Source organism: Nicotiana tomentosiformis, chromosome 12 (genome assembly GCF_000390325.3).
Source record: "Nicotiana tomentosiformis chromosome 12, ASM39032v3, whole genome shotgun sequence".
In the NCBI taxonomy this organism is placed as follows: domain Eukaryota; kingdom Viridiplantae; phylum Streptophyta; class Magnoliopsida; order Solanales; family Solanaceae; genus Nicotiana; species Nicotiana tomentosiformis.
In genome coordinates this window covers 74824006-74968184 of record NC_090823.1, presented here as the reverse complement: position 1 = coordinate 74968184, position 144179 = coordinate 74824006, and the positions used below count along the sequence as shown (strand labels likewise).

At 38.8% G+C, this 144179-nt stretch overlaps 1 protein-coding gene and 1 long non-coding RNA gene across 2 annotated transcripts; both read left to right on the top strand.

Moving 5' to 3' along the window:
* The first annotated feature begins 43673 nt into the window (after positions 1 to 43673).
* On the top strand, positions 43674 to 132862 carry LOC138903710 (lysine histidine transporter-like 2). Its single transcript, XM_070192185.1, has 10 exons — positions 43674 to 43999; positions 44937 to 45186; positions 50546 to 50570; positions 52364 to 52380; positions 59265 to 59288; positions 130862 to 131181; positions 131832 to 131947; positions 132072 to 132130; positions 132253 to 132321; positions 132764 to 132862. The coding sequence occupies exons 1-10, from the start codon at positions 43827 to 43829 to the stop codon at positions 132860 to 132862; spliced, it is 1152 nt and encodes a 383-aa protein (XP_070048286.1). The 5' UTR covers positions 43674 to 43826.
* On the top strand, positions 109049 to 109932 carry LOC138903711 (uncharacterized). The gene is made up of 3 exons (XR_011413067.1): positions 109049 to 109472; positions 109672 to 109777; positions 109902 to 109932. It is a non-coding gene; the product is annotated as an uncharacterized lncRNA (long non-coding RNA).
* Positions 132863 to 144179: the final 11317 nt, after the last annotated feature.

Sequence of the window (144179 nt, the reverse complement as noted above, 5' to 3'; positions counted from 1 at the left end):
CGTACAATTGGACTTATATGTCTGGTGATGACCCTATAGTGAAATTTATGGCTCGATGAGCGGTAAAATGGCGGTATGATGGGTATGATGTGACCGCGGGATGTATTAAGACGATTTGAACATAACGAGAATTATTTCCTTCATATGAAAAGGGAAGGTCATTGGATGCTTGATTTTTGATTTGATGTGATGTACAGTCTCAAATATGAATATTTTGAAAGATCTTTCACGTGTTTAAATTGTGGGACAAATTAAACTCTCAGGTCTGGTTAACGAGTTTGGACTCGGAAAGATTTAGTGATTGCGTAGAAATTGTGGCGGCGAAAAGATATAACAAGATACCAATTTGAGGCTAGGGAGGTGGGTTATCTACTGGAGAGTAATCTACGTAGGTATGTTCCTTGTAATATGAGTGGAGGGTTTCTTTTCTGCCAGTGGGGAGTATGTGTGGAGAGTTGAATTTGAATCTGGCTGAGAAAGTTGACTTGAGTATCAAGAGAAGGATTGCGAGCTTAGCGGATGGTTTGGGGTATTTTTATGGTTGGCGTTGTATGAGCTTGAGAAGAAGTTTTCGTTGAACTGACGGAAGTATTAGGGAAGTAGTAGAGTATGGATATTATGAGTTATGGAGTGATTAAATTTATGGCTTTGAGCCAAGTGGGGGAGCCTGCTGCAGACGTCTTAATTTCATGGTTATCTATTAAATTTTAGTTTTGGTCTGAGGCATACTTGTGGGTTAGTTATGACTTGCAGAAGTTGAGATCGAGGATGACTCAAATAAGGAAATTCCTGGTTAAGGATTATATTGGACCTATGAGTAAATGAAATTCGCGGGATGAGTGAGTTGTTATTGGTGAATGATGTAGTGCGCACGGAGTATGAATTTGATATGTGGTGTTAAAGTAGAGTTACTTCTTTGAGTGTTGTGGTGCTAATGGGGCACGTGTCGTTTGGCCATTTGGGCGGTGCAATTAGATTGAGCAAAGTGTGTGACTCCCGAGAAAATTTCAGTGGGTTTGAGAATTATATATAGCAATTGAGAATGTTTCCGGACTTGTGTATGAGTAAAATCCGAGATTTGCGTTTGATGGTGCCTGGACTTGCAAAAATTCTATATGACTATGGATTCTACATTTTTGTATAAGGAAGGTAAGAAGAACAATTTCAAATTCACATAATGTATTCTAAGAGTGAGTGTTATAGTTGTGGTATTTTTGAAGGTGCTTAAGAAGAATACAGTTGCTTATGGGCCGTAGGGCGTTGTGGTTCTATGCTAAGGTTTGTAGGGTGAGTTGTGGTTAAAGATCATGGTATTTTAGCAAGAAGAAGTATCAATTTAAAGATAACTTCGGAAGGGACTCGGAGAAAATAGAACAACTGGGTAGTAGGTTGGATCAGTATGGTAATGGATATGATCGGTTCTTTGGGTGCTTATGATGTGAGGGTTATCTACAGGTGCTTTGTGGCAATACACCTTGACTTGGCGACCTGCGTGGCTTGGTCGAGTTAGAGGAATTTAGTTTTAAGGGCTTGATTATGTGAAAATGGATTTCAAAGTATTCTTGATGGTTTCTACCGGTGTGGAGAACGTGTTGTGTATTGTGATTTCCTCCTGGAAAGAAGCAAGACAAAAGTTTCTAACTAAAATGGTATGTAAATTATTGGTGGCTCAAAGTTGATAATAAGATTCTTGTGCTTTCACATGATGGCAAGATAGATGTTATGTGTTGTACGAAAGCTAGATTTTCATGTACAAGGCGGCAGTACAGTCTTGAAGAGAAGGTAACGAATGTTAGACAACATGGACGGTTTCAAATAACTAGATGAATACTATTACTACTTGGTGTTGTATGAGAAATGGGCGGACTTCAGAAGGCGCATTGTCTTTTGACTTATGGATGTATAAATTAGTATTGCGGTACTCACATGGTTAGAGCAACAATACCCAAAGAAGTAATCCACACCTTTAAGAAACCGAGCAATTTCCTACTGCATTGTGTTCCAAATGTGGATGGTCTCCGAGAAAGAATTATGACTTAAGCTCACACTTCTAGGTATTCCGTGCACCCAGGTTCTACGAACAATGTATCATGATCTTAAGGAAGTCTATTGGTGGAATGATATGAAGAGCAATATGGCAGATATTTTGGCAAGATGTCCAAATTGTCAGCAAGAGAAGGCCGAACACCAAAGGCCCGGTGGGTTGGCACAGAACATAGAAATTCCAATGTGGAAGTGGGAAATGATTAATATGGACTTTGTGGTAGGATTACCACGCACTCCGCGCAAGTTTGACTCAATTGTTGCCCAAGTTCAGCTTGATCGGTAAGCTCCATACCCTTCGGAGTTGCCGGGTCTAGAGCTTTATGTACATCTTTGTATATATATATATATATGTTATAAGTAGGTCGGAGCCTTGTTCTGATCACAGTACATCCATCAGTAGAGGCTTGTAGACATATCCTGTCAGTTAATGCAGTATGTTGGGCTTGTAGGCCTTTTATGTACATTTTGTTGGATTGTCAGCTGTAATAGTTATGACGGCCTTGTCGGCCCAGCTTTTTATTGATATTTAGTCAGTATTCGCAATTGTCTTTCAATGGTGCATTCACAATAGTTATGACGGCCTTAGTCGCAATTTGGTACGCGAGGATAGGTGAGGCACCAAGTGCCGGTCTCGCCCCCAGGATCGGGGCATGACAAAAGTTGCATCAGAGTAGTCCTGCCCTAGGGAGTCTACAAGCCGTGTCTAGATGTCGTTCGACCCGTTTGGCCGGTGCAATTGAGATTTGAGCAGAGTGGATGACTCTCGAGAAGGTTCTAATGGGTTCAAGATTTATATGTAGCAATTGAGAATTTTGCGGATTTGTATATGGCTAGAATGTGAGATTTAAGTTGGATGGTGTCGAGGCTTGTGGCATTTCTATATTATTATGGATTCTACATTTCAGTATCAGTAAGGTGAAGGAAATAGTTTTGGATTTACAGAAGGTCTCTTTAGAGTGCGTGTCTCGGTTGTGGCACTTTTGGGGTGCTTAAGAGGGAATACAACGGCTTATGGGCCTTAGGATGGTGTTGTTTTATTTTAGGATCTCGCGGGGTGAGTTTTGGTTAAGGATCGTGGTGTTCTGGCAATAAGAAGTGTCACCTTGAGGGTAATTCAGAAGGAACTCAGAGGAATAGTACAACATGATATTAGGTTGGAGCAGCAAGGCAATAAATACAATTGGTTCCTTGGGGTATTTATGATGTGGTGAGTCTCTACAGGTGTTTCGTGGCAATACTCTTGGGTTTGGAGACCTGCATGGCTTGGTTGAGTTAGAGGGATTCAGTTCTAATGGCTTGGTTGCGTGTTAATGGGTTTCAAAGAGTTTCGATGGTTGCTACCACGGTTTGAGATGGATATTTCCTACCGGCATGAGGAGCATGTTGCGTGTTGTGATTTTCTCCTGGATGAGATCCAATAGAAGGTTTCTGGCTAATTGAGTATGTAGTTTGCTTGTGACTCAGAATTGATTATGAGACTCTCGTACTTTTCATATTCATGATAGATGCGGTATGTTGTGGGAATTAAAATTTGAGTGTGCAAGGTCACAGTTTAGTTTTGAAAGGAAGGGCATGAATTCTTAGACAACATGGGCGATTTCAGATGACTAGATGATTGATATTACCACTTGGTATTTCCTGAGGAGAGCGTACATTTCAGAAAGTGCACTAAGTGTTGACGTACGGATACTTCATTGGTATTGCGGTACTCACATGGTTGATCGGCTGTTGATATTCAGATTTTGTTATGTGGCACGGAAGAATTTTAGAAGTATTCCTAGTGGGATGATCGTGTATGAGAGATGTGTTAGACATTCTGGCGATGGAGTTGGGATAAGATATGGTGATTCGTGTATTCTACGGATTCGGAGACCAGGAGTTCTCATAAGCAGATCTATTTGTGGTTGTGGACTGTGAAAACGTGGCCAAAGCTATCCAGATGATAGTATATGTTATGGTTAGGTCATTATGGACTTTAGGAGGATTATTTATCTATTTGTGGATGACCATAGTTGATTTGGGGCCCATTGGTAGGCCCAACAAGGATTTGTAGCCATCACCTATCCCAACCAGTTGCTGGCCATGAGCGTTGAGCGGGTACCGCTGCTCCAATAAGGTCCTCACCTCAGATGTGGTTGGTTGACCTCCTATCCTTAGCTGCAAATCTATCATCCCATAGAGATGGGCCATAAAACTATCATCCCGAGCATTGCATTCGGTACTTGTCAAAGATATCTTGATTATGGGAATAATTTAATTCTGACTTCTTGTGCTAGTACAATTTGTATGTATTGAACGGACCAAGTAGGGATAAGTATTTTATACTGACTTAATAAAATAACTTCTCTAGCCACTAAACGTACTTATACTCTTAATCTTCATATAATTGTTATTGGTTGTGTATATTATTTATTGTTTTGATTTATTAAAAGGCGAAATTATTTTGTGGGCCAATATACCTGGTAAATTGGACAATGATGATATACATTGGCGAAATAATAGTTAGTTGAAGGAATCCATATCTTGGTCTAGAGATAGATGATACACCTTTATGAAAGCTTATAAGTTTTCATGTGTAAACCCTGCAAGTGGATTTTGTATCTGTCACATGATATAAGTTAAGCAAAAGTCTAAAGAAAATAATCAATGAATTAAATGTTCAGTAATTTAATTTATTTGATTAGTATCTGAATCTTAACACGGGGAGCTAAATAAGGTTTAATGAAAGAATTTTAAAATTAAACTGAGAAGTGCAGTTACGAATTTTTAGTGGAATAATTCGTAATTTATTATGGCAGTATTAATTCGGATATTTTGAATTAAGTCCATAATAAGAAGTCTCATTAATTAGATATTGTGGTCCCTGTTGTGCCTGAATAATTAGGAATTAAAAAAAAATCATATTTCTTGGTGGAAAAGGAAGACCCAACAGGTTTAGGAAAAGGTTTTAAACCCTAAAACCTGTGTCTATATTAAGAGGTCTTATTCCATAAGGAGAAAATATTTTTACTACATGGTTTTCCAAAGAGAAATTCGCCCACACGAATTTTGCTAATTTCGGGCATTATTCGGGTCACACAACAAAAGACTGTGGAATTGGAAGATGACTTGAAGGCTCTTTTCGCGATAGCGGTCACGCTTCAAGAGATATGTTTGACTAAAATCAATGATTATGTGTTGTCTATATTATATGCAAGTGATCTTGGCTATTTGCTTCCGCTGTTCATACTTGTTTTTATCAGTTGGTATCAGAGCCTGCTTGCGTCTAACTAGATAACATGATGTATATTTGTATATGTGGTCTGAATATTACTTTACTATTACTACTATATATAAGCGGCTAAGGCTGTACAACACATCAATCCTGAATTGTACAAAATGCATTGTGTATTATACTTTTATTTGAGCCTGTCTTATTAGTGATTTTCTACTTGCTTCGCTATTTCAAGAATTCAAGATATAATCTTTTTGTTTTGGTAAGTTTTTCAATTATTGTGGGCTTCTCTGGATCTCTATATTGGAGTTTTCTCCGCTTTCAATGTTCAGAATTTTTTTATGAGTTTTGTCCTTTTTTGCTTTTACCTTCTGCTTGCTATAATCTTCTAGTATGGTAACTTTTCTCTCTTGGTTCTTTCTCTTGCACCGTGTTCTGATTTCACTTCTAATTTTTTCTGAAAGTTTGTCCATATTTGATTTAATTTTTTTTTTTTTGCATAATTTATTGCCTAGATTTGCTACATGCATGTATGGAATTCTATCTGATTTTGATATATATGTTTGGCAAGAAATACTTAAGTGATTTTTTCTGTTATTTAAATTTTTGGTTGTGTAAAATGGCAATTTGGTGTAAATGTTTTGTTCTTTCGGAGTTGGTACACTACAACAAATATGAGCTACCACGATATTTAATTAATGACTTTATAATAAATATCAGAAAAAAGATAATTTATCGACATTTATTAGAAAATGTTACAAAAAAACTGACATTTAATTAAAAATGACAAAAATGACATTTAGTTAGTGACATTTATAATAAATGTAAACAAATTACTATTTTTCCTTCCTTGGTAAAAAAGAAAACTACTACTTACTTACTAATTTCAAAAGAGAAATTGTTTTGCAAAACTTCCCCCCAAAATTTCCCTCTGAAAATCTCCCCAGAAAAAACCCTACTCCCTGCGATATCCCTCTCTCAGAAGTCATAACATTGTTCATTTCCCCCTCCCCAATTTCTCTATCTCATCCAAATCCCTCCTCCCCCCCCCTCCCAACCGTGAACCTCAAGCACCTTCAGGAATAGCAGTATGAATGTATCCTAGTGTACTGTCTTCTTGCTTAATGTATCACTCTCTCAGAAGTCATAACATGGTGTACTGTCCTCTTTCTTCTTGCTAGGTGACGGGCGTGTGGGCGCGCACCATAGAAATTGAGACTCAGTCGATTCCGTAGAGTTGTGTAGTCAATTAACTTGTATTTTTCCAAGTATTTGTCATGTGTTAGAGAAACTGAGTTGTGACTCATGTTAGAAATCATGCTTAGGTAAATGCTGGTATTATTGGGACTCACTGAGGTCATTTTTGATGTCGAATTATATTTTTAAATTATAATTTCGTACTCAATCATATACATTCATTGCATATCATATCTCAGTCCCAGTTGTTAATTGTTGATACATCACATCATCATTTTGGGCTAGTTTCATGACATAGTGAGCCCGAGAGACTGGAGAGATTGATGACTGAGTGAGGCCGAGGGCCTGATTGTGAGGTTATTGATACTATAGCACGTGAGTTGTCCGTGCGGATTCAGATATTGATACTATAGCACGTGAGTTGTCCGTGCAGCACGTGAGTTATCTGTGCGGATCTAGATATTGATACTATAGCACGTGAGTTGTCCGTGCAGATTATAGAGCTTGGGCTGAAGGAGCTCCTCCGGAGTCTGCACATCCAAAGTGAGCGCATATACCTATTGAGTGCGAGTGCGAGTGCCGAGTGATTGGGAGGACTAAGTGGATTGATACTCTGAGAGTATGCATATGGTTGTTCACTCTGTTGTACTACATTCGACATGCGCACTTGACATACAAGCATATAGATGCATTTTTTCTCATGTTGTACGGTATCACGTCATGCATGAATTCTCATACACATTGGCATCTAGGCATATAAATGTACTTTTCCTCATGCCTTTTGAGAATGAAACATTTAGCTATTGAAATGTTTTGGAAGGAAAATCATGATTTTACAAACCTTCTCATATTTTGGTACTTTCGGTAAAAGATTTGGGTTTTCATTGTTATACTTGAAAAGCATGTCTATTTTCTGAAACCGTGAACGAGATGAACATTATATTTCTGAGTTATTTTTTGTACCACTTTTATTATATTGTTATGAGATGTTATTGGCTATTGGTGTTGGACTTTGACATGTGTTCCAGCTCGTCACTACTTTCAACCTAAGATTAGGTTTGTTACTTATTGAGTACATGGGGTCGGTTGTACTCATACTACACTTCTGCACCTTGCGTGCAGATATTGGATGTTGATGTTGCTGTGATCGATGGGAGCGGGATTTAAAGACGTACATGCGTTCCGATTGTAGCTGCTTCTTGTTCATGATAGCCATATATTTATAAAAAACAATTTATGTACATTTCAAACAGATGATGTATTTATTTCATACCAGCTTGGTAAATTCTAATCTTAGAAGCTCATGATTTATACTACCAGTCCTTAGGGAATGTATAAGATTCAGATATTTTCTTTCACTTAATTGTCTTATTAAATTTCATGGAATTGGATAATTGTTATTTGACTTACCTAGCGAGTTGGGTTAGGTGTCATCACGACTAGTTGAATTTTGGGTCGTGATAAAGAGGTATCAGAGCTCTAGGTTCATAGGTTCTACAAGTCATGAGCAAGTGTCTAGTAGAGTCTTGCGGATCGGTATGATGACATCCATACCTATATTCGAGAGGCTACGGGGAATTTAGGATAATTTCCCATCTTTCTTTCCTTATCGTGCGGAATTGATTCAGTTTGAAACATAACTCTTTGAATTCCCTCCACGCATCTGTGTGCGCATGTAAGCGCTCGGTATCGGCTGGTGATTCCATGGATGAGGTGCAAGTTGTCATTTCTGGGTGCTGATGATGAGCCAATCTGGAGGACTTGAGGCCGGGTTTTGACTGTAGCTCGAGCTTGTAGATTTCGGCTATGTGGGCACGGTCTTTTGGGAACTTATGTGATCGATAGCGTCCCTATGAGTGGAATTTGTGACTCGATGAGTGGCCGGATGGCTATATGATGAGCATGATGTGATTGCAGAATGTGTTCATATGGTTTGATTGTGACGAAAATAGTTTGCTTGGGATGTAAGAAGGACTATGGAATGCTAGATTGCTGTCTTGATGTGACATATAGCCTCAAGTTATGAGTGTGTTGAAAGATTTTTCGTGTTGATTAATTGTGGAGTGAAGTAGATTTTCATGTCTTGTTGTGAGTTCAGACTCAGGAAGATTCAGTGATGGTGTAGTAATCGTGGCTTCGAAAGGGTATAGATGTCAATTTTAGGCTAAGCAGGTGGGTTATCTCCTGCGGAGTAATCTACGGAGGTGTGATCCTTATAATTTTGTGTGGAGAGTTTTCTTTCTACCAACGGGGTATATGTGTTAAGATTTGAATTTGAATTTGGTTGAGAAAGTTGACCTGATCGTCATGTGGATGTATGTGAGCTTAGTGGATTATTTGAGGTACTATATGGTTTGTGTTATGTGAGCTTTTGAAGGATTTAGTTGAATCTTCCTGCGGTATTATGGCAGTAATAGAGTATGGGTTTAGTGAGTTATCAGATGTTCTATTCTATGGCATTGAGTTAAGTGGGGGAGTTTGCTATCAACGATTTGATTGCATGGTTACGTGTAGTATTAGTTTTGGTCTGAAGCATACTTGTGGATCGGTTATGACTTGCAGAGGTTGAGATGAAGGATGACTCGAGTAAAGGAATTTCTGGATATGGGTTATGTTACACCTTATGGGTATATGGAAATCATGGAATGATTGAGTCGTTATTCGTGAAAGATGTAGTGCGCATGCAGTAGGAAATTGCTCGGTTTCTTAAATGTGTGGATTACTTCTTTGGGTATTGTTGCTCTAATGGGGCATATGTCGTTCGACCCGTTTGGCCGGTGCAATTGAGATTTGAGCAGAGTGGATGACTCTCGAGAAGGTTCTAATGGGTTCAAGATTTATATGTAGCAATTGAGAATTTTGCGGAGTTGTATATGGCTAGAATGTGAGATTTAAGTTGGATGGTGTCGAGGCTTGTGGCATTTCTATATTATTATGGATTCTACATTTCAGTATCAGTAAGGTGAAGGAAATAGTTTTGGATTTACAGAAGGTCTCTTTAGAGTGGGTGTCTCGGTTGTGGCACTTTTGGGGTGCTTAAGAGGGAATACAGCGGCTTATGGGCCTTAGGATGGTGTTGTTTTATTTTAGGATCTCGCGGGGTGAGTTTTGGTTAAGGATCGTGGTGTTCTGGCAATAAGAAGTGTCACCTTGAGGGAAATTCAGAAGGAACTCAGAGGAATAGTACAACTTAATATTAGGTTGGAGCAGCAAGGCAATAAATACAATTGGTTCCTTGGGGTATTTATGATGTGGTGAGTCTCTACAGGTGTTTCGTGGCAATACTCTTGGGTTTGGAGACCTGCATGGCTTGGTTGAGTTAGAGGGATTCAGTTCTGATGGCTTGGTTGCGTGTTAATGGGTTTCAAAGAGTTTCGATGGTTGCTACCACGGTTTGAGATGGATATTTCCTACCGGCGTGAGGAGCATGTTGCGTGTTGTGATTTTCTCCTGGATGAGATCTAATAGAAGGTTTCTGGCTAATTGAGTATGTAGTTTGCTTGTGACTCAGAATTGATTATGAGACTCTCGTACTTTTCATATTCATGATAGATGCGGTATGTTGTGGGGAATTAAAATTTGAGTGTGCAAGGTCACAGTTTAGTTTTGAAAGGAAGGGCATGAATTCTTAGACAACATGGGCGGTTTCAGATGACTAGATGAATGATATTACCACTTGGTATTTCCTGAGGAGAGCGTACATTTCAGAAAGTGCACTAAGTGTTGACGTACGGATACTTCATTGGTATTGCGGTACTCACATGGTTGATCGGCTGTTGATATTCAGATTTTTTTATGTGGCACGGAAGAATTTTAGAAGTATTCCTCGTGGGATGATCGTGTATGAGAGATGTGTTAGACATTCGGGCGATGGAGTTGGGATAAGATATGGTGATTCGTGTATTCTACGGATTCGGAGACTAGGAGTTCTCATAAGCAGACCTATTTGTGGTTGTGGACTGTGAAAACGTGGCCAAAGCTATCCAGATGATAGTATATGTTATGGTTAAGTCATTATGGACTTTCGGAGGATTATTTATCTATTTGTGGATGACCATAGTTGATTTGGGGCCCATTGGTTGGCCCAACGAGGATTTGTATTCTACATCGGGTCATGTTGGTCGACTACATACTGCTATTGCTGGGGGATGTGCCATTCAGTTAGAGTGGAGCTTATTCGTGCTCTGATATGATCTATGTGTTACTTTTCTATGCCACTAGGGGTTTGGATTTGTTGTTTATATGCATACATAGTGCGGTCCTATTTGGGCCTTATAGCAGAATTCGAGCAGAATGGTTATTGGGGTTCAGAATGGTTGATTACGCTTTGGATATGGCCTTTGTCCGGTTATAATGTATGGTGCTATTTTCTTCTCGGTGGTTGCGGTCATGCACATTTGTTACTAGGCATCAAATTACACGTGGTTGTTGATTTTGAGCATGGTGGCTTGAGGTATTTCATATAGACCAGTGTTTGGATGGGGTCACGCATGTTGAGATATGATCCTTTGTGTTAGATTCGTGCATCTTGGTACTACTATGTAAGATGTCTTTGTAGCATTGCGGTTGTGGTGGTACTTGTTGAAGATGTGGGATGGTTCTCTTGTTTGAGTCATTTTCCATTTTGGGTACATTTGAGTTGTTGCTTATTGTGCACGGATTGCACAGGTCGTGATTCTAGGTAGTATTGGTGTGGCATGTTGATAGGATAGTTGGGCCTGATAAAGTGAGGTCATTGGACCTAGAATGGGTGCCATCAGATTTGTTTGCAGCATATTTGGAACGTTAATATCGCTGATCGGCTTAGAAATTGGCTATAGTTCTTGTCAAAGGAGAGGGAGCTCCATGGATTGTTGATCTGATGAGTGGTTATGAGTTTCTGCGTACTTATTTCATCGTCGACAGTGTACGAAGGTTTTTGAACGAGGTTTTGTTTGAAATGAGGTTATTACCGGTAATGAGTTGTTTTGAGTAGCAATTGTGATCGGAAGTAATTGCTATTAGTATTTGAGTTATGTGGTATATCATGTGATTTTGTTCTAGGTTATGGTTATGATTTGATGCAGTCGGTTCAGACTAATACATTGTATAGATGCGAGATTCGGGACTTATAGAAAATTTCGGATTGGATTTGGCTTGTTCGAGGTAAGTAACACTTCTAAACTTAGTGTTGAGGGTATAAAACTCTGAATTACGTGTTATGTGATTTGTTTGGAGGTGACGCACATGCTAGGTGATGGGCATATGGGCGCGCACCGTAAAAATAGAGACTGAGTCGATTCCGTAGAGCTGTGTAGTTAATTAACTTGTATTTTTCCCAGTATTTGTCATGTGTTAGAGAAACTGAGCTGTGACTCATGTTAGAAATCATGCTTAGGCAAATGCTGGTATTATTGGGACCCACTGAGGTCATTTCTGCTGTCGAATTATAATTGCGTACTCAGTCATATACATTCATTGCATATCATATCTCAGTCCCTGTTGTTAATTGTTGATACATCACATCATCATTTTGTGCTAGGTTCATGACATAGTGAGCCCGAGAGACTGGAGAGATTGATGACTGAGTGAGGTCGAGGGCCTGATTGTGAGGTTATTGATACTATAACACGTGAGTTGTCCGTGCGGATCCAGATATTGATACTATAGCACGTGAGTTGTCCGTGCTATTTGCTCTGCATCTCCCGCTCGGTCTCCCAAGTAGCTTCCTCAACTGGCTGACCTCTCCATTGCACCTTCACCGAAGCTATGTCCTTTGACCTAAACTTTCGAACCTATCGATCCAAAATGGTCATCGGTTCCACATCATAAGTCAAATCACCATCCAACTGAACTGTGCCGAAATCCAAAACATGAGACGGATCGCCGAAATACTGGATGCACACTCGACAAACTAAGTGGCAAGGCAAGCTTGTAAGCCACCTCTCCAATCCTCTGAAGTACTTCAAATGGCCTAATATATTGAGGGCTCAACTTGCCCTTCTTCCCGAACCTCATAACACCCTTCATGGGTGAAACCTTGAGCAGAACCTTCTCCCCAACCATGTAAGAAACATCACGGACCTTCCTGTCGGCATAACTCTTCTGTCTAAACTGCGCCGTGCGAAGCCGATTCTGAATCAATTTAACCTTGTCCAAAGCATCCTGAACCAAGTCAGTACACAATAGCCTAGTCTCACCCAGCTCAAACCAACCCACAGGAGATCTACACCGTCTCTCATACAAAGCCTCATATGGAGCCATCTGAAGACTCGACTGGTAGCTGTTGTTATAGCCAAACTCCACGAGCGGCAGAAACTGATCCCATGAACCCCCAAAATCAATGACATAAGCACATAGCATGTCTTTCAATATCTGAATAGTGCGCTCGGACTGTCTGTCCTTCTGAGGGTGAAACGTCAACTCAACCTGGGTACCCAACTCTTGCTACACGTCTCTCCAAACCTATGTGCCTCGATTTGAAATGATGGACACTGGCACGCCGTGGAGGAGGACAATCTCTCGGATGTAAATCGCAGCCAACCGCTCCGAAGAATAAGTAGTCCCAACAGGAATGAAGTGTGCGGACTTGGTTAGCCGATCCACAATCACCCAAATAACATCGAACTTTCTCGAAGTCCGTGGGAGGCCAACTACAAAATCCATGGTGATCCGCTCCCATTTCCACTCTAGAATATCTAACTTCTGAAGCAATCCGCCCGGTCTCTGATGCTCATACTTCACCTACTGATAGCTGAGGCACCGAGCTACAAACCCCACTATATCCTTTTTCATTCTTTTTCACCAATAATGGTGCCTCAAGTCCTGATACATCTTTGTGTCACCCGGATGAATGGAGAACCGCGAACTGTGGGCCTCCTCAAGAATCAACTCATGTAGCCCATCCACATTAGACACAGAAATCCGACCTTGCATCCTCAATACTCCATCATCCCCAATAGTAACATCTCTGGCACACCATGCTGAACCGTGTCCTTAAGGACAAGTAAATGGGAATCATCATACTGACGCTCTCTGATGCGATCATATAAGGAAGACCGAGAAACTACATAAGCTAGAACCCGACTGGTATCCGAAACATCTAATCTCACGAACTGGTTGGCCAAGGCCTGAACATCAACTGCAAGAGGTCTCTCACCAACATGAATAAATGCAAGGCTACCCATACTCAACGCCTTTCTACTCAAGGCATCGGTAACCACATTATCCTTCCCGGGATAATCCAGAATAGTGATATCAGAGTCCTTTAGTAGCTCCAACCATCTCCGCTGCCTCAAATTTAGATCCTTCTATTTGAACAAGTGCTGGAGACACCGATAATCTGTAAACACCTCACAAGACACACCGTAGAGATAATGCCTCCAAATCTTCAATGGATGAATAATGGCAGCTAACTCCAAATCGTGGACAGGGTAGTTCTTCTCATGGGGCTTCAACTGATGCGAAGCATAAGAAATCACTCTACGCTCCTGCATCAAAACACATACAATACCAATCCGAGAAGCATAACAATACACTGTATAAGAGCCTGAAGCTGAAGGTAAAACTAGAACTGGAGTTGTAGTCAAGGCGGTCTTTAGCTTCTGAAAGCTCTCCTCACACTCATCCGTCCACCTGAAAACAGTACCCTTTTGGGTCAATTTGGTCAAAGGCAATGCGATAGACGAGAAACCCTCTATGAAATGACGATAATAGCCGACCAAGCTGAGAAAGCTCTGAATCTCTATAGCTGAGAATGGTCTGGGCTAACTCTGAACCGCCTCTATCTTCTTCGGATCCACCTGAATACCCTCACTGGACACCACGTGCCCCAAGAATGCCCTCGAACTAAGCCAAAACTCACATTTAGAGAACTTAGCATAAAGCTTCTCCTCCCTCAACCACTGCAACACAATCCTCAAATGTTGGGCATGTTCCTCCTAGCTACGATAGTACACCAAGATATCATCAATGAACACTATGACAAATGAGTCAAGATAAGGCTGAAATACACTATTCATCAGATGCATGAATGTTACCGGGGCGTTGGTCAGCCCAAAAGACATCATGGGGAACTCATAATGACCATAACGAGTCCTGAATGTTGTCTTTAGAATATCCGAGTCCCGAATCTTCAACTGGTGATACCCAGACCTCAAGTCAATCTTAGAGAACACCCTCGATCCCTGAAGTTGGTCAAATAGATCATCAATGCACGACAAATAATACTTGTTCTTGATTGTAAATTTGTTTGGGTCGAATTCCAATTTCGGAAGTTGTAGTAGGTCTGTAATGTCATTTGTGAATTGTGTGCAAAATTTGGGGTCAATCGGACCTTTTTTGATAAGTTTCGTCGTCGTTTGTAGAAGTTGAATTTTCTTAGTTTCAATAGGCTGAATTGGGGTGCGATTTGTGTTTTTTTAAAGTTGTTTGATGTGATTTGAGGGCTCAACTAAGTTTGTATGAGGTTTTAGGACTTGTTGGTATATTTAGTTGAGGTCCCGAGGGCCTCAGGTTGATTTTGGATGGTTAACGGATCAAAAGTTGAAGTTGAATGATTGTTGAAGTTGGACCTCTACTGGTGTAACCGCACCTGTGGAGCTTTGATCATAGGTGCGGGCTGGCTTGCGCAGGTGCGAGTTAGAGGGGAGTGTGCAGGGGGTTGCATGAGCGAGGAGTTTTCAGCACCTACGTGGCCGCATGTGCGGTGAGAGGTGCGCAGAAGCGGAAGGCGCGCAGGTGCGATAGTGAGTTCCGCATCTGCGTGACCGCAGATGCGGCAGGGGAACCGCAAAAGTGAAACTGGGCAGATAGGCTTGGTCGGCAGAGGCGGCTTGGGTTCTCGCATAAGCGAGTACACAGAAGCGGAGTGAGGGACCGCAGGAGCGGAATGAGCCGCAGATGCATGTGTGATGTCACTTCTACGACGCCGCAGAAGCGGAAGTGCTGGGAATATTATTAAAACAAGGGTTCGCGAGGCAAGATTCGAGGCATTCAGAGGCCGTTTCGCGAGGCAAGAGTATGTTGGAGTAGAGATTTGCTTGGATTGAGGTAAGTAACAGTTTTAAATTTGGTTCTGAGGGTACGAAACCCCGTATTATGTGTCATGTATTTGGTTTTGAGGTGACACACATGCTAGGTGACGGGCGTGTGAGTGTGCACCGTAAGAATTGTAACTTGGTCAAATTTAATGGAAATGTGTAATTGAGTAATTTGTTGTTGTCTGTACATTCTCCATATATTAGAGAAATTGAACCACAAATCATGTTAGCAATCATGTTTAGACTATGTGTTGGCACTGTAGGGACCCATAGAGGTCGTGTACATATTGAATTATCTTCTAAATTGTTGTTTTGTACTCAGTCACAATTATACTCATATATTACATCTCAGTGTCTATTGTTCATCATTGATACATCATATTATTGCTGTTTGGGCTGCTTATCATGATTTCTGAGAGCCTGAGACTGGAGAGGTTGATGACTGAGTGAGGCCGAGGGCCTGATTATGAGGATGTTTATAGGATCGGGTTGCACACTGAAACATGTTTCACTAAGGTATGCCATGATTGACTTGTTATAGCGCTTGGGCTGAAGCTTCGGAGTCTGTACACATCCCCAGTGAGCGCATGTACCTACTGAGTGTCGAGTGTCGGGTGCTGAGTGATTGAGAGATATGAGTGACTGTGAGGAAAGAGTGAATGTGAGGTTGGAGTGAATGGGAGGACTGAGTGATTGTTGCTCTGAGAGGATGCATTGACTTCATTATTTTTGCACTTCACCTGTCATATATCACTGTCTTGAAATTTCTGAGAGATCTTATCTTCTGTTTTAGTTGAACTTGACATGAATTTACTGTTTTGTCTTAATTGTCAAACTTGAAAGCATGCCTGCCTCCCTATGTTGAAATTATTGTAATTGGACTATAACTGTGAAGCTCGTCACTACTTTTAGTTCTTTATTTAGTATTGTTACTTACTGAGTTGGTTGTACTCACGCTACATACTGCACTTCGTGCGCAGATCCAGATATTTTCGGACACGGTGGGTGTTGATTCTATCGCACGGTTGATCTTTTGGAGATTCCAAGGTAGCTGCCCGGCGTTTCGCAGACCTTGTCACTCCATTCCTATCTTTCTGTTTATTGTATTTAATTTCAGACTATCATAGACAGTATATTCTAGACTTGTGATGTATAGATGCTCATGTACTCTGTGACACCCCGATAGTTGGGAACTTCCGTGTTGTGTTTTGGGTTTCTATCCCTGTTTTATTAAAACATTTATTATTTAAACTGCTTTAATTCATTTCTGTTAAAGGTGTTGGAATTATTTCAAAAGATCGGCTTGCCTAGTACCACGATAGGTGCCATCACGACAGGTTAGAATTTTGGGTCGTGATATGATGCAATTAAGAAAATTGGGATTCTAATCCTTTCTGTTTGTAGTTGTTGTACTAGACATAGGAGGAAACAATGTCCCATATATTCAGAGATAGCCAAATTGCTAGACAGGTTTGGTTCTTCAAACGTAATTGTTTTTTTGGGTTTGATTTAGCACTGGTCATCTAAGACAAACCATCATGAATTGGTGGTTAGCAAAAAAAAGAAATGGAGTTCACTCAGTGTTACTCCAATGTATACCGTCTATGATTTGTTGGAAAATATGGTTGAACAGATATGCAGCAAGGTTTGATAATAAATCCATGTCAGGGTGGCATATCATCATCTCAAAGTGCTTAACATTAATCCTTAATTGTCAGTTTCCTACTCTAAAACTTTCACAACTCTGGATCGACAAGTGTAAGTATGTGGAGAAGTTACAATTTTCTATTCACTCCCAGGCTATTAAATGAAACAAACCCGATAGGGGTTGGGTAAAATTGAATGTTGATGGATGCAACAAAGGTAATCTTGGTTCAGCAGGAGGAGGGGATATCATTAGTGATCATCGCGGAAACATAATAAAGGCTTTTGCAGAATTCTATGGCCAGTTTAATAGAAGCCAAGGCACTATTGCATGGTATTAAGTTTATGTAGTAATTCTGATTTTCTGAAAGTTTATGTGGAATCTGATTCAATATTTACTGTCAACATAATTAATAGAAATATGGTACCTTCTTGGCAAATCAAACATATTATTGAGCATATTTAATTTGGGAGGTAACTACGATTGGAGATTTCAAGTTTACACACGTATTTAGAGAAGGAAACATGGTCGCAGATCGACTTGCTAACCTAGGAGTAAACTCACATAATTGTGCTATCTTCAATGAAATTGTTTCACTGCATAGAAATGTTAGGGCTTCAATGAATTTAGAACAGGATGGTTTACCAAATTTTCGATTTGAGCCCAAAAGAAATTATTTTATTGTTAATGATGATATCTCTTGGCAGTGCATTGCTTAGAGTGTTTATGACTAGATTGTATATAGTAACGTATGATATGAACTAAAGAAGGTGTCCTCAACTCTCAAAGAATTCCTTTATGATCAACGACAAACTAGATTGGGTTCCACCAATCTACACTTTGTAATAGAGGTCAAGGTTTATATCCTCCTTCGTGTAATTGTGATTTTTGGAATACGCATGTTGGAGTCTGGCCTAACTCCTCTATCCCTGTGATGGAACTTTGATTAGAAAAACAGTTCAATTGTCCAAAAATTACAATTCAAACTTTAGCAAACTTCCATATATAAAAGCTCTTCTGAAACTAAAAGAATTATCCTAAAATTCTGCATCTCTGCCTTACAATAAACAGGCAGGATATAGCACATAATTTAACATCTTAAAACTCAGATTGGCCGTATCGATCAGGTGTAGAAGCGATAAGTCTTGGCTGATTTGATGATACTCCATAATCCACCAATGGGAGATGTTAGAGTCAAAAGTACACCCACTATAATGCAAAACTGCAACATAAAGAGAAAAAAAATAAGAGATAGGGGTAAGTAGGGAAAAAGCTTGCACGAAACATTGCATGTACAAAATTATATTAATATATCACAATTAATTTATATATTGATGTGGGAATCTACATTTATTAACAATGATAAGATGCTATATCTTATGCAAAAGACACTTGTTATGTACTTATTGCTTTGATGCATATCATCGAGTGTATAAAATATTTTCCCCTAAATAATTTGTATAGACATCGCTATTTATATCAAATCAATAAATATATAAGATATTTGTATTTCATAAATATATTTTTAACTTAACTATGGTGAAGTTATATGCACTCTCATTTTAAACACCGAGTGTAAGTAAATTTCATGATTACATTTACAAGTTCTAGTAAACTTACCCAGTTCGTACACCATGACAAGCCAAACCGTCTGGGCTTTTTTATAATAAGCCAGATGATGCATGGAAGCTGTAGGTAGAAATTAAAAACATAGTAAATGTTAAATATATTTGTCATATGAGTATTATATAGTCATAACTTCTGATTTAATGAAGTAAAAATTTAATGAGTTATCTATGAAATATACTTACATAATATGAGGTTGGTGCCAGAGCAAAACCTCCAAAGAATCCTATCAAACCACCAAAGAATGGTATTGTCATGCCCACAACCAATGTAAATGCTACAATAACAGAAGACCATAGCAAGAATAAAAAAATACATAGAAAAGAGCAATTAAACAACTTTTTCAGTTTATTTTCTAATTGTGCAAAAATATTTTCTAATAAACAAGTAAATAACTTACCAACAAAAACCGTACGCACACAAACACGTAGAAGAGTGGAAGGATTATATTTCAATGACTTCACAGCGTATGTCTCTATCATATCAAACACTGGCATTGCATAAACCTGAAATGTAAATTAAGTAATATACAACAGATTAATTAGGTAAATTACTAACACCTAAGTTGCTCATAATATATTATCAATTGAGGCACATCAAAGACTTAAAGAGTCTATACAATTGAAGTAGGTTTCCTCAATTACATATAAAGGATTAAATTTATATATATGCATTGACAATGTAAAATTTTTATTATACTAACTATTTTAGTCTATTAAAACAAGTTATGTACTCTTTTTTTAGGTTAACATATTTTATTTGTATTGAGTAGTTACTTGTTATTACTGTAGACAATGGCAGAGACATCCATTAGTATGGGGTGTATCTGACACGGGTTATTTTGCAACGAACTTTTCTAGCTAGTATATATGAAAATCGACACCATTTGAAAATTATGTAGAGTAACTGTTAGTTTAAGACGTAAAGACTTAAAAAAACCACAGTCCTAGGTCTAAAAGTTGTGGCAATAGACCGATACTACTTGATTAAAACCTCTCTATAACAACCTCATTTGTTTCAGATTATTTTGGTTGTTATAACGAAGTGTTGTTATAGAGAAAATATATTATAACATAGTATAAAAATTGGTTCCGTAAAAACTTGGCTTTTACGGTGAATGGTTGTTATATTGTGATGATGTTATAGAGAGGTCTGACTGTAATTAAAAATAGCGAAAGATACCTGGTAACTCCCAATGACATGAGCGACAACAAATATGTTAGCAGTTGCAATAAGCCATGTAGGTCTATGTAGTGTGAGCAAGATGTTATCATCAACTCCATTACCAAACACCCAATATCCAATGTAAGCCACAGGCAAATAACACAAGGCCACTATAATATAAGCTGTGAATACACCTTTCCACATTGCTTTTTTTGAAGGTGCATCTTCTGTCGAAGGAATTGTAGCTTGAATTTCAAGAACTACATTATGTCCAGCATATGCAAATGCTACATTTCCTAATGCACTCAGAAACATAAACACATTATCTGATATTTTTTTACTTTTTGGACCATAACTAACTTCTCTCTCACTTTTTCCTAATTCCTTTAGTGACACAGTCCATGCTATAGCAGAGTACGTCATGGACACGCCTTCCCAAATACTAATTTATATGGCGACATGCCAATTGGAGTTTTGAAAGTGGTACGGTAGGCCCAGAGTGTATCATCTAGTTTTCTCGCCCAAGCCGTTCTTGTAGCATTCCCGATCTTTGTTAAAACACTCTTTATCTCTCTGTTCAAAACTTCTGCTTGCCCACTCATTTGTGGATGGTATGGGATGGCGACCTTGTGGCGTACACCATACTTTTCTAACAACTTTGCGAAGGCTCGATTACAGAAGTGAGTGCCTCCGTCACTGATTATTTCCCTTGGAGTGCCAAATCGGGTGAATATATTCTTTCTCAAAAAGCCAATTACCCCCTTTGCATCATTTGTAGGGAGCGTTGCAGCTTCCACCAATTTGCACACGTAGTCCACATCTACGAGTATGTACTTGTTGCCATATGAGCTGATGAAAGGGCCCATGAAATTGATTCCCCATACATCAAACACTTTTACCTCCTAAATTAGGTTCATAGGCATCTCATGTTGGCGGGAAATATTCCCGGTTCGTTGGCATTCATTACAACCTTTCACCCATAAGTGTGCATCTTTGAACAATGTCGGCCAGTAGAAGCCCAACTCCAGAACTTTTGCAACTGTTCTTACTCCCCCGAAATGGCCACCATATGGTGACGCGTGACACGCTTACAAAATAGAAGATTATTCTATCTCGGGGATACACCTCCGGATCATTTTATCAACACAAATCCTGAACAGATAAGGCTCATCCCAACCATACATGCGACATTCGCGAAAGAACTTTTTCTTTTGAACATAAGAAAGGTCATAGGGGACAATACCGCTTGCCAGGCAGTTTGCAATGTCTGCATACCATGGCGCTACCTCAAGACTCATGGCTAGTAGTTGTTCATCTGGGAAGGTCTCCGCAATTTCTTCCACTTCAACCTTTTTCTCGGCTCCTTCCAGCCCGGACAAGTGATCATCCACTTGGTTCTCCGTTCCTTTTCGGTCACGGATTTCCAAGTCAAATTCTAGAAGTAGTAGCACCCATCGAATCAGGCACAGCTTTGAATCCTTCTTATCAATTAAGTACCTGAGAGCAGCATGGTCAGTATAAATAATTAACTTAGAGCCTATCATGTATGACCTGAATTTGTCAAATGCGAACACCACTGCTAGCATCTCCTTCTCGGTCACCGTGTAATTTAGTTGGGCACCACTCAAAGTTCTACTAGCATAATATATTGGATTCATGACTTTGTCTTTGCGCTGTCCAAGCACTGCTCCCACAGCATAGTCGCTTGCGTCACACATCGGCTCAAACGATTGCTCCCAGTCAGGTGCAACTATGATGGGTGTTGTCACCAGCCTCTTCTTCAATTCCTCAAAAGCTACCCTACAATCATCAAAAAATACAAAAGGGTGATCTTTTTCAAGCAATTTACACAAGGGGTTAACAATTTTGGAAAAATCTTTTATAAATCTTCAATAGAAGCCGGCGCGGCCCAGGAAACTTCTTATTGCTTTGACGGACGTGGGTGGTGGAAGCTTTTTGATCACATCAACTTTGGCACGATCTACCTCAATGCCCTTACTCGACACTAGGTGCCCCAAGACTATACCTTCTTGTACCATGAAATGGCACTTTTCCCAGTTGAGTACCAGATTCGTCTCGACACATCTTGTCAGTACTCTTTTCAAATTCCTTAGGCAATCATCGAATGAGTCTCCCACCACCAAGAAATTATCCATAAAGACCTCCATTATGTCCTCAACCATATCAGTGAAGATGTCCATCATGCACCTTTGAAATGTGGCGGGTGCATTGCATAGACCGAACGACATCCTCCAAAAGGCGTAGACGCCATATGGACAAGTGAATGATGTTTTCTCTCTATCTTCTGGGGCAATGGAGATTTGATTATACCCCGAGTATCCATCTAGAAAGCAAAAGTGGGACTTCCCTGCCAATCTATCTAGCATTTGATCAATGAACGACAAGGGAAAATGGTCTTTCCGGGTGGCTTTGTTCAATCTTCTGTAGTCCATACAAATTCGCCATCCCATGACTGTTCTTGTTGATATCAACTCATTGTTCTCGTTTTGCACTACAGTCATCCCACCTTTCTTAGGCATACATTGGACTGGGCTGATCCAGTTACTGTCAGAGATGGGGAAAATGATTCTCGTATCTAACCACTTTATCACCTCCTTTTTCACAACTTCCTTCATGTTGGGGTTCAGCCTTCTTTGATGTTCTCTGAAAGGTTTGTGGCCATCTTCCAGTAGAATATTACGCATACAGAAGGCCGGGATGATACCCTTAATGTCTGCGATGGTCCAACCAATTGCAGTTTTGCACTCACTCAATACCTGCAAAAGTTGTTATTTCTGCACATCTAACAAACCAGATGAGATAATAATAGGTAAAGTTGAGCTAGGTCCCAAGAAAGCATACCTGAGGTAAGGTGGTAGCGGCTTTAGCTCCAACTTTGGTGGCTTTTCTATCGATGGCTTAGCTGGAGGAATTTTTCTTTCTTCTAAGTGCAAAGGCTCAAATTCGAGCTCTCTTTTCCAAAACCCTTGTCCTTCAAGAGCCAGTACCCATTCCGCCAAATCCTCTCCATTTACTTTATCTAAGTTCATGATACAAGCTGCTAGAGGGTCTTTAGCGTTCAAGGTTTCATCTTCCTCCTCTAAAATTACATCCACGGCTTCTATTAGAGAGCAGTTAGCAAATTCACTTGGTTGCCGCATAGATTTCTGCACGTTGAATGTTATTTTTTCATCATTTAGTCTCATTTTGAGCTCTCCGATCTCACAGTTGATTAAAGCTCTCCCAGTGGCCAAGAATGGTATTCCCAAAATTATGGGAATCTCCCCGTCAACTCGGCAGTCTAGAATGACAAAATCTGCTGGAAACACAAAATTCCCAACCTGTACTAATACATCATCAAGGATACCAGATGGACTCTTCACTGTCCTATCGGCCAAGTATAGTAACATGGATGTGGGTCTAGCTCTTCCAATGCCTAACCTTTTATAGATAGCTAAGGGCATCAAGTTTATGATTTCCCCCAAATCACAAAGTGCCTTAGCAAACGCATAGTTGCCAATTGTGCATGGGATTGTGAAACTCCCTGGATCAGATAACTTCTCAGCTATGGGTCTCGTCACAACAACACTACATGTCTGAGTCAGTATAACTGTGGCCAAGTCTTGAAAGTCAAACTTACGAGACATCAAGTCCTTCATCATTTTTGCATACCCATGCATTTTCTTTAAGGCGTCAATCAATGGAATGTTAACCTGAATTTGTTTCAACATCTCCAAGAATTTCTTATACTGCTCATTGTTTTGATATTTGGCAAATCTATGAGGGAAAGGTGCTGGAGGCCTTTTCTTTCCTGTGATTTGATTTTGAACCTACTCAGGCACTGCTTCTACTGACGTTTCTTGTGCTTAGTCTCCTTCGCAACCTCTTTTTCTTTGCTTGTGCTCTCTTGTGCATGTTGTACATTCACCTCTATCAACCTTGTTGAATCATCTATCTCAATGGGTATTGGCACAAGTGTTTTAGTAGGTCGGCTTTCGTGAGCCATCTCTTGCTACAGATCTAGGTCTCTACCATTTTGTAGACTCACTGCCATAAGTTATATCGGGCCCTGTTCTTTTGGATTGACTTGTGTGTCTGCAGGTAACGTCCCTTGGGGATGATTGTTTAGAGCCATATAAATCTGTCCTAATTGAATCTCAATACCCTTTATCGCTGATTCATGTGAGTCTACTCTCTGTTGCATTTTTCCCGTGGACCCAATCAGTTGTTGCAGCATTCCCTTAAGTTCAGTAAAACCATCATCCTGTCTTATAATCAGTTGTTGTTGTTGAGGTTGTTGATAAATCAGCTGCTGATTTTGCGGGTTGTAACCCTGTTGCCTTTGGAAAGGCACAACTTGACCCAGTGGTCGCATAGCTCCATGATTGTTGTTGTTATTGTACTGCTGCTGAGCTGGTCTATACTGTTGATTCTGTTGACCCCAATTCTAACCACCTTGCCTCTGTCCCCCATAGTTGGCTACATAATTCATATCTTTCTGATAGTGCTGGTTGTCACCTTCCGCACTCCACGAGCAAACATATGGTTGATTAATGCATGGTGTACATATGTGAACCTGTTGCGTCATATGGTTAAACATATGGTTAAACATAAGGTTGTCACCCTCCCATTAGTTGCATCAACTATGTAAACCTATTGCTTTTGGCCTGATTTATCAATCTTCGTGAGGATACTCATTTGTGTCATTAGAGTGGCCATATTCTCAACTATGGAGTTGTTTGGGTCCAACGCCAGTGCGTGAACTGCCGGAGTGATCATAGAGGCTCTTGTCATCCATCCTGAGTTTTGGGCCATCTTATCAAGTAGGATCTTGCATTCTCCGAATGTTTTACTCAAACATGCTCCATATGCGGAAGCATCAACATTGTCCTTTAAGCCGTCAGCTAGTCCCATGTAGAATCTCTGCCCCAACATCTGATCTGGAATGTCATGATGTGGACACTTAACCAGCATACCCTTGAACATTTCCCATATTTCTTGTAGTGATTATGTTGGTCTCTGCCTGTAGCTCAATATATCATCAATCTGTTGGGCAGTTTTATTGGGTGGGTAGAATTTGTTCAAAAATTGCTTGACTAATTCCTCCCAGGTAGTGATTGAGTTTATGGGAGGTGAATTAAGCCAAGTTTGAGCTTCTCCTATCACCGAGAATGGAAACAATAACAGCTTTATGGCATCCGGTGTCATGTTAGGTTGCCTTTGCGTGACACATATCGACAGGAAATTCTTCAGATGCTGCTGAGGATCTTCAATATGTGACCCTGAGAACAGTCCCTTGTTCTGTAACAAATGTAGCATGTTGTTTGTGATTTGAAATGATTCTGCTTATATTTAAGGGACTGCAATTGCGGTTGCCAGATTGTCAGCGGTGGGTTGTGCCAATCATATAGTACTGCTTCTGGTACAAGAGGCACCACACCCTGATTGTTTGGTTCATCCGTATTGTTTCTGTTGTTGATTGGATTTTCTATTCCATCATCTATGTCTGGTTCGATTTGTTCTGTCAAGTTTTGTTGCTATTTGCTTTTCTTGTTTGCACGATTTAGTGCCTTGAAAACTTTCTCAGGATCTGATAACGCTTCGAGCAGTTCACCAGTTCTTGAGGAGTTCCTAGGCATGCACCTGTAACACCCAAGACTACAAACGTTAGAATTTTAATGTATTTGATTTATAATGAAGAGAATTGACTACACTAAGAATTCTAATACTTCTTTTAGCTGCAATTAATAACACCGTTAACTTCCCCGGCAACGGTGCCAAAATTTGATCACGCCCAACTATGCCTTTTAAAAAGGACAAGCGGTCATCGCAAATATATTTCGGCTAATAAGTCCGGAGTCAAATCCCACAGGAAATTAACCTATCAACTACAGTTGCTAGACCCACACAAATTCACGCAATTAATCTTCAGAAATATTTGAATAATAATTTGGATGTTTATTAACTAAATTTTACGTGATGAAAATGCACTAACAAATGACTAACTACGAACGGTTTGTAAACAAGAATTGGAAAGATCTAAGATTGTGATTTCCCCTATTATCGGAATCTTTTCCGCTATATTTTCTATAAATTCGCCTAAGTCTTCTCTATCGATCATGAGCACTATAACTGTCGTAGCTCTCTCCCGACTAGTTACCACAATTTGCTAGACATATTCTCTCGAATTACGCTAGCTGGCATTAAGTAAGGCTCATTCAGATCGCACCAAGGTTTTGTTATACCTAATCCCACCTTTAAAACCTTTGTATTGATCCCTTATATACGTTAGGAGTGATGTTGTTCAATAACTACCTAAATATGCACTCTCTCCCGAATAATACATACTAAATAGGCACAGCTAATTGAGGGCCCTTCAATCAACCACATGAATAATATAGTTGAACAAATAGAGAAAATACTACGGCAAATTTATATTAACATAACAAGAAAATTATCCTTCAATAGGTTCCATCAAAACCCTAGGTCAGGAATTGTAGCTACTCATACTCATAGTAACAATATCCCAAATAATTTGCATAATTAAAGTATAGAGTAAAGATGAAAGGATGTAGAAATCGATGATTCTAACTCCCAACGGGTGATTCTACAAGCTATTCTTGCCTCCGATTGCAAAAGTCCCCCAAAGTGGTGTTTTTAGGTCTATTTATATGTGTAGGAAAAGACCTAAATGTGTAGGCAAAGTCCTAATCAAACCCGAAGACGAAATAAGTCTTCAAAACTCGAACTGTGCGCACCCAAACCTAGCCTCGCGAGGCCTAACGCCTGGTGGACCTCGCCCCAGGCCTGGCATTTCCAGGTATAAAGCTTGGTCTATCTCGCTTTTAGCTCGCCTCGCCAGGTCTATCACCTGGCTTAGCCTGGCGTCGCCAGGTATAAGGCCTGCTCTAGGCCTGACTTTGCCATGTATAACGCCTGGTGTACCTGGATTCGCCGGCTTCTCCTTTCAACTGCTCCCGAACACGCTTTCGACTTTTAAGTATCCATTTTTCTCTACTTTCATATCCAATTCACCTACACACATTATATGGCGTTCATTACGAGCAAATAAAGTGTAATTTATCATTAAAGCATATAAAATGCAAGGCGAATAGTGTGCTAAACCATGAATTATAGCGACACATCAAGAGGAAAGGACCGAAGAGAGGGTGGCAACGGCTAATGAGATTAGTATTAGGTTTGGGGAAACGGGTTAAACCATTCACATATAATAATGGAATTGTATTTGTATGTTCATCAGCAACCATTGAAGCCGAAAGGAGAACAAAAATACGCAATGACCCTAATTGTAGATGTATTTATATGTATTCGGGTCCGCATACATTGATTTTTAGTTGTACATTGGGTCTCTCTTCTTGTATTTAGATGTATTTATATGTATTCAATAAGGCATACACTGATTTTTATTTTGTACAGTGATTTTCGACTGTTGTATTTATATGTATTTGAGTTCATACAACAATATTTTTAAATATATTGTTAGTTCTATCATTTTGATGTTATTCATTAATTAGTTATGCATTCAATCTAACTGTATTCATATGTATTTTCAACCTAACTGTATCCATCTATATTTAAAACAACAATACAATGAAATACAGTAAAATACTCTCAATACAAATAGAAAATCAATGAATACAACCAATGAAATATACTCAATAAAGCAGTAATACCATGTATTAGGAATAAATAAAATATTATGAATATAAAAATAAACTTGAATACATTGAACACAACTGTTAGATACAACAAAATACAAGCACTAGGTTTATTATGAAATATGCAGGCAGTAGGTTACTATTACAGGTTGTATCCGGCATAAATACATGATGTATTCATATATAGACAAATCGAATTTCAAAGTATTTCTATAGATACTTGTATTAATTTCGAGCAGAACCTCTAACAATGTCAGGAAAAAAAAACTTGAATTGTATCAGAAAAAAAAACTGAAACTCTGAAGAATGCTCTGTTTTTTGGTGTTTAGTGTCTGATAAATCTTCTCATTAATTGGATTGATAATGTTGTGTGTTATAATTGATTTAGGTGAGTTATATTAGGAGTGTATCCCGTTAAATTAGCAGCTTTCCGTTATTAAACAACTGAAGAGACCTATTATTACATTGTAATCATGAATACATGGTATGAATACAATGGCTGACAGCTGGACTGCCCTGTTTTTAGCCGATTTTTGCTACTGTATTCATGAATACAGTAGCTCGAATACACCGAATATATTACCATAACAACTTAAAGGTAGCTACAGAAAGTAATTATGTATATGGTAGATATAAAAAGTTAATAGCCACTAAACAATAGTCATTTCTGATCAGAGGAGGAATTCACGATGTATCCATTGGGTATAACTACATTGGATAAAGAAATTGTAGGAGGAAGTGTAATTCAAAGTGACCTAATGCAACTTGACTCTACAGATCAGAGGCGGGCCTACGTGAATGGTAGAGGGGTCACGGGACCCCGTAAACCTCGGGAAAATTTTTGTATATATATGTATTATATGTATATATACCTTGAGAAATGACTTTATATTTAATTACGCACCCTGAAGCACAAAAGCCTACTGGGGGCATTGGTCGAATGTGCTACTTACCTTTGCTTCCGTGTGGGATGTCCTAGGTTCGAATCCAAACTCCCTCACCTTCCTTAAATAATTTTCCTTTTTAGCTTAAATATTAACTGTATGCCTAGATTTTTTATTTAATTATGTCTTGCCTTTTTAGCTTAGGATTCAACACCCCTCCCCCCCCCCCCCAAAAAAAACCTCTTTTTTTTTAAATTATTTTTTCAACTGTTTTTTCAACTCGTTTGCTGCCTTGGACTTAATTTTCTAAATATATTGTCTTGTTATTACTTGTTATCGGTACCTCTTTCATATTCTCTATTGCTATCTTTGATTTAGTTTTCTAATTATTTGTCTTGCTATTACTTACTATTAGGGCTTCTTTCACCATCTTTAGCCGAGGGTCTATCGGAAACAGTCTCTCTGTCCTTCCAGGGTAGGGGTAAGGCTGCGTATATCCTACCCTCCCCAGACCCCACTTGTGAAATTATACTGGATGGTTGTTGTTGATGTTTTTTGTTTTGATTAAACCCTAGCCTTAAAAGCTCTAAATCACTTCTCTCTTCCCTTTTCCCAAACTCCATACCCAACTTCACCTCCCAACTCACTTATATATGTCAGTCATCACCGAAAGTTTGTCGGCATCCGGTGGGCCCCAACAACTATTGGTAAAGTTCTCTACTAATAGTGCCCCCGTCATCTTCAAATCCTGGGTCTGCCTCTGCTACAGATGGTGTGCATATATTTGATACAGTTGATACACTTGCACTTGCGCCGTTAAATGCAGGTGAACCTATAAAACAGGTTTTACCAAATAGTTTGTACTACTGTGGACTAAGCTTTTCTTTGACGTCAGAGATTATGTCGGTGCTAGTGTAGGAACTGATATGCAGCGATGAACGGGTAATTAACAAAGAATTTTATTTCCTGCATACAAACACCACAAAAAAAAAGATAAATATAGGCTTGAAAATACAGATGAATACAACTTGGTTGGTACAGTACTTTCATTATGTTTAATATAGGTGGTTTCTAATATCAAATACAGATAAATACATGTATATATGAATGCATTTGTCACGACCTAAAATCTAACTAGTTGTGATGGCACTTAACCCATCCCGTTAGGTAAGCCAATTTCCAACTAACCAGTTTTAAAAATAATTATTAAAGCAATTTAAGTGAATAAAGATCCTCATCTTATACAATCCCCAAGAACTGGTAGAACAAATCATGAGCTTCTAATAATAGAGTGTACAAAGCGAAAATGAAATAAATACATAGTTTGTTTGAATAATACATAAACAGAGCTTTTATAAATCTAAGGCTACCCTGAACAAGAGGCAGCTACAACAGGAACGCAGGTACATCTTCAAATCCCGCAACCATCGAGCACATCAACAACAATAACAAACATTTGCACGCAATGTGCAGCAGTGTAGTATCAGTACAATCAACCCCTTGTACTGAGTAAGTAACAAACCTAGCCGTAGGTTGAAAGTAGTGACGAGCTTCCACTAAGGTCGTGTCCAAAACCAATAGTCCACAACAATCCATAACAACATAAAGCAAATAATACCAGAAGTAACTCAGGGCTAAAATACTCAGCCAAGTAATGATTTCAAAAAAAAAATAGTAGTTCTTTCTTTCAAATACATCAGTGAAAACCCAAATATATGTTTCATTTTCCTTCCGGATAACCCGTGTAAAACAAATGCATCACTATGCCCATCTGTCAAAACGTGTGAGAAATCATGAATGATGTGAAGTTGTACAGCATGAGGAAAAATACATCTCTATGCATGTATGTCATGTGTGCATGCCAATGCGATGCAACTAAGTGATAAAATCATAAACAGCCCCTCGGGCAGAACATCACTCATATACAACCCCTCGAGAAAACCTCATAGTCACTCGTGCCACTCGGGCATACCTCACAATAACTCTTTCCACTCGAGCATACCTCACAATCACTCATGCCTCCCAATCACTCAGCACTCGACACTCGCACTCTGTAGGTACATTCGCTCACTGGGGGTGTGTAAAGACTCCGGAGGGGCTCCTTCAGCCCAAGCGCTATAATCTGCACGAAAAACTCACGTGCTGCACGGTCAAATCACGTGCTATAATAATAAAGTATGTTGCAGGGAGGCAGCCCCGATCCATACTCATCCTCACAATCAGGCCCTCGGCCGATATCAAACATGCTGCGGCGTGCAGCCTGATCCCATAAATATGCAACATGATGCGGCATGCAGCCCGATCCCATAAATATCCTCACAAATCAGGCCCTTGGCCTCACTCAGTCATAAACCTCTCAAGCCACTCGGGCATTTCAGTAAAACAGGGCATTCAGCCCAAAACATTTATATGCATCAAAATAGAGTCATAAAACTGAGTTATGATATGCAATGAAATGAATATGACTAAGCATGAATTTTCAATTTAAAACAAATAATTCACAGCAATATGACTTCTGTGGGTCCCAATAATACTGGCTCATAGCCTCAATCATGATTTTTAATATTCTTTTCAGCTTAATTTCTCTAACTCATAAAACCGCATGGAAAATGCCAAGATTATTTAACTACAAAATTCCACATAAACAATTATGTCACAATTTCTATAGTGCACGCCCACACACCCGTCGCCTAGCATGTGCGACACCTCCCAACAATTCACATAATACATATATTCAGGGTTCATACCCTCAACTCCAAGATTAGAAGAGTTACTTACCTCGAACAGGCCAAATCCAATGTCGAGCAAGCTAAGAATTGCTCTAGAAATTCAGTTCTGCGCATATCAACTTCCAAATGGCTCGAATCTAGTCACAATAATTTGACTCAGTCCACACAATTTATAAGAATTAATTCCATATCAAAACACTAATATTTTCCATAAAATCCAAAATTACGCCCCCAAAAAATTACCCGTGGGGCCCACGTATCGAAATCCGATGAAACTTACAAAATACGACAACCCATCCAATTACAAGTTCAACCAAACTAATTTCACTCAAATCCGACTCCAAATCGGTATTCAAACTTGAAAAATTCGTTTTGTGACATTATAGAAATTTCCTTCTATTTCTCTTGAAGATTCAATAATCTTACACCAAAAATGAAGATTAATTCATGGAATATAATTACAAGGGAGTTAAGAACACTTACCCCAAGTTGTGTGAAAAATTTCCTCTCCAAAATCGCCCAACCCAAGCTCCAAAAATCCGAAAATGAGTGAAAATGTTGAACCCTCGAATTTAAGGTTCTGCCCCAACGATTTCCGCATCTGCGGACAAGATTTGCGCACTTGCGCATCCGCTTTTGCAGACAAAAATACGCGCCTACGGAAAACAGTCGGCCCTCTAAAATCTCGCATCTGCGGCGCCATTCTCGCATCTGCGGGTTTCGTAGATGCGCATTCCCCTTCGCACCTGCAGTCTCCACATGCCAGCCCCATTCTGCATCTGCGCCAACACCTTCGCACCTGCAGCCTCACAGATGCGGAAAATTCCTTGCACCTGCGAGCACTGCCCAGTCCCACTCTTGGCCGCTTCTGCGGCTTATTTCACGCACATGAGGCTTCGCACCTATGATCAAAATCTTCGCAGGTGCGATCACACCAGTAGGCAGCAGTTCCAGCATTTTCTTAAGTCCAAATTTGATCCGTTAACCGTCCGAAACTCACCCGAGGCCCCCGGGACCTCAACCAATTATATCAATAAGTCCCATAACATAACACGGACCTACTTGAGGCCTCAAATCACACCTAACAACATCGAAACAATGAATTACACCTCAATTCAAAATCATTGAACTTTGAAACTTCAAATTCTATAACTTGCGCCAGAACACATCAAATCACGTCCGATTGGCCTCAAATTTTGCACACAAGTCACATTTCACATTACAAACCTATTCCAATTTCTGGAATCGGATTCCGACCCCGATATCAAAAAGTAAATCCCCCGGTCAAACTTCTCAAAAATTCAACTTTCGGCAATTCAAGCCAAATTCCACTACGGACCTCCAAATAATTTTTCGGACACGCTCCTATGTCCAAAATCACCATACGGAGCTATTGGAATCATCAAAATTCGAATCCGAGCTCGTTTACACATAAGTCTGCATCCGATCACTATTTTAACTTAAGCTTTAAACCTTAGAACTAAGTGTTCTAATTCCTTCAAAAAAAACCTCACTGGACTCGAACCAATTACCCCAGAAATTCACACAACAACTGTAAAGTACAATTTGAGAAGTAAATGGAAAAACGGGGTTGTAATACTCAAAATGACTGGTCGGGTCGTTACATTCTCCCCCACTTAAACATACATTCATCCTCGAACGTGCCAAGAGTTGTTTCCAAGCCATCAAATCAATGTTCCATCTTACCACACACGTACCCGGGGGTGAACCCATATCACCCTATCCCACATAAGGCTTGACTACACAATGCAACTGAAAATCATTAATTTAACCTTAGCCCATAAACCTTGGAGTTTAATTTCCAACCTTTAAAATTTCTTTCAAGACACAAATCTTACATTTACACAACGTATAAGTCCGGACAAGTTGCATAGAGCTATAACTATAACCACATATATAATCAACCAACATATTACACAACTCGCATGCTCGTAGCACCATTCCTGATCGCAGTGACTACTCCAAACCAACCGCATACTAATATTAAACCCATATCAAACCAAAGCTCATCCCAAAACCTTCGTACACTGTTTATAATAAAAGAAACATGCGAAATTTCATGACCCCTTACCAGATCAACAAGTCACGGATCCCTCTCGCCCCAACTAGAACCACAATCCATTTTTGAGCCAACTTTCAATATTATACTCCCGAATATACCGAAATCAAACCTGATGGTACCCATTCTAGGTCCAATGACCTTATATTACTAACCACAACTGTTCCATAGACATGCCTCACCAATATAACTCAGAGCCACAACCTGTGCCATCCGTGCACCAATACGCAATAATTCAAATGTACCCAGTCATGGAAAATGACTCAAATGAGAGAACTGCCCCGCCATTAACAAGTACCTCCATAACGAAACGCTAAAATTTCATCATACACCGTAGAACCATCACCCGATTCTAACACGAGGTTCATGATATATACTCCGAGCCACCCTGCTCCGAATTAATAATGACGGAGAGGCAAATGACAAAAATACCACACAAAACCTAAAAGGACATAACCATTACGCTATTGATCATGCAATACACCAAGTGCTCATCACACTCAAATTCCACTATAAAGCTCAAATAGAACTGTGCCATCTGTGCACATAACCAATGAATCACAACTCCTCGTAGCATAAAGGAGTAACTCACAGATCATTTGAGAACACGAATAAGTTAAACATCAACTGAATGATACATCCCTCAATAATAGCAGTATGGAGCCAACAATTTCGGCTCGGTGTAGAATACACATCTTAATTGGGCCTACCTGTGGACCCCCAAATCAACTCGGGTTACCCACAAATAGATAAAAATCCCTCCGAAAATTCATAATAACTTAATCATAACACATTTCATCATTTGTCTAGCTCCGACCATAACTTCACAGTCCACAACCATGAAACTATCTGCTCCTGGGAACTCCAAATCTCCAAATTCATAGAACACGCGAATCACCATATTTTATTTTTATTTCCACCGCCCGAATGCTAACACCTCTCTCATACACGATCATCCCACGAGAAATACTTTAAAAGTTCTTCCGTGCCACTTGACAAAATTTGAATATCAATAGTCTTCCGCACTACATCTTTCACGAATAACAACTCAATCATTCCATGATTTCCATATACCCATAAGGTGTAACATAACCCGTATCAAGAAATTCCTTTACTCGAGTCATCCTTCTTCTCAACCTCTGCAAGTCATAACCGATCCACAAGTATGCTTCAGACCAAAACCAATACTACACGTAACCATGCAATCAAATCGTTGATAGCAAACTCCCCCACTTAACTCAATGCCATAGAATAGAACATCTAATAACTCACCAAACCCATACTCTATTACTGCCATAATACCGCAGGAAGATTCAACTAAATGCTCAAAAGCTCACATAACACAAACCATATAGTACCTCAAATAATCCACTAAGCTCACATACATCCACATGACGATCATGTCAACTTTCTCAACCAAATTCAAATTCAAATCTTAACACATATACCTCGTTGGTAGAAAGAAAACTCTCCACATAACATTATAAGGATCACACCTCCGTAGATTACTCCGCAGGAGATAACCCACCTGCTTAGCCTAAAATTGACATCTATACCCTTTCGCAGCAATAATTACTACACCATCACTGAATCTTCCTGAGTCTGAACTCACAACAAGACATGAAAATCTACTTCACTCCATAATTAATCAACACGAAAAATCTTTCAACACACTCATAACTTGGGGCTATGTGTCATATCAAGACAACAATCTAGCACCCCATAGTCCTTCTTACATCCCACGCAAACTATTCTCGTCACAATCAAACCATCTGAACACATTCTGCAATCACATCATGCTCATCATATAGCCATCCGGCCACTCATCGAGTCACAAATTCCACTCATAGGGACGCTATCGATCACATAAGTTCCCAAAAGACCGTGCCCACACAGCCAAAATCTACATGCTCGAGCTACAGTCAAAACCCGGCCTCAAGTCCTCCAGATTGGCCCATCATCAGCACCCAGAAATGACAACTTGCACCTCATCCATGGAATCGCCAGCCGATACCGAGCGCTTACATGCGCACACGGATGCGTGGAGGGAATTCAAAGAGTTATGTTTCAAACTTAATCAATTCCGCACGATAAGGAAAGAAAGATGGGAAATTATCCTAAATTCCCTGTAGCCTCTCGAATATAGGTATGGATGTCATCATACCGATCCGCAAGACTTTACTAGACATTTGCTCATGACTTGTAGAACCTATGAACCTAGAGCTCTGATACCTCCTTGTCACGACCCAAAATTCAACTAGTCGTGATGACACCTAACCCAACTCGCTAGGTAAGCCAAATAACAACTATCCAATTCCATGAAATTTTATAAGACAATTAAGTGAAAGAAAATATCTGAATCTTATACATTCCCTAAGGACTGGTAGTATAAATCATGAGCTTCTAAGATTAGAATTTACCAAGCTGGTATGAAATAAATACATCATCTGTTTGAAATGTACATAAACAGTTTTTTATAAATATATGGCTATCATGAACAAGAAGCAGCTACAATCAGAATGCATGTACGTCTTTAAATCCCGCTCCCATCGATCACAGCAACATCAACATCCAATATCTGCACGCAAGGTGCAGAAGTGTAGTATGCGTACAACCGACCCCATGTACTCAATAAGTAACAAACCTAACCTTAGGTTGAAAGTAGTGACGAGCTGGAACACATGTCAAAGTCCAACACCAATAGCCAATAACATCTCATAACAATATAATAAAAGTGGTACAAAAAATAACTCAGAAATATAATGTTCATCTCGTTCACGATTTCAGAAAATAGACATGCTTTCTAAGTATAACAATAAAAACCCAAATCTTTTACCGAAAGTACCAAAATATGAGAAGGTTTGTAAAATCATGATTTTCCTTCCAAAACATTTCAACAGGTAAATGTTTCATTCTCAAAAGGCATGAGGAAAAGTACATTTATATGCCTAGATGCCAATGTGTATGAGAATTCATGCATGACGTGATACCGTACAACATGAGGAAAAATGCATCTATATGCTTGTATGTCAAGTGCGCATGTCGAATGTAGTACAACAGAGTGAACAACCATATGCATACTCTCAGAGTATCAATCCACTTAGTCCTCCCAATCACTCGGCACTCGCACTCGCACTCAATAGGTATATGCGCTCACTTTGAATGTGCAGACTCCGGAAGGGCTCCTTCAGCCTAAGCTCTATAATCCGCACGGATAACTCACGTGCTATAGTATCAATATCTGGATCCGCACAGACAACTCACGTGCTGCACGGATAACTCACATGCTATAGTATCAATATCTGGATCCGCACGGATAACTCACGTGCTATAGTATCAATAACCTCACAATCAGGCCCTCGGCCTCACTCAGTCATCAATCTCTCCAGTCTCTCGGGCTCACTATGTCATGAAACTAGCCCAAAATGATGATGTGATGTATCAACAATTAACAACAGGGACTGAGATATGATATGCAATGAATGTATATGACTAAGTACGAAATTATAATTTAAAAATATAATTCGACATCAAAAATGACCTCAGTGAGTCCCAATAATACCAGCATTTGCCTAAGCATGATTTCTAACATGAGTCACAACTCAGTTTCTCTAACACATGACAAATACTTGGAAAAATACAAGTTAATTGACTACACAACTCTACGGAATCGACTGAGTCTCAATTTTTATGGAGCGCGCCCACACGCCCGTCACCTAGCAAGAAGAAAAAGGACAGTACACAATGTTATGACTTCTGAGAGAGTGATACATTAAGCAAGAAGACAGTACACTAGGATACATTCATACTGCTATTCCTGAAGGTGCTTGAGGTTCACGGTTGGGGGGGGGGGGAGGGGGGATTTGGATGAGATAGAGAAATTGGGGAGGGGGAAATGAACAATGTTATGACTTCTGAGAGAGGGATATCGCAGGGAGTAGGGTTTTTTCTGGGGAGATTTTCAAAGGGAAATTTTGGGGGGAAGTTTTGCAAAACAATTTCTCTTTTGAAATTAGTAAGTAAGTAGTAGTTTTCTTTTTTACCAAGGAAGGAAAAATAGTAATTTGTTTACATTTATTATAAATGTCACTAACTAAATGTCATTTTTGTTATTTTTAATTAAATGTCAGTATTTTTGTAACATTTTCTAATAAATGTCGATAAATTATCTTTTTTCTGACATTTATTATAAAGTCATTAATTAAATATCGTGGTAGCTCATATTTGTTGTAGTGTACCCACTCCAAAAGAACAAAATATTTACACCAAATTGCCATTTTACACAACTAAAAATTTAAATAACAGAAAAAATCACCTAAGTATTTCTTGCCAAACATATATATCAAAATCAGATAGAATTCCATACATGCATGTAGCAAATCTAGGCAATAAATTATGCACAAAAAAAATTAAATCAAATATGGACAAACTTTCAGAAAAAATTAGAAGTGAAACCAGAACACGGTGCAAGAGAAAGAACCAACAGAGAAAAGTTACCATACTAGAAGATTATAGCAAGCAGAAAGTAAAAGCAAAAAAGGACAAAGCTCATGAAAGAATTCTGAACATTGAAAGCGGAGAAAACTCCAACATAGAGATCCAGAGAAGCCCACAATAATTGAAAAACTTACCAAAACAAAAAGATTATATCTTGAATTCTTGAAATAGCGAAGCAAGTAGAAAATCACAAAGAGGAATTGAGGAGAGAGATAGATAATCGGAGAGTTTGTATCTGAAATAGTAAAGTACACGTGGTTTTGGTAAAGTAAAGGTACGGTACACATGTCAATTCGCTAATAAGACAGGCTCAAATAAAAGTATAATACACAATACATTTTGTACAATTCAGGATTGATGTGTTGTACAGCCTTAGCCGCTTATATATAGTAATAATAGTAAAGTAATAATCAGACCACATATATAAATATACATCATGTTATCTAGTTAGACGCAAGCAGGCTCTGATACCAACTGATGAAAAACAAGTATGAACAGCGGAAGCAAATAGCCAAGATCACTTGCATATAATATAGACAACACATAATTACTGATTTTACTCAAACATATCTCTTGAAGTGTGACCGCTATCGCGAAAAGAGCCTTCAAGTCATCTTCCAATTCCACAGTCTTTTATTGTGTGACCCGAATAATGTCCGGAATTAGCAAAATTCGTGTGGGCGAATTTCTCATGTAGTAAAAATATTTCCTCCTTATGGAATATGACCCCTCAATATAGCCACAGGTTTTAGGGTTTAAAACCTTTTCCTAAACCTGTTGAGTCTTCCTTTTCCACCAAGAAATATGATTTTTTTTAATTCCTAATTATTCAGGCACAACAGGGACCACAATATCTAATTAACGAGACTTCTTATTATGGACTTAATTCAAAATATCCGAATTAATACTGCCACAATAAATTACGAATTATTCCACTAAAAATTCGTAACTGCACTTCTCAGTTCAATTTTGAAATTCTTTCATTAAACCTTATTTAGCTCCCCGTGTTAAGATTCAGATACTAATCAAATAAATTAAATTACTGACAATTTAATTCATTGATTATTTCCTTTAGACTTTTGCTTAACTTATATTATGTGACGGATACAAAATACACTTGCAGGGTTTACACATGAAAACTTATAAGCTTTCATAAAGGTGTATCATCTATCTCTAGACCAAGATATGGATTCCTTCAACTAACTAGTATTTCTCCAATGTATATCATCATTGTCCAATTTACCAGGTATATTGACCCACAAAAATATCTCGCCTTTTAATAAATCAAAACAATAAATAATATACACAACCAATAATAATTATATCAAGATTAAGAGTATAAGTACGTTTAGTGGCTAGAGAAGTTATTTTATTAAGTCAGTATAAAATTCTTATCCCTACTTGGTCCGTTCAATACATACAAATTGTACTAGCACAAGAAGTCAGAATTAAATTATTCCCATAATCAAGATATCTTTGACAAATACCGAACGCAATGCTCGGGATGATAGTTTTATGGCCCATCTCTATGGGATGATGGATTTGCAGCTAAGGATAGGAGGTCAGCCAACCACATCTGAAGAGAGGACCTTATTGGAGCAGCGGTACCCGCTCAACGCTCATGGCCAGCAGCTGGTTGGGATAGGTGATGGCTACAGACTCCCCGATGATGAGGATATCAACACTCCTGAGCAGCCTTAGGTCGAGCCGGAGTAGTCAGATGATGAGGACGATGATGATGATGAGGAGGAAGCACATGATGAAGAGTGGAGAGCCTCAGAGGATGAAGACGCAATTTGATCAGGGAGTTTCCTTGCACCCTACTCATTTTTCTTGTTTTGTCAATTTGTGTATGCACTGAGGACAATGCATGATCTAAGTGTGGGGTGGGGACTTGTAGAAATTACTTCTAGTTGTTTGTTTTATTGTTTTAGTAAGTGTTGTTTTCATTAGATACTTGTTTTAGTTATTTGTTTTAAGAATTTGGTTTAGTGATTTGTTTTTGTTATTTGTTTAGTTATTAAAAAAACATAACTGGACTCTTCCCGACGATGGATCTCCTAGATAGTTTTCCTGAGGGAAGTAAGTCTAGAGAAAAAAAGAAGATTTTTTTAGGTAATATAGTAATTCCCCCTTGGTTTTTCTTTGGGCCGCGGTTCTTTTCCAAGAGCTTTTATTTGAACCGGGTGTAGTTAGTTTTAATTTTTAGGAGTAGGAACCACGAAGCTATGCATTTAATTGTAGTAATATCTCTTAGCTTTGTTATGCCTTGAGAATAGTTAGGACTATGGTCGTGACGCTTAGGCTCGATTTTTGACTCTAGCATAAATACCATAAATCGTAGATTCCTAATTTTGCTTAACTGCTTTGACTGGAGTGTCGCGATGAAACCAATCCTGAGTGAGTTATGTGCCATGTGTGTGAGAGTTTTGTATGTATTCTGTGCATTGTATTTGATGTCTAGAACTTGCCCTGTGTGTGTGCAAAGCGAAATAGTAGTCTTGTTCATTCTGAGAAGTGATATAGGCATTTCTTTGTTAAGCCAGATATATATAGTTTACCCACCTAAAAGTTATGTAACGTAGTTAACCCCTTTGAGCCTGTAATCCTATTTTTTTGGCAACCACACTACAAGCCTTACCCAATTATTTGAATTAACCATCTATTTGAACCGTTTCACCTCTAACGAGCAGTTGAATTATTATGAACTTTGTAAAAGTAAAAGAGTGGGATGGTTGGTTTGGCTTTTGAGTGGAACTAATGAAATAAGGAGAAAGGTGCATTATTTTAAAAAATTAAGAGCCGCTTGAATTGAAAAAAAAAATGAAAAAAAAAGACAAAAATAGTTGTATTGCTATGAAAAAGAATATTCTTAGATAAGTGGTGACTCTTAATGTAATTGTGCTTAAAGAAGTATGGGGTAATATATATTGATGTGAAGGTGGAGTTTTGGTTTGACATAAGTATGGGCTGGAATGTTAAAGTATATGTATTAAAGTGCTTAGGGAGGTGTAGTCACTCATATATCCAAATATATCCTACCCGACCCGCAGCGTACATTACAACCAATCAAAGTCCTATTTGATCTTAGACTAAATAAGCTCGATTAATAGAGTATTACACTACGGGCAAGCCTATGGTGCATCATTTGTGGCATATGAATGTTATTTCTGAGAGCGAGTAAATGTTTTCCTATCTTGAGTTCATACGTTCTTAAAATTCATCGTGTGTGGAACTGAGCTCTTTGTTGGGTGAGGGCATGTGATTCATAAAGGAAAGGTAATGTCATTGACCTCCATGTTAGACTAAGTAAGTAATTTGTGAATAAGTCATGGTATGTAAGCCAAATCTTGAGGCGAGAATATTACACCGTGATGCTTAGACTATTTTAAATATTCTTGGTGCAAGGAGTTAAGGGAATTGCTTAGTGAGGTTGTGTCTATAAGTTGGTCTGATTGCTCGAGGACGAGCAATGTTTAAGTGTGGGGTATTGATGTGTGGCTATAATTCATGGTTTAGCACACTATTCGCCTTGCATTTTATATTCTTTAATGATAAATTACACTTTATTTACTCGTAATGAACGCCATTTTATGTGTGTAGGTGAATTAGAGATGAAAGTAGAGAAAAAAGGATACTTAAAAGTCGAAAGCGTGCTCGGGAGGAGTTGAAAAGGAGAAGCCGACGAAGCCAGGTACACTAAGCGTTATACCTGGCAAAACCAGGCCTAGTGCAGGCCTTATACTTGGCGACACCAGGCTAAGGCCAGGTGATAGACCTGGCGAGGTGAGGCAGGAGCGAGATAGACCAGGCTTTATACCTGGCGACGCCAGGCTTGGGGTGAGGTCCACCAGGCGTTAGGCCTCGCGAGGCCAGGTCTGGGCACGCACAGTCCGAGTTTTGAAGATTTATTTCTCTCCGGGTTTGACTAGGACTTTGCCTGCACGTTTAGGTCTTTTTCTACACATAAAAATAGACCTAAAAATGCCATTTTGGGGGACTTTTGCAACCGGAGGCAAGAATAGCTTGTGGAATCACCTGTTGGGAGTTAGAATCATCGATTTCTATATCCTTTCATCTTTACTTTGTACTTTAATTATGCAAAAATATTTGTGATATTGTTACTATGAGTATGAGTAGCTAAAATTCCTAATCTAGAATTTTGATGGAACCTATTGAAGGATAATTTTCTTGTTACGTTAATATAAATTTGCCGTAGTATTTTCGCTATTTGTTCAACTATACTATTCATGTGGTTGATTGAAGGGCCCTCAATTAGCTGTGCCTATTTAGTATGTATTACTCGGGAGAGAATGCATATTTAGGTAGTTGTTGAATAACATCACTCCTAACGTATATGAGGGATCAATACGAAGGGTTTAAAGGTGGGATTAGAGATAATGAAACCTTGGTGCGATCTGAGTGAGCCGTACTTAATGCCAGCTAGCATAATTCGGCAGAATATGTCTAGTAAATTGTGGTAATTATTCGGGAGAGAGTTACGACAGGTATAGTGCTCATGATCGATAGAGAAGACTTAGGCGAATTTATAGAAAACGTAGCGGAAAAGATTCCGACAATAGAAAAAATAACAACCTTAGATCTTTCCAATTCTTGTTTACAAAATTCGTAGTTAGTCATTTTTTAGTGCATTTTCATTACGTAACATTTAGTTAATAAACATCCAAATTATTATTCAAATATTTCTGAAGATTGATTGCGTGAATTTATGTTGGTCTAGCAACTGTGGTTGATAGGTTAATTCCCTGTGAGATTCGACTCCGGACTTATTAGCCAGAATATATTTGCGACGACCGCTGGTATCTTTTATAAGGCATAGTTGGGCGTGATCACCTCTTCCATATCAACATTCAAAATTAATTCAGCTATGAACAAACCATGTCCGCTCCACTTTGGGAAAAGATACAACTCATATCAGAAACTTTGATCAAGACATTTTAAAACTCATGTTAACAGAGATGAAATCCAACAAATCGAGATCTAGGGTTTGAGAACAATCTAGAGAGAGAACCTGGAGATAAAGGAGAATCGTGGTTCAACAATGGGGAAGATAATGGCGCTGTGAGAGAGAGATCGTGTAGAGAGAAATAAGATACCGTGATTTTGAGAGGGAATAAACTGAAAGAATGAGAGAAAAAAAATATTAGACAGCGTATTTAATGGCTTCACGGTAGGAAGTGACCATAAGTACATATTTTATTATAAAAACTAAAAAGTAGCTATAGAAAATAATATTTTAAAGGGTTTTTATTTATAATAAATACGGTATAAAGCTTTGCAATAAGAGGTAAAATTTCCAAAAAAAAAATCACTTCTTTTGCGTCTTTACTGAATTTTGTATTTTAATTTTTCAACGTGAAACATCAGTGTGCTTCTTAATTTTTTTTCCGGTTCACCAGTAGAAAAGAAAAAGGAAAAAAACAACTAAAGAAATGTAAATCTTCAGAAATCAATGGTGTATAATATTAGTGCATGATAAAAAGTAAAAACACATAAATTCGTTATTTCTTTTAGTAGAATTGGTTTAAATTGTCAATATCATCACCGTTTCTATTGTTCGATCAATTAGCAAAGAAGCCTGTGAGACACTTAAGGAATTATTCTCAATAATTTGCATATAATGCAGTAATTTTAACAAAGATATGATGTTATTTATTTATATCCACATATATTTCAGCATTTGGAAAGGACAAGTGCATAATTAATACGATTCACTTTTTAAAAAATTCCAAATATTGTTGGGTACAGAGTAAGTATAGAAAGTAGTTTATTTTCCTTAAAAACATAAAAACTTTACATATTGCATATATCTAAAAGGATTAGCATATATTTAGGTCATTACTACTAGATTTAGGTTTTATGGCTATCACCTATATAAATAGGAAAAGGCATATCGAGAAAAAGAAAAGACTTTCTCTTTGTCTATTTTAAAGGACTCGAAATTGATGTTAAATCTCCTTACTCTTTGAGTCACAAACTTTTCATTCTTATTCTATTGCCTAAGCATAGTTAGTTTAATTTAATATGGAAAAGGGAGGAGATAGTGAAGAAAAGAGGAGGGAGAAAGCAATAGATGAATGGCTACCGATAACGTCGGACCGGAATGCAAAGTGGTGGTATTCAACCATGCACAATGTTACTGCCATGGTTGGTGCTGCTGTTCTTAGTCTACCTTATGCCATGTCTGAGATGGGATGGTAACTTTATTTATTTCTCTTTTTCTTTTCTTTATTTAATTTGTTTTTTTTTTTATATTAGTTGAATTTATTAGGATTCAACCACAAATTAGTTTGGGAATGCATGAGTCGTAGTATTGTATTCTTCCTTTTTCTTTGGGATTTGTTTTTATTCTTCATTATCAAATTTTTTGATAAGGAATTGCCTTGACTATGAATGTTTTAAAATTTAGATATACTCAAATTCCGGTTTTGTATAACTAACTGCTTGATATCATCTAATTAGCAGTTTTTCTAACCTATTTTTATAATTTTTGAAAATTTTAAAAAACTGATTCTGGAAATCTGGAAAATAGTAGAACTATTTTTTTGGGACTCCGGAGATCTCGTTATTTGTTTTTTAAAAACTAAGCCTTTAGTTGTGGCGTGCATAAATTAACCAAACATTATGTTTAGATCGAACTAATAGATGCATGATATGTTTGTGCATATAGACTTTTCTCACTTGATCATTATATATATATATAAATGGTTGTTTGCATCAAATTATATTAACTAATTAACATGGTTAAATGACTTAATAATATATATATAATCATTTTATTAAGTCATTTAACCATGTTAATTAGTTAATATAATTTGATGCAAACACCCAATGCAATTAATTTTACCTCATCCATGCGCGCATATCTTCTGAGTTAATGATATAGTTTTTTTTTTTTTCATTTCGACTATTGACATAATGAATAAATTTGTGGTAATTAAGTTGACATACCTTTTTATCGGATGTCCCCAAAGTTACAGTCGACATACCTATATTATATATCCTTTTGTTTCTTTTTAAATTTTGGTAATTATAGCTTGTTATACAAATTTGTTGTCTGAAAGATCAAATTAAAATTTGCAAGTGATACCACATTCATCTAATCATTGTATTAAATTATAATAAGTGTTGCAGGGGAGCTGGTGTAACGGTAATGTTACTGTCATGGATTATAACATTTTACACAATCTGGCAAATGGTGGAGATGCATGAAATGATACCAGGCAAGAAAAAATTCCAAGAAATTCTTTTCCCAAATGCCAAACCTATCAAACTCACTTACTTCATTATGATTTTCTCCTCTTTTCAATTTGTCCTCTCTCACTTGCCAAATTTCAACTCCATCTCTTCTGTCCATGACTTACTCTGCTATAGCATGGACTGTGTCACTAAAGGAATTAGGAAAAAGTGAGAGAGAAGTTAGTTATGGTCCAAAAAGTGAAAAAATATCAGATAATGTGTTTATGTTTCTGAGTGCATTAGGAAATGTAGCATTTGCATATGCTGGACACAATGTAGTTCTTGAAATTCAAGCTACAATTCCTTCGACAGAAGATGCACCTTCAAAAAAAGCAATGTGGAAAGGTGTATTCACAGCTTATATCATTGTTAATAAATATAGATTCTCACATTAATATATAAATTAATTGTGATAAATTAATGTAATTTTGTACATGCAATGTTTCGTGCAAGCTTTTTCCCTACTTACCCCTATCTCTTATTTTTTTTCTCTTTATGTTGCAGCTTTGCATTATAGTGGGTGTACTTTTGACTCTAACATCTCCCATTGGTGGATTATGGAGTATCATCAAATCAGCGAAGTCTTATCGCTTCTACACCTTATCGATACGGCCAATCTGAGTTTTTAGATGTTAAATTATGTGCTATATCCTGCCTGTTTATTGTAAGGCAGAGATGCAGAATTTTAGGATAATTCTTTCAGTTTTAGAAGAGCTTTTATATATGGAAGTTTGCTAAAGTTTGAATTGTAATTTTTGGACAATTGAACTGTTTTTCTAATCAAAGTTCTATCACAGGGATAGAGGAGTTAGGCCAGACTCCAACATGCGTATTCCAAAGGAATTCTTTGAGAGTTGAGGACACCTTCTTACAAGTTGGATAGTTCATATCATACATTACTACATACAATCTAGTCATAAACACTCTAAGCAATGCACTGCCAAGAGATATCATCATTAACAATAAAATGTTGACAGTAAACATTGAATCAGATTCCACATGAACTTTCAGAAAACCAGAATTACTACATAAACTTAATACCATGCAATAGTGCCTTGGCTTCTATTAAACTGGCCATAGAATTCTGCAAAAGCCTTCATCATGTTTCCGCGATGATCACTAATGATATCCCCTCCTCCTGCTGAACCAAGATTACCTTTGTTGCATCCATCAACATTCAATTTTACCCAACCCCTATCAGGTTTGTTCCATTTAATAGCCTGGGAGTGAATAGAAAATTGTAACTTCTCCATATACTTACACTTGTCGATCCAGAGTTGTGAAAGTTTTAGAGTAGGAAACTGACAATTAAGGATTAATGTTAAGCACTTTGAGATGATGATATGCCACCCTGACATGGATTTATTATCAAACCTTGCTGCATATCTGTTCAACCATATTTTCCAACAAATCATAGACGGTATACATTGGAGTAACACTGAGTGAACAAATCATAGACGGTATACATTGGAATCAAAACAGAATTTTCTTCAACTTTATGAAAATCACAACAATTAATCGAAAGCAACTATGGCCATAAATCAATATCAACAAGGGCACTCCCGAGGTACCACCTAGTAGTCCCAAATCATAAATAAATTCACAATATCTCATTTTCTTATATCACCGCGGGAGCCTTCATAATTTATTTAAAGAAAATATTTTTTTCCGAAATAGCATCCCGCGTTTTAGCCACCCTTATCACACCGCATGACTTCTAGTAGTCACCCCTACTAGCCACGCGTATCAAGCCACCCTTATCTCACCGCATGCGTTTCAACACCCAGACCTTATACCACCGCATGCGTATCAATATCACAATATATCACAATTTGTACCTCAAGTGCTCAAATAATTTAACTTGCCAAAATAATTCAACAACAATATTTTTCCACAATAAAGAGCTCACGGCTCATGCCAAAATAAATCATCAATAATAGTTTGCCACAATAAAGAGCTCACGGCTCATGTCAAAATAATTCAACAATAATATTCTTCCACAATAAAGAGCTCACGGCTCCCTCACAATGAGTATAAAAATATTCAGGAGTAAATAATTTAGGAAAATAATATTTCAAAATCTTTACTATGTTGCTTCAATATCAAGTTTAAAAATGTCAAATACTTCATATTAATAATATTTAATTTAAAGAAAATCAACCTTCAAATAATGCGCAGAATAAAAGAAACCAAGTTTCAACTAAACAGGTAAAACAATTAGTAAGAAAAGATCAAACAAATTTGAAGTATATATCTCAGATCAGTGATGAAGAATATAACAAGATAAAATAATTTAATAAATGCGCAACAGTGATCTACACAATTTAAAAATATAATCTTTCGCAATTTAGCCCGTGTACACACTCGTCACCTCGTGCACACGACTTTCAACACATTTCAATAATCACATCAATACCAATCCTAGGGGAAATTTCTCCCACACAAGGTTAGACAAGTCACTTACCTCGACTTGCTCCAATTTAACCAAGTATTATGTTTTTTCCTCGAATTTCTGACTCCGATCAACTCGTATCTAGTCATAATTAATTCGATACAGTCAACAAAAATTATAGTAATCAATTTCATAAGAAAATATTACATTTTCATTAAAATCCGAAATTAGCTCAAAATTTGTCCGTGGGGCCCACATCTCGGAATCCGGCGAAACTTACAAAATCCGACAACCCATTCAATTACGAGTCCACCCATACCAATTTTACCAAAATCCGATAACAACTCGACCTCCAAATCTTAAATTTTCGTTTTTGGAAGATTTTGCAAAAATCTTGATTTCTTCCATTTAAATCCGAAATTAATGATGAATATGACCATGGATTTATGAAATATAATCATATTTGGATATAGAACACTTACCCAAGTTGAAGTCTTGAAGAAATTCTCAAAATCTCCTAAGAACCGTGCTCCAAAACTCCAAAACGAAATGAAGAAAATGACCATTTTTGGTCCTTAAGTTTCTGCCCCAAAAACACTATTCCGGTCGCTAAAAGTCCAATCCCGTCGCTAAAAGTGTCACATCAGGTCGCTAAAGGTGCACACCAGGACTATTTACACCAGCAGTTTTATTTCACTAAAAAGGCTCTAACTCCATCATACGAACTCGGAATTTGACGATTCTTGTTCCTATGAGTCACAAATAAAACTACAAACCCATTCGTTCAATCGAAACTCAATTCGGAGTTCATTTTCTCAATGTGATACCAATTTCGCTCGTTAAACAATTAACTCATATTTCGCGCTTAAAACTCAATCGCGACTTGATGAAATTAGACCAAACTTTCCAGATCACTCCTATAATTCATTATCAAAATGTCGAAAGTCTCAAAATCGAATTTTGATCTCTAGAACTAAAAATGGACTTTTGGATCATTACATGCTTATGTTGAAAACATCAAACTCTTCCTCGACAGCTTGTAGTTTATCAATCATAACTTCTTGTACTCGACTCCAACTGCCAAACGGTTTAAAGTTCTGCAAACTAGATACAAAGTACTACAACTTTTATGTTTTTCTCATCGCCCAACTCCTTATAGATTGCGAGATATAAGCTCCCAAAGTCAGCCCTGTGCAGCAGAAATTTCTGGCGATGCACATTGCTGTAGCCAAAATCTGCAGTACCAGCTTCAGTCAATCGATCATAATATTTTGTATAAATGTCTGAATGATAAATGGTTTATCATTCTGGAAACTAGAATCAAAGAGCTACAACTTTCATGTTTTGATAATGTTCATATTTCTTATAGATTTCGAGATATAAGCTTCCAAAATCAGCTCTGCGATTGCACCGGTTGCTGTCCAAAAATAGCTTCTGCAGCAGAAATATTCCAGCAGTTCCTTTTTGTCCGAAATCCATTCCGTTAACCTTTCAAAATCCACCCGAGGCCCTCGGGACCTTAACCAAATATACCAACATGTCCCAAAATACAATATGAACTTAGTTGAGGCTTCAAACCATGCCAAACAACGCCGAAATTACGAATCGCGCATCGAATCGAATTATGAGTTTTCAAATCTTCCAACTTCTATATTTTGCGCCGAAACATATCAAATCAATTCCGATTGACCTCAAATTTTGCACACAAGTCATAAATGACATAATGGATTTATGAAAATTTTTAGAATCGGATTTCGACACCGATATCAAAAAGTAAACTCCTCGGACAAACTTCCCAAAAATTTAACTTTCGGCATTTTAAGCCAAATTCTATTACGGGCTTCCAAATAAAATTTCGATCACGCTCCTAAGTCCAAAATAACCATACAGAGCTGTTGGAATCATCAAAATTCTATTCCGGGGTCATTTGCACATAATTTGACATCCGGTCACTATTTGAACTCAAACTTTTAATTTTTCATCAAAATTCTATATCTCGGGCTAGGGACCTCGGAATTTGATTCCGGGCATACGCCTAAGTCCCAAATCACGATACAGACCTACCAAAACTGTCAAAATACTGATCCGAGTCTATTTGCTCAAAATATTGACCAAAGTCAACTCAGTTGAGTTTTAAAGCTCTAATTCACATTTTAATTCATTTTTCACCTGAAAACTTTTCGAAAAATTTTACGGACTGCGCACGCAAGTCGAGGAATGATAAATAGTGCTTTTCAAGGTCTTAGAATACAAAATTAATTATTAAATTTGAAGATGACATTTTGGATCATGACATGTGTCTAATGTGGATGGGCTACATGAGTTGATTCTTGAGGAGGCCCACAGTTCGCGGTTCTCCATTCATCCGGGTGCCAAAAAGATGTATCAGGACTTGAGGCACCATTATTGGTGGAAAAGAATGAAAAAGGATATAGTGAGGTTTGTAGCTCGGTGCCTCAGCTGTCAGCAGGTGAAGTATGAGCATCAGAGACAGGGCGGATTGCTCCAGAAGTTAGAGATTCCATAGTGGAAATGGGAGCGGATCACCATAGATTTTATAGTTGGCCTCCCACGGACTTCGAGAAAGTTCGATGCTATTTGGGTGATTGTGGATCGGTTAACCAAGTCCGCACACTTCATTCCTGTTGGGACTACTTATTCTTCGGAGCGATTGGCTGCGATTTACATCCGAGAGATTGTCCGCCTCCACGGCATGCCAGTGTCTATCATTTCAGATCGAGGCACACAGGTTTGGAGAGACGTGTAGCAAGAGTTGGGTACCCAGGTTGAGTTGACATTTCACCCTCAGAAGGACGGACAGTCCGAGCGCACTATTCAGATATTGGAAGACATGCTACGCGCTTGTGTCATTGATTTTGGGGGTTCATGGGATCAGTTTCTGCCGCTTGTGGAGTTTGCCTACAACAACAACTACCAGTCGAGCCTTCAGCTGGCTCCATATGAGGCTTTGTATGAGAGACGGTGTAGATCTCCTATGGGTTGGTTTGAGCTGGGTGAGACTAGGCTATTGGGTACTGACTTGGTTCAGGATGCTTTGGACAAGGTTAAATTGATTTAGGATCGGCTTCGCACGGTGCCGTTTAGACAGAAGAGTTATGCCACCCTGACATGGTTAAGCACTTTGAGATGATGATATGCCACCCTGACATGGATTTATTATCAAACCTTGCTGCATATCTGTTCAACCATATTTTCCAACAAATCATAGACGGTATATATTGGAGTAACACTGAGTGAACTCCATTTCTTTCTTTAGCTAACCACCAATTCATGATGGTTTGTCTTAGATGACCAGTGCTAAATCAAACCCCAAAAAATAATTACGTTTGAAAAACCAAACCTGTCTAGCAATTTGGCTATCTCTGAATATATGGGACATTGTTTCCTCCTGTGTCTAGTACAACAACTACAAACAAAAAGGATTAGAATCCCAATTTTCTTAATTGCATCATATCACGACCCAAAATTCTAACCTGTCGTGATGGCGCCTATCGTGGTACTAGGCAAGCCGTTCTTTCGAAATAATTCCAACACCTTTAACAAAAATGAATTAAAGCAGTTTAAATAATAAAAGTTTTAATAAAACAGGGATAGAAACCCAAAATACAACGCGGAAGTTCCCAACTATCGGGGTGTCACAGAGTACATGAGCATCTATACATCACAAGTCTAGAATATACTGTCTATGATAGTCTGAAATTAAATACAATATACTGAAAGATAGGAATGGAGTGACAAGGTCTGCGAAACGCCGGGCAGCTACCTTGGAATCTCCAAAAGATCAACCGTGTGATAGAATCAACACCCACCGTGTCCGGAAATACCTGGATCTGCACACGAAGTGCAGGATGTAGCGTGAGTACAACCAACTCAGTAAGTAACAATACTAAATAAAGAACTGAAAGTAGTGACGAGCTTCACAGTTATAGTCCAATTATAGTAATTTCAACATAGGGAGGTAGGCATGCTTTCAAGTTTGACAATTAAGACCAAAACAGTAAATTCATGTCCAGTTCAACTAAAACAGAAGATAATATCTCTCAGTTAGTTACCTCAATCCAAGCAAATCTCTACTCCAACACACTCTTGCCTCGCAAAACGGCCTCTGAATGCCTCGAATCTTGCCTCGCAAACCCTTGTTTTAATAATCTGCCCAGCACTTTCGCTTCTGCAGCGTCGTAGAAGTGACATCACACATGCATTTTTGGCTCATTCCACTACTGCGGTCCCTCACTCCACTTCTGTGTACTCGCTTCTGCGAGAACCTAAGCCGCCTCTGCCGACCAAGCCCATCTGCCCAGTTTTGCTTTTGCAGTTCCCCTGCCGCATCTGTGGTCACACAGATGCGGAACTCACTATCGCACCAGCACGCCTTCCGCTTCTGCGCACCTCTCACCGCACATGCGGCCACGCAGGTGCTGAAAACTCCTCGCACATGCGACCCCCTGCACACTCCCCTCCAACTCGCACCTGCGCAAGCCAGCCCGCACCTACGATCAAAGCTCCACAGGTGCGGTTACACCAGTAGAGGTCCAACTTCAGCAATCACTCAACTTCAACTTTTGATCCGTTAACAATCCGAAATCAACCCAAGGCCCACGGGACCTCAACTAAATATACCAACAAGTCCTAAAACCTCATACAAACTTAGTTGAGCCCTCAAATCACATCAAACAACTTCAAAAACATGAATCGCACCCCAATTCAAGCCTATTGAAACTAAGAAAATTCAACTTCTACAAATGACGACGAAACTTATCAAAACAGGTCCGATTGACCCCAAATTTTGCAGACAAGTCATAAATGATATTACGAACCTACTCCAACTTCCGAAATTGAAATTCGACCCAAACAAAGTTACAATCAAGAACATTATTATTTGTCGTGCATTGATGATCTATTTGACAAGCTTCAGGGAGCGAGGGTGTTCTCTAAGATTGACTTGAGGTCTGGGTATCACCAGTTGAAGATTCGGGACTCGGATATTCTAAAGACAACATTCAGGACTCGTTATGGTCATTATGAGTTCCCCATGATGTCTTTTGGGCTGACCAACGCCTCGGTAACATTCATGCATCATATGAATAGTGTATTTCAGCCTTATCTCGACTCGTTTGTCATAGTGTTCATTAATGATATCTTGGTGTACTATCGTAGCCAGGAGGAACATGCCCAGCATTTGAGGATTGTGTTGCAGCGGTTGAGGGAGGAGAAGCTTTATGCTAAGTTCTCCAAATGTGAGTTTTGGCTTAGTTCGGTGGCGTTCTTGGGGCACGTGGTGTCCAGTGAGGGTATTCAGGTGGATCCGAAGAAGATAGAGACGGTTCAGAGTTAGCCCAGACCATTCTCAACTATATAGATTCAGAGATTTCTTAGCTTGGTCGGTTATTATCGTCGTTTCATGGAGGGTTTCTCGTCTATCGCATTGCCTTTGACCAAATTGACTCAAAAGGGTGCTGTTTTCATTTGGACGGATGAGTGTAAGGAGAGCTTTCAGAAGCTAAAGACCGCCTTGACTACAACTCCAGTTCTAGTTTTACCTTCAGCTTCAGGCTCTTATATAGTGTATTGTTATGCTTCTCGGATCGGTATTGTATGTGTTTTGATGCAGGAGCGTAGAGTGATTGCTTATGCTTTGCATCAGTTGAAGCCCCATGAGAAGAACTACCCTGTCCATGATTTGGAGTTAGCTGCCATTGTTCATCCTTTGAAGATTTGGAAGCATTATATCTACGGTGTGTCTTGTGAGGTGTTTACAGATCATCGGTGTCTCCATCACTTGTTCAAACAGAAGGATCTACATTTGAGGCAGCGGAGATGGTTGGAGCTACTAAAGGACTATGATATCACTATTCTGGATTATCCCGGGAAGGATAATGTGGTTACCGATGCCTTGAGTAGAGAGGCGGTGAGTGTGGGTAGCCTTGTATTCATTCATGTTGGTGAGAGACCTCTTGCAGTTGATGTTGAGGCCTTGGCCAACCAGTTCGTGAGATTAGATGTTTCGGATACCAGTCGGGTTCTAGCTTGTGTAGTTTCTCGGTCTTCCTTATATGATCGCATCAGAGAGCGCAAGTATGATGATTCCCATTTACTTGTCCTTAAGGACACGGTTCAGCATGGTGATGCCAGAGATGTTACTATTGGGGATGATGGAGTATTGAGGATGCAAGGTTGGATTTCTGTGTCTAATATGGATGGGCTACATGAGTTGATTCTTGAGGAGGCCCACAGTTCGCGGTTCTCCATTCATCCGGGTGCCACAAAGATGTATCAGGACTTAAGGCACCATTATTGGTGGAAAAGAATGAAAAAGGATATAGTGGGGTTTGTAGCTCGGTGCCTCAGCTGTCAGCAGGTGAAGTATGAGCATCAGAGACCAGACAGATTGCTTCAGAAGTTAGAGATTCTAGAGTGGAAATGGGAGCGGATCACCATGGATTTTGTAGTTGGCCTCCCACGAACTTCGAGAAAGTTTGATGCTATTTGGGTGATTGTGGATCGGCTAACCAAGTCCGCACACTTCATTCCTGTTGGGACTACTTATTCTTCGGAGCGGTTGGCTGCGATTTACATCCGAGAGATTGTCCGCCTCCACGGCGTGCTAGTGTCCATCATTTCAGATCGAGGCACACGGGTTTGGAGATACGTGTAGCGAGAGTTGGGTACCCAAGTTGAGTTGATGTTTCACCCTCAGAAGGACGGACAATCCGAGCGCACTATTCATATATTGGAAGACATGCTACGCGCTTGTGTCATTGATTTTGGGGGTTCATGGGATCAGTTTCTGCCGCTCGTGGAGTTTGCCTACAACAACAGCTACCAGTCGAGTCTTCAGATGGCTCCATATGAGGCTTTGTATGAGAGACAATGTAGATCTCCTGTGGGTTGGTTTGAGCTGGGTGAGACTAGGCTATTGGGTACTGACTTGGTTCAGGATGCTTTGGACAAGGTTAAATTGATTCAGGATCGGCTTCGCACGGCGCATCTTAGACAGAAGAGTTATGCCGACAGGAAGGTCCGTGATGTTTCTTACATGGTTGGGGAGAAGGTTCTGCTCAAGGTTTCACCCATGAAGGGTGTTATGAGGTTCGGGAAGAAGGGCAAGTTGAGCCCTCGATATATTAGGCCATTTGAAGTACTTCATAGGATTGGAGAGGTGGCTTACAAGCTTGCCTTGCCACGTAGTTTGTCGAGTGTGCATCCAGTATTTCATGTTTCTATGCTCCGAAAGTATGTCGGTGATCCGTCTCATGTTTTGGATTTCGGCACAGTTCAGTTGGATGGTGATTTGACTTATGATGTGGAACCGATGACCATTTTGGATCGATAGGTTCGAAAGTTTAGGTCATAGGACATAGCTTCGATGAAGGTGCAGTGGAGAGGTCATCCAGTTGAGGAAGCTACTTGGGAGACCGAGCGGGAGATGCGGAGAAAATAGCACGGACAACTCACGTGCTATAGTATCAATATCTGGATCCGCACGGACAACTCACGTGTTATAGTATTAATAATCTCACATCAGGCCCTCGACCTCACTCAGTCATCAATCTCTCCAGTCTCTCGGGCTCACTATGTCATGAACCTAGCCCAAAATGATGATGTGATGTATCAACAATTAACAACAGGGACTAAGATATAATATGCAATGAACGTATATGACTGAGTATGAAATTATAATTCAAAAATATAATTCGACAGCAGAAATGACCTCAGTGGGTCCTAATTATACCAGCATTTGCCTAAGCATGATTTCTAACATGAGTCACAGCTCAGTTTCTCTAACACATGATAAATACTGGGAAAAATACAAGTTAATTAACTACACAGCTCTACAAAATAGACTCAGTCTCAATTTTTACGGTGCGCGCCCATACGCCCGTCACCTAGCATGTGCGTCACCTCCAAACAAATCACATAACACGTAATTCAGAGTATTATACCCTCAACACTAAGTTTAGAAGTATTACTTACCTCGTACAAGCCAATTCCAATACCGAGTAAGCCAAGCGATGCTCCAAAAATGCCATCCCACGCGTACCGACCTCCGAACGGCTCAAAACTAGCCAAAAGGAACTCAAATACATCAAATAAAGCCTAAGAAAACAATTCCAAATGGTAAAGGTTGAATCCTTAATCAAAAGCCCAAAATCAGCCAAAAGGTCAACCCGGGCCCGCACCTCGGAACCAGATGAAACTAACAAAATCCGATAACTCATTCAATTACGAGTCCAACCACTAGTTTTATTCAAATCCAGCTCCAAATCAATGTTCAAAACTTAAAAATTCACATTATGAAACTTTAGGCAAACCCCCCCAAATTCCTCTTTAAATTTACAAACCAATTACCAAAAACGAAGATAGATTCATGGAATATAATGAAAACCAAGTGTAGAATACTTACCCCAGTCCTTGTGATGAAAATTGCTTCAAAAGTCGCCACAATCCGAGTCCCACATCTCAAAATATGATAAAAGAACCAAAACCTCGATTTTTATAGCTTCTTCCTAGCGGTTTTCGCATATGCGGTCAAAATGATGCATCTGCGACCTCCGCTTCTACGGATAAAATCTCGCCTCTGCGAAGCCCCATGAAAACCGTCCCTTTCGCACTTGCAGACATTTTCCGTTTCTGCACACGGGCAGGTGCGCCAAACAATTTTTGCTTCTGTGCCACATGCCGCTTCTGCGGTCGGGTCGTTACATCCTCCCCCACTTAAACATACGTTTGTCCTCGAACGTGCCAAGAGTCATTCCAAAGTTATCAATCCTCCGTGTAACCTTACCTTGCACATACCCGGGGGTGAACCCACATCACCCTATTCCATATAGGCCTGACAACCCAACATAATTTAAGATCATTACTTCAACCTAAGCCCGTAAACCACATAATCCAATTTCCAACATCCGAAATTTTTTATAAGTCTCGAATCTCGCATCTATACACTGTATTAGTCTGAACCGACTGCATCAAATCATAACCATAACCTAGAACAAAATCACATGATATACCACATAACTCAAATACTAATAGCAATTACTTCCGATCACAATTGCTACTCAAAACAACTCATTATCGGTAATAACCTCATTTCAAACAAAACCTCATTCAAAAACCTTCGTACACTGTCGACGATGAAATAAGCACGCAGAAACTCATAACCACTCATTAGTTCAACAATCCATGGAGCACCCTCTCCTTTGACAAGAACTATAGCCAATTTCTAAGTCGATCAGCGATAATAACGTTCCAAATATGCTGCAAACAAATCTGATGGCACCCATTCTAGGTCCAATGACCTCATTTTATCAGGCCCAACTATCCTATCAACATGCCACACCAATACTACCTAGAATCACGACCTGTGCAATCCGTGCACAATAAGCAACAACTCAAATGTACCCAAAATGGAAAATGACTCAAACAAGAGAACCATCCCACATCTTCAACAAGTGCCACCACAACCGCAATGCTACAAAGACATCTTACATAGTAGTACCAATATGCACGAATCTAACACAAAGGATCATATCTCAACATGCGTGACCCCATCCAAACACTGGTCTATATGAAATACCTCAAGCCACCATGCTTAAAATCAACAACCACGTGCAATTTGACGCCTAGTAACAAATGTGCATGATCGCAACCACCAAGAAGAAAATAGCACCATACATCATAACCGGACAAAGGCCATAACCAAAGCGTAATCCACCATTCTGAACCCCAATAACCATTCTGCTTGAATTCTGCTATAAGGCCCAAATAGGACCGCACTATGTGTGCATATAAATAACAAATCCAAACCCCTAGTGGCATAGAAAAGTAACACATAGATCATATCAGAGCACGAATAATCTCCACTCTAACTGAATGGCACATCCCCCAACAATAGCAGTATGTAGTCGACCAACATGACCCGATGTAGAATACAAATCCTCGTTGAGCCTACCAATGGGCCCCAAATCAACTATGGTCATCCACAAATAGATAAATAATCCTCCAAAAGTCCATAATGACCTAACCATAACATATACTATCATCTGGATAGCTTTGGCCACGTTTTCACAGTCCACAACCACAAATAGATCTGCTTATGAGAACTCCTGGTCTCTGAATCCGTAGAATACACGAATCACCATATCAACTCCACCGCCCGAATGTCTAACACATCTCTCATACACGATCATCCCACGAGGAATACTTCTAAAATTCTTCCGTGCCACATAACAAAATCTGAATATCAACAGCCAATCAACCATGTGAGTACCGCAATACCAATTAAGTATCCGTACGTCAACACTTAGTGCACTTTCTGAAATGTACGCTCTCCTCAGGAAATACCAAGTGGTAATATCATTCATCTAGTCATCTGAAACCGCCCATGTTGTCTAAGAATTCATGCCCTTCCTTTCAAAACTAAACTGTGACCTTGCACACTCAAATTTTAATTCCCCACAACATACCGCATCTATCATGAATATGAAAAGTACGAGAGTCTCATAATCAATTCTGAGTCACAAGCAAACTACATACTCAATTAGCCAGAAACCTTCTATTGGATCTCATCCAGGAGAAAATCACAACACGCAACATGCTCCTCACGCCGGTAGGAAATATCCATCTCAAACCGTGGTAGCAACCATCGAAACTCTTTGAAACCCATTAACACGCAACCAAGCCATCAGAACCGAATCCCTCTAACTCAACCAAGCCATGCAGGTCTCCAAACCCAAGAGTATTGCCACAAAACACCTGTAGAGACTCACCACATCATAAATACCCCAAGGAACCAATTGTATTTATTGCCTTGCTGCTCCAACCTAATATCAAGTTGTACTATTCCTCTGAGTTCCTTCTGGATTACCCTCAAGGTGACACTTCTTATTGCCAGAACACCACGATCCTTAACCAAAACTCACCCCGCGAGATCCTAAAATAAAACAACACCATCCTAAGGCACATAAGGCATTGTATTCCCTCTTAAGCACTCCAAAAGTGCCACAACCGAGAAACGCACTCTAAAGAGACCTTCTGTAAATCCAAAACTATTTCCTTCACCTTACTGATGCTGAAATGTAGAATCCATAATAATATAGAAATGCCACAAGCCTCGACACCATCCAACTTAAATCTCACATTCTAGCCATATACAAATCTGCAAAATTCTCAATTGCTACATATAAATCTTGAACCCATTAGAACCTTCTCGAGAGTCATCCACTCTGCTCAAATCTCAATTGCACCGGCCAAACGGGTCGAACGACATGTGCCCCATTAGAACAACAACACCCAAAGAAGTAATCTACACCTTTAAGAAACCGAGCAATTTCCTACTGCATGCGCACTACATCTTTCACGAATAACGACTCAATCATTCCATGATTTCCATATACCCATAAGGTGTAACATAACCCGTATCTAGAAATTCCTTTACTCGAGTCATCCTTCATCTCAACCTCTGCAAGTCATAACCGATCCACAAGTATGCTTCAGACCAAAACCAATACTACACGTAACCATGCAATCAAATCGTTGATAGCAAACTCCCCCACTTAACTCAATGCCATAGAATAGAACATCTGATAACTCACCAAACCCATACTCTATTACTGCCATAATACCGCAGGAAGATTCAACTAAATCCTCAAAAGCTCACATAACACAAACCATATAGTACCTCAAATAATCCACTAAGCTCACATACATCCACATGACGATCATGTCAACTTTCTCAACCAAATTCAAATTCAAATCTTAACACATATACCCCGTTGGTAGAAAGAAAACTCTCCACACAATATTATAAGGATCACACCTCCGTAGATTACTCCGCAGGAGATAACCCACCTGCTTAGCCTAAAATCGACATCTATACCCTTTCGCAGCAACAATTACTACACCATCACTGAATCTTCCTGAGTCTGAACTCACAACAAGACATGAAAATCTACTTCACTCCATAATTAATCAACACGAAAAATCTTTCAACACACTCATAACTTGAGGCTATAAGTCACATCAAGACAGGAATCTAGCACCCCATAGTCCTTCTTACATCCCAAGCAAACTAACCTCATCACAATCAAACCATCTGAACACATTCCGCAATCGCATCATGCTCATCATATAGCCATCCGGCCACTCATCGAGTCATAAATTCCACTCATAGGGACGCTATCGATCACATAAGTTCCCAAAAGACCGTGCCCACATAGCCGAAATCTACAAGCTCGAGCTACAGTCAAAACCCGCCCTCAAGTCCTCCAGATTGGCTCATCATCAGCACCCAGAAATGACAACTTGCACCTCATCCATGGAATCACCAGCCGATACCGAGCGCTTACATGCGCACACGGATGCGTGGAGGGAATTCAAAGAGTTATATTTCAAACTTAATCAATTCCGCATGATAAGGAAAGAAAGATGGAAAATTACCCTAAATTCCCTGTAGCCTCTCGAATATAGGTATGAATGTCATCATACCGATCCGCAAGACTCTACTAGACACTTGCTCATGACTTGTAGAACCTATGAACCTAGAGCTCTGATACCTCCTTGTCACGACCCAAAATTCAACTAGTCGTGATGACACCTAACCCAACTCGCTAGGTAAGCCAAATAACAACTATAAAATTCCATGAAATTTAATAAGACAATTAAGTGAAAGAAAATATCTGAATCTTATACATTCCCTAAGGACTGGTAGTATAAATCATGAGCTTCTAAGATTATAATTTACCAAGCTGGTATGAAATAAATACATCATCTGTTTGAAATGTACATAAATAATTTTTTATAAATATATGGCTATCATGAACAAGAAGCAGCTACAATCGGAATGCATGTACGTCTTTAAATCCCGCTCCCATCGATCACAGCAACATCAACATCCAATATCTGCACGCAAGGTGCAGAAGTATAGTATGAGTACAACCGACCCCATGTACTCAATAAGTAACAAATCTAACCTTAGGTTGAAAGTAGTGACGAGCTGGAACACATGTCAAAGTCCAACACCAATAGCCAATAACATCTCATAACAATATAATAAAAGTGGTACAAAAAATAACTCAGAAATATAATGTTCATCTCGTTCACGGTTTCAGAAAATAGACATGCTTTTCAAGTATAACAATGAAAACCCAAATCTTTTACCGAAAGTACCAAAATATGAGAAGGTTTGTAAAATCATGATTTTACTTCCAAAACATTTCAACAGGTAAATGTTTCATTCTCAAAAGGCATGAGGAAAAGTACATTTATATGCCTAGATGCCAATGTGTATGAGAATTCATGCATGACGTGATACCGTACAACATGAGGAAAAATGCATCTATATGCTTGTATGTCAAGTGCGCATGTCGAATGTAGTACAACAGAGTGAACAACCATATGCATACTCTCAGAGTATCAATCCACTTAGTCCTCCCAATCACTCGGCACTCGCACTCAATAGGTATATGCGCTCACTTTGGATGTGCAGACTCCAGAGGGGCTCCTTCAGCCTAAGCTCTATAATCCGCACGGACAATTCACGTGCTATAGAATCAATATCTGGATCCGTACAGATAACTCACGTGCTGCACGGACAACTCACGTGCTATAGTATCAATATCTGGATCCGCACGGATAACTCACGTGCTATAGTATCAATAACCTTACAATCAGGCCCTCGGCCTCACTCAGTCATCAATCTCTCCAGTCTCTCGGGCTCACTATGTCATGAAACTAGCCCAAAATGATGATGTGATGTATCAACAATTAACAACAGGGACTGAGATATGATATGCAATGAATGTATATGACTAAGTACGAAATTATAATTTAAAAATATAATTCGACATCAAAAATGACCTCAGTGAGTCCCAATAATACCAGCATTTGCCTAAGCATGATTTTTAACATGAGTCACAACTCAGTTTCTCTAACACATGACAAATACTTGGAAAAATACAAGTTAATTGACTACACAACTCTACGGAATCGACTGAGTCTCAATTTCTATGGAGCGCACCCACACGCCCGTTACCTAGCAAGAAGAAAGAGGACAGTACACAATGTTATGACTTCTGAGAGAGTGATACATTAAGCAAGAAGACAGTACACTAGGATACATTCATACTGCTATTCCTGAAGGTGCTTGAGGTTCACGGTTGGGAGGGGGGGGGAGGAGGGATTTGGATGAGATAGAGAAATTGGGGAGGGGGAAATGAACAATGTTATGACTTCTGAGAAAGGGATATCGCAGGGAGTAGGGTTTTTTCTGGGGAGATTTTCAGAGGGAAATTTTGGGGGGAAGTTTTGCAAAACAATTTCTCTTTTGAAATTAGTAAGTAGTAGTTTCCTTTTTTACCAAGGAAGAAAAAATAGTAATTTGTTTACATTTATTATAAATGTCACTAACTAAATGTCATTTTTGTTATTTTTAATTAAATGTCAGTATTTTTGTAACATTTTCCAATAAATGTCGATAAATTATCTTTTTTCCGACATTTATTATAAAGTCATTAATTAAATATCGTGGTAGTTCATATTTGTTGTAGTGTACCCATTCCAAAAGAACAAAACATTTATACCAAATTGCCATTTTACACAACTAAAAATTTAAATAACAGAAAAAATCATATAAGTATTTCTTGCCAAACATATATATCAAAATCAGATAGAATTCCATACATGCATGTAGCAAATCTAGGCAATAAAAAAAAAATTGAATCAAATATGGACAAACTTTCAGAAAAAATTAGAAGTGAAACTAGAACACGGTGCAAGAGAAAGAACCAAGAGAGAAAAGTTACCATACTAGAAGATTATAACAAGCAGAAGGTAAAAGCAAAAAAGGACAAAACTCATGAAAGAATTCTGAACATTGAAAGCAGAGAAAACTCCAATATAGAGATCCAGAGAAGCCCACAATAATTGAAAAACTTACCAAAACAAAAAGATTACATCTTGAATTCTTGAAATAGCGAAACAAGTAGAAAATCACAAAAAGGAATTGAGGAGAGAGAATTGGAGTGGAGAGATGGATAATCGGAGAGTTTGTATCTGAAATAGTAAAGTACACGTGGTTTTGGTAAAGTAAAGGTGCGGTACACATGTCAATTCGCTAATAAGACAGGCTCAAATAAAAGTATAATACACAATGCATTTTGTACAATTCAGGATTGATGTGTTGTACAGCCTTAGCCGCTTATATATAGTAGTAATAGTAAAGTAATAATCAGACCACATATACAAATATACATCATGTTATCTAGTTAGACGCAAGCAGGCTCTGGTACCAACTGATGAAAAACAAGTATGAACAGCGGAAGCAAATAGCCAAGATCACTTGCATATAATATAGACAACACATAATCACTGATTTTACTCAAAAATATATCTCTTGAAGCGTGACCGTTATCGCGAAAAGAGCCTTCAAGTCATCTTCCAATTCCACAGTCTTTTGTTGTGTGACCCGAATAATGCCCGAAATTAGCAAAATTCGTGTGGGCGAATTTCTCCTTGGAAAACCATGTAGTAAAAATATTTTCTCCTTATGGAATAAGACCTCTTAATATAGCCACAGGTTTTAGGGTTTAAAACCTTTTCCTAAACCTGTTGGGTCTTCCTTTTCCACCAAGAAATATGATTTTTTTTAATTCCTAATTATTCAGGCACAACAGGGACCACAATATCTAATTAATGAGACTTCTTATTATGGACTTAATTCAAAATATCCGAATTAATACTGCTATAATAAATTACGAATTATTCCACTAAAAATTCGTAACTGCACTTCTCAGTTCAATTTTAAAATTCTTTCATTAAACCTTATTTAGCTCCCCGTGTTAAGATTCAGATACTAATCAAATAAATTAAATTACTGATAATTTAATTCATTGATTATTTTCTTTAGACTTTTGCTTAACTTATATCATGTGACGGATACAAAATCCACTTGCAGGGTTTACACATGAAAACTTATAAGCTTTCATAAAGGTGTATCATCTATCTCTAGACCAAGATATGGATTCCTTCAACTAACTATTATTTCGCCAATGTATATCATCATTGTCCAATTTACCAGGTATATTGACCCACAAAAATATCTCGCCTTTTAATAAATCAAAACAATAAATAATATACACAACCAATAACAATTATATCAAGATTAAGAGTATAAGTACGTTTAGTGGCTAGAGAAGTTATTTTATTAAGTCAGTATAAAATACTTATCCCTACTTGGTCCGTTCAATACATACAAATTGTACTAGCACAAGAAGTCAGAATTAAATTATTCCCATAATCAAGATATCTTTGACAAGTACCGAACGCAATGCTCCGGATGATAGTTTTATGGCCCATCTCTATGGGATGATGGATTTGCAGCTAAGGATAGGAGGTCAGCCAACCACATCTGAGGAGAGGACCTTATTGGAGCGGCGGTACCCGCTCAACACTCATGGCCAGCAGCTGGTTGGGATAGGTGATGGCTACAGACTCCCCGATGATGAGGATATCAACACTCCTGAGCAGCCTTAGGTCGAGCCGGAGCAGTCAGATGATGAGGACGATGATGATGAGGAGGAGGAAGCACATGATGAAGAGTGGAGAGCCTCAGAGGATGAAGACGCAATTTGATCAGGGAGTTTCCTTGCACCCTACTCATTTTTCTTGTTTTGTCAATTTGTGTATGCACTGAGGATAATGCATGATCTAAGTGTGGGGTGGGGACTTGTAGAAATTACTTCTAGTTGTTTGTTTTGTTGTTTTAGTAAGTGTCGTTTTCGTTAGCAACTTGTTTTAGTTATTTGTTTTAAGAATTTTGTTTAGTGATTTGTTTTTGTTATTTGTTTAGTTATTAAAAAAAACATAACTGGACTCTTCCCGACGATGGATCTCCTAGATAGTTTTCCTGAGGGAAAGTCTAGAGAAAAAAAAAGAAGATTTTTTTAGGTAATGTAGTAATTCCCCCTTGGTTTTTCTTTGGGCCGCGGTTCTTTTCCAAGAGCTTTTAGTTGAACCGGGTGTAGTTAGTTTTAATTTTTAGAAGTAGGAACCACGAAGCTATGCATTTAATTGTAGCAATATCTCTTAGCTTTGTTATGCCTTGAGAATAGTTAGGACTATGGTCGTGACGCTTAGGCTCGGTTTTTGACTCTAGCATAAATACCTTAAATCGTAGATTCCTAATTTTGCTTAACTGCTTTGACTGGAGTGTCGCGATGAAACCAATCCTGAGTGAGTTATGTGCCATGTGTGCGAGAGTTTTGTATGTATTCTGTGCATTGCATTCGATGTCTAGAACTTGCCCTGTGTGTGCAAAGTGAAATAGTAGTCTTGTTCATTCTGAGAAGTGATATAGGCGTTTCTTTGTGAAGCCAGATATATATAGTTTACCCACCTAAAAGTTATGTAACGTAGTTAACCCCTTTGAGCCTATAATCCTGTTTCTTTGGCAACCACACTACAAGCCTTACCCAATTGTTTGAATTAACCATCTATTTAAACCGTTTCACCTCTAATGAGCACTTGAATTGTTATGAACTTTGTAAAAGTAAAAGAGTAGGATGGTTGGTTTGGCTTTTGAGTGAAACTAATGAAATAAGGAGAAAGGTGCATTGTTTTGAAAAATTAAGAGCCGCTTGAATTGAAAAAGAAAACAAAAAGACAAAAATTGTTGTATTGCTATGAAAAAGAATATTCTTAGATAAGTGGTGACTCTTAGTGTAATTGTGCTTAAAGAAGTATGGGGTAATATACATTGATGTGAAGGTGGAGTTTTGGTTTGACATAAGTATGGGCTGGAATGTTAAAGTATATGTATTAAAGTGCCTAGGGAGGTGTAGTCACTCACAAATCCAAATATATCCTACTCGACCCGTGGCGTACATTACAACCAATCAAAGTCCTATTTGATCTTAGACTAAATAAGATCGATTAATAGAGTATTACACTACGGGCAAGCCTATGGTGCCTCATTTGTGGCATATGAATGTTATTTCTGAGAGCGAGTGAATTTTTTCCTATCTTGAGTTCCTACGTTCTTAAAATTCATCGTGTGTGGAACTGAGCTCTTTGTTGGGTGAGGGCACGTGATTCATAAAGGAAAGGTAATGTCATTGACCTCCATGTTAGACTAAGTAAGTAATTTGTGAATAAGTCATGGTATGTGAGTCAAATCTTGAGGCGAGGATATTACACCGTGGTGCTTAGACTATTTTAAATATTCTTGGTGCAAGGAGTTAAGGGAATTGCTTAGTGAGGTTGTGTCTATAAGTTGGTCTGATTGCTCGAGGACGAGCAATGTTTAAGTATGGGGTATTGATGTGTGGCTATAATTCATGGTTTAGCACACTATTCGCCTTGCATTTTATACGCTTTAATGATAAATTACACTTTATTTACTCGTAATGAATGCCATTTTATGTGTGTAGGTGAATTGGAGATGAAAGTAGAGAAAAAAGGATATTTAAAAGTCAAAAGCGTGCTCGGGAGGAGTTGAAAAGGAGAAGCCGACGAAGCCAGGTACACTAAGCGTTATACCTGGCAAAGCCAGGCCTAGTGCAGGCCTTGTACCTGGCGACACCAGGCTAAGGCCAGGTGATAAACCTGGCGAGGTGAGGCAGGAGCGAGATAGACCAGGCTTTATACCTGGCGACGCCAGGCTTGGGGCGAGGTACACCAGGCGTTAGGCCTCGCGAGGCCAGGTCTGGGCACTCACAGTCTGAGTTTTGAAGACTTATTTCGTCTCTAGGTTTGACTAGGACTTTTCCTACACGTTTAGGTCTTTTTCTACACATATAAATAGACCTAAAAATGCCATTTTGGGGGACTTTTGCAATCAGAGGCAAGAATAGCTTGTGGAATCACCTGTTGGGAGTTAGAATCATCGATTTCTATATCCTTTCATCTTTACTTGAACCTATTGAAGGATAATTTTCTTGTTACGTTAATATAAATTTGCCATAGTATTTTCTCTATTTGTTCAACTATACTATTCATGTGGTTGATTGAAGGGCCCTTAATTAGCTGTGCCTATTTAGTATGTATTACTCGGGAGAGAGTGCATATTTAGGTAGTTGTTGAACAACATCACTCCTAACATATATGAGGGATCAATACGAAGGTTTTAAAGGTGGGATTAGAGATAATGAAACCTTGGTGCGATCTGAGTGAGCCGTACTTAATGCCAGCTAGCGTAATTCGGCAGAATATGTCTAGTAAATTGTGGTAATTATTCGGGAGAGAGTTACGACAGTTATAGTGCTCATAATCGATAGAGAAGACTTAGGCGAATTTATAGAAAACGTAGTGAAAAAGATTCCGACAATAGGGAAAATCACAACCTTAGATCTTTCTAATTCTTGTTTACAAACCGTTCATAGTTAGTCATTTGTTAGTGCATTTTCATTATGTAATATTTAGTTAATAAACATCCAAATTATTATTCAAATATTTCTGAAGATTGATTGCGTGAATTTATGCGGGTCTAGCAACTGTGGTTGATAGGTTAATTCCCTGTGGGATTCGACTCCGGACTTATTAGCCAGAATATATTTGCGACGACCGCTTGTATTTTTTATAAGACATAGTTGGGCGTGATCACCTCTTCCATCTCAACATTCAAAATCAATTAAGCTATGAACAGACCATGTCCGCTTCACTTTGGGAAAAGATACAACTCATATCAGAAACTTTGATCAAGACATTTTGAATCTCATGTTAATAGAGATGAAATCCAGCAAATCGAGATCTAGGGTTTGAGAACAATCTAGAGAGAGAACCTGCAGATAAAGGAGAACTGTGGTTCAACAATGGGGAAGACAATGGCGCTGTGAGAGAGAGATCATGTAGAGAGAAATAAGATACGGTGATTTTGAGAGGGAATAAACAGAAAGAATGAGAGAAAAAAATATTAGACAGCGTATTTAATGGCTTCACGGTAGGAAGTGACCATAAGTACATATTTTGTTATAAAAACTAAAAGGTAGCTATAGAAAATAATATTTTAAAGGGTTTTTATTTATAATAAATAGGGTATAAAGCTTTGCTATAAGAGGCAAAATTTCCAAAAAAAAAATCACTTCTTTTGCGTCTTTACTGAATTTTGTATTTTAATTTTTCAACGTGAAATATCAGTGTGCTTCTTAATTTTTTTTTCCTGTTCACCAGTAGAAAAGAAAAAGGAAAAAAACAACTAAAGAAATGTAAATATTCAGAAATCAATGTAGATCGAACTAATAGATGCATGATATGTTTGTGCATATAGACTTTTCTCACTTGATCATTATATATATATATATAAATGGTTGTTTGCATCAAATTATAATTATATATATATATATATATAAATGGTTGTTTGCATCAAATTATATTAACTAATTAACATGGTTAAATGACTTAATAATATATATATATATAATTATTTTATTAAGTCATTTAACCATGTTAATTAGTTAATATAATTATTTTATTAAGTCATTTAACCATGTTAATTAGTTATGAAAGACAAATATCTTACATATTTATTGATTTGATATAAATAGCGATGTCTATACAAATTATTTAGGGGAAAATATTTTATACACTCGATGATATGCATCAAAGCAATAAGTACATAACAAGCGTCTTTTGCATAAGATATAGCATCTTATCATTGTTAATAAATGTAGATTCTCACATCAATATATAAATTAATTGTTATAAATTAATATAATTTTGTACATGCACCGTTTCGTGCAAGCTTTTTCCCTACTTACCCCTATCTCTTATTTTTTCTCTCTTTATGTTGCAGCTTTGCATTATAGTGGGTGTACTTTTGACTCTAACATCTCCCATTGGTGGATTATGGAGTATCATCAAATCAGCCAAGACTTATCACTTCTACACCTGATCGATACGGCCAATCTGAGTTTTTAGATGTTAAATTATGTGCTATATCCTGCCTGTTTATTGTAAGGCAGAGATGCAGAATTTTAGGATAATTCTTTCAGTTTCAGAAGAGCTTTTATATATGGAAGTTTGCTAAAGTTTGAATTGTAATTTTTGGACAATTGAACAGTTTTTCTAATCAAAGTTCCATCACAGGGATAGAGGAGTTAGGCCAGACTCCAACATGCGTATTCCAAAAATCACAATTACACGAAGGAGGATATAAACCTTGACCTCAATTACAAAGTGTAGATTGGTGGAACCCAATCTAGTTTGTGGTTGATCACAAAGGAATTCCTTGAGAGTTGAGGACACCTTCTTATAAGTTGGATAGTTCATATCATACATTACTACATACAATCTAGTCATAAATACTCTAAGCAATGCACTGCCAAGAGATATCATCATTAACAACAAAATGATTTCTTTTGGGCTCGAATCGAAAATTTGGTAAACCATCCTGTTCTAAATTCATTGAAGCCCTAACATTTCTATGCAGTGAAATAATTTCATTGAAGATAGCACAATTATGTGAGTTTACTCCTAGGTTAGCAAGTTGATCTGCGACCATGTTGCCTTCTCTAAATGCGTGTGTAAACTTGAAATCTCCAGTCGTAGTTACCACTCAAATTAAATATGCTCAATAATATGTTTGATTTGCCAAGAAGGTACCATCTTTCTATTAATTATGTTGACAGTAAACATTGAATCAGATTCCACATGAACTTTCAGAAAACCAGAATTACTACATAAACTTAATACCATGCAATAGTGCCTTGGCTTCTATTAAACTGGCCATAGAATTCTGCAAAAGCCTTCATCATGTTGCCGCGATGATCACTAATGATATCCCCTCCTCCTACTGAACCAAGATTACCTTTGTTGCATCCATCAACATTCAATTTTACCCAACCCCTATCGGGTTTGTTCCATTTAATAGCCTGGGAGTGAATAGAAAATTGTTACTTCTCCACATACTTACACTTGTCGATCCAGAGTTGTGAAAATTTTAGAGTAGGAAATTGACAATTAAGGATTAATGTTAAGCACTTTGAGACGATGATATGCCACCCTGACATGGATTTATTATCAAACCTTGCTGCATATCTGTTCAACCATATTTTCCAACAAATCATAGACGGTATACATTGGAGTAACACTGAGTGAACTCCATTTCTTTCTTTAGCTAACCACCAATTCATGATGGTTTGTCTTAGATGACCAGTGCTAAATCAAACCCCAAAAAATAATTACGTTTGAAGAACCAAACCTGTCTAGCAATTTGGCTATCTCTGAATATATGGGACATTGTTTCCTCCTGTGTCTAGTACAACAACTACAAACAGAAGGGATTAGAATCCCAATTTTCTTAATTGCATCATATCACGACCCAAAATTCTAACCTGTCATGATGGCGCCTATCGTGGTACTAGGCAAGCCGTTCTTTCGAAATAATTCCAACACCTTTAACAGAAATGAATTAAAGCAGTTTAAATAATAAAAGTTTTAATAAAACAGGGATAGAAACCCAAAACACAACGCGGAAGTTCCCAACTATCGGGGTGTCACAGAGTACATGAGGATCTATATATCACAAGCCTAGAATATACTGTCTATGATAGTCTGAAGTTAAATACAATAAATGGAAAGATAGGAATGGAGTGAGAAGGTCTGTGAAACGCCGGGCAGCTACCTTGGAATCTCCAAAAGATCAACTGTGCGATAGAATCAACACCCACCGTGTCCGGAAATACCTGCATCTGCACATGAAGTACAGGATGTAGCGTGAGTACAACCAACTCAGTAAGTAACAATACTAAATAAAGAACTGAAAGTAGTGACGAGCTTCACAGTTATAGTCCAATTACAGTAATTTCAACATAGGGAGGTAGGCATGCTTTCAAGTTTGACAATTAAGACCAAAACAGTAAATTCATGTCAAGTTCAACTAAAACAGAAGATAATATCTCTAAAAAATTTCAAGACAGTGATATATGACAGGTGAAGTGCAAACATAATGAAGTCAATGCATCCTCTCAGAGCAATAGTCACTCAGTCCTCCCATTCACTCCAACCTCACATTCACTCTTTCCTCACAGTCACTCATTTCTCTCAATCACTTAGCACCCGGCACTCGGCACTCAGTAGGTAGATGCGCTCACTGGGGATGTGTACAGACTCCGGAGGGGCCCCTTCAGCCCAAGCGCTATAACAAGTCAATCATGGCATACCTCAGTGAAACATGTTTCAGCGTGAAACCCGATCCCATAATGTGACTATGTACAAAACAACAATTTAGCAGATAATTCAATATGTACACGACCTCTATGGGTCCCTACAGTGCCAACACATAGTCTAAACATGATTGCTAACATGATTTGTGGTTCAATTTCTCTAATATATGGAGAATGTACAGACAACAACAGATTACTCAATTACACAGTTCCATGAAATTTGACCAAGTCACAATTCTTACGGTGCACACCCACACGCCCGTCACCTAGCACATGTGTCACCTCAAAACTAAATACATGACACATAATACGGGGTTTCGTACCCTCAGAACCAAATTTAGAACTGTTACTTACCTTAATCCTAGCAAATCTCTACTCCAACACACTCTTGCCTCGCGAAATGGCCTCTGAATGCCTCGAATCTTGCCTCGCGAACCCTTGTTTTAATAATCTGCCCAGCACTTTCGCTTCTGCGGCGTCGTAGAAGTGACATCACACACGCATCTGCGGCTCATTCCGCTCTTGCGGTCCCTCACTCCGCTTCTGTGTACTCACTTCTGCGAGAACCCAAGCCGCCTCTGCCGACAAAGCCCATCTGCCCAGTTTCGCTTTTGCGGTTCCCCTGCCGCATTTGCGGTATGCGGAACTCACTATCGCACCTGTGTGCCTTCCGCTTCTGCGAACCTCTCACCTCACATGCGGCCACGCAGGTGCTGAAAACTCCTCGCACAAGCGACCCCCTGCACACTCCCCTCTAACTCGCACTTGCGCAAGCCAGACTGCACCTGCGATCAAAGCTCCACAGGTGTTGTTACACCAGTAGAGGTCCAACTTCAGCAATCACTCAACTTCAACTTTTGATCCGTTAACCATCTGAAATCAACCCGAGGCCCGCGGGACCTCAACTAAATATACCAACAAGTCCTAAAACCTCATACAAACTTAGTTGAGCCCTCAAATCACATCAAACAACTTCAAAAACATGAATCGCACCCCAATTCAAGCCTATTGAAACTAAGAAAATTCAACTTCTACAAACGACGACGAAACTTATCAAAACAGGTCCGATTGACCCCAAATTTTGAACACAAGTCACAAATGACATTACGGACCTACTCCAACTTCCGAAATTGGAATTTGACGCAAACAAAGTTACAATCAAGAACAAGTATTATTTGTCGTGCATTGATGATCTATTTGACCAGCTTCAGGGAGCGAGGGTGTTCTCTAAGATTGACTTGAGGTCTGGGTTTCACCAGTTGAAGATTCGGGACTCGGATATTCTAAAGACAATATTCAGGACTCGTTATGGTCATTATGAGTTCCCCATGATGTCTTTTGGGCTGACCAGCGCCCCAGTAACATTCATGCATCTGATGAATAGTGTATTTCAGCCTTATCTCGACTCGTTTATCATAGTGTTCATTGATGATATCTTGGTGTACTATCGTAGCCAAGAGGAACATGCCCAGCATTTGAGGATTGTGTTGCAGCAGTTGAGGGAGGAGAAGCTTTATGCTAAGTTCTCCAAATGTGAGTTTTGGCTTAGTTCGGTGGCGTTCTTGGGACACGTGGTGTCCAGTGAGGGTATTCAGGTTGATCCGAAGAAGATAGAGACGGTTCAGAGTTAGCCCAGACCATTCTCAGCTATAGAGATTCAGAGCTTTCTTAGCTTGGTCGGTTATTATCGTCGTTTCATGGAGGGTTTCTCGTCTATCGCATTGCCTTTGACCAAATTGACCCAAAAGGGTGCTGTTTTCAGGTGGACGGATGAGTGTGAGGAGAGCTTTCAGAAGCTAAAGACCGCCTTGACTACAACTCCAGTTATAGTTTTACCTTCAGCTTCAGGCTCTTATGCAGTGTATTGTTATGCTTCTCGGATCGGTATTGTATGTGTTTTGATGCAGGAGGGTAGAGTGATTGCTTATGCTTCGCATCAGTTGAAGCCCCATGAGAAGAACTACCCTGTCCACGATTTGGAGTTAACTGCCATGGTTCATCCATTGAAGATTTGGAGGCATTATCTCTACGGTGTGTCTTGTGAGGTGTTTATAGATCATCGGTGTCTCCAGCATTTGTTCAAACAGAAGGATCTAAATTTGAGGCAGCGGAGATGGTTGGAGCTACTAAAGGACTATGATATCACTATTCTGGATTATCCCGGGAAGGATAATGTGGTTACCGATGCCTTGAGTAGAAAGGCGGCGAGTATGGGTAGCCTTGCATTCATTCATGTTGGTGAGAGACCTCTTACAGTTGATGTTCAGTCCTTGGCCAACCAGTTCGTGAGATTAGATGTTTTGGATACCAGTCGGGTTCTAGCTTGTGTAGTTTCTCGGTCTTCCTTATATGATCGCATCCGAGAGTGTCAGTATGATGATTCCCATTTACTTGTCCTTAAGGACACGGTTCAGCATGGTGATGCCAGCGATGTTACTATTGGGGATGATGGAGTATTGAGGATGCAAGGTCGGATTTCTGTGTTGTCACGACCCCAAATTCCCTCCGTAGGATGTCGTGATGGCACCTAGTCTCTAAGACTAGGTAAGCCTATCAATGCGGAATAATAATAAATATCTGAAATAAATAAACTATAATTCAACAATTTCAACTCCCAAAACCCGGTAGAAATAAGTCACAAGCTTCTAAGAATTTATTCTCAATGTCTCTATATGTCAAGGTCTAAATAAAATATAAGGAAGCAACATAAAATGATAGAAGGGGACTCCGGAGTCTGCAAACGCTGGCAGATATACCTCGAAGTCTCTGTGCGCATGTAACTCACTGACGTCTAGGCTGGTAAAATGTACCTGGATCTGCACAAAAAGATGTGCAGAAGCGTAGTATGAGTACACCACAGCGGTACCCAGTAAGTGCCAAGCCTAACCTCGGTAGAGTAGTGACGAGGTCAGGTGAGGCCCTACTGGAATATAATAATAGCATGGTAAAATGTTTATCAATGTAGTAAAATAAAATAACATTGGAAATGAATCAAATAGTATGTCACATTTAATGATATCAAATAATTACAAATAATATCTCGTGGAATCAAAACAAAATTTCCTTCAACTTTATGAAAATCACAATAATTAATCGAAAGCAACTATGGCCATAAATCAATATCAACAAGGGCACTCCCGAGGTACCACCTAGTAGTCCCAAATCATAAATAAATTCACAATATCTCATTTCCTTATATCACCGCGGGAGCCTTCACAATTTATTTAAAGAAAACATTTTTTTCTGAAATAGCATCCCGCGTTTTAGCCACCCTTATCATACCGCATGACTTCTAGTAGTCACCCCTACTAGCCACGCGTATCAAGCCACCCTTATCTCACCGCATGCGTTTCAACACCCAGACCTTATACCACCGCATGCGTATCAATATCACAATATATCACAATTTGTACCTCAAGTGCTCAAATAATTTAACTTGCCAAAATAATTCAACAATAATATTTTTCCATAATAAAGAGCTCACGGCTCATGCCAAAATAAATCATCAATAATAATTTGCCACAATAAAGAGCTCACGGCTCATGTCAAAATAATTCAACAATAATATTCTTCCACAATAAAGAGCTCACGGCTCCCTCACAATGAGTATAAAAATATTCAGGAGTAAATAATTTAGGAAAATAACATTTCAAAATCTTTACTACGTTGCTTCAATATCAAGTTTAAAAATGTCAAATACTTCATATTAATAATATTTAATTTAAAGAAAATCAACCTTCAAATAATGCGCAGAATAAAAGAAACCAAGTTTCAACTAAACAGGTAAAACAATTAGTAAGAAAAGATCAAACAAATTTGAAGTATATATCTCAGATCAATGATGAAGAATATAACAAGATAAAATAATTTAATAAATGCGCAATAGTGATCTACACAATTTAAAAATATAATCTTTCGCAATTTAGCCCGTGTACACACTCGTCACCTCGTACACATGACTTTCAACACATTTCAATAATCACATCAATATCAATCCTAGGGAAAATTTCCCTCACACAAGGTTAGACAAGTCACTTACCTCGACTTGCTGCAATTTAACCAAGTATTATGTTTTTTCCTCGAATTTCTCACTCCGATTAACTCGTATCTAGTCATAATTAATTCGATACAGTCAACAAAAATTATAGTAATCAATTTCATAAGAAAATATTACATTTTCATTAAAATCCGAAATTAGCTCAAAATTTGCCCGTGGGGCCCACATCTCGGAATCCGGCGAAACTTATAAAATCCGATAACCCATTCAATTACGAGTCCACCCATACCAATTTTACCAAAATCCAATAACAACTCGACCTCCAAATCTTAAATTTTCATTTTTGGAAGATTTTGCAAAAATCTTGATTTCTTCCATTTAAATCCGAAATTAATGATGAATATGACCATAGATTTATGAAATATAATCACATTTGGATATAGGACACTTACCCAAGTTGAAGTCTTGAAGAAATCCTCAAAATCTCCCAAGAACCGTGCTCCAAAACTCCAAAACGAAATGAAGGAAATGACCATTTTTGGTCCTTAAGTTTCTGCCCCAAAAATACTATTCCGGTCGCTAAAAGTCCAGTCCCATCGCTAAAAGTGTCACATCTGGTCGCTAAAGGTGCACACCAGGACTATTTACACCAGCAGTTTTATTTCACTAAATTAAACTCAATCGCGACTTGATGAAATTAGACCAAACTTTCCAGATCACTCCTATAATTTATTATCAAAATGTTGAAAGTCTCAAAATCGAATTTCGATCTCTAGAACTAAAAATGGACTTTTGGATCATTACATACTTATGTTGAAAACATCAAACTCTTCCTCGACAGCCTGTAGTGTATCAATCATAACTTCTTGTACTCAACTCCAACTGCCAAACGGTTTAAAGTTCTGCAAACTAGATACAAAGTACTACAACTTTCATGTTTTTTTCATCGCCCAACTCCTTATAGATTGCGAGATATAAGCTCCCAAAGTCAGCCCTGTGCAGCAGAAATTTCTAGCGATGCACACTGCTGTAGCCAAAATCTGCAGTACTAGCTTCAGTCAATCGATCATAATATTTTGTATAAATGTCTGAATGATAAATGGTTTATCATTCTGGAAACTAGAATCAAAGGGCTACAACTTTCATGTTTTGATAATGTTCATATTTCTTATAGATTTCGAGATATAAGCTTCCAAAGTCAGCTCTGCGATTGCACCGGTTGCTGTCCAAAAATAGCTTCTGCAGCAGAAATATTCCAGCAGTTCCTTTTTGTCCGAAATCCATTCCGTTAACCTTCCGAAATCCACCCGAGACCCTTGGGACCTTAACCAAATATACCAACATGTCCCAAAATACAATATGAACTTAGTTGAGGCTTCAAACCATGCCAAACAACGCCGAAATTACGAATCACGCATCGAATCGAATTATGAGTTTTCAAATCTTTCAACTTCTATATTTTGCGCCGAAACATATCAAATCAATTTCGATTGACCTCAAATTTTGCACACAAGCTATAAATGACATAATGGATTTATGAAAATTTTAAGAATCGGATTTCGACCCCGATATCAAAAAGTCAACCCCTCGGACAAACTTCCCAAAAATTCAACTTTCGGCATTTTAAGCCTAATTTCACTACGAACTTCCAAATAAAATTTCGATCACGCTCCTAAGTCCAAAATCGCCATACGGAGCTGTTGGAATCATCAAAATTCTATTCCGGGGTCATTTGCACATAATTTGACATCCGGTCACTATTTGAACTTAAACTTTTAATTTTTTATCAAAATTCCATATCTCGGGCTAGGGACCTCGGAATTTGATTCCGGGCATACGCCTAAGTCCCATATCACGATACAGACCTACCAAAACTGTCAAAACACTGATCCAAGTCTATTTGCTCAAAATATTGACCAAAGTCAACTCAGTTGAGTTTTAAAGCTCTAATTCACATTTTAATTCATTTTTCACCTGAAAACTTTTCGGAAAATTTTACGGACTGCGCACGCAAGTCGAGGAATGATAAATAGTGCTTTTCAAGGTCATAGAATACAAAATTAATTATTAAATTTAAAGATGACATTTTGGGTCATCACATTCTCCACCTCTAAAACAAACGTTCGTCCTCGAATGGAGTTAGAAAAAGTACCTGAGCTTGTGAATAAGTGTGGATAACGGCTACGTATATCATGCTCGGTCTCCCAAGTCACCTCCTCGACCGGATGACCCCTCCACTGAACCTTCACGGAAGCAATGTTCTTTGACTTCAGCTTTCGAACCTGCCTATCTAAAATAGCCACTGGTTACTCAATATAAGATAGATCCTTGTCCAACTGAACCGAACTGAAGTCTAACACATGAGACGGATCCCCATGATATTTTCGAAGCATAGAAACATGGAATACCGGATGAACTGCAGAGAGACTTGGTGGAAGCGCAAGTCTGTAAGCCACCTCTCCAACTCTTTCAAGAATCTCTAAAGGCCCAATATACCTATGGCTCAAATTTCCCTTCTTCCCGAACCTCATCACACCCTTCATAGGCGAAACCCAGAGCAATACCCTCTCACCAACCATGAATGCAACATCACGAACCTTCCGATTCGCAGAACTCTTTGTAACGACCTGACTTGTCATTTTTTTTGAGTAATTACTCTCCTTTCAACTATTTGAAGTCTCGAATAACTTCCTACGAGATATTATGACTTGTACACAAAATTTGAGTTCATTCCGGATTGATTTTCTATGTTTCGATGTCGATTCTTCAAGAATATGTGGTATCATATTAAGCAAATGAGCTCCAAATTCAGTTTTGATTTAAGTATTAGATCCGTATTGAAATTATAGAGCCATAGCAAAAAGAATCATTGAATTCGGACATCGTATGAGAAAGTTATGCCTATTTTCGTAACTAGAACGATTTTTCCGTCGCCGCGAGCGCCTAGGGTAGCGTGGGGCGCTAGCCCTGGCACTGGGAATTTTTGGGTACTGGAAACTACGCCACAGTGACGCCCGAAACATCTGAGGATCTATAAAATGAGGTTCTTGCCATTTTTACTCATTTTTGAGTTTTTGGAGCTCGGTTTAGGCGATTTTTGGGCGATTTTCACGGGAAAACATTAGGGTAAGTGTTCGTTATCCTATATTGATTATATTTCATGATTCCATACTCATTTACATCATGAAACCATGGATTTATGGAAGAAAAATTAGATTTTTATAAAATCTTCCAAAAATATAAAATCAAGATTTGAAGGTCAATCCGATGTCGGAATTTGATAATTTTTGGATGGTTGGACTCGTATCGGAATGGGTGTTCGGATTTTATAACTTTTGTCGGGTTCCGAGATGTGGGCCCCATGGGCAATATTTGAACTAAATTTCAAATTTTTATGGAAAATTAGCATTTTCATATGGAATTGATTTCTATACCTCGTGTTGATTGTATCAAATTATTTTGAATAAGATTCGAGGCGTTCGGAGGCCGAATCAAGAGGAAAAGGTTTATTGGAATAAAGAATTTGCTTGGATTGAGGTAAGTAACTCTTCTAATCTTAGAGTTGAGGGTATGAACCCTGAATATATGTATTTTGTGAATTGTTGGGAGGTGACGCACATGCTAGGTGACGGGCGTGTGGGCATGCACTATAAAAATTGTGACATAATTTTTTATGTGGAATTTTATAGTTAAATAACCTTGGTATTTTTCATGCGGTTTTATGTGTTAAAGAAATTGAGCTGAAAAGCATATTACAAATCATGTTGAGGCTATGTGCCAGTATTATTGGGACCCACAGAGGTCATATTGCTGTGAATTATTGTGTTAAATTGAAAAGTCATACTCAGTCATATTCATTTCATTGCATATCATAACTCAGTTTTATGACTCTATTTTGATGCATAAAAATGTTTTGGGCCGAATGCCCTGTTTTACTGAGATGCCCGAGTGGCTTGAGAGGTTTATGACTGAGTGAGGCCGAGGGCCTGATTTATGTTTCACATTCATGGGATCGGGCTGCACACCGTAGCATGTTGCATATTTATGGGATCGGGCTGTATGCCGCAGCATATTGCATATTTATGGGATCGGGCTGCACGCCGCAGCATGTTTGATATCAGCCGAGGGCCTGATTGTGAGGATATTAATACCATAGCGCGTGAGTTGTCCGGGTAGCACGCGAGTTGACCGTGCGGGTCCAGGTATTTATACCATAGCGCGTGAGTTGTCCGCGTAACACGTGATTTGACCGTGCGGATCTAGGTATTGATATGATGGCACGTGAGTTGTCCGTGCAGATTATAACGCTTCGGATGAAGGATCCCCTCCGGAGTTTGTACACACCCCCAGTGAGCGCAGGTACCTACTGAGCGCGAGTGCCGAGTGCCGAGTGCTGAGTGACTGGGAGGCATGAGTGATTGTGAGGTATGCCCGAGTGGCAAGAGTGATTGTGAGGTATGCCAGAGTGGCAAGAGTGATTGTGAGGTATGCCCGATTGGCACGTGTGACTGTGAGGTTTTTGCCCGAGGGACTGTATATGAGTGATGTTCTGCCCGAGGGGCTGTTTATGATTTTTATCATTGAGTTGCATTGCATTGGCATGCACACATGACATACATGCATAGAGATGTATTTCCTCGTGCTGTACTGCATCACATCATTCATGATTTTTCACACATTGTTGACAGATGGGCATAGTGATGTATTTGTTTTTACACGGGTTATCCGGAAGGAAAATGAAACATCTTATTTATTATTGACAAGATTTTGGGAGAAATTTATTGTTTTCAAACTATTCATATTTTTGGCAACTCCAGCAAACGATTTGGGTTTTCACTGATGTATTTGAAAGAAAGAACTACTATTTTGAAATCATGATTTGGCTGAGCATTTTGTCTTTTCTGGTATTATTTGCTTTATGTTGTTATGGATTATTGTGGACTATTGGTTTTGGACCCGACTTGGTGGAAGCTCGTCACTACTTTCAACTTACGGCTAGGTTTGTTACTTACTCAGTACATGGGGTCGGTTGTACTGATACTACACTTCTGCACATTGCGTGCAGATGTTGGCTGTTGTTGTTGCTGTGCTCGATGGTTGCAGGACTTGAAGATGTACCTGCGTTCCTGTTGTAGCTGCCTCTTGTTCAGGGTAGCCTTAGATTTATAAAAGCTCTATTTATGTAATATTCAAACAGACTATGTATTTATTTCATTTCCGCTTTGTATGCTCTATTCTTAGAAGCTCATGATTTGTACTACCAGTTCTTGGGGAGATGTATCAGTTTTAGATAATTTCTTTTAATTAATTTCATTGGAATTGGATAGTTGGAAATTGGCTTACCTAACGGGTTGGGTTAGGTGCCATCACGACTAGTGGGATTTTGGGTCGTGACAAGATTGTATCAGAGCTCTAGGCTCATAGGTTCTACAAGTCATGAGCAAGTGTCTAGTAGAGTCTTGCGGATCGGTATGATGACGTCCATACTTATCTTCGAGAGGCTACAAGGCATTTAGGATAATTTCCCATCTTTCTTTCCTTTTCGTGCGGAATTGATTCAGCTTGAAATATAACTCTTTGAATTCCTTCCACGTATTCGTATGAGCACATGAGCGCTCGGTATCAGCTGTGCATCGCCGGCTTATGATTCTATGAATGAGGTTCGAGGTGTGTATTTTGTGTTTTGGTGATGGGCCAGTTTGGAGGACTTGAGGCAAAGTTTAGACCGCAGCTTAGGCTCGGTAGCTTCAGTTGTAACATGTACATTTGGACTCATATGTCTGGTAATATCCCTATGTGTGGAAGTTGTGGCTCGATGAGCGGTGGAATGGCTTTGTGATGAGTATGATGTAAATGCAAGATGTGTTTAGACGATTTGAATTTGACGAGAAGTATTTCCTTGAAATGTAAAGGAAAGGCCATTGGGTGCTTGTTTTTCGAATTGATGGGGTGTACAGTCTCTAGTATGAATGTTTTGAAGGATCTTTCACATTGTTAAATTTTGGGGTAAAACTAAATTCTCACGTCTGGTTAATGAGTTTGGACTCAGATAGACTAAGTGATTGCATAGTAATTGTGAATGCGAAAGGGTATAACAAGATACCAGATTGAGGCTAAGCAGGTGGATTATCCCCTGCAGAGTAATCTACATAGGAGTATTCCTTATGATGTGAGTAGAGAATTTCTTTTCTGCCGACACGATGTATGAGAGGAGATTTGAATCTGAATCTGGTTGAGAAAGTTGACTTATGTGTTAAGAGGATGAATACGAGCTTAGCAGATGATTGAGATATGATTATGATTGGCGTTGTATGAACTTGGGAAGAAGTTTCATTGGACTGACTGTGGCATTATGGTAGTAAGAGAGTATTGGTATTGTGAGTTATGGAATGTTTTAATCTATGGCTTTGAGCCAAGTGGGGGAGTCTACTATTGACAATTTTATTTCATGGTTAGGTGTTAAATTTTAATTTTGGTCTGAGGCATACTTGTGGGTTAGCTATGACTTGCAGAAGTTGAGATCGAGGATGGCTCGAATAAGAAAATTCCTGGATAAGGATTATATTGCACGTATGAGTAAATGAAATTCGCGGGATGAGTAAGTTGTTATTGGTGAATAATGTAGTGTGTACGGAGTATGAATTTGATACGTGGTGTTAAAGTAGAGTTACTTCTTTGAGTGTTGTGGTGCTAATGGGGCACGTGTCTTTTGGCCCATTTGGGCGGTGCAATTAGATTTGAGCAAAGTGGATGACTCCCGAGAAAATTCCAGTGGGTTTGAGAATTATATGTAGCAATTGAGAATATTTCCGGACTTGTGTATGGATAAAATTCGAGATTTGCGTTTGATGGTGCCTGGACTTGCGAAAATTCTATATGACTAAGGATTCAACATTTTTGTATAAGGAAGGTAAGAAGGACAATTTCAAATTCGCATAAGGTATTCTCAAAGTGAGTGTTATAGTTGTGGTAGTTTTGAAGGTGCTTAAGAAGAATATAGTTGCTTATGGGCCGTAGGGCATTGTGGTTCTTTGCAATGGTTTGTAGGGTGAGTTGTGGTTAAAGATCATGGTATTTTAGCAAGAAGAAGTATCAATCTGAAGACAAATTCGGAAGGGACTCGGAGAAAATAGGACAACTGGGTAGTAGGTTGGATCAGTATGGTAATGGATATGATCGGTTCTTTGGGTGCTTGTGATGTGGGGGTTTTCTACAGGTGCTTTGTGGCAATACACCTGGACTTTGTGACCTACGTGGCTTGGTCGAGTTAGAGAAATTTAGTTTTAAGGGCTTGATTATATGCAAATGGATTCCAAAGTATTCTTGATGATTTCTACCGGTGTGGAGAACGTGTTGTGTATTGTGATTTCCTCTTGGAAAGAAGCAAGAGAAAGGTTTCTAACTAAAAGGGGTATGTAAATTATTGGTGACTCAAAGTTGATAATAAGATCCCTGTGCTTGTCACATGATGGCATAATAGATGCGGTGAGTTGTGTGGGATTAAGGTTGGCGTGTGCAAGGTCACGGTTTAGCCTTAAAAAGGGAGGTCATAAATTCTTAGAGGCATGAACAGTTTTCGGTGTCTAGATGAATACTATTACTACTTGGTGTTGTATGAGAAGGGGCGTACTTTAGAAGGTGCACTGTATTTTGACTTACAGATGTATAAATTGTATTGCGATACTCACACTATTGATAGAATGCTGATATTCAAATTTTGACAAGTGGCACGGAAGATTTTTTTTAAAGTATTTCTCGTGGGATGATCTTGTATTAGAGAGGTGTTAGACATTCGGGCGATGGAGATGGAATCAAATATGGTGATTCGCATGTTCTATGGATTTGGAGATTGGGAGTTCTCAAGAGCGGATTGTTTCATGGCTATGGACTGTGAAGTTGTGGCCGGAGCTGGCCAGATGATAGAATGTGTTATGATTCAGTCATTATGGAGTTTTGGAAGAATTTTTATCTATTTGTGGGTAACCCGAGTTGATTTGGCAGTCCATTGGTAGGCCCAATTAAGATGTGTATTCTACACCGAGCCGGAATGGTTGGCTCCATATTACTATTGTTGAGGGATGTGACATTCGATTGATGTTGAGCTTATTCGTGTTCTGAGATGATCTGTGAGTTGCTCCTTTATGCTACGAGGAGTTGTGATTCATTGGTTATGTGCACAGATAGTGCGGTCCTATTTGAGTTTTATAGTGGAATTTGAGCGTGATGAGTATTTAGGTATTGCATGATCGATTGCGTAATGGTTATGTTCTTTCAGGTTTTGTGTGGTATTTTTGTCATTTGCCTCTCCGTGGTTATTGATTTTGAGCAGGGTGGCTCGGGGTATATTATATGGACCAACGTTTGGATGGGGACACACATTGCAACAGAGCTATATTAAGGTATGAACCTTGTGTTAGAATCGGGTGATGGTTCTATGGTGTATGATGAATTTTCAGCATTTCGTTGTGGCAGTAGTTATTAATATTGCAGGGCAGTTCTCTCATTTGAGTCATTTTTCATGACTGAGTACATTTGAATTGTTACGTATTGGTGAACAAATGGCACGAATTATGGCTATGAGTTATATTGGTGCGGCATGTCTGTGGAAATAGTTGTGTTTTGTAATATAAGGCCATTGGACCTCGAATGGGTACTATCATGTTTGATTACGGTATGTTAGGGAGGATAATATTGAAAGTCGGCTCAAAAAGCAATTATGGTTCTGGTTGGGGCGAGAGAGCTCCGTGACTTGTTTATTTCGCGTGTTTCTTTTATTATCAACAATGTACAAAGGTTTTGGGATGAGGTTTGGTTCGATATGGGTTTAATACTAGTATGCGGTTAGTTTTGGAGTAGTCACTATGGTCGGGAATGGTGCTACGAGCAAGCGAGTTGTATAATATGTTGGTTGATTATATCCGTGGTGATAGTTATAGCTCGATGCAGCTTATTCGGACTTATACAGTATGTAAATGTAAGATTCGCATCTTGAAAGAAATTTTAAAGGTTGGAAATAAAATTCCAAGGTTTATGGGCTAGAGTTAAATTAATGAATTCAATTGGATTGTGTTGTCAAGCCTATATGGAATAGGGTGACGTGGGTTCACCCTCGGGTACGTGTGTGGTAAGATGGAACAGTGATTTGATGGCTTGGAAACAACTCTTAGCATGTTCGAGGACGAACGTATGTTTAAGTGGGGGAGAATGTAACGACCCGACTTGTCATTTTTTTTGAGTAATTACTCTCCTTTCAACTATTTGAAGTCTCGAATAACTTCCTACGAGGTATTATGACTTGTACACAAAATTTGAGTTCATTCCGGATTGATTTTCTATGTTTCGATGTCGATTCTTCAAGAATATGTGGTATCACATTAAGCAAATGAGCTCCAAATTCAGTTTTGATTGAAGTATTAGATCCGTATTGAAATTACGGAGCCATAGCAAAAAGAATCATTGAATTCGGACATCGTATGAGAAAGTTATGCCTATTTTCGTAACTGGAACAATTTTTCCGTCGCCGCGAGCGCCCAGGGTAGCGTGGGGCGCTAGCCCTGGCGCTGGGAATTTTTGGGTACTGGAAACTGCGCCACAGGCAGCGCCCCATGCTACCTGTGACGCCCGAAACATCTGAGGATCTATAAAACGAGGTTCTTGCCATTTTTACTCATTTTTGAGTTTATGGAGCTCGGTTTAGGCGATATTTGGGTGATTTTCACGGGAAAATATTGGGGTAAGTGTTCGTTATCCTATATTGATTATATTTCATGATTCTATACTCATTTACATCATGAAACCATGGATTTATGGAAGAAAAATTAGATTTTTATAAAATCTTCCAAAAATATAAAATCAAGATTTGAAGGTCAATCCGATGTCGGAATTTGATAATTTTTGGATGGTTGGAATCGTATCGGAACGGCTGTTCGGATTTTATAACTTTTGTCGGGTTCCGAGATGTGGGCCCCATGGGCAATATTTGAACTAAATTTCAAATTTTTATGGAAAATTAGCATTTTCATATGGAATTGATTTCTATACCTCGTGTTGATTGTATCAAATTATTTTAAATAAGATTCGAGGCGTTCGGAGGCCGAATCAAGAGGAAAAGGTTTATTGGAATAAAGAATTTGCTTAGATTGAGGTAAGTAACTCTTCTAATCTTAGAGTTGAGGGTATGAACCCTGAATATATGTATTTTGTGAATTGTTGGGAGGTGACGCACATGCTAGGTGACGGGCGTGTGGGCGTGCACTATAAAAATTGTGACATAATTATTTATGTGGAATTTTATAGTTAAATAACCTTGGTATTTTTCATGCGGTTTTATGTGTTAAAGAAATTGAGTTGAAAAGCATATTACAAATCATGTTGAGGCTATGTGCCAGTATTATTGGGACCCACAGAGGTCATATTGCTGTGAATTATTGTGTTAAATTGAAAAGTCATACTCAGTCATATTCATTTCATTGCATATCATAACTCAGTTTTATGACTCTATTTTGATGCATAAAAATATTTTGGGCCGAATGCCCTGTTTTACTGAGATGCCCGAGTGGCTTGAGAGGTTTATGACTGAGTGAGGCCGAGGGCCTGATTTATGTTTCATATTCATGGGATCGGGCTGCACGCCGTAGCATGTTGCATATTTATGGGATCGGGCTGTATGCCGCAGCATGTTGCATATTTATGGGATCGAGCTGCACGCCGCAGCATGTTTGATATCAGCCGAGGGCCTGATTGTGAGGATATTAATACCATAGCGCGTGAGTTGTCCGGGTAGCATGAGAGTTGACCGTGCGGGTCCAGGTATTTATACCATAGCGCGTGAGTTGTCCGCGTAGCACGTGATTTGACCGTGCGGATCTAGGTATTGATATGATGGCACGTGAGTTGTCCGTGCAGATTATAGCGCTTGGGATGAAGGATCCCCTCCGGAGTTTGTACACACCCCCAGTGAGCGCAGGTACCTACTGAGTGCGAGTGCCGAGTGCCGAGTGCTGAGTGACTGGGAGGCATGAGTGATTGTGAGGTATGCCCGAGTGGCAAGAGTGATTGTGAGGTATGCCGGAGTGGCAAGAGTGATTGTGAGGTATGCCCGATTGGCAGGAGTGACTGTGAGGTTTTTGCCCGAGGGACTGTATATGAGTGATGTTCTGCCCGAGGGGCTGTTTATGATTTTTATCATTGAGTTGCATTGCATTGGCATGCACACATGACATACATGCATAGAGATGTATTTCCTCGTGCTGTACTGCATCACATCATTCATGATTTTTCACACATTGTTGACAGATGGGCATAGTGATGTATTTGTTTTTACGCGGGTTATCCGGAAGGAAAATGAAACATCTTATTTATTATTGACAAGATTTTGGGAGAAATTTATTGTTTTCAAACTATTCATATTTTTGGCAACTCCAGCAAACGATTTGGGTTTTCACTGATGTATTTGAAAGAAAGAACTACTATTTTGAAATCATGATTTGGCTGAGCATTTTGTCTTTTCTGGTATTATTTGCTTTATGTTGTTATGGATTATTGTGGACTATTGGTTTTGGACCCGACTTGGTGGAAGCTCGTCACTACTTTCAACTTACGGCTAGGTTTGTTACTTACTCAGTACATGGGGTCGGTTGTACTGATACTACACTTCTGCACATTGCGTGCAGATGTTGGCTGTTGTTGTTGCTGTGCTCGATGGTTGCGGGACTTGAAGATGTACCTGCGTTCCTGTTGTAGCTGCCTCTTGTTCAGGGTAGCCTTAGATTTATAAAAGCTCTGTTTATGTAATATTCAAACAGACTATGTATTTATTTCATTTCCGTTTTGTATACTCTATTCTTAGAAGCTCATGATTTGTACTACCAGTTCTTGGGGAGATGTATCAGTTTTAGATAATTTCTTTTAATTAATTTCATTGGAATTGGATAGTTGGAAATTGGCTTACCTAACGGGTTGGGTTAGGTGCCATCACGACTAGTGGGATTTTGGGTCGTGACACTCTTCTGTCTAGATTGGGCTGTACGAAGTCAATCCTGAATCAACTTAACCTTTTTCAAGGCATCCTGAACCAAGTCTGTACCCAATAGCCTAGCCTCTCCCGGTTCGAACCAACCCACTGGGGACTGGCACCGCCTACCATACAAGGCCTTATACGGAGCCATCTGAATGTTTGACTGGCAACTGTTGTTGTAAGAAAACTCCGCAAGTGGTAAGAACTGATCCCAAGCACCCCCAAAATCTATCACACACGCACGAAGCATATCCTCCAGTATCTGAATAGTGCGTTCGAACTGCTCGTCCGTCTGACGGTGAAATGTTGTACTGAACTCTACCCGAGTACCCAACTCACGTTTTACTGCCCTCTAGAACCGTGATGTAAACTACGTACCCCGGTCAGAGATGATAGATACCGGTATGCTGTGAAATCTAACAATCTCGCGAATATTGATTCGAGCTAACTGCTCGGAAGAGTAGGTAGTCATCATAGGATTGCAATGAGCTGACTTGGTCAATCTATCCACAATCACCCAAGCTGCATTGAACTTCCTCTGAGTCCGTGAGATCCCAACAATGAAATCCATAGTGATCCTCTCCCATTTCCATTCTGGAATCACTAACTTCTAAAGCAATCCACTAGGTCGTTGATGCTCATATTTCACTTGTTGACAATTTAGACACCGAGCTACATACTCCACTATGTCTTTCTTCATCCGCCTCCACCAATAGTGTTGTCTCAAGTCTTGATACATCTTTGCAGCACCTGGATGAATGGAGTACCGCGAACTATGAGCCTCCTGAAAAATCAAGTGGCGCAAACCATCTACATTTGGCACACATAGCCTTCCGTGCATCCGTAATACATTTTTATATCCAATAGTGACTTCCTTGGCATCGCCGTGCTGAATTATGTCCTTAAGGACGAGCAGATGGGGGTCATCATACTGACACTCCCTGATACGGTCATAAATAGAAGACTGAGAAACCACACAAGCCAAAACTCAGCTCGGCTCGGAAACATCCAGTCTAACAAACTGGTTGGCCAAGGCCTGAAAATCCAAGGCTAAAGGCCTCTCTACTACCGGTAAAATGCTAAGCTGCCCAAACTCTCCGCCTTATGACTCAAGGCATCAGCCACTACATTGGCCTTCCCAAGATGATAGAGAATGGTGATATAATAATCCTTAAGTAACTCCAACCATCTCCGCTGCCGCAAATTAAGATCCTTTTGTTTAAACAGATATTGTAGATTTCGGTGATCGATGTAGACCTCACAATGGACACCGTACAAATAATGGAGCCAAATCCTTCAAGGCACGAACAATAGCTGCTAACTCAAGGTCGTGGACCGAATTTTTTTTATTTGTTTTTTATTTTTTTTATTTTTTTTCATGTACCTTTAACTGTCTGGATGCGTAGGCAATCACCCTACTGTCTTGTATCAATATCGCACCGAGACCAATACGCGACGTGTCACAATACACAGTATAAGACCTTGAATATGTAAGTAATACCAACGCTTGTGTCGGAGTCAAAGTGATCTTGAGCTTCTGAAAGCTTAACTCACACTCGTCTGACCCTGCAAATGGGGCACCCTCTTGGATCAATTTGGTCTTAATAGTTATTCATAATCAATTACAGAATCGTCATTTAACCTCATGTTAACAAAAATCTCGTTGCAAACCTTCACAATACTAATAACTAGATGCGAGGTATGAAGACTTCATAATTATTTACCTGAATTAACGAGTCACATTTAACGTCACCTAGGCGGGCACCTACCTCGTAGGTTAAAAATTAATAATTACAACATGAATTTGACAACTATGCATAGAGAATTTCATATAAGAATTTTCAAATAAGCCTAACAAGCATGACTCCCTATTAGTACTATAGTACAAATTTAATTTCACAAGGGAGAACTTAAACACAAGAATTTTCCTCACAAGGATCTCGTCCTTATATAACTTCCACCGCAGCTCGTAGCCCAGTTTAAATGTATCAATTTATATAAAAATGTGAGGATCTCATCCTCAGTTCTGAATCACAAGTAATATGCACATCATGCCAATTGAAAATTTTCATTTTCTCCTTTTAAATAATTTCGGTTACACCAAATCACAACACATAATGAACCCCACACCAGTAGGGCATATAATTCATCATTTGCAATTAATTATTCGGAATTTACATCAAAATTTACCGAAATGAGTAACAGAAAGCCACATTTAGCCTCGCAGCTCTTATTAGTGACCAACACAAAATGATAGGCGTAGTTATCTCCATAACATCTCCCAACAGGGGTAAACACATAAGTAGATTATAGAATTATGAAGCTCACTCATAAGTGGAGCACAATAGGAAGACTCGTTTCGATATTGAGAACCGAATCAACTTAAGGAAATCATTCATTTATATTATATCAAGGTCGTACCTGTAACGACATCAACTGATGTAGCGTCCTCCGCCATACCATAAAAGAAATATATCAATGGCTGGGTCTTCACCTCTAGGACGCCTTTTACCTGTCTGTCCTCCACCCCTAACTGGTCGTGTGGGTGGTGTAGTAACTGCAATGGGGCACGTAGCCTGAGTGATTTAATGAAATAAGTCTCTCCCAAGTTTGGGAAATTTTTCTCCTGATGTTCCAGTATCACCGTATTCATAATAACCCCTTTGCGGGTTAGGCTGCTCATATTGAGTTTGTGCCAGATAACTGGAATAACCATTGTAGGAACTCATATCGGTGGTGCATTAAAAGAACTTACTAGGTCACCCCGAGTAATCCGATGTGTGGACTGGGCTGGACGACTGCCTGAGCCAAGTGGGCGGTGTTGCATTGGCTGGTCTGCCCTCTTCATAGGCTTACCACGAACACTGGTGGAGAATTATCTCTCCCAAGGCAAATTTCTTCTTTTGTTATGCTGACTCAACACTGTTGAGCTGACCCATTTCTTAACGTACTCTTTGATTCTTCTTTGGGGTAACCCTTACCCCTATTTATACACAACGATCACAAAAGTAGAGCTCCATACAGACAAATCTTGGCATGAACCACATAGTCCAGAATCTCATCAACAACTATACTTACTCCGAAGCACTCTAAAATTCACAACCGTGACGTCCACGCTGAGTAGATCTTCTGTAAATTTAGAGTTGTTTCTATAACTCATTTGGTATTGAAGTATAGGATTATTAAGGAGGCGGACATACCGCAAGTCCTAACCTTATCCTCTACAAAATCTCATGTCTTAAACATGTGTAAATTTTAGGGAACCTTTCAGTACCACATATATACATTTCAGGCCAAAACTGATATAATACATGACCCCGCAATCCACCCATTGGTAGTAGACTCCCCCTACTCGACGGGAAGTCATAGGTCACAACATCCGATGATCCACAATAATAACCTTCACAGCTCGTATAAATCAACCAGACGCCAATGTCCGTTGCACCCCGCACATGATTCACTAGGTGATCTCTCAATACGCCCACATCTTCAGTCGAAACCACACGTTAAGGCAATGTTTGAGCATCTCTGGCTCCCTCGTAGTCCATCTGCGGCATCACGAACCGTCGACGCACAACTGATATTGAGTGCGCAATGTCATACACGAGTGAATACAAAGGAATATGAGATATATGTTTCAAGCTAAATCAATGCCGCACAATAAGGAATCAAAGAAGTGAATATTTCCTAACAGTTCCATAGCCACTCGAAGATAAGTACAGACGTCTCTGTACCGATCTGCAAGACTCTACTAAACCTGCTTGTGACTCATGACACCTATGAACCTAGTGCTCTGATACTAACTTGTCACGATCCCAAATTCCCTCTGTAGGATGTCGTGATGGCACCTAGTCTCTGAGACTAGGTAAGCCTATCAATGCGGAATAATAATAAATATCTGAAATAAATAAACTACAATTCAAACCATTTCAACTCCCAAAACCCGGTAGAAATAAGTCACAAGCTTCTAAGAATTTATTCTTAATGTCTCTATATGTCAAGGTCTAAATAAAATATAAGGAAGCAACATAAAATGATAGAAGGGGACTCCGGAGTCTGCAGACGCTGGCAGATATACCTCGAAGTCTCTGTGCGCATGTAACTCACTTATGTCTAGGCTGGTAAAATATACCTGGATCTGCACAAAAAGATATGCAGAAGCGTAGTATGAGTACACCACAGCGGTACCCAGTAAGTGCCAAGCCTAACCTCGGTAGAGTAGTGACGAGGTCAGGTGAGGCCCTACTGGAATATAATTATCAATTTAGTAAAATAAAATGACATTGGAAATGAATCAAATAGTATGTCACATTTAATGACATCAAATAATTACAAATAATATCTCGTGGAATCAAAACAAAATTTCCTTCAACTTTATGAAAATCACAACAATTAATCGAAAGCAACTATGGCCATAAATCAATATCAACAAGGGCACTTCCGAGGTACCTCCTCGTAGTCCCAAATCATAAATAAATTCACAATATCTCATTTTCTTATATCACCGCGGAAGCCTTCACAATTTATTTAAAGAAAATATTTTTTCGCGAAATAGCATCCCGCGTTTTAGCCACCCTTATCACACCGCATGACTTCTAGTAGTCACCCCTACTAGCCACGCGTATCAAGCCACCCTTATCTCACCGCATGCGTTTCAATACCCATACCTTATACCACCGCATGCGTATCAATATCACAATTTGCACCTCAAGTGCTCAAATAATTTAACTTGCCAAAATAATTCAACAACAATATTTTTCCACAATAAAGAGCTCACGGCTCATGTCAAAATAATTCAAAAATAATATTCTTCCACAATAAAGAGCTCACGGCTCCCTCACAATGAGTATAAAAATATTCAGGAGTAAATAATTTAGGAAAATAATATTTCAAAATCTTTAATACGTTGCTTCAATATCAAGTTTAAAAATGTCAAATACTTCATATTAATAATATTTAATTTAAAAAAATCAAACTTCAAATAATGCACAGAATAAAAGAAACCAAGTTTCAACTAAACAGGTAAAACAATTAGTAAGAAAAGATCAAACAAATTTGAAGTATATATCTCAGATCAATGATGAAGAATATAACAAGATAAAATAATTTAATAAATGCGCAACAGTGATCTACACAATTTAAAAATATAATCTTTCGCAATTTAGCCCGTGTACACACTCGTCACCTCGTGCACACGACTTTCAACACATTTCAATAATCACATCAATACCAATCCTAGGGGAAATTTTCTCCACACAAGGTTAGACAAGTCACTTACCTCGACTTGCTCCAATTTAACCAAGTATTATATTTTTTCCTCGAATTTCTAACTCCGATGGACTCGTATCTAGTCATAATTAATTCGATACAGTCAACAAAAATTATAGTAATTAATTTTATAAGAAAATATTATATTTTCATTAAAATCCGAAATTAGCTCAAAATTTACCCGTGGGGCCCACATTTCGGAATCCGGAAAAACTTACAAAATCCGACAACCCATTCAATTACGAGTCCACCCATACCAATTTTACCAAAATTCGATAACAACTCGACCTCCAAATCTTAAATTTTCGTTTTTGGAAGATTTTGCAAAAATCTTGATTTCTTCCATTTAAATTCGAAATTAATGATGAATATGATCATTGATTTATGAAATATAATCACATTTGGATATAGGACACTTACCCAAGTTGAAGTCTTGAAGAAATCCTCAAAATCGCCCAAGAACCGTGCTCCAAAACTCCAAAACGAAATGAAGGAAATGACCATTTTTGGTCCTTAAGTTTCTGCCCCAAAAACACTATTCCGGTCGCTAAAAGTCCAATCCCGTCGCTAAAAGTGTCACATCTGGTCGCTAAAGGTGCACACCAGGACTATTTACACCAGTAGTTTTATTTCACTAAAAAGGCTCTAACTCCGTCATACGAACTCGGAATTCGACGATTCTTGTTCCTATGAGTCGCAAATAAAACTATGAACCCATTCGTTCAATCGAAACTCAATTCGGAGCTCATTTGCTCAATGTGATACCAATTTCGCTCGTTAAACAATTAACTCATATTTCGCGCTTAAAACTCAATCACGACTTATTGAAATTACACCAAACTTTCCAGATCACTCCTATAATTCATTATCAAAATGTCAAAAGTCTCAAAATCGAATTTCGATCTCTAGAACTAAAAATGGACTTTTGGATCATTACATGCTTATGTTGAAAACATCAAACTCTTCCTCGACAGCCTGTAGTGTATCAATCATAACTTCTTGTACTCAACTCCAACTGCCAAACGGTTTAAAGTTCTGCAAACTAGATACAAAGTACTACAACTTTCATGTTTTTCTCATCGCCCAACTCTTTATAGATTGGGAGATATAAGCTCCCAAAGTCAGCCCTGTGCAGCAGAAATTTCTGGCGATGCACATTGCTGTAGCCAAAATCTGCAGTACCAGCTTCAGTCAATCGATCATAACATTTTGTATAAATGTCTGAATAATAAATGGTTTATCATTCTGGGAACTAGAATCAAAGGTCTACAACTTTCATGTTTCGATAATGTTCATATTCCTTATAGATTTCGAGATATAAGCTTCCAAAGTCAGCTCTGTGATTGCACTGGTTGCTGTCCAAAAATAGCTTCTGCAGCAGAAATATTCCAGCAGTTCCTTTTTGTCCGAAATCCATTCCGTTAACCTTCCGAAATCCACCCTCGGCCCTCGGGACCTTAACCAAATATACCAACATGTCTCAAAATACAATATGAACTTAGTTGAGGCTTCAAACCATGCCAAACAATGCCAAAATTACGAATCGCGCATCGAATCGAATTATGAGTTTTCAAATCTTCCAACTTCTATATTTTGCGCCGAAACATATCAAATCAATTCCGATTGACCTCAAATTTTGCACACAAGTCATAAATGATATAATGGATTTATGAAAATTTTCAGAATCGGATTTCGACCCCGATATCAAAAAGTCAACCACTCAGACAAACTTCCCAAAAATTCAACTTTTGGCATTTTAAGCCTAATTCCACTACGGACTTCCAAATAAAATTTCGATCACGCTCCTAAGTCCAAAATAACCATACGAAGCTGTTGGAATCATCAAAATTCTATTCCGGGGTCATTTGCACATAATTTGACATCCGGTCACTATTTGAACTTAAACTTTTAATTTTTCATCAAAATTCCATATCTCGGGCTAGGGACCTCAAAATTTGATTCCGGGCATACGCCTAAGTCCTAAATTACGATACAGACCTACCAAAACTGTCAAAATACTGATCCGAGTCTGTTTGCTCAAAATGTTAACCAAAGTCAACTCAGTAGAGTTTTAAAGCTCTAATTAACATTTTAATTCATTTTTCACCTGAAAACTTTCCGAAAAATTTTACGGACTGTGCACGCAAGTCGAGGAATGATAAATAGTGCTTTTCAAGGTCTTAGAATACAAAATTAATTATTAAATTTGAAGATGACATTTTTGGTCATCACATGTGCCTAATGTGGATGGGCTATATGAGTTGATTCTTGAGGAGGCCCACAGTTCGCGGTTCTCCATTCATCCGGGTGCCAAAAAGATGTATCAGGACTTGAGGCACCATTATTGGTGGAAAAGAATGAAAAAGGATATAGTGAGGTTTGTAGCTCGGTGCCTCAGCTATCAGCAGGTGAAGTATGAGCATCAGAGACAGGGCGGATTGCTCCAGAAGTTAGAGATTCCATAGTGGAAATGGGAGCGGATCACCATGGATTTTATAGTTGGCATCCCACGGACTTCGAGAAAGTTCGATGCTATTTGGGTGATTGTGGATCGGTTAACCAAGTCCGCACACTTCATTCCTGTTGGGACTACTTATTCTTCGGAGCAGTTGGCTGCGATTTACATCCGAGAGATTGTCCGCCTCCATGGCGTGCCAGTGTCCATCATTTCAGATCGAGGCACACAGGTTTGGAGAGACGTGTCGCAAGAGTTGGGTACCCAGGTTGAGTTGACATTTCACCCTCAGAAGGACGGACAGTCCGAGCGCACTATTCAGATATTGGAAGACATACTACGCACTTGTGTCATTGATTTTGGGGGTTCATGGGATCCGTTTCTGCCGCTCGTGGAGTTTGCCTACAACAACAGCTACCAGTCGAGTCTTCAGATGGCTTCATATGAGGCTTTGTATGAGAGACGGTGTAGATCTCCTATGGGTTGGTTTGAGCTGGGTGAGACTAGGCTATTGGGTACTGACTTGGTTCAGGATGCTTTGGACAAGGTTAAATTGATTCAGGATCGGCTTCGCACGACGTAGTTTAGACAGAAGAGTTATGCCACCCTGACATGGTTAAACACTTTGAGATGATGATATGCCACCCTGACATGGATTTATTATCAAACCCTACTGCATATATGTTCAACCATATTTTCCAACAAATCATAGACGGTATACATTGGAGTAACACTGAGTGAACTCCATTTCTTTCTTTAGCTAACCACCAATTCATGATGGTTTGTCTTATATGACCAGTGCTAAATCAAACCCAAAAAAAATAATTACATATGAAGAACCAAACTTGTCTAGCAATTTGGCTATCTCTGAATATATGGGACATTATTTCCTCATGTGTCTAGTACAACAACTACAAACAGAAGGGATTAGAACCCCAATTTTCTTAATTACATCATATCACGACCCAAAATTCTAACATGTCGTGATGGCGCCTATCATGATACTAGGCATGCCGACCTTTCGAAATAATTCCAACATCTTGCTCACACTACATAGACCTACATGGCTTATTGCAACTGCTAACATATTTGTTGTCGCTCATGTCATTGGAAGTTACCAGGTATCTTTCGCTATTTTTAATTACAGTCAGACCTCTCTATAACATCATCGCAATATAACAACCATTCACCGTAAATGTCAAGTTTTTATTAAACCAATTTTTATGCTATGTTATAATATATTTTCTCTATAACAATACTTCGTTATAACAGCCAAAATAATCTGAAACAAATGAGGCTGTTATAGAGAGGTTTTAATCAAGTAGTATCGGTCTATTGCCACAACTTTGACCTAGGACTGTGGTTCTTTTAAGTCTTTACGTCTTAAACTAACAGTTACTCTACATAATTTTCAAATGGTGTCGATTTTCATATATACTAGCTAGAAAAGTTCGTTGCAAATTAACCCGTGTCAGATACACCCCATACTAAGGGATGTCTCTGCTACTGTCTACAATAATAACAAGTAACTACTCAATACAAATAAAATATGTTAACCTAAAAAAAGAGTACATAACTTGTTTTAATAGACTAAAATAGTTAGTATAATAAAAAATTTACATTGTCAGTGCAAATATATAAATTTAATCCTTTATATGCAATTGAGGAAACCTACTTCAACTGTATAGACTCTTTAAGTCTTTGATGTGCCTCAATTGATAATATATTATGAGAAACTTAGATGTTAGTAATTTACCTAATTAATCTGTTGTATATTACTTAATTTACATTTCAGGTTTATGCAATGCCAGTGTTTGATATGATAGAGACATACGCTGTGAAGTCATTGAAATATAATCCTTCCACTCTTCTACGTGTCTGTGTGCGTACGGTTTTTGTCTGTGTGCGTAAGTTATCTACACCTGATCGATACGGCCAATCTGAGTTTTTAGATGTTACATTATGTGCTATATCCTGCCTGTTTATTGTAAGGCAGAGATGCAGAATTTTAAGATAATTCTTTCAGTTTCAGAAGAGCTTTTATATATGGAAGTTTGCTAAAGTTTGAATTGTAATTTTTGGACAATTGAACTGTTTTTCTAATCAAAGTTCCATCACAGGGATAGAGGAGTTAGGCCAGACTCCAACATGTGTATTCCAAAAATCACAATTACACGAAGGAGGATATAAACCTTGACCTCAATTACAAAGTGTAGATTGGTGGAACCCAATCTAGTTTGTCGTTGATCACAAAGGAATTATTTGAGAGTTGAGGACACCTCCTTACAAGTTGGATAGTTCATATCATACATAACTACATACAATCTAGTCATAAGTACTCTAAGCAATGCACTGTCAAGAGATATCATCATTAACAATAAAATAATTTCTTTTGGGCTCGAATCGAAAATTTGGTAAATCATCCTGTTCTAACTTCATTGAAGCCCTAAATGCGTGAAACAACTTCATTGAAGATAGCACAATTATGTGAGTTTACTCCTAGGTTTGCAAGTTGATCTGCGACCATGTTGCCTTCTCTAAATGCGTGTGTAAACTTGAAATCTCCAGTCGTAGTTACCTCCCAAATTAAATATGCTCAATAGTCGTGATGACACCTAACCCAAATTCCTCTTTAAATTCACAAACCAATTACCAAAAACGAAGATAGATTCATGGAATATAATGAAAACCAAGTGTAGAACACTTACCCCAGTCCTTGTGATGAAAATTGCTTCAAAAGTCGCCACAATCCGAGTCCCACATCTCAAAATATGATAAAAGAACCAAAACCTCGATTTTTATAGCTTCTGCCTAGCGGTTTTCGCATATGCGGTCAAAATGATGCATCTACGACCTCCGCTTCTACGGATAAAATCTCGCCTCTGCGAAGCCCCATGAAAACCGTCCCTTTTGCACTTGCGGACATTTTCCGCTTCTGCGCACGGGCAGGTGCGCCAAACAATTTTTGCTTCTGTGCCACATGCCGCTTCTGCCGTCGGGTCGTTACATCCTCCCCCACTTAAACATACGTTTGTCCTCGAACATGCCAAGAGTCATTCCAAAGTTATCAATCCTCCGTGTAACCTTACCCTGCACATACCCGGGGGTGAACCCACGTCACCCTATTCCATATAGGCCTGACAACCTAACATAACTTAAGATCATTACTTCAACCTAAGCCCGTAAACCACATAATCCAATTTCCAACATCCGAAATTTTCTATAAGTCCCGAATATCGCATCTATACACTGTATTAGTCTGAACCGACTGCATCAAATCATAACCATAACCTAGAACAAAATCACATGATATACCACATAACTCAAATACTAATAACAATTACTTCCGATCACAATTGCTACTCAAAATAACTCATTACCGGTAATAACCTCATTTCAAACAAAACCTCGTTCAAAAACCTTCGTACACTGTCGACGATAAAATAAGCACGCAAAAACTCATAACCACTCATCAGATAAACAATCCATGGAGCTCCCTCTCCTTTGACAAGAACTATAGACAATTTCTAAGCCGATCAGCGATATTAACGTTCAAATATGCTGCAAACAAATCTGATGGCACCCATTCTAGGTCCAATGACCTCACTTTATCAGGCCCAACTATCCTATCGACATGCCACACCAATACTACCTAGAATCACGACCTGTGCAATCCGTGCACAATAAGCAACAACTCAAATGTACCCAAAATGGAAAATGACTCAAACAAGAGAACCATCCCACATCTTCAACAAGTACCACCACAACCGCAATGCTACAAAGACATCTTACATAGTAGTACCAAGATGCACGAATCTAACACAAAGGATCATATCTCAACATGCGTGACCCCATCCAAACACTGGTCTATATGAAATACCTCAAGCCACCATGCTTAAAATCAACAACCACGTGCAATTTGACGCCTAGTAACAAATGAGCATGACCGCAACCACCGAGAAGAAAATAGCACCATACATCATAACCGGACAAAGGCAATAACCAAAGCGTAATCAACCTTTCTGAACCCCAATAACCATTCTGCTCGAATTCTGCTATAAGGCCCAAATAGGACCGCACTATGTGTGCATATAAACAACAAATCCAAACCCCTAGTGGCATAGAAAAGTAACACATAGATCATATCAGAGCACGAATAATCTCCACTCTAACTGAATGGCACATCCCCCAACAATAGCAGTATGTAGTCGACCAACATGACCCGATGTAGAAAACAAATCCTCGTTGGGCCTACTAATGGGCCCCAAATCAACTATGGTCATCCACAAATAGATAAATAATCCTCCGAAAGTCCATAATGACCTAACCATAACATATACTATCATCTGGATAGCTTTGGCCACGTTTTCACAGTCCACAACTACAAATAGATCTGCTTATAAGAACTCCTGGTCTCCGAATCCGTAGAATACACGAATCACCATATCAAATCCACCGCCGAATGTCTAACACATCTCTCATACACGATCATCCCCCGAGGAATACTTCTAAAATTCTTCCGTGCCACATAACAAAATCTGAATATCAACAGCCGATCAACCATGTGAGTACCGCAATACCAATGAAGTATCCGTACGTCAACACTTAGTGCACTTTCTGAAATGTACGCTCTCCTCAGGAAATACCAAGTGGTAATATCATTCATCTAGTCATCTGAAACCGCCCATGTTGTCTAAGAATTCATGCCCTTCCTTTCAAAACTAAACTGTGACCTTGCACACTCAAATTTTAAATCCCCACAACATACCGCATCTATCATGAATATGAAAAGTACGAGAGTCTCATAATCAATTCTGAGTCACAAGCAAACTACATACTCAATTAGCCAGAAACCTTCTATTGGATCTCATCCAGGAGAAAATCACAACATGCAACATGCTCCTCACGCCGGTAGGAAATATCCATCTCAAACCGTGGTAGCAACCAACGAAACTCTTTGAAACCCATTAACACGCAACCAAGCCATCAGAACCGAATCCCTCTAACTCAACCAAGCCATGCAGGTCTCCAAACCCAAGAGTATTGCCACGAAACACCTGTAGAGACTCACCACATCATAAATACCCCAAGGAACCAATTGTATTTATTGCCTTGCTGCTCCAACCTAATATCAAGTTGTACTATTCCTCTGAGTTCCTTCTGAATTACCCTCAAGGTGACACTTCTTATTGCCAGAACACCACGATCCTTAACAAAAACTCACCCCGCGAGATCCTAAAATAAAACAACACCATCCTAAGGCCCATAAGCCATTGTATTCCCTCTTAAGCACCCCAAAAGTGCCACAACCGAGACACGCACTCTAAAGAGACCTTCTGTAAATCCAAAACTATTTCCTTCACCTTACTGATGCTGAAATGTAGAATCCATAATAATATATAAATGCCACAAGCCTCGACACCATCCAAATTAAATCTCACATTCTAGCCATATACAAATCTGCAAAATTCTCAATTGCCACATATAAATCTTGAACCCATTAGAACCTTCTCGAGAGTCATCCACTCTGCTCAAATCTCAATTGCACCGGCCAAACGGGTCGAACGACATGTGCCCCATTAGAACAACAACGCCCAAAGAAGTAATCTACACCTTTAAGAAACCGAGAAATTTCCTACTGCATGCGCACTACATCTTACACGAATAACGACTCAATCATTCCATGATTTCCATATACCCATAAGGTGTAACATAACCCGTATCCAGAAATTCCTTTACTCGAGTCATCCTTCATCTCAACCTCTGCAAGTCATAACCGATCCACAAGTATGCTTCAGACCAAAACCAATACTGCACGTAACCATGCAATCAAATCGTTGATAGCAAACTCCCCCACTTAACTCAATGCCATAAAATAGAACATCTAATAACTCACCAAACCCATACTCTATTACTGCCATAATACCGCAGGAAGATTCAACTAAATCCTAAAAAGCTCACATAACACAAACCATATAGTACCTCAAATAATCCACTAAGCTCACATACATCCACATGACGATCATGTCAACTTTCTCAACCAAATTCAAATTCAAATCTTAACACATATACCCCGTTGGTAGAAAGAAAACTCTCCACACAACATTATAAGGATCACACCTCCGTAGATTACTCCGCAGGAGATAACCCACCTACTTAGCCTAAAATTGACATCTATACCCTTTCGCAGCAGTCACAATCAAACCATCTGAACACATTCCGCAATCACATCATGCTCATCATATAGCCATCCGGCCACTCATCGAGTCACAAATTCCACTCATAGGGACGCTATCGATCACATAAGTTCCCAAAAGACCGTGCCCACACAGCCGAAATCTACATGCTCGAGCTACAGTCAAAACTCAGCCTCAAGTCCTCCAGATTGGCCCATCATCAGCACCCAGAAATGACAACTTGCACCTCATCCATGGAATCACCAGCCGATACCGAGCGCTTACATGCACACACGGATGCGTGGAGGGAATTCAAAGAGTTATGTTTCAAACTTAATCAATTCCGCACGATAAGGAAAGAAAGATAGAAAATTATCCTAAATTCCCTGTAGCCTCTCGAATATAGGTATGGATGTCATCATACCGATCCGCAAGACTTTACTAGACACTTTCTCATGACTTGTAGAACCTATGAACCTAGAGCTCTGATACCTCCTTGTCACGACCCAAAATTCAACTAGTCGTGATGACACCTAACCCAACTAGTCCATGAAATTTTATAAGACAATTAAGTGAAAGAAAATATCTGAATCTTATACATTCCCTAAGGATTGGTAGTATAAATCATGAGCTTCTAAGATTAGAATTTACCAAGCTGCTATGAAATAAATACATCATCTGTTTGAAATGTACATAAACAGTTTTTTATAAATATATGGCTATCATGAACAAGAAGCAGCTACAATCGTAACGCATGTACGTCTTTAAATCCTGCTCCCATCGATCACAGCAACATCAACATCCAATATCTGCACGCAAGGTGCAGAAGTGTAGTATGAGTACAATCGACCCCATGTACTCAATAAGTAACAAACCTAACTTTAGGTTGAAAGTAGTGACGAGCTGGAACACATGTCAAAGTCCAACACCAATAGCCAATAACATCTCATAACAATATAATAAAAGTGGTACAAAAAATAACTCAGAAATATAATGTTCATCTCGTTCACGGTTTCAGAAAATAGACATGCTTTTCAAGTATAACAATGAAAACCCAAATCTTTTACCGAAAGTACCAAAATATGAGAAGGTTTGTAAAATCATGATTTTCCTTCCAAAACATTTCAACAGGTAAATGTTTCATTCTCAAAAGGCATGAGGAAAAGTACATTTATATGCCTAGATGCCAATGTGTATGAGAATTCATGCATGACGTGATACCGTATAACATGAGGAAAAATGCATCTATATGCTTGTATGTCAAATGCGCATGTCGAATGTAGTACAACAGAGTGAACAACCATATGCATACTCTCAGAGTATCAATCCACTTAGTTCTCCCAATCACTCAGCACTCTCACTCGCACTCAATAGGTATATGCGCTCACTTTGGATGTGCAGACTCCGGAAGGGCTCCTTCAGCCCAAGCTCTATAATCCGCATGGACAACTCACGTGCTATAGCATCAATATCGGGATCCGCACAGACAACTCACGTGCTGCACGGACAACTCACGTGCTATAGTATCAATATCTGGATCCGCACGGACAACTCACGTGCTATAGTATCAATAACCTCACAATCAGGCCCTCGGCCTCACTCAGTCATCAATCTCTCCAGTCTCTCGGGCTCACTATGTCATGAAACTAGCCCAAAATGATGATGTGATGTATCAACAATTAACAACAGGGACTGAGATATGATATGCAATGAATGTATATGACTAAGTACGAAATTATAATTTAAAAATATAATTCGACATCAAAAATGACCTCAGTGAGTCCCAATAATACCAGCATTTGCCTAAGCATGATTTCTAACATGAGTCACAACTCAGTTTCTCTAACACATGACAAATACTTGGAAAAATACAAGTTAATTGACTACACAACTCTACGGAATCGACTGAGTCTCAATTTCTATGGAGCGCGCCCACACGTCCGTCACCTAGCAAGAAGAAAAAGGACAGTACACAATGTTATGACTTCTGAGAGAGTGATACATTAAGCAAGAAGACAGTACACTAGGATACATTCATACTGCTATTCCTGAAGGTGCTTGAGGTTCACGGTTGGGGGGGGGGGGGGGGGGATTTGGATGAGATAGAGAAATTGGGAAGGGGGAAATGAACAATGTTATGACTTCTGAGAGAGGGATATCGCAGGGAGTAGGGTTTTTTCTGGGGAGATTTTCAGAGGGAAATTTTGGGGGGAAGTTTTGCAAAACAATTTCTCTTTTGAAATTAGTAAGTAAGTAGTAGTTTTCTTTTTTACCAAGGAAGGAAAAATAGTAATTTGTTTACATTTATTATAAATGTCACTAACTAAATGTCATTTTTGTTATTTTTAATTAAATGCCAGTATTTTTGTAATATTTTCTAATAAATGTCGATAAATTATCTTTTTTCCGACATTTATTATAAAGTCATTAATTAAATATCGTGGTAGCTCATATTTGTTGTAGTGTACCCACTCCAAAAGAACAAAACATTTACACCAAATTGCCATCTTACACAACTAAAAATTTAAATAACAGAAAAAATCACCTAAGTATTTCTTGCCAAACATATATATCAAAATCAGATAGAATTCCATACATGCATGTAGCAAATCTAGGCAATAAATTATGCACAAAAAAAAATTGAATCAAATATGGACAAACTTTCAGAAAAAATTAGAAGTGAAACCAGAACACGGTGCAAGAGAAAGAACTAAGAGAGAAAAGTTACCATACTAGAAGATTATAGCAAGCAGAAGGTAAAAGCAAAAAAGGACAAAGTTCATGAAAGAATTCTGAACATTGAAAGCGGAGAAAACTCCAACATAGAGATCCAGAGAAGCCCACAATAATTGAAAAACTTACCAAAACAAAAGGATTATATCTTGAATTCTTGAAATAGCGAAGCAAGTAGAAAATCACAAAGAGGAATTGACGAGAGAGAATTGGAGTGGAGAAATGGATAATTGGAGAGTTTGTATCTGAAATAGTAAAGTACACGTGGTTTTGGTAAAGTAAAGGTGCGGTACACATGTCAATTCGCTAATAAGACATGCTCAAATAAAAGTATAATACACAATGCATTTTGTACAATTCAGGATTGATGTGTTGTACAGCCTTAGCCGCTTATATATAGTAGTAATAGTAAAGTAATAATCAGACCACATATACAAATATACATCATGTTATCTAGTTAGACGCAAGCAGGCTCTAATACCAACTGATGAAAAACAAGTATGAACAGCGGAAGCAAATAGCCAAGATCACTTGCATATAATATAGACAACACATAATCACTGATTTTACTCAAACATATCTCTTGAAGCGTGACCGCTATCGCGAAAAGAGCCTTCAAGTCATCTTCTAATTCCACAGTCTTTTATTGTGTGACCCGAATAATGTCCGGAATTAGCAAAATTCGTGTGGGCGAATTTCTCATGTAGTAAAAATATTTCCTCCTTATGGAATAAGACCCCTCAATATAGCCACAGGTTTTAGGGTTTAAAACATTTTCCTAAACCTGTTGGGTCTTCCTTTTCCACCAAAAAATAAGATTTTTTTTAATTCCTAATTATTCAGGCACAACAGGGACCACAATATCTAATTAACGAGACTTCTTATTATGGACTTAATTCAAAATATCCGAATTAATACTGCCATAATAAATTACGAATTATTCTACTAAAAATTCGTAACTGCACTTCTCAGTTCAATTTTGAAATTCTTTCATTAAACCTTATTTAGCTCCCCGTGTTAAGATTCAGATACTAATCAAATAAATTAAATTACTGACAATTTAATTCATTGATTATTTCCTTTAGACTTTTGCTTAACTTATATCATGTGACGGATACAAAATACACTTGCAGGGTTTACACATGAAAACTTATAAGCTTTCATAAAGGTGTATCATCTATCTCTAGACCAAGATATGGATTCCTTCAACTAACTAGTATTTCGCCAATGTATATCATCATTGTCCAATTTACCAGGTATATTGACCCACAAAAATATCTCGCCTTTTAATAAATCAAAACAATAAATAATATACACAACCAATAACAATTATATCAAGATTAAGAGTATAAGTACGTTTAGTGGCTAGAGAAGTTATTTTATTAAGTCAGTATAAAATACTTATCCCTACTTGGTCCGTTCAATACATACAAATTGTACTAGCACAAGAAGTCAGAATTAAATTATTCCCATAATCAAGATATCTTTGACAAGTACCGAACGCAATTCTCGGGATGATAGTTTTATGGCCCATCTCTATGGGATGATGGATTTGCAGCTAAGGATAGGAGGTCAGCCAACCACATCTGAGGAGAGGACCTTATTGGAGCAGCGGTACCCGCTCAACGCTCATGGCCAGCAGCTGGTTGGGATAGGTGATGGCTACAGACTCCCCGATGAGCCTTAGGTCGAGCCGAAGCAGTCAGATGATGAGGACGATGATGATGAGGAGGAGGAAGCACATGATGAAGAGTAGAGAGCCTCAGAGGATGAAGACGCAATTTGATCAGGGAGTTTCCTTGCACCCTACTCATTTTTCTTGTTTTGTCAATTTGTGTATGCACTGAGGACAATGCATGATCTAAGTGTGGGGTTGGGACTTGTAGAAATTACTTCTAGTTATTTGTTTTGTTGTTTTAGTAAGTGTCGTTTTCATTAGATACTTGTTTTAGTTATTTGTTTTAAGAATTTGGTTTAGTGATTTGTTTTTGTTATTTGTTTAGTTATTAAAAAAACATAACTGGACTCTTCCCGACGATGGATCTCCTAGATAGTTTTTCTGAGAGAAGTAAGTCTAGAGAAAAAAAGAAAAAGATTTTTTTTAGGTAATATAGTAATTCCCCCTTGGTTTTTCTTTGGGCCGCGGTTCTTTTCCAAGAGCTTTTAGTTGAACCGGGTGTAGTTAGTTTTAATTTTTAGGAGTAGGAACCACGAAAGCTATGCATTTAATTGTAGTAATATCTCTTAGCTTTGTTATGCCTTGAGAATAGTTAGGACTATAGTCATGACTCTTAGGCTCGATTTTTGACTCTAGCATAAATACCATAAATCGTAGATTCCTAATTTTGCTTAACTGCTTTGACTGGAGTGTCGCGATGAAAACAATCCTGAGTGAGTTATGTGCCATGTGTGTGAGAGTTTTGTATGTATTCTGTGCATTGCATTTGATGTCTAGAACTTGCCCTGTGTGTGTGCAAAGTGAAATAGTAGTCTTGTTCATTCTGAGAAGTGATATAGGCATTTCTTTGTTAAGCCAGATATATATAGTTTACCCACCTAAAAGTTATGTAACGTAGTTAACCCCTTTGAGCATGTAATCCTGTTTCTTTGGCAACCACACTACAAGCCTTACCCAATTGTTTGAATTAACCATCTATTTGAACCGTTTCACCTCTAATGAGTACTTGAATTATTATGAACTTTGTAAAAGTAAAAGAGTGGGATGGTTGGTTTGGCTTTTGAGTGGAACTAATGAAATAAGGAGAAAGGTGCATTGTTTTAAAAAATTAAGAGCCGCTTGAATTGAAAAAAAGAAAAAAAAAGAAAAAGAAAAAAAAAGACAAAAATAGTTGTATTGCTATGAAAAAGAATATTCTTAGATAAGTGGTGACTCTTAATGTAATTGTGCTTAAAGAAGTATGGGGTAATATATATTGATGTGAATGTGGAGTTTTGGTTTGACATAAGTATGGGCTGGAATGTTAAAGTATATGTATTAAAGTGCTTAGGGAGGTGTAGTCACTCACATATCCAAATATATCCTACCCGACCCGCGGCGTACATTACAACCAATCAAAGTCCTATTTGATCTTAGACTAAATAAGCTCGATTAATAGAGTATTACACTACGGGCAAGCCTATGGTGCATCATTTGTGGAATATGAATGTTATTTCTGAGAGCGAGTAAATTTTTTCCTATCTTGAGTTCATACGTTCTTAAAATTCATCGTGTGTGGAACTGAGCTCTTTGTTGGGTGAGGGCACGTGATTCATAAAGGAAAGGTAATGTCATTGACCTCCATGTTAGACTAAGTAAGTAATTTGTGAATAAGTCATGGTATGTGAGTCAAATCTTGATGCGAGAATATTACACCGTAGTGCTTAGACTATTTTAAATATTCTTAGTGCAAGGAGTTAAGGGAATTGCTTAGTGAGGTTGTGTCTATAAGTTGGTCTGATTGCTCGAGGACGAGCAATGTTTAAGTGTGGGGTATTGATGTGTGGCTATAATTCATGGTTTAGCACACTATTCGCCTTGCATTTTATATTCTTTAATGATAAATTACACTTTATTTACTCGTAATGAATGCCATTTTATGTGTGTAAGTGAATTGGAAATGAAAGTAGAGAAAAAGGATACTTAAAAGTCGAAAGCGTGCTCGGGAGGAGTTGAAAAGGAGAATCCGACGAAGCCAGGTACACTAAGCGTTATACTTGGCAAAGCCAGGCCCAGTGCAGGCCTTATACCTGGCGACACCAGGCTAAGGCCAGGTGATAGACCTGGCGAGGTGAGGCAGGAGCGAGATAGACCAGGCTTTATACCTGGCGACGCCAGGCTTGGGGCGAGGTCCACCAGGCGTTAGGCCTCGTGAGGCCATGTCTGGGCACGCACAGTCCAAGTTTTGAAGATTTATTTCTCTCCGGGTTTGACTAGGACTTTGCCTGCACGTTTAGGTCTTTTTCTACACATATAAATAGACCTAAAAATGCCATTTTGGGGGGACTTTTGCAACCGGAGGCATGAATAGCTTGTGGAATCACCTGGTGGGAGTTAGAATCATCGATTTCTATATCCTTTCATCTTTACTTTGTACTTTAATTATGCAAAAATATTTGTGATATTGTTACTATGAGTATGAGTAGCTAAAATTCCTAATCTAGAATTTTGATGGAACCTATTGAAGGATAATTTTCTTGTTACGTTAATATAAATTTGCTGTAGTATTTTTTCTATTTGTTCAACTATACTATACATGTGGTTGATTAAAGGGCCCTCAATTAGCTGTGCCTATTTAGTATGTATTACTCGGGAGAGAATGCATATTTAGGTAGTTGTTGAATAACATTACTCCTAACGTATATGAGGGATCAATACGAAGGGTTTAAAGGTGGGATTAGAGATAATGAAACCTTGGTGCGATCTGAGTGAGCCGTACTTAATGCCAGCTAGCGTAATTCGGCAGAATATGTCTAGTAAATTGTGGTAATTATTCGGGAGAGAGTTACGACAGTTATAGTGCTCATGATCGATAGAGAAGACTTAGGCAAATTTATAGAAAACGTAGCGGAAAAGATTCCGACAATAGGGAAAATAACAACCTTAGATCTTTCCAATTCTTGTTTACAAAATTCGTAGTTAGTCATTTGTTAGTGCATTTTCATTACGTAACATTTAGTTAATAAACATCTAAATTATTATTCAAATATTTCTGAAGATTGATTGCGTGAATTTATGTGGGTCTAGCAACTGTGGTTGATAGGTTAATTCCCTGTGAGATTCGACTCCGGACTTATTAGCCAGAATATATTTGCGATGACCGCTTGTATTTTTTATAAGGCATAGTTGGGCGTGATCACCTCTTCCATATCAACATTCAAAATCAATTCAGCTATGAACAGACCATGTCCGCTCCACTTTGGGAAAAGATACAACTCATATCAGAAACTTTGATCAAGACATTTTAAAACTCATGTTAACAGAGATGAAATCCAACAAATCGAGATCTAGGGTTTGAGAACAATCTAGAGAGAGAACCTGGAGATAAAGGAGAATCGTGGTTCAACAATGGGGAAGACAATGGCGCTGTGAGAGAGAGATCGTGTAGAGAGAATTAAGATACGATGATTTTGAGAGAGAATAAACTGAAAGAATGAGAGAAAAAAATATTAGACGGCGTATTTAATGACTTCACGGTAGGAAGTGACCATAAGTATATATTTTGTTATAAAAACTAAAAGTTAGCTATAGAAAATAATATTTTAAAGGGTTTTTATTTATAATAAATAGGGTATAAAGCTTTTCTATAAGAGGTAAAATTTCCAAAAAAAAAAATCACTTCTTTTGCGTCTTTACTGAATTTTGTATTTTAATTTTTCAACGTGAAATATCAGTGTGCTTCTTAATTTTTTTTTCCGGTTCACCAGTAGAAAAGAAAAAGGAAAAAAAACAACTAAAGAAATGTAAATCTTCAGAAATCAATGGTGTATAATATTAGTGCATGATAAAAAGTAAAAACACATAAATTCGTTATTTCTTTAAGTAGAATTGGTTTAAATTGTCAATATCATCACCGTTTCTATTGTTCGATCAATTAGCAAAAAAGCCTGTGAGACACTTAAGGAATTATTCTCAATAATTTGCGTATAATGCAGTAGTTTTAACAAAGATATGATGTTATTTATTTATATCCACATATATTTCACACGTAGAGCATTTGGAAAGGACAAGTGCATAAAAAATTCCAAATATTGTTGGATAACAGTTACAGAGTAAGTATAGAAAGTAGTTTATTTTCCTTAAAAACATAAAAACTTTACATATTGCATATATCTAAAAGGATTAGGAAATATTTAGGTCATTACTACTAGATTTAGGTTTTATGGCAATCACCTATATAAATAGGAAAAGGCATATCGAGAAAAAGAAAAGACTTTCTCTTTGTCTATTTTAAAGGACTCGAAATTGATGTTAAATCTCCTTACTCTTTGAGTCACAAACTTTTCATTCTTATTCTATTGCCTAAGCATAGTTAGTTTAATTTAATATGGAAAAGGGAGGAGATAGTGAAGAAAAGAGGAGGGAGAAAGCAATAGATGAATGGCTACCGATAACGTCGGACCGGAATGCAAAGTGGTGGTATTCAACCATGCACAATGTTACTGCCATGGTTGGTGCTGCTGTTCTTAGTCTACCTTATGCCATGTCTGAGATGGGATGGTAACTTTATTTATTTCTCTTTTTCTTTTCTTTATTTAATTTGTTTTTTTTAATTTATATTAGTTGAATTTATTAGTATTCAACCACAAATTAGTTTGGGAATGCATGAGTCGTAGTATTGTATTCTTCCTTTTTCTTTGGGATTTGTTTTTATTTTTCATTATCAAATCTGTTGTATATTACTTAATTTACATTTCAGGTTTATGCAATGCCAGTGTTTGATATGATAGAGGCATACGCTGTGAAGTCATTGAAATATAATCCTTCCACTCTTCTACGTGTTTGTGTGCGTACGGTTTTTGTTGGTAAGTTATTTACATGTTTATTAGAAAATATTTTTGCACAATTAGAAAATAAACTGAAAAAGTTGTTTAATTGCTCTTTTCTATGTATTTTTTATATTCTTGCTATGGTCTTCTGTTATTGTAGCATTTACATTGGTTGTGGGCATGACAATACCATTCTTTGGTGGTTTGATGGGATTCTTTGGAGGTTTTGCTCTGGCACCAACCTCATATTATGTAAGTATATTTCATAGATAACTCATTAAATTTTCACTTCATTAAAGCAGAAACTATGACTATATAATACTCATATGACAAACATATTTAACATTTACTATGTTTTTAATTTCTACCTACAGCTTCCATGCATCATCTGGCTAATTATAAAAAAGCCCAGACGGTTTGGCTTGTCATGGTGTACGAACTGGGTAAGTTTACCAGAACTTGTAAATATAATTATGAAATTTACTTACACTCGGTGTTTACATCAAACTAATCAATAAAACTTAACGATTAAAAATTAAAATGAGAGTGCATATAACTTCACCATAGTTAAGTTAAAAATGTATTTATGAAAAACAAATATCTTACGTACATATTTATTGATTTGATATAAATAGCGATGTCTATACAAATTATTTAGGGAAAAACTTTTTATACACTCGATGATATGCATCAAAGCAATAAGTACATAACAAGTGTCTTTTGCATAAGATATAGCATCTTATCATTGTTAATAAATATAGATTCTCACATCAATATATAAATTAATTGTGATAAATTAATATAATTTTGTACATGCAACGTTTCGTGCAAGCTTTTTCCCTACTTACCCCTATCTCTTATTTTCTTTTTCTCATTATGTTGCATCTTTGCATTATAGTGGGTGTACTTTTGACTCTAACATCTCCCATCTGCCAAGACTTATCGCTTCTACACCTGATCGATACGACCAATTTGAGTTTTTAGATGTTAAATTATGTGCTATATCCTACCTGTTTATTGTAAGGCATAGATGCAGAATTTTAGGATAATTCTTTCAGTTTCAGAAGAGCTTTTATATATGGAAGTTTGCTAAATTTTGAATTATAATTTTTGGACAATTGAACTGTTTTTCTAATCAAAGTTCCATCATAGGGATAGAGGAGTTAGGCAAGACTCCAACATGCGTATTCCAAAAATCACAATTACACGAAGGAGGATATAAACCTTGACCTCAATTACAAAGTGTAGATTAGTGGAACCCAATCTAGTTTGTCGTTGATCACAAAGGAATTCTTTGAGAGTTAAGGAAACCTTTTTACAAGTTGGATAGTTCATATCATACATTACTACATACAATCTAGTCATAAACACTCTAAGCAATGCACTGTCAAGAGATATCATCATTAACAACAAAATGATTTCTTTTGGGCTCGAATCGAAAATTTGGTAAACCATCCTGTTCTAAATTCATTGAAGCCCTAACATTTCTATGCAGTGAAACAATTTCATTGAAGATAGCACAATTATGTGAGTTTACTCCTAGGTTAGCAAGTTGATCTGCGACCATGTTGCCTTCTCTAAATGCGTGTGTAAACTTAAAATCTCCAGTCGTAGTTACCTCCCAAATTAAATATGCTCAATAATATGTTTGATTTGCCAAGAAGGTACCATCTTTCTATTAATCATGTTGACAGTAAACATTGAATCAGATTCCACATGAACTTTCAAAAAATCATAATTACTACATAAACTTAATACCATGCAATAGTGCCTTAGCTTCTATTAAACTGGCCATAGAATTCTGCCAAAGCCTTCATCATGTTGCCGTGATGATCACTTATGATATCCCCTCCTCCTGCTGAACCAAGATTAACTTTGTTGCATCCATCAACATTCAATTTTACCCAACCCCTATCGGGTTTGTTCCATTTAATAGCCTGTGAGTGAATAGAAAATTGTAACTTCTCCACATACTTACACTTGTCTATCCAGAGTTGTGAAAGTTTTAGAGTGGGAAACTGACAATTAAGGATTAATGTTAAGCACTTTGAGATGATGATATGCCACCCTGACATGGATTTATTATCAAACCTTGTTGCATATATGTTCAACCATATTTTCCAACAAATCATAGACGGTATACATTGGAGTAACACTGGGTGAACTCCATTTCTTTCTTTAACTAACCACCAATTCATGATGGTTTGTCTTAGATGACCAGTGCTAAATCAAACCCCAAAAAACAATTACGTTTGAAGAACCAAACCTGTCTAGCAATTTGGCTATCTCTGAATATATGGGACATTGTTTCCTCCTGTGTCTAGTACAACAACTACAAACAGAAGGGATTAGAATCCCAATTTTCTTAATTGCATCATATCACGACCCAAAATTCTAACCTGTCATGATGGCGCCTATCGTGGTACTAGGCAAGCCGTTCTTTCGAAATAATTCCAACACCTTTAACAGAAATGAATTAAAGCAGTTTAAATAATAAAAGTTTTAATAAAACAGGGATAGAAACCCAAAACACAATGCGGAAGTTCCCAACTATCGGGGTATCACAGAGTACATGAGCATATATACATCACAAGTCTAGAATATACTGTCTATGAAAGTCTGAAATTAAATACAATAAACGGAAAGATAGGAATGGAGTGACAAGGTCTGCGAAACGCCGGGCAGCTACCTTGGAATCTCCAAAAGATCAACCGTGTGATAGAATCAACACCCACCGTGTCCGAAAATACCTGGATCTGCACACGAAGTGCAGGATGTAGCGTGAGTACAACCAACTCAGTAAGTAACAATACTAAATAAAGAACTGAAAGTAGTGACGAGCTTCACAGTTACAGTCCAATTACAGTAATTTCAACATAGGGAGGTAGGCATGATTTCAAGTTTGACAATTAAGACCAAAACAGTAAATTCATGTCAAGTTCAACTAAAACAGAAGATAATATCTCTAAGAAATTTCAAGACAGTGATATATGACAGGTGAAGTGCAAAAATAATAAAGTCAATGCATCCTCTCAAAGCAACAGTCACTCAGTCCTCCCATTCACTCCAACCTCACATTTACTCTTTCCTCACAGTCACTCATTTCTCTCAATCACTCAACACCCGGCACTCGGCACTCAGTAGGTAGATGCGCTCACTGGGGATGTGTACAGACTCCGGAGGGGCCCCTTCTGCCCAAGCGCTATAACAAGTCAATCATGGCATACCTCAGTGAAACATGTTTCAGCGTGCAACCCAATCCCATAAACATCCTCATAATCAGGCCCTCGGCCTCACTCAGTCATCTTCCTCTCCAGTCTCTCAGGCTCTCAAAAATCACGATAAGCAGCCCAAACAGCAATAATATGTTGCATCAATGATGAACAATAGACACTGAGATGTAATATACGAGTATAATTGTGACTGAGTACAAAACAACAATTTAGCAGATAATTCAATATGTACACGACCTCTATGGGTCCCTACAGTGCCAACACATAGTCTAAACATGATTGCTAACATGATTTGTGGTTCAATTTCTCTAATATATGGAGAATGTACAGACAACAACAGATTACTCAATTACACAGTTCCATGAAATTTGACCAAGTCATAATTCTTACGGTGCACACCGACACGCCCGTCACCTAGCATGTGTGTCACCTCAAAACCAAATACATGACACATAATACGGGGTTTCGTACCCTCAGAACCAAATTTAGAACTGTTACTTACCTCAATCCAAGCAAATCTCTACTCCAACACACTCTTGCCTCGCGAAATGGCCTCTGAATGCCTCGAATCTTGCTTCGCGAACCCTTGTTTTAATAATCTGCCCAGCACTTCCGCTTCTGCGGCGTCGTAGAAGTGACATCACACATGTATCTGCGGCTTATTCTGCTCCTGTGGTCCCTCACTCCGCTTCTGTGTACTCGCTTCTGCGAGAACCCAAGCCGCCTCTGCCGACCAAGCCCATCTGCCCAGTTTTGCTTTTGCGATTCCCCTGCCGCATCTGCGGTCACGCAGATGCGGAACTCACTATCGCACCTGCGCGCCTTCCGCTTTTGCGCACCTCTCACCGCACATGCGGCCACGCAGGTGCTGAAAACTCTTCGCACATGCGACCCCTTACACACTCCCCTCCAACTCGCACCTGCGCAAGCCATCCCGCACCTGCGATCAAAGCTCCACAGGTGCGGTTACACCAGTAGAGGTCTAACTTCAGCAATCACTCAACTTCAACTTTTGATCCGTTAACCATCTGAAATCAACCCGAGGCCCCCGGGACCTCAACTAAATATACCAACAAGTCCTAAAACCTCATACAAACTTAGTTGAGCCCTCAAATCACATCAAACAACTTGAAAAACACGAATCGCACCCCAATTCAAGCCTATTGAAGCTAAGAAAATTCAACTTCTACAAACGAAGACGAAACTTATCAAAACAGGTCTGATTGACCCCAAAGTTTTCACACAAGTCACAAATGACATTACGGACCTACTCCAACTTCCAAAATTGGAATTCGACCCAAACAAAGGTACAATCAAGAACAAGTATTATTTGTCGTGCATTGATGATCTATTTGACCAGATTCAAGGAGCGAGGGTGTTCTCTAAGATTGACTTGAGGTCTGGGTATCACCAGTTGAAGATTCAGGACTTGGATATTCTAAAGACAACATTCAGGACTCGTTATGGTCATTATGAGTTCCCCATGATGTCTTTTGGGCTGACCAACGCCCCGGTAACATTCATGCATCTGCTGAATAGTGTATTTCAGCCTTATCTCGACTCGTTTGTCATAGTGTTCATTGATGATATCTTGGTGTACTATCGTAGCCAGGAGGAACATGCCCAGCATTTGAGGATTGTGTTGCAACGGTTGAGGGAGGAGAACCTTTATGCTAAGTTCTCCAAATATGAGTTTAGGCTTAGTTCGGTGGCGTTCTTGGGGCACGTGGTGTCCAGTGAGGGTATTCAGGTGGATCCGAAGAAGATAGAGGCGGTTTAGAGTTGGCCCAGACCATTCTCAGCTATAGAGATTCGGAGCTTTCTCAGCTTGGTCGGTTATTATCGTTGTTGCATGGAGGGTTTCTCGTCTATCGCATTGCCTTTGACCAAATTGACCCAAAAGGGTGCTGTTTTCAGGTGGACGGATGAGTGTGAGGAGAGCTTTCAGAAGCTAAAGACCGCCTTGACTACAACTCCAGTTCTAGTTTTACCTTCAGCTTCATGCTCTTATACAGTGTATTGTTATGCTTCTCAGATCGGTATTGTATGTGTTTTGATGCAGGAGCATAGAGTGATTGCTTATGCTTCGCATCAGTTGAAGCACCATGAGAAGAACTACCCTGTCCACTAATTGGAGTTAGCTGCCATTGTTCATCCATTGAAGATTTGGAGGCATTATCTCTACGACGTGTCTTGCGAGGTGTTTACAGATCATCGGTGTCTCCAACACTTGTGCAAACAGAAGGATCTAAATTTGAGGCTGCGGAGATGGTTGGAGCTACTAAAGGACTATGATATCACTATTTTGGATTATCCCGGGAAGGATAATGTGGTTACCGATGCCTTGAGTAGAAAGGCGGTGAGTATGGGTAGCCTTGCATTCATTCATGTTGGTGAGAGACCTCTTGCAGTTGATGTTCAGGCCTTGGCCAACCAGTTCGTGAGATTAGATGTTTCGGATACCAGTCGAGTTCTAGCTTGTGTAGTTTCTCGGTCTTCCTTATATGATCGCATCATAGAGCGTCAGTAGGATGATTCCCATTTACTTGTCCTTAAGGACACAGTTCAGCATGGTGATGCCAGAGATGTTACTATTGGGGATGATGGAGTATTGAGGATGCAAGGTCGGATTTCTGTGTCTAATGTGGATGGGCTACATGAGTTGATTCTTGAGGAGGCCCACAGTTTGCATTTCTCCATTTATCCGGGTGCCACAAAGATGTATCAGGACTTGAGGCACCATTATTGGTGGAAAAGAATGAAAAAGGATATAGTGGGGTTTGTAGCTCCGTGCCTCAACTGTCAGCAGGTGAAGTATGAGCATCAGAGACCGGGCGGATTGCTTCAGAAGTTAGAGATTCCAGAGTGGAAATGGGAGCGGATCACCATGGATTTTGTAGTTGGCCTCCCACGGACTTCGAGAAAGTTCAATGCTATTTGGGTGATTGTGGATCGGCTAACCAAGTCCGCACACTTCGAGAAAGTTCGATGCTATTTGGGTGATTGTGGATCGGCTAACTAAGTCCGCACACTTCATTCCTGTTTGGAGAGACGTGTAGCGAGAGTTGGGTACCCAGGTTGAGTTGACGTTTCACCCTCAGAAGGACGGACAGTCCGAGCGCACTATTCATATATTGGAAGACATGCTACGCACTTATGTCATTGATTTTGGGGGTTCATGGGATCAATTTCTGCCGCTCGTGGAGTTTGCCTACAACAACAGCCACAAGTCGAGTCTTCAGATGGCTCCATATGAGGCTTTGTATGAGAGATGGTGTAGATCTCCTGTGGGTTGGTTTGAGCTGGGTGAGACTAGGCTATTGGGTACTGACTTGGTTCAGGATGCTTTGGACAAGGTTAAATTGATTCAGGATCGGCTTCGCACGGCGCAGTTTAGAAAGAAGAGTTATGCCGACAGGAAGGTCCGTGATGTTTCTTAAATGGTTGGGGAGAAGGTTCTGCTCAAGGTTTCACCCATGAAGGGTGTTATGAGGTTCGGGAAGAAGGGCAAGTTGAGCCCTCGATATATTAGGCCATTTGAAGTACTTCAGAGGATTGGAGAGGTAGCTTGCAAGCTTGCCTTGCCACGTAGTTTGTCGAGTGTGCATCTAGTATTTCATGTTTCTATGCTCCTAAAGTATGTCGGCGATCCGTCTCATGTTTTGGATTTCGGCACAGTTCAGTTGGATAGTAATCTGACTTATGATGTGGAACCGATGACCATTTTGGATCGATAGGTTCGAAAGTTTAGGTCAAAGGACATAGCTTCGGTGAAGGTACAGTGGAGAGGTCATCCAGTTGAGGAAGCTACTTGGGAGACCGAGCGGGAGATGCGGAGCAAATATCATGGACAACTCACGTTCTATAGTATCAATATCTGGATCCGTACGGACAACTCACGTGTTATAGTATCAATAACCTCACAATCAGGCCCTCGACCTCACTCAGTCATCAATCTCTCCAGTCTCTCGGGCTCACTATGTCATGAACCTAGCCCAAAATGATGATGTGATGTATCAACAATTAACAACAGGGACTGAGATATGATATGCAATGAATGTATATGACTGAGTACGAAATTATAATTTAAAAATATAATTCGACAGCAGAAATGACCTCAGTGGGTCCCAATAATACCAGCATTTGCCTAAGCATGATTTCTAACATGAGTCACAGCTCAGTTTCTCTAACACATGACAAATACTGGGAAAAATACAAGTTAATTAACTACACACCTCTATGGAATCGACTCAGTCTCAATTTTTACAGTGTGCGCCCATACGCCCGTCACCTAGCATGTGCATCACCTCCAAACAAATCACATAACACGTAATTCAGAGTTTTATACCCTCAACACTAAGTTTAGAAGTGTTACTTACCTCGAACAAGCCAAATCCAATACCGAGTAAGCCAAGCGATGCTCAAAAATGCCATCCCACGCGTACCGACCTCCGAACGGCTCAAAACTAGCCAAAAGGAACTCAAATACATCAAATAAAGCCCAAGAAAACAATTCCAAATGGTAAAGGTCGAATCCTTAATCAAAAGCCCAAAATCAGCCAAAAGGTCAACCCGGGCCCGCGCCTCAGAACCAGATGAAACTTACAAAATCTAATAACTCATTCAATTACGAGTCCAACCATACTAGTTTTACTCAAATCCAGCTCCAAATCGATGTTCAAAACTCAAAAATTCACATTATGAAACTTTAGGCAAACCCCCCAAATTCCTCTTTAAATTCACAAACCAATTACCAAAAATGAAGATAGATTCATGGAATATAATGAAAACCAAGTGTAGAACACTTACCCCAATCCTTGTGATGAAAATTGCTTCAAAAGTCGCCACAATCCGAGTCCCACATCTCAAAATATGATAAAAGAACCAAAACTTCGATTTTTATAGCTTCTGCCTAGCGGTTTTCGCATATGCGGTCAAAATGTTGCATCTACGACCTCCGCTTCTACGGATAAAATCTCGCCTCTGCGAAGCCCCATGAAAACTGTCCCTTTCGCACTTGCGGACATTTTCCTCTTCTGCGCACGGGCAGGTGCGCCAAATAATTTTCGCTTCTGTGCCACATGCCGCTTCTGCGGTCAGGTCATTACATCCTCCCCCACTTAAACATACGTTTGTCCTCGAACGTGCCAAGAGTCGTTCCAAAGTTATCAATCCTCCGTGTAACCTTACCTTGCACATACCCGGGGGTGAACCCACGTCACCCTATTCCATATAGGCCTGACAACCCAACATAACTTAAGATCATTACTTCAACCTAAGCCCGTAAACCACATAATCCGATTTCCAACATCCGAAATTTTCTATAAGTCCCGAATCTCGCATCAAATCATAACCATAACCTAGAACAAAATCACATGATATACCACATAACTCAAATACTAATAAAAATTACTTCCGATCACAATTGCTACTCAAAACAACTCATTACCGGTAATAACCTCATTTCAAACAAAACCTCATTCAAAAACCTTCGTACACTGTCGACGATGAAATAAGCACGCAGAAACTCATAACCACTCATCAGATCAACAATCCATGGAGCTCCCTCTCCTTTGACAAGAACTATAGCCAATTTCTAAGCCGATCAGCGATATTAACGTTCCAAATATGCTGCAAACAAATCTGATGGCACCCATTCTAGGTCCAATGACCTCACTTTATCAGGCCCAACTATCCTATCGACATGCCACACCAATACTACCTAGAATCACGACCTGTGCAATCCGTGCACAATAAGCAACAACTCAAATGTACCCAAAATGGAAAATGACTCAAACAAGAAAACCATCCCACATCTTCAACAAGTACCACCACAACCGCAATGCTACAAAGACATCATACATAGTAGTACCAAGATGCACGAATCTAACACAAAGGATCATATCTCAACATGCGTGACCCCATCCAAACACTGGTCTATATGAAATACCTCAAGCCACCATGCTCAAAATCAACAACCACGTGCAATTTGACGCCTAGTAACAAATGTGCATGACCGCAACCACCGAGAAGAAAATAGCACCATACATCATAACCGGACAAAGGCCATAACCAAAGCGTAATCAACCATTCTGAACCCCAATAACCATTCTGCTCGAATTCTGCTATAAGGCCCAAATAGGACCGCACTATGTGTGCATATAAACAACAAATCCAAACCCCTAGTGGCATAGAAATGTAACACATAGATCATATCAGAGCACGAATAAGCTCCACTCTAACTGAATGGCACATCCCCCAACAATAGCAGTATGTAGTCGACCAATATGACCCGATGTAGAATACAAATCCTCGTTGGGCCTACCAATGGGCCCCAAATCAACTATGGTCATCCACAAATAGATAAATAATCCTCCGAAAGTCCATAATGACCTAACCATAAAATATACTATCATCTGGATAGCTTTGGCCACGTTTTCACAGTCCACAACCACAAATAGATCTGCTTATGAGAACTCCTGGTCTCCGAATCCGTAGAATACACGAATCACCATATCTTATCCCAACTCCACCGCCCAAATGTCTAACACATCTCTCATACACGATCATCCCACGAGGAATACTTCTAAAATTCTTCCGTGCCATATAACAAAATCTGAATATCAGCAGCCGATCAACCATGTGTGTACCGCAATACTAATGAAGTATCCGTACGTCAACACTTAGTGCACTTTCTGAAATGTATGCTCTCCTCAGGAAATACCAAGTGGTAATATCATCCATCTAGTCATCTGAAACCGCCCATGTTGTCTAAGAATTCATGCCCTTCCTTTCAAAACTAAACTGTGACCTTGCACACTCCAATTTTAATTCCCCACAACATACCGCATCTATCATGAATATGAAAAGTACAAGAGTCTCATAATCAATTTTGAGTCACAAGCAAACTACATACTCAATTAGCCGGAAACCTTCTATTGGATCTCATCCAGGAGAAAATCACAACACGCAACATGCTCCTCACGCCGGTAGGAAATATCCATCTCAAATCGTGGTAGCAACCATCGAAACTCTTTGAAACCCATTAACACGCAACCAAGCCATCAGAACCGAATCCCTCTAACTCAACCAAGCCATGAAGGTCTCCAAACCCAAGAGTATTGCCACGAAACACCTGTAGAGACTCACCACATCATAAATACCCCAAGGAACCAATTGTATTTATTGCCTTGCTGCTCCAACCTAATATCAAGTTGTACTATTCCTCTGAGTTCCTTCTGAATTACCCTCAAGGTGACACTTCTTATTGCCAGAACACCACGATCCTTAACCAAAACTCACCCCGCGAGATCCTAAAATAAAACAACACCATCCTAAGGCCCATAAGCCGTTGTATTCCCTCTTAAGCACCCCAAAAGTGCCACAATCGAGACATCCACTCTAAAGAGACCTTCTGTAAATCCAAAACTATTTCTTTCACCTTACTGATGCTGAAATGTAGAATCCATAATAATATAGAAATGCCACAAGCCTTTACACCATCCAACTTAAATCTCACATTCTAGCCATATACAAATCCGCAAAATTCTCAATTGCTACATATAAATCTTGAACCCATTAGAACCTTCTCGAGAGTCATCCACTCTACTCAAATCTCAATTGTACCGGCCAAACGGGTCGAATGACATGTGCCCCATTAGAACAACAACACCCAAAGAAGTAATCCGCACCTTTAAGAAATCGAGCAATTTCCTACTGCATTCGCACTACATCTTTCACGAATAACGACTCAATCATTCCATGATTTCCATATACCCATAAGGTGTAACATAACCCAAATCCAGAAATTCCTTTACTCGAGTCATCCTTCATCTGAACCCGAATCCAGAAATTCCTTTACTCGAGTCATCCTTCATCTGAACCTCTGCAAGTCATAACCGATCCACAAGTATGCTTCAGACCAAAACCAATACTACACGTAACCATGCAATCAAATCGTTGATAGCAAACTCCCCCACTTAACTCAATGCCATAGAATAGAACATCTGATAACTCACCAAACCCATACTCTATTACTGCCATAATACCGCAGGAAGATTCAACTAAATCCTTCAAAAGCTCACATAACACAAACCATATAGTACCTCAAATAATCCACTAAGCTCACATACATCCACATGACGATCAGGTCAACTTTCTCAACCAAATTCAAATTCAAATCTTAACACATATACCCCGTTGGTAGAAAGAAAACTCTCCACACAACATTATAAGGATCACACCTCCGTAGATTACTCCGCAGGAGATAACCCACCTACTTAGCCTAAAATTGACATCTATACCCTTTCGCAGCAACAATTACTACACCATCACTGAATCTTCCTGAGTCTGAACTCACAACAAGACATGAAAATCTACTTCACTCCATAATTAATCAACACGAAAAATCTTTCAACACACTCATAACTTGAGGCTATGTGTCACATCAAGACAGCAATCTAGCACCCCATAGTCCTTCTTACATCCCAGACAAACTATTCTCGTCACAATCAAACCATCTGAACACATTCCGCAATCACATCATGCTCATCATATAGCCATCCGGCCACTCATCGAGTCACAAATTCCACTCATAGGGACGCTATCGATCACATAAGTTCCCAAAAGACCGTGCCCACACAGCCGAAATCTACATGCTCGAGCTACAGTCAAAACCCGGCCTCAAGTCCTCCAGATTGGCCCATCATCAGCACCCAGAAATGACAACTTGCACCTCATCCATGGAATCACCAGCCGATACCGAGCGCTTACATGCGCACACGGATGCGTGGAGGGAATTCAAAGAGTTATGTTTCAAACTGAATCAATTCCGCACGATAAGGAAAGAAAGATGGGAAATTATCCTAAATTCCCTGTAGCCTCTCGAATATAGGTATGGATGTCATCATTCCGATCCACAAGACTCTACTAGACACTTGCTCATGACTTGTAGAACCTATGAACCTAGAGCTCTGATACCTACTTGTCACGACCCAAAATTCAACTAGTCGTGATGACACCTAACCCAACTCGCTAGGTAAGCCAAATAACAACTATCCAATTCCATGAAATTTAATAAGACAATTAAGTGAAAGAAAATATCTGAATCTTATACATTCCCTAAGGACTGGTAGTATAAATCATGAGCTTCTAAGATTAGAATTTACCAAGCTGGTATGAAATAAATTCATCATCTGTTTGAAATGTACATAAACAGTTTTTTATAAATATATGGCTATCATGAACAAGAAGCAGCTACAATCGGATCGCATGTACGTTTTTAAATCCCGCTCCCATCGATCACAGCAACATCAACATCCAATATCTACACGCAAGGTGCAGAAGTGTAGTATGAGTACAACCGACCCCATGTACTCAATAAGTAACAAACCTAACCTTAGGTTGAAAGTAGTGACGAGCTGGAACACATGTCAAAGTCCAACACCAATAGCCAATAACATCTCATAACAATATAATAAAAGTGGTACAAAAAATAACTCAGAAATATAATGTTCATCTCGTTCACGGTTTCAGAAAATAGACATGCTTTTCAAGTATAACAATGAAAACCCAAATCTTTTACCGAAAGTACCAAAATATGAGAAGGTTTGTAAAATCATGATTTTCCTTCCAAAACATTTCAACAGGTAAATGTTTCATTCTCAAATGGCATGAGGAAAAGTACATTTATATGCCTAGATGCCAATGTGTATGAGAATTCATGCATGACGTGATACCGTACAACATGAGAAAAAATGCATCTATATGCTTGTATGTCAAGTGCGTATGTCGAATGTAGTACAACATAGTGAACAACCATATGCATACTCTCAGAGTATCAATCCACTTAGTCCTCCCAATCACTCGGCACTCGCATTCAATAGGCACCTGCGCTCACTTTGGATGTGCAGACTCCGGAGGGGCTCCTTCAGCCCAAGCTCTATAATCCGCATGGACAACTCACGTGCTATAGTATCAATATCTGGATCCGCACAGACAACTCACGTGCTGCACGGATAACTCACGTGCTATAGTATCAATATCTGGATTCGCTCGGACAACTCACGTGCTATAGTATCAATAACCTCACAATCAGGCCCTCGGCCTCACTCAGTCATCAATCTCTCCAGTCTCTCGGGCTCACTATGTCATGAAACTAGCCCAAAATGATGATGTGATGTATCAACAATTAACAACAGGGACTGAGATATGATATGCAATGAATGTATATGACTGAGTACGAAATTATAATTTAAAAATATAATTCGACATCAGAAATGACCTCAGTGAGTCCCAATAATACGAGCATTTGCCTAAGCATAATTTCTAACATGAGTCACAACTCAGTTTCTCTAACACATGACAAATACTTGGAAGAATACAAGTTAATTGACTACACAACTCTACGGAATCGACTGAGTCTCAATTTCTATGGTGCGCGCCCACACGCCCGTCACCTAGCAAGAATAAAAAGGACAGTACACAATGTTATGACTTCTGAGAGAGTGATACATTAAGCAAGAAGACAGTACACTAGGATACATTCATACTGCTATTCCTGAAGGTGCTTGAGGTTCACGGTTGGGGGGGGGGGGAGGGGGGATTTGGATGAGATAGAGAAATTGGGGAGGGGGAAATGAACAATGTTATGACTTCTGAGAGAGGGATATCGCAGGGAGTAGGGTTTTTTCTGGGGAGATTTTCAGAGGGAAATTTTGGGGGGAAGTTTTGCAAAACAATTTCTCTTTTGAAATTAGTAAGTAAGTAGTAGTTTTCTTTTTTACCAAGGAAGGAAAAATAGTAATTTGTTTACATTTATTATAAATGTCACTAACTAAATGTCATTTTTGTTATTTTTAATTAAATGTCAGTATTTTTGTAATATTTTCTAATAAATGTCGATAAATTATCTTTTTTCCGACATTTATTATAAAGTCATTAATTAAATATCGTGGTAGCTCATATTTGTTGTAGTGTACCCACTCCAAAAGAACAAAACATTTACACCAAATTGCCATTTTACACAACTAAAAATTTAAATAACAGAAAAAATCACCTAAGTATTTCTTGCCAAACATATATATCAAAATCAGATAGAATTCCATACATGCATGTAGCAAATCTAGGCAATAAATTATGCAAAAAAAAATTGAATCAAATATGGACAAACTTTCAGAAAAAATTAGAAGTGAAACCAGAACACGGTGCAAGAGAAAGAACTAAGAGAGAAAAGTTACCATACTAGAAGATTATAGCAAGCAGAAGGTAAAAGCAAAAAAGGACAAAACTCATGAAAGAATTCTGAACATTGAAAGCGGAGAAAACTCCAACATAGAGATCCAGAGAAGCCCACAATAATTGAAAAACTTACCAAAACAAAAAGATTATATCTTGAATTCTTGAAATAGCGAAGCAAGTAGAAAATCACAAAGAGGAATTGAGGAGAGAGAATTGGAGTGGAGAGATGGATAATCGGAGAGTTTGTATCTGAAATAGTAAAGTACACGTGGTTTTGGTAAAGTAAAGGTGCGGTACACATGTCAATTCGCTAATAAGACATGCTCAAATAAAAGTATAATACACAATGCATTTTGTACAATTCAGGATTGATGTGTTGTACAGCCTTAGCCGCTTATATATAGTAGTAATAGTAAAGTAATAATCAGACCACATATACAAATATACATCATGTTATCTAGTTAGACGCAAGCAGGCTCTGATACCAACTGATGAAAAACAAGTATGAACAGCGGAAGCAAATAGCCAAGATCACTTGCATATAATATAGACAACACATAATCACTGATTTTACTCAAACATATCTCTTGAAGCGTGACCGCTATCGCGAAAAGAGCCTTCAAGTCATCTTCCAATTCCACAGTCTTTTATTGTGTGACCCGAATAATGTCCGGAATTAGCAAAATTCGTGTGGGCGAATTTCTCATGTAGTAAAAATATTTCCTCCTTATGGAATAAGACCCCTCAATATAGCCACAGGTTTTAGGGTTTAAAACATTTTCCTAAACCTGTTGGGTCTTCCTTTTCCACCAAAAAATATGATTTTTTTTAATTCCTAATTATTCAGGCACAACAGGGACCACAATATCTAATTAACGAGACTTCTTATTATGGACTTAATTCAAAATATCCGAATTAATACTGCCATAATAAATTACGAATTATTCCACTAAAAATTCGTAACTGCACTTCTCAGTTCAATTTTGAAATTCTTTCATTAAACCTTATTTAGCTCCCCGTGTTAAGATTCAGATACTAATCAAATAAATTAAATTACTGACAATTTAATTCATTGATTATTTTCTTTAGACTTTTGCTTAACTTATATCATGTGACGGATACAAAATACACTTGCAGGGTTTACACATGAAAACTTATAAGCTTTCATAAAGGTGTATCATCTATCTCTAGACCAAGATATGGATTCCTTCAACTAACTATTATTTCGCCAATGTATATCATCATTGTCCAATTTACCAGGTATATTGACCCACAAAAACATCTCGCCTTTTAATAAATCAAAACAATAAATAATATACACAACCAATAACAATTATATCAAGATTAAGAGTATAAGTACGTTTAGTGGCTAGAGAAGTTATTTTATTAAGTCAGTATAAAATACTTATCCCTACTTGGTCCGTTCAATACATACAAATTGTACTAGCACAAGAAGTCAGAATTAAATTATTCCCATAATCAAGATATCTTTGACAAGTACCGAACGCAATGCTCGGGATGATAGTTTTATGGCCCATCTCTATGGGATGATGGATTTGCAGCTAAGGATAGGAGGTCAACCAACCACATCTGAGGAGAGGACCTTATTGGAGCAGCGGTACCCGCTCAACGCTCATGGCCAGCAGCTGGTTGGGATAGGTGATGGCTACAGACTCCCCGATGATGAGGATATCAACACTCCTGAGCAGCCTTAGGTCGAGCCGGAGCAGTCAGATGATGAGGACGATGATGATGAGGAGGAGGAAGCACATGATGAAGAGTGGAGAGCCTCAGAGGATGAAGACGCAATTTGATCAGGGAGTTTCCTTGCACCCTACTCATTTTTCTTGTTTTGTCAATTTGTGTATGCACTGAGGACAATGCATGATCTAAGTGTGGGGTGGGGACTTGTAGAAATTACTTCTAGTTGTTTGTTTTGTTGTTTTAGTAAGTGTCATTTTCGTTAGATACTTGTTTTAGTTATTTGTTTTAAGAATTTGGTTTAGTGATTTGTTTTTGTTATTTGTTTAGTTATTAAAAAAAATATAACTGGACTCTTCCCGACGATGGATCTCCTAGATAGTTTTCCTGAGGGAAGTAAGTCTAGAGGAAAAAAAAGAAGATTTTTTTTAGGTAATGTAGTAATTCCCCCTTGGTTTTTCTTTGGGCCGCGGTTCTTTTCCAAGAGCTTTTAGTTGAACCGGGTGTAGTTAGTTTTAATTTTTAGGAGTAGGAACCACGAAGCTATGCATTTAATTGTAGCAATATCTCTTAGCTTTGTTATGCCTTGAGAATAGTTAGGACTATGGTCGTGACGCTTAGGCTCGGTTTTTGACTCTAGCATAAATACCTTAAATCGTAGATTCCTAATTTTGCTTAACTGCTTTGACTGGAGTGTCGCGATGAAACCAATCCTGAGTGAGTTATGTGCCATGTGTGTGAGAGTTTTGTATGTATTCTGTGCATTGCATTTGATGTCTAGAACTTGCCCTGTGTGTGTGCAAAGCGAAATAGTAGTCTTGTTCATTCTGAGAAGTAATATAGGCGTTTCTTTGTTAAGCCAGATATATATAGTTTACCCACCTAAAAGTTATGTAACGTAGTTAACCTCTTTGAGCCTGTAATCCTGTTTCTTTGGCAACCACACTACAAGCCTTACCCAATTGTTTGAATTAACCATCTATTTGAACCGTTTCACCTCTAATGAGCACTTGAATTGTTATGAACTTTGTAAAAGTAAAAGAGTGGGATGGTTGGTTTGGCTTTTGAGTGGAACTAATGAAATAAGGAGAAAGGTGCATTGTTTTGAAAAATTAAGAGCCGCTTGAATTGAAAAAGAAAAAAAAAAGACAAAAATAGTTGTATTGCTATGAAAAAGAATATTCTTAGATAAGTGGTGACTCTTAATGTAATTGTGCTTAAAGAAGTATGGGGTAATATACATTGATGTGAAGGTGGAGTTTTGGTTTGACATAAGTATGGGCTGGAATGTTAAAGTATATGTATTAAAGTGCTTAGGGAGGTGTAGTCACTCACAAATCCAAATATATCCTACCCGACCCGCGGCGTACATTACAACCAATCAAAGTCCTATTTGATCTTAGACTAAATAAGCTCGATTAATAGAGTATTATACTACGGGCAAGCCTATGGTGCATCATTTGTGGCATATGAATGTTATTTCTGAGAGCGAGTGAATTTTTTCCTATCTTGAGTTCCTACGTTCTTAAAATTCATCGTGTGTGGAACTGAGCTCTTTGTTGGGTGAGGGCACGTGATTCATAAAGGAAAGGTAATGTCATTGACCTCCATGTTAGACTAAGTAAGTAATTTGTGAATAAGTCATGGTATGTGAGTCAAATCTTGAGGCGAGGATATTACACCGTGGTGCTTAGACTATTTTAAATATTCTTGGTGCAAGGAGTTAAGGGAATTGCTTAGTGAGGTTGTGTCTATAAGTTGGTCCGATTGCTCGAGGACGAGCAATGTTTAAGTATGGGGTATTGATGTGTGGCTATAATTCATGGTTTAGCACACTATTCGCCTTGCATTTTATATGCTTTAATGATAAATTACACTTTATTTACTCGTAATGAACGCCATTTTATGTGTGTAGGTGAATTGGAGATGAAAGTAGAGAAAAAAGGATACTTAAAAGTCGAAAGCGTGCTCGGGAGGAGTTGAAAAGGAGAAGCCGACGAAGCCAGGTACACTAAGCGTTATACCTGGCGAAGCCAGGCCTAGTGCAGGCCTTATACCTGGCGACACCAGGCTAAGGCCAGGTGATAGACCTGGCGAGGTGAGGCAGGAGTGAGATAGACCAGGCTTTATACCTGGCGACGCCAGGCTTGGGGCGAGGTACACCAGGCGTTAGGCCTCGCGAGGCCAGGTCTGGGCACTCACAGTCCGAGTTTTGAAGACTTATTTCATCTCTGGGTTTGACTAGGACTTTGCCTACACGTTTAGGTCTTTTTCTACACATATAAATAGACCTAAAAATGCCATTTTGGGGGACTTTTGCAACCGGAGGCAAGAATAGCTTGTGGAATCACCTGTTGGGAGTTAGAATCATCGATTTCTATATCCTTTCATCTTTACTTGTACTTTAATTATGCAAAATATTTGGGATATTGTTACTATGAGTATGAGTAGCTAAAATTCCTAATCTAGGATTTTGATGGAACCTATTGAAGGATAATTTTCTTGTTACGTTAATATAAATTTACCGTAGTATTTTCTCTATTTGTTCAACTATACTATTCATGTGGTTGATTGAAGGGCCCTCAATTAGCTGTGCCTATTTAGTATGTATTACTCGGGAGAGAGTGCATATTTAGATAGTTGTTGAATAACATCACTCCTAACGTATATGAGAGATCAATACGAAGGGTTTAAAGGTGGGATTAGAGATAATGAAACCTTGGTACGATCTGAGTGAGCCGTACTTAATACCAGCTAGCGTAATTCGGCAGAATATGTCTAGTAAATTGTGGTAATTATTCGGGAGAGAGTTACGACAGTTATAGTGCTCATGATCGATAGAGAAGACTTAGGCGAATTTATAGAAAACGTAGCGGAAAAGATTCCGACAATAGGAAAAATCACAACCTTAGATCTTTCCAATTCTTGTTTACAAACCGTTCGTAGTTAGTCATTTGTTACTGCATTTTCATTATGTAATATTTAGTTAATAAACATCCAAATTATTATTCAAATATTTCTGAAAATTGATTGGGTGAATTTGTGCGGGTCTAGCAACTATGGTTGATAGGTTAATTCCTTATGGAATTTGACTTCGGACTTATTAGCCAGAATATATTTGCGACGACCGCTTGTATTTTTTATAAGGCATAGTTGGGCGTGATCACCTCTTCCATGTCAACATTCAAAATCAATTCAGCTATGAACAGACCATGCCCGCTTCACTTTAGGAAAAGATACAACTCATATCAGAAACTTTGATCAAGACATTTTGAAACTCATGTTAACAGAGATGAAATCCAGCAAATCGAGATCTAGGGTTTGAGAACAATCTAGAGAGAGAACCTGCAGATAAAGGAGAATCGTGGTTCAACAATGGGGAAGACAATGGCGCTGTGAGAGAGAGATCGTGTAGAGAGAAATAAGATACGGTGATTTTGAGAGGGAATAAACTGAAAGAATGAGAGAAAAAAATATTAGACAGCGTATTTAATGGCTTCACGGTAGGAAGTGACCATAAGTACATATTTTGTTATAAAAACTAAAAGGTAGCTATAGAAAATAATATTTTAAAGGGTTTTTATTTATAATAAATAGGGTATAAAGCTTTGCTATAAGAGGTAAAATTTTCAAAAAAAAAATCACTTCTTTTGCGTCTTTACTGAATTTTGTATTTTAATTTTTCAACGTGAAATATCAGTGTGCTTCTTAATTTTTTTTCCGGTTCACCAGTAGAAAAGAAAAAGGAAAAAAACAACTAAAGAAATGTAAATCTTCAGAAATCAATGGTGTATAATATTAGTGCATGATAAAAAGTAAAAACACATAAATTCGTTATTTCTTTTAGTAGAATTGGTTTAAATTGTCAATATCATCACCGTTTCTATTGTTCGATCAATTAGCAAAAAAGCCTGTGAGACACTTAAGGAATTATTCTCAATAATTTGCATATAATGCAGTAATTTTAACAAAGATATGATGTTATTTATTTGTTTTTATTCTTCATTATCAAAATTTTTGATAAGGAATTGTCTTGACTATGAATGTTTTAAAATTTAGATATACTCAAATTCCGGTTTTGTATAACTAACTGCTTGATATCATCTAATTAGCAGTTTTTCTAACCTATTTTTATAATTTTTGAAAATTTTAAAAAACTGATTCTGGAAATCTGGAAAATAGTAGAACTATTGATACTAGGGGCGTTTTTCTTCATTAATCGCATTTAATGTTTTGCCTTGAGAGTCTTAACTGCTTGATCTCATCTTAGCGTCTACTGTTTCATATTATTATTGGAAACGAATTTTCTTTACTCATTTAATGTTTTCCACGATACTTTAATCGCATTTACGCATTAGAATTGCATCTAAAATATTCATCATCGCTTGATTTAAGCGCCAACGGTGCACCAATTGATCTATATGCTTTTAATTGAGGTGTGCATAAATTAACCGAATATTATGCTTAGATCGAACTAATAGATGCATGATATTATCATTTTATTAAGTCATTTAACCATGTTAATTAGTTAATATAATTTGATGCAAACACCCAATGCAATTAATTTTACCGCATCCATGCGCGCATATCTTCTGAGTTAATGATATAGTTTTTTTTTTCCTTTCGACTATTGACATAATGAATACATTTGTGGTAATTAAGTTGACATACCTTTTTATCGGATGTCTCCAAAGTTACTGTCGACATACATATATTCTAGGATATCTCCTTTTGTTTCTTTTTTAATTTTGGTAATTATAGCTTGTTATACAAATTTGTTGTCTGAAAGATCAAATTAAAATTTGCAAGTGATATTACATTCATCTAATTATTGTATTAAATTGTAATAAATGTTGCAGGGGAGCTGGTGTAACGGTAACGTTACTGTCATGGATTATAACATTCTACACAATCTGGCAAATGGTGGAGATGCATGAAATGATACCAGGCAAAAAGTGAAAAAACATCAGATAATGTGTTTATGTTTCTGAGTGCATTAGGAAATGTAGCGTTTGCATATGCTGGACATAATGTAGTTCTTGAAATTCAAGCTACAATTCCTTCAACAGAAGATGCACCTTCAAAAAAAGCAATGTGGAAAGGTGTATTCACAGCTTATATTATAGTGGCCTTGTGTTATTTGCCTGTGGCTTTCATTGGATATTGGGTGTTTGGTAATGGAGTTGATGATAACATCTTGCTCACACTACATAGACCTACATGGCTTATTGCAACTGCTAACATTTTTGTTGTCGCTCATGTCATTGGAGTCAGACATCTCTATAACAGCATCGCTATATAACAACCATTCACCGTAAAAGCCAAGTTTTTATGGAACCAATTTTTATGCTATGTTATAATATATGTTCTCTATAACAACACTTCGCTATAACAACCAAAATAATCCGGAACAAATAAGGCTGTTATAGAGAGGTTTGATTGTATAAGATTTTATGCAAGTAGTATCGGTCTATTGCCACAACTTTTAGACCTAGGACTGTGGTTCTTTTAAGTCTTTATGTCTTAAACTAACAGTTACTCTACATAATTTTCAAATGGTGTCGATTTTCATATATGCTAGCTTGAAAAGTTCGCTGCAAATTAACCCGTGTCAGACACCCCATACTAAGGGATATCTCTGCCACTGTCTACAATAATAACAAGTAACTACTCAGTACAAATAAAATATGTTAACCTAAAAAAAGAGTACATAACTTGTTTTAGTAGACTAAAATAGTTAGTATAATAAAAATTTTACACAGTGCATATATATAAATTTAATCCTTTATATGTAATTGGGGAAACCTACTTCAACTGTATAAACTCTTTAAGTCTTTGATGTGCCTCAATTGATAATATATTATGAGCAACTTAGATGTTAGTAATTTACCTAATTAATCTGTTGTATATTACTTAATTTCATTTCAGGTTTATGCAATGCCAGTGTTTGATATGATAGAGGCATACGCTGTGAAGTCATTGAAATATAATCCTTCCACTCTTCTACGTGTTTGTGTGCGTACGGTTTTTGTTGGTAAGTTATTTACTTGTTTATTAGAAAATATTTTTGCACAATTAGAAAATAAACTGAAAAAGTTGTTTAATTGCTCTTTTCTATGTATTTTTTATATTCTTGCTATGGTCTTCTGTTATTGTAGCATTTACATTGGTTGTGGGATTCTTTGGAGGTTTTGCTCTGGCACCAACCTCATATTATGTAAGTATATTTCATAGATAACTCATTAAATTTTCACTTCATTAAATCAGAAACTATGACTATATAATACTCATATGACAAACATATTTAACATTTACTATATTTTTAATTTCTACCTACAGCTTCCATGCATCATCTGGCTTATTATAAAAAAGCCCAGACAGTTTGGCTTGTCATGGTGTACGAACTGGGTAAGTTTACCAGAACTTGTAAATATAATCATGAAATTTACTTACACTTGGTGTTTACATCAAACTAATCAATAAAACTCAACGATTAAAAATTAAAATGAGAGTGCATATAACTTCACCACAGTTAAGTTAAAAATGTATTTATGAAAAATAAATATCTTACGTACATATTTATTGATTTGATATAAATAGCGATGTCTATACAAATTATTTAGGGGAAAACTTTTTATACACTCGATGATATGCATCAAAGCAATAAGTACATAACAAGTGTCTTTTGCATAAGATATAGCATCTTATCATTGTTAATAAATATAGATTCTCACATCAATATATAAATTAACTGTGATAAATTAATATAATTTTGTACATGCAACGTTTCGTGCAAGCTTTTTCCCTACTTACCCCTATCTCTTATTTTCTTTTTCTCTTTATGTTGCAGCTTTGCATTATAGTGGGTGTACTTTTGACTCTAACATCTCCCATTGGTGGATTATGGAGTATCATCAAATCAGCCAAGACTTATCGCTTCTACACCTGATCGATACGGCCAATCTGAGTTTTTAGATGTTAAATTATGTGCTATATCCTACCTGTTTATTGTAAGGCATAGATGCAGAATTTTAGGATAATTCTTTCATTTTCAGAAGAGCTTTTATATATGGAAGTTTGCTAAAGTTTGAATTATAATTTTTGGACAATTGAACTGTTTTTCTAATCAAAGTTCCATCACAGGGATAGAGGAGTTAGGCCAGACTCCAACATGCGTATTCCAAAAATCACAATTACACGAAGGAGGATATAAACCTTGACCTCAATTACAAAGTGTAGATTGGTGGAACCCAATCTAGTTTGTAGTTGATCACAAAGGAATTCTTTGAGAGTTAAGGACACCTTTTTACAAGTTGGATAGTTCATATCATACATTACTACATACAATCTAGTCATAAACACTCTAAGCAATGCACTGCCAAGAGATATCATCATTAACAACAAAATAATTTCTTTTGGGCTCGAATCGAAAATTTGGTAAACCATCCTGTTCTAAATTCATTGAAGCCCTAACATTTCTATGCAGTGAAACAATTTTATTGAAGATAGCACAATTATGTGAGTTTACTCCTAGGTTAGCAAGTTGATCTGCGACAATGTTGCCTTCTCTAAATGCGTGTGTAAACTTGAAATCTCCAGTCGTAGTTACCTCCCAAATTAAATATGCTCAATAATATGTTTGATTTGCCAAGAAGGTACCATCTTTCAATTAATCATGTTGACAGTAAACATTGAATCAGATTCCACATGAACTTTCAAAAAACCAGAATTACTACATAAACTTAATACCATGCAATAATGCCTTAGCTTCTATTAAACTGGCCATAGAATTCTGCAAAAGCCTTCATCATGTTGCCGTGATGATCACTTATGATATCCCCTCCTCCTGCTGAACCAAGATTACCTTTGTTGCATCCATCAACATTCAATTTTAACCAATCCCTATCGGGTTTGTTCCATTTAATAGCCTGGGAGTAAATAGAAAATTATAACTTCTCCACATACTTACACTTATCAATCCAGAGTTGTGAAAGTTTTAGAGTAGGAAACTGACAATTAAGGATTAATGTTAAGCACTTTGAGATGATGATATGCCACCCTGACATGGATTTATTATCAAACCTTGCTGCATATCTGTTCAACCAAATTTTCCAACAAATCATAGACGGTATACATTGGAGTAACACTGAGTGAACTCCATTTCTTTCTTTAGCTAACCACCAATTCATGATGGTTTGTCTTAGATGACCAGTGCTAAATCAAACCCCAAAAAATAATTACGTTTGAAGAACCAAACCTGTCTAGCAATTTGGCTATCTCTGAATATATGGGACATTGTTTCCTCCTGTGTCTAGTACAACAACTACAAACAGAAGGGATTAGAATCCCAATTTTCTTAATTACATCATATCACGACCAAAAATTCTAACCTGTCGTGATGGCGCCTATCGTGGTACTAGGCAAGCCGTTCTTTCGAAATAATTCCAACACCTTTAACAAAAATGAATTAAAGTAGTTTAAATAATAAAAGTTTTAATAAAACAGGGATAGAAACCCAAAACACAACGCAGAAGTTCCCAACTATCGGGGTGTCACAGAGTACATGAGCATATATACATCACAAGTCTAGAATATACTGTCTATGATAGTTTGAAATTAAATACAATAAACAGAAAGATAGGAATGGAGTGACAAGGTCTGCGAAACGCCGGGCAGCTACCTTGGAATCTCCAAAAGATCAACCGTGCGATAGAATCAACACCCACCGTGTCCGAAAATACCTGGATCTGCACACGAAGTACAGGATGTAGCGTGAGTACAACCAACTCAGTAAGTAACAATACTAAATAAAGAACTGAAAGTAGTGATGAGCTTCACAGTTATAGTCCAATTACAGTAATTTCATCATAGGGAGGTAGGCATGATTTCAAGTTTGACAATTAAGACCAAAACAGTAAATTCATGTCAAGTTCAACTAAAACAGAAGATAATATCTCTCAGAAATTTCAAGACAGTGATATATGACAGGTGAAGTGCAAAAATAATGAAGTCAATGCATCCTCTCAGAGCAACAGTCACTCAGTCCTCCCATTCACTCCAACCTCACATTCACTCTTTCCTCACAGTCACTCATTTCTCTCAATCACTCAGCACCCGGCACTCGGCACTCAGTAGGTAGATGCGCTCACTGGGGATGTGTATAGACTCCGGAGGGGCCCCTTCAGCCCAAGCGCTATAACAAGTCAATCATGGCATACCTCAGTGAAACATGTTTCAGCGTGCAACCCAATCCCATAAACATCCTCATAATCAGGCCCTCGGCCTCACTCAGTCATCATCCTCTCCAGTCTCTCAGGCTCTCAGAAATCATGATAAGCAGCCCAAACAGCAATAATATGATGCATCAATGATGAACAATAGACACTGAGATGTAATATACGAGTATAATTGTGACTGAGTACAAAATAACAATTTAGCAGATAATTCAATATGTACACGACCTCTATGGTTCCCTACAGTGCCAACACATAGTCTAAACATGATTGCTAACATGATTTGTGGTTCAATTTCTCTAATATATCTCTAATATATGGAGAATGTACAGACAACAACAGATTACTCAATTACACAGTTCCATGAAATTTGACCAAGTCACAATTCTTACGGTGTACACCCACACGCCCGTCACCTAGCATGTGTGTCACCTCGAAACCAAATACATGACACATAATACGGGGTTTCGTACCCTCACAACCAAATTTAGAACTGTTACTTACCTCAATCCAAGCAAATCTCTACTCCAACACACTCTTGCCTCGCGAAACGGCCTCTGAATGCCTCGAATCTTGCCTCGCGAACCCTTGTTTTAATAATCTGCCCAGCACTTCCGCTTCTGCGGAGTCGTAGAAGTGACATCACACACGCATCTGTGGCTCATTCCGCTCCTGCGGTCCCTCACTCCGCTTCTGTGTACTCGCTTCTGCGAGAACCCAAGCCGCCTCTGTCGACCAAGCCCATCTGCCCAGTTTCGCTTTTGCGATTCCCCTGCCGCATCTGCGGTCACACAGATGCGGAACTCACTATCGCACCTGCGCGCCTTCCGCTTCTGCGCACCTCTCACCGCACATGCGGCCACGCAGGTGCTGAAAACTCCTCGCACATGCGACCCCCTGCACACTCCCTCCATCTTGCACCTAGGCAAGCCAGCCCGCACCTGCGATCAAAGCTCCACAGGTGCGGTTACACCAGTAGAGGTCCAACTTCAGCAATCACTCAACTTCAACTTTTGATCCGTTAACCATCCGAAATCAACCCAAGGCCCCTAGGACCTCAACTAAATATACCAACAAGTCCTAAAACCTCATACAAACTTAGTTGAGCCCTCAAATCACATCAAACAACTTCAAAAACACGAATCGCACCCCAATTCAAGCCTATTGAAACTAAGAAAATTCAACTTCTACAAACAACGACAAAACTTATCAAAACAGGTCCGATTGACCCCAAATTTTGCACACAAGTCACAAATAACATTACGGAATTACTCCAACTTCCGAAATTGGAATTCGACCCAAACAAAGTTACAATCAAGAACAAGTATTATTTGTCATGCATTGATGATCTATTTGACCAGCTTCAGGGAGCGAGGGTGTTCTCTAAGATTAACTTGAGATCTAGGTATCACTAGTTGAAGATTCAGGACTCAAATATTTTAAAGTCAATATTCAGGACTCGTTATGGTCATTATGAGTTCCCCATGATGTCTTTTGGGCTGACCAACCCCCCGGTAACATTCATTCATCTGATGAATAGTGTATTTCAGCCTTATCTCGACTCGTTTGTCATAGTGTTCATTGATGATATCTTGGTATACTATCGTAGCCAGGAGGAACATGCCCAGCATTTGAGGATTATGTTGCAGCGGTTGAGGGAGGAGAAGCTTTATGCTAAGTTCTCCAAATGTGAGTTTTGGCTTAGTTCGGTGGCGTTCTTGGGGCATGTGGTGTCCAGTGAGGGTATTCAGGTGGATCCGAAGAAGATAGAGGAGGTTCAGAGTTGGCCCAGACCATTCTCAGCTATAGAGATTCGGAGCTTTCTCAGCTTGGTCGGTTATTATCGTCGTTTCATGGAGGGCTTCTCGTCTATCGCATTGCCTTTGACCAAATTGACCCAAAAGGGTGCTGTTTTCAAGTGGACGGATGAGTGTGAGGAGAGCTTTCAGAAGCTAAAGACCGCCTTGACTACAACTCCAGTTCTAGTTTTACCTTCAGCTTCAGGCTCTTATACAGTGTATTGTTATGCTTCTCGGATCGGTATTGTATGTGTTTTGATGCAGGAGCGTAGAGTGATTTCTTATGCTTCGCATCAGTTGAAGCCCCATGAGAAGAACTACCCTGTCCACGATTTGGAGTTAGCTGCCATTGTTCATCCATTGAAGATTTGGAGGCATTATCTCTACGGTGTGTCTTGTGAGGTGTTTACAGATCATCGGTGTCTCCAGCACTTGTACAAATAGAAGGATCTAAATTTGAGGCAGCGGAGATGGTTGGAGCTACTAAAGAACTATGATATCACTATTCTGGATTATCCCGGGAAGGATAATATGGTTACCGATGCCTTGAGTAGAAAGGCGGTGAGTATGGGTAGCCTTGCATTCATTCATGTTTGTGAGAGACCTCTTGTAGTTGATGTTCAGGCCTTGGCCAACCAGTTCGTGTGATTAGATGTTTCGGATACCAGTCGGGTTCTAGCTTGTGTAGTTTCTTAGTCATCCTTATATGATCGCATCAGAGAGCGTCAGTATGATGATTCCCATTTACTTGTCCTTAAGGACACGGTTCAGCATGGTGATGCCAGAGATGTTACTATTGGGGATGATGGATTATTGAGGATGCAAGGTCGGATTTCTGTGTCTAATATGGATGGGCTACATTAGTTGATTCTTGAGGAGGCCCACAGTTCGCGGTTCTCCATTCATCCGGGTGCCACAAAGATGTATCAGGACTTGAGGCACCATTATTGGTGGAAAAGAATCAAAAAGGATATAGCGGGGTTTGTAGCTCGGTGCCTCAGCTGTCAGCAGGTGAAGTATGAGCATCAGAGACCGGGCGGATTGCTTCAAAAGTTAGAGATTCCAGAGTGAAAATGGGAGCGGATCACCATGGATTTTGTAGTTGGCCTCCCACGGACTTCGAGAAAGTTCGATGTTATTTGGGTGATTGTGGATCGGCTAACCAAGTCCGCACACTTCATTCCTGTTGGGACTACTTATTATTCGGAGCGGTTGGCTGCGATTTACATCCGAGAGATTGTCCGCCTCCACGGCGTGCCAGTGTCCATCATTTCAGATCGAGGCACACAGGTTTGGAGAGACGTGTAGCGAGAGTTGGGTATCCAGGTTGAGGTGACGTTTCACCCTCAGAAGGTCGGACAGTCCGAGCGCACTATTCAGATATTGGAAGACATGCTACGCGCTTGTGTCATTGATTTTGGGGGTTCAGGGAATCAGTTTCTGCCGCTCGTGGAGTTTGCCTACAACAACATCTACCAGTCGAGTCTTCAGATGGCTCCATATGAGGCTTTGTATGAGAGACGGTGTAGATCTCCTGTGGGTTGGTTTGAGCTGGGTGAGACTAGGCTATTGGGTACTGACTTGGTTCAGGATGCTTTGGATAAGGTTAAATTGATTCAGGATCGGCTTCGCATGGCGCAGTTTAGACATAAGAGTTATGCCGACAGGAAGGTCCGTGATGTTTCTTACATAGTTGGGGAGAAGGTTCTACTCAAGGTTTCACCCATGAAGGGTGTTATGAGGTTCGGGAAGAAGGGCAAGTTGAGCCCTCAATATATTAGGCCATTTGAAGTACTTCATAGGATTGGAGAGGTGGCTTACAAGCTTGCCTTGCCACGTAGTTTGTCGAGTGTGCATCCAGTATTTCATGTTTCTATGCTCCGAAAGTATGTCGGCGATCCGTCTCATGTTTTGGATTTCGGCACAGTTCAGTTGGATGGTGATCTGACTTATGATGTGGAACCGATGACCATTTTGGATCGATAGGTTCGAAAGTTTAGGTCAAAGGACATAACTTCGGTGAAAGTGCAGTGGAGAGGTCAGCCAGTTGAGGAAGCTACTTGGGAAACCGAGCGGGAGATGCAGAGCAAATAGCACGGACAACTCACGTGCTATAGTATCAATATCTGGATCAGCACGGACAACTCACGTGTTATAGTATCAATAACCTCACAATCAGGCCCTCGACCTCATTCAGTCATCAATCTCTCCAGTCTCTCGGGCTCACTATGTCATGAACCTAGCCCAAAATGATGATGTGATGTATCAACAATTAACAACAGGGACTGAGATATGATATGCAATGAATGTATATGGCTGAGTATGAAATTATAATTTAAAAATATAATTCGACAGCAGAAATGACATCAGTGGGTCCCAATAATACCAGCATTTGCCTAAGCATGATTTCTAACATGAGTCACAGCTCAGTTTATCTAACACATGACAAATACTGGGAAACATACAAGTTAATTAACTACACAACTCTACGGAATCGACTCAGTCTCAATTTTTACGGTGCGTGCCCATACGCCCGTCACCTAGCATGTGCGTCACCTCCAAATAAATCACATAACACGTAATTCAGAATTTTATACCCTCAACACTAAGTTTAGAAGTGTTACTACCTCGAACAAGCCAAATCCAATACCGAGTAAGCCAAGCGATGCTCCAAAAATGCCATCCCACGCGTACCAACCTCCGAACGGCTCAAAACTAGCCAAAAGGAACTCAAATACATCAAATAAAGCCCAAGAAAACAATTCCAAATGGTAAAGGTCGAATCCTTAATCAAAAGCCCAAAATCAGCCAAAGGGTCAACCCGGGCCCGCGCCTTGGAACCAGATGAAACTTACAAAATCCGATAACTCATTCAATTACGAGTCCAACCATACTAGTTTTACTCAAATCCGGCTCCAAATCGATGTTCAAAACTCAAAAATTCACATTATGAAACTTTAGGCAAACTCCCCCAAATTCCTCTTTAAATTCACAAACCAATTACCAAAAACGAAGATAGATTCATGGAATATAATGAAAACCAAGTGTAGAACACATACCCCAGTCCTTGTGATGAAAATTTCTTCAAAAGTCGCCACAATCCGAGTCCCACATCTCAAAATATGATAAAAGAACCAAAACCTCGATTTTTATAGCTTCTGCCTAGCGGTTTTCGCATATGCGGTCAAAATGTTGCATCTGCGACCTCTGCTTCTACGGATAAAATCTCGCCTCTGCGAAGCCCCATGAAAACCATCCCTTTCGCACTTGCGGACATTTTCTGCTTCTGCGCACGGGCAGGCGCGCCAAACAATTTTCGCTTCTGTGCCACACGCCGCTTCTGTGGTTGGGTCATTACATTCTCCCCCACTTAAACATACGTTTGTCCTCGAACGTGCCAAGAGTCGTTCCAAAGTTATCAATCCTCCGTGTAACCTTACCCTGCATATACACAGGGGTGAACCCACGTCACCCTATTCCATATAGGCCTGACAACCCAACATAACTTAAGATCATTACTTCAACCTAAGCCCGTAAACCACATAATCCAATTTCCAACATCCGAAATTTTCTATAAGTCCCGAATCTCGCATCTAAACACTGTATTAGTCTGAACTGACTGCATCAAATCATAACCATAACCTAGAACAAAATCACATGATATACCACATAACTCAAATACTAATAGCAATTACTTCCGATCACAATTGCTACTCAAAACAACTCATTACCGGTAATAACCTCATTTCAAACAAAACCTCGTTCAAAAACCTTCGTACACTGTCGACGATGAAATAAGCACGCAGAAACTCATAACTACTCATCAGATCAACAATCCATGGAGCTCCCTCTCCTTTGACATGAACTATAGCCAATTTCTAAGCCGATTAGTGATATTAACGTTCCAAATATGCTGCAAACAAATCTGATGGCACCCATTCTAGGTCCAATGACCTCACTTTATCAGGCCCAACTATCCTATCGACATGCCACACCAATACTACCTAGAATCACGACCTGTGCAATCCGTGCACAATAAGCAACAACTCAAATGTACCCAAAATGGAAAATGACTCAAACAAGAGAACCATCCCACATCTTCAACAAGTACCACCACAACCGCAATTCTACAAAGACATCTTACATAGTAGTACCAAGATGCACGAATCTAACACAAAGGATCATATCTCAACATGCGTGACCCCATCCAAACACTGGTCTATATGAAATACCTCAAGCCACCATACTCAAAATCAACAACCACGTGCAATTTGATGCCTAGTAACAAATGTGCATGACCGCAACCACCGAGAAGAAAATAGCACCATACATCATAACCGGACAAAGGCCATAACCAAAGCGTAATCAACCATTCTGAACCCCAATAACCATTCTGCTCGAATTCTGCTATAAGGCCCAAATAGGACCGCACTATGTGTGCATATAAACAACAAATCCAAACCCCTAGTGGCATAGAAAAGTAACACATAGATCATATCAGAGCACGAATAAGCTCCACTCTAACTGAATGGCACATCCCCCAACAATAGCAGTATGTAGTCGACCAACATGACCCGATGTAGAATACAAATCCTCGTTAGTCCTACCAATGGGCCCCAAATCAACTATGGTCATCCACAAATAGATAAATAATCCTCTGAAAGTCCATAATGACCTAACCATAACATATACTATCATCTGGATAGCTTTGGCCACGTTTTCACAGTCCACAACCACAAATAGATCAGCTTATGAGAACTCTTGGTCTCTGAATCCGTAGAATACATGAATCACCATATCTTATCCCAACTCCACCGCCCGAATGTCTAACACATCTCTCATACACGATCATCCCACGAGGAATACTTCTAAAATTCTTTCGTGCCACATAACAAAATCTGAATATCAGCAGCCAATCAACCATGTGAGTACCGCAATACCAATGAAGTATATGTACGTCAACACTTAGTGCACTTTCTGAAATGTACGCTCTCCTCAGGAAATACCAAGTGGTAATATCATTCATCTAGTCATCTGAAACCGCCCATGTTGTCTAAGAATTCATGCCCTTCCTTTCAAAACTAAACTGTGACCTTGCACACTCAAATTTTAATTCCCCACAACATACCGCATCTATCATGAATATGAAAAGTACGAGAGTCTCATAATCAATTCTGAGTCACAAGCAAAATACATACTCAATTAGCCAGAAACCTTCTATTGGATCTCATCCAGGAGAAAATCACCACACGCAACATGCTCCTCACGCCGGTAGGAAATATCTATCTCAAACCGTGGTAGCAACCATCGAAACTCTTTGAAACCCATTAACACGCCACCAAGCCATCAGAACCGAATCCCTCTAACTCAACCAAGCCATGCAGGTCTCCAAACCCAAGAGTATTGCCACGAAACACCTGTAGAGACTCACCACATCATAAATACCCCAAGGAACCAATTGTATTTATTGCCTTGCTGCTCTAACCTAATATCAAGTTGTACTATTCCTCTGAGTTCCTTCCGAATTACCCTCAAGGTGACACTTCTTATTGCCAGAACACCACGATCCTTAACCAAAACTCACCCCGCGAGATCCTAAAATAAAACAACACCATCCTAAGGCCCATAAGTCGTTGTATTCCCTCTTAAGCACCCCAAAAGTGCCACAACCGAGACATCCACTCTAAAGAGACCTTCTGTAAATCCAAAACTATTTCCTTCACCTTACTGATGCTGAAATGTAGAATCCATAATAATATAGAAATGCCACAAGCCTCGACACCATCCAACGTAAATCTCACATTCTTGCCATATACAAATCCGCAAAATTCTCAATTACTACATATAAATCTTGAACCCATTAGAACCTTCTCGAGAGTCATCCACTCTACTCAAATCTCAATTGTACCGGCCAAACGGGTCGAACGACATGTGCCCCATTAGAACAACAACACCCAAAGAAGTAATCTACACCTTTAAGAAACCGAGCAATTTCCTACTGCATGCGCACTACATCTTTCACGAATAACGACTCAATCATTCCATGATTTCCATATACCCATAAGGTGTAACATAACCCGTATCCAGAAATTCCTTTACTCGAGTCATCCTTCATCTCAACCTCTGCAAGTCATAACCGATCCACAAGTATGCTTTAGACCAAAACCAATACTACACGTAACCATGCAATCAAATCGTTGATAGCAAACTCCCCCACTTAAATCAATGCCATAGAATAGAACATATGATAACTCACCAAACCCATACTCTATTACTGCCATAATACCGCAGGAAGATTCAACTAAATCCTTCAAAAGCTCACATAACACAAACCATATAGTACCTCAAATAATCCACTAAGCTCACATACATCCACATGACGATCAGGTCAACTTTCTCAACCAAATTCAAATTCAAATCTTAACACATATACCCCGTTGGTAGAAAGAAAACTCTCCACACAACATTATAAGGATCACACCTCCGTAGATTACTCCGCAGGAGATAACCCAACTGCTTAGCCTAAAATTGACATCTATACCCTTTCGCAGCCACGATTACTACACCATCACTGAATCTTCCTGAGTCTGAACTCACAACAAGACATGAAAATCTACTTCACTTCACAATTAATCAACACGAAAAATCTTTCAACACACTCATAACTTGAGGCTATGTGTCACATCAAGACAACAATCTAGCACCCCATAGTCCTTCTTACATCCCACGCAAACTATTCTCGTCACAATCAAACCATCTGAACACATTCCGCAATCATATCATGCTCATCATATAGCCATCCGGCCACTCATCGAGTCACAAATTCCACTCATAGGGACGCTATCGATCACATAAGTTCCCAAAAGACCGTGCCCACACAGCCAAAATCTACATGCTCGAGCTACAGTTGAAAACCCGGCCTCAAGTCCTCCAGATTGGCCCATCATCAGCACCCAGAAATGACAACTTGCACCTCATCCATGGAATCACCAGCCGATACCGAGCGCTTACATGCGCACACGGATGCGTGGAGGGAATTCAAAGAGTTATGTTTCAAACTGAATCAATTCCGCACGATAAGGAAAGAAAGATGGGAAATTATCCTAAATTACCTGTAGCCTCTCGAATATAAGTATGGATGTCATCATACCGATCCGCAAGACTCTACTAGACACTTGCTCATGACTTGTAGAACCTATGAACCTAGAGCTCTGATACCTCCTTGTCACGACCC

Bases quoted from the DNA above. Each gene is read 5' to 3' on its own strand.
- LOC138903710 (XM_070192185.1), top strand. From the start codon at position 43,827: ATGGAAAAGGGAGGAGATAGTGAAGAAAAGAGGAGGGAGAAAGCAATA. The intron at 59,289-130,861 runs GCAGGAGATAAC...AAATGATACCAG, and splicing joins ACACCTCCGTAGATTACTCC to GCAAAAAGTGAAAAAACATC. The intron at 132,131-132,252 runs GTAAGTATATTT...TTCTACCTACAG, and splicing joins TGGCACCAACCTCATATTAT to CTTCCATGCATCATCTGGCT.